At 32.9% G+C, this 131,732-nt stretch overlaps 9 protein-coding genes across 11 annotated transcripts in view; 3 read left to right on the top strand and 6 right to left on the bottom strand.

Annotated features, from left to right (window-relative positions):
- Positions 1–5,569: 5,569 nt before the first annotated feature.
- On the bottom strand, positions 5,570–18,772 carry LOC125074302 (segmentation protein even-skipped). The gene is made up of 4 exons (XM_047685594.1): positions 18,385–18,772; positions 9,679–9,742; positions 9,334–9,466; positions 5,570–6,023 (listed from the first exon to the last, which is right to left on the bottom strand). The coding sequence occupies exons 1-4, from the start codon at positions 18,734–18,736 to the stop codon at positions 5,700–5,702; spliced, it is 873 nt and encodes a 290-aa protein (XP_047541550.1). The 5' UTR covers positions 18,737–18,772; the 3' UTR covers positions 5,570–5,699.
- A 29,050-nt stretch (positions 18,773–47,822) lies between these two features.
- LOC125074280 (putative ammonium transporter 2) lies at positions 47,823–62,782 on the top strand. The gene is made up of 12 exons (XM_047685571.1): positions 47,823–48,214; positions 52,182–52,268; positions 52,749–52,947; positions 53,302–53,447; positions 53,657–53,820; positions 56,669–56,754; positions 57,332–57,414; positions 58,433–58,582; positions 59,119–59,196; positions 60,197–60,375; positions 61,374–61,493; positions 61,841–62,782. The coding sequence occupies exons 1-12, from the start codon at positions 48,067–48,069 to the stop codon at positions 62,252–62,254; spliced, it is 1,854 nt and encodes a 617-aa protein (XP_047541527.1). The 5' UTR covers positions 47,823–48,066; the 3' UTR covers positions 62,255–62,782.
- Positions 62,783–63,476: 694 nt separating this feature from the next.
- On the bottom strand, positions 63,477–77,543 carry LOC125074306 (origin recognition complex subunit 4). Its single transcript, XM_047685599.1, has 7 exons — positions 77,273–77,543; positions 76,628–76,753; positions 74,285–74,507; positions 66,090–66,317; positions 65,186–65,421; positions 64,684–64,892; positions 63,477–63,887 (listed from the first exon to the last, which is right to left on the bottom strand). Exons 1-7 carry the CDS (start codon positions 77,483–77,485, stop codon positions 63,614–63,616), a joined length of 1,509 nt encoding a protein of 502 aa, XP_047541555.1. The 5' UTR covers positions 77,486–77,543; the 3' UTR covers positions 63,477–63,613.
- A 1,332-nt stretch (positions 77,544–78,875) lies between these two features.
- LOC125074293 (synaptic vesicle glycoprotein 2A-like) lies at positions 78,876–96,051 on the top strand. 2 transcript variants are annotated; one of them, XM_047685585.1, is made up of 13 exons: positions 78,876–78,890; positions 85,101–85,252; positions 86,973–87,118; positions 87,586–87,733; positions 88,382–88,544; positions 89,053–89,271; positions 89,832–89,952; positions 90,944–91,075; positions 91,179–91,271; positions 91,595–91,875; positions 92,812–93,029; positions 93,173–93,332; positions 93,856–96,051. In XM_047685585.1, exons 2-13 carry the CDS (start codon positions 85,138–85,140, stop codon positions 94,001–94,003), a joined length of 1,944 nt encoding a protein of 647 aa, XP_047541541.1. In that variant the 5' UTR covers positions 78,876–78,890; positions 85,101–85,137; the 3' UTR covers positions 94,004–96,051. The 2 variants fall into 2 exon arrangements, with proteins under 2 accessions (XP_047541541.1, XP_047541540.1); XM_047685584.1 differs by lacking the exon at positions 78,876–78,890 and adding an exon at positions 79,181–79,315.
- A 6,800-nt stretch (positions 96,052–102,851) lies between these two features.
- Positions 102,852–107,973, bottom strand: LOC125074233. Its single transcript, XM_047685510.1, has 6 exons — positions 107,383–107,973; positions 107,081–107,272; positions 106,135–106,222; positions 104,964–105,298; positions 104,087–104,545; positions 102,852–103,432 (listed from the first exon to the last, which is right to left on the bottom strand). Exons 1-6 carry the CDS (start codon positions 107,670–107,672, stop codon positions 103,375–103,377), a joined length of 1,422 nt encoding a protein of 473 aa, XP_047541466.1. The 5' UTR covers positions 107,673–107,973; the 3' UTR covers positions 102,852–103,374.
- Positions 107,974–110,380: 2,407 nt separating this feature from the next.
- On the bottom strand, positions 110,381–112,888 carry LOC125074207 (NADH dehydrogenase [ubiquinone] 1 alpha subcomplex subunit 8). Its single transcript, XM_047685462.1, has 4 exons — positions 112,654–112,888; positions 111,746–111,921; positions 111,105–111,212; positions 110,381–110,593 (listed from the first exon to the last, which is right to left on the bottom strand). The coding sequence occupies exons 1-4, from the start codon at positions 112,780–112,782 to the stop codon at positions 110,476–110,478; spliced, it is 531 nt and encodes a 176-aa protein (XP_047541418.1). The 5' UTR covers positions 112,783–112,888; the 3' UTR covers positions 110,381–110,475.
- Positions 112,889–113,115: 227 nt separating this feature from the next.
- On the bottom strand, positions 113,116–113,735 carry LOC125074369. The gene is made up of 3 exons (XM_047685676.1): positions 113,502–113,735; positions 113,361–113,424; positions 113,116–113,269 (listed from the first exon to the last, which is right to left on the bottom strand). Exons 1-3 carry the CDS (start codon positions 113,706–113,708, stop codon positions 113,214–113,216), a joined length of 327 nt encoding a protein of 108 aa, XP_047541632.1. The 5' UTR covers positions 113,709–113,735; the 3' UTR covers positions 113,116–113,213.
- A 1,785-nt stretch (positions 113,736–115,520) lies between these two features.
- Positions 115,521–120,697, bottom strand: LOC125074242. The gene is made up of 7 exons (XM_047685520.1): positions 120,361–120,697; positions 119,806–120,250; positions 119,037–119,179; positions 118,038–118,168; positions 117,652–117,739; positions 116,384–116,592; positions 115,521–115,661 (listed from the first exon to the last, which is right to left on the bottom strand). Exons 1-7 carry the CDS (start codon positions 120,574–120,576, stop codon positions 115,541–115,543), a joined length of 1,353 nt encoding a protein of 450 aa, XP_047541476.1. The 5' UTR covers positions 120,577–120,697; the 3' UTR covers positions 115,521–115,540.
- Positions 120,698–121,705: 1,008 nt separating this feature from the next.
- The window catches only part of LOC125074344 (metacaspase-2-like), a 13,120-nt gene continuing 3,093 nt past the window's right edge, over positions 121,706–131,732 (top strand). The window contains exons 1-11 of one of the 2 annotated variants that reach the window (XM_047685645.1): positions 121,706–121,986; positions 122,079–122,349; positions 122,804–122,857; positions 122,933–123,340; positions 123,664–123,720; positions 124,087–124,209; positions 126,611–126,807; positions 126,850–127,213; positions 127,653–127,844; positions 128,090–128,177; positions 129,846–130,159. In XM_047685645.1, the coding sequence (XP_047541601.1) occupies positions 122,084–122,349; positions 122,804–122,857; positions 122,933–123,340; positions 123,664–123,720; positions 124,087–124,209; positions 126,611–126,807; positions 126,850–127,213; positions 127,653–127,844; positions 128,090–128,177; positions 129,846–130,159 (2,063 nt within the window). In that variant the 5' untranslated portion in view covers positions 121,706–121,986; positions 122,079–122,083. Of the gene's footprint in view, positions 121,987–122,078; positions 122,350–122,803; positions 122,858–122,932; positions 123,341–123,663; positions 123,721–124,086; positions 124,210–126,610; positions 127,214–127,652; positions 127,845–128,089; positions 128,178–129,845; positions 130,160–131,732 lie in introns of both variants that reach the window. The other variant, XM_047685644.1, reaches the window with a different exon arrangement.

Raw genomic sequence — 131,732 nt, 5'->3', positions numbered from 1 at the left:
TTTCTATTCGTCCATAGATGGCACTAAAGTCCTTATCATTTAATTCCATTGGATAAGAGATGGCAGGACTATATAATATTTCGAACAGATAGTACTTTTGATGACAATTATTTTTTAATATCATTTATCTTTTAATATTCGTTCTTTTAAATATATTTTTAATAGTATCCGAATTATGTTTTTTATGTTTATATTTTAAAAAACTAAAAGTGCAGAATCATTATGATTTTTTATTTATTCAGATTTAGACATATGTCACTATAGTCGCCCTCAGTTCAATCGAAAAATAAAGAATTTTAGTTGTTGTCATTTCTAGTTTTATTTAATATTTTATAGGTTTTATTAATTATATAATAGTTAAAAAATGTATTATAAGTACTTATCTCTAATTATTGCTTATATTTATTTTATATTTTTAATACTTGTTGTGCAATATGATAGTGCACGGTGAGACTACCTGTAAGTAGTACAACTTTTGCCTAGATAATTTTGAAATGTATTTTTTTTTATTTAGATGTAATATTGTATTTACTGTGATTGATTGTATTGTTGGTGGTCCTAATGAAAATAAATAAATTAATTAAAAAAATCTAAAACCTCGTCTTAAGGCATTTCACCTTCGGACACCTCGTCAAAATTCTAAATTTCACCCGCACCACCTAGATGTCCGAAAATTCACAACAGCGCGATTCTTAAGGCATTTTCTGCCTCGCACAAGTTCTCTGTAGAACCAGCTTTCGCCGGCGGTTTTTCCGAACCGATACGACTTGGGAACATTCAAGAAAAGAGCGTACTTATTCCTTAAAGGACGGCAACGCACCTGCAACCCCACTGTTGTTGCAGATATCCATGGGCGGTGGTAATCACTTTCCATTAGGTGAGCCTCCTGCTCGTTTGCCCCCTATAACATAAAAAAGGCCTTTACGAATTGCGATTCAGCGAGGAAATGCTACTTGCATTTTTGCAAACGTTCCACACTGTCATCACTTTGTACAAAAGCTATTTTTAATATTTATTCATACTTAAGCCTAGATTTAATTAAAATGAAAATAAAGTATCAAAAACGCTTTAACGCAACTTAACTACTTTTATGTCAAAAATAAATTAAATAAATATTAGTTATGATTTTATCATCATCCTCCTGCCCTCATCCCAATTTTACTTGGGGTTGGCGCAGCATGTCTTCTTCTTCCATACTTCTCTGTCGGACGTCATCTCACAAGTAACATTCTTTCTAACCATATCGTCTTTCACACAATCCATCCATCGTTTCTAGGGTCGTCCCCTACCTCTATATCCATCCACATCCATACTCAAAACCTTTCTCACAACATGATTTTATACGATTATCTTATTATGTCTTAAGATGTATTTATTGCTTTCAAAAATTCTAATAATCGCAAATTATACGGCATACATTTTCAAGATATTTTTTGTGTCTGGCTGGAGGCTCACTGGTACAAACAATATTGTGATTAAGTAAACTACTAAAAATATAACAATACGAATGTTGTTAATCGACAGTACTTTTTACTTAAATCCTCATGAATAAGCTATCTAGTTAAAAAAAAAAACAACTTGTAGCATGTGCACGAATAATTCATTATCTTTTAAAATTTATACAATATATATATATAACTGTTTTTTTTTTATTGGAACTGAAAGTGTGAAAATTCGTACCTCGATTGTTTCGTACAATCCGAACAAATATCGAAATTAAAAAGAAGCTTTTAAAAATATTATAGGAATTACGAATCATTTTCTTGTTGTTAGTAACATTGTATTCGATTCGAACTTCAAAGACTACTTACTATAAATATTCCAACCACAACAGGAAAAAAGCCAAATGGACAACATTTGACAGCAAATTGAAGCGATATCATTGGTCGAGAGCTTGATTAATCTATGATAATCACTTTGGATTTGCGTAAAAATGTCGTTTTGAACGTCAAAGAAAGTTATTGGAATTTAGGAAATAAAATTTTAATTATATATATAAGGATATATCATAAGCACTTTGTAGTGCATAAAATAGCTGAGTTATTAGCAAAGCGCATGAAATACGTAAATCTAAGGTTTGTTCCGTTTTTCTAATTCCATTGGAATAGGCTGTATATAATTACCTATATCATATTATCATTTTCTATAGTCATACGGCGGGTCGCTAGTATGTTAAGTTTTGAAACTTGATCGCCGTTTATCGTAGCTCTCTACTTTCAGATTTATCCTCGTGTTCTAAATGTGACGATAGACGATACTTACCAAATATCTGTTACATAATTATAATAGTAAATTAAATATTTCGTGTAAACATTCGTCACACCAAACTTTCATATGCATTTTACTAAATGGTATTAAAAAAATTGTGCTCGGTGCTGAAAACAAAAACAGCCGTACGTTAAATTTTTATGTTATTATATTCGTTATTCGTCTCTTGTTCGATGGTGACGAAATACATCGTGAGTACTTCAATTGTCGGATTATAATTTGCCATGAGTGAATTTACCCAACCGAATTGAAACAGTCTGGAAATCCTTGGATAAGGACCTTAGGATTTCCAGAAATGCGCAAATGTGTCCAAAAATTTGACATTTACAAACTGTTACTGCTATGAAAATTGTCTGTATTAATTTGATTATTCCTTACAAATCAATGTGGCCGTTTTAACACCGGTAGGTTGGTAGCCCTGACAGGAAACGAGATACAGTCTATATATTTTGCGCATTCATCCTGATTTACGTTTTCCAACAGTTCTATCGTCACAGATGGGCTGTGCTGTCGCATAAATTCTCTCAGATTTGTAATCGTTCCCTTATAATCAACGGTAAAGAAACTTTTAAATATTTATTTTACGTCATTGCACAACGAAAATAAATGAGTTTAATGCTTTCGCATTGTCTAACACAGCTACCAACCAGCCAGCTTAAAGATATTCACAACAGTTTTTAAGGATGTTCAAAATTAAATTAAAATAAATAAATAATGATTAATTATTAATATAATATAATAGTACAAGCAACCGTTTATTTAATTGTTTGTTACTCCAAAGATGATACGTTATTAAATTTTTAAAGCCGACTATTTGACTAGTTTAACATCTAGTACACTAACAAAACGTTGCACTGCAAGCCCTCTGTTTATTAACATTTATTAAATAAATATTTTGTAATCTGTGCACATTAATTCATAAATGAAGAGTATTAGCTAGAATTTGATCGTATATCAAAACGTTGTTAATATAGTAATTCTTCTGAAATTTTTTTGTTGATTTTTATACGCTATTTACGGTTCAATTTTTGACTTTCGTTTTGATTTACTTTTTTGTTTATATTATATTATTATTATTAAAATTAATTATTTTAAAGGATTCCAAAATTAAAGTTTGAAGCGACCTTGGTTTTCTGTTTGTATCTGTCGTATTTTTTTAAACTCAAGCTGCCTAAGTATTTTAATATCGTAAATCATAATACAATATTTACTAAATCATTTTCATCCATATGGTACTATAATACTGGCAGTCTTTTCTTTTTCATCGGCGCTGGAAGAAATATTATCCATTTCTTATATCACTAAGGCGCCACCAACCTTGGGAGCTGTTATGTTCCTTCTGTCAACACTCAATAATAAAATGTAAAACAAGTATTGTTGTTTGACTGTAGAATATTTTAAAAGTAGTAGGTGCGTATCCAGGCGGGCTTGTAGAAGACCTTACAAGTACAAAAAAAATACAAAATTGTGCTTTGAATTCAGAACAAGCGTTTTAGCTACTTACATTTATGATCAGAGTAATGTATGTGATGTCGTCCAATATTTAAAAAAAAATACAGTTTAAATTATTTTATAATTCAAACTACACCGATCCTGCGCGTATGCTACATAGTAATCACTTTACCGAAATAATCTGATCTTTGTTGGTACAACAAAAAGCCATTACAATTATTATTATTAATTGCAGATTTCTAAGCCGTAATAAAGTTGTAAAACTTACGTCGGCAAATTCATACACTCAGAATAAAGTAATTTATTTTTTATTTATTAGTTTATGATATCATTTCTTTTTTTATATTATATCTGTAATGTTTAAAGAATAGCGATGGTTGTTGTTTGTTCAGCCTAAAGACGGCACATTATTTTGTAAATATGCATACGTTGCCTATTTATTTCAAATATCGTTCATATTGTTTACAAATTAAATCAGCACAAATTACACGACATTGTCACGTAAATGGAGAGGTGAAAAATATTTACTTAGATACAAAAGACCGACGGAAGTATTACTTCTTACTAGATAATTTAAGACGGACGTTAAGTATAGTTTTTATGGGATAGAAATAATGTTAAAAAAAATTAAGTAGGTAAGCTTACAACTTACTTTATTTATGAGGAGACAGATAAAAAATATTTTTTAAGCGCTCTGGGCGTAAAATTCGAATAAGGTTAAGAAATAAGTTTCTGTATATGGACCGCTCAAAGTGCAAAGAGGTTTCACTACAGCCACGACAGTTACATCTATTTTTTTTAATCGAAAGTGGATATTAAATTAAACAAAAGTTTATATAACCTCATAATTGTCTTTTATATTTAATATTTTACAATGAGCTTAAACTAAGACATTTGTAATGATAAAACATTAATTACTATGAACACTTAAACCTTGCTACCACAAATATACATTTTTTTTACAATACAATACATACTTGCACAAAGGAAAACAAACTTTTCTGAATGGGATCTCATTAAACACTACATTTATTTACATTGAAACTTATTCTATTATTAAATCCGATTGAAAATTTGGTGTTTTTCATTAAATTCAGATAAAACAGAATGTATTTAAAAATATTGCACTAATTACATAATAATTATGATACTTTGGTTTCTTACTTATATTTTTTACACTGGGGTTAGTGTTGACGTAACTATTAATTATCTATGGTATTATGTCAAATTATACCGCGCTTCTAACCTTACAGATTAAAAATAAAATTATTTGTACACAATGGAATGAATTAAAATTTACAAATTGTCTTTTATAAATAGTTTAAAATATATTTTACAGTTTAATAATAAACTCGCAAAATAATATTTGTAGGCTTACTTAATAGCATCTGTTATTATATCGTTAATAATAAAATATAATAGCTACTCTTTATAGGTTATATGTACGAAATACTACTTTTATTATTCTAAATTTAATAAATTAACTATTTTTTTTTAAAACATATTTACATATACACAATAGCATAAACTCAAGTGACATTAATTTGATTTGTAGACGCGTTTCGTTCTTGCAAATGAAATTAAAAAAATATATATCAAGTTTTTTTTTAACTGAGCATAATGTTAAGGTACTTTGTCATTGGAATATATATCTCTACAAATACGAATGGGCTATTTTTTATAAAGGTCTAGATTAAAAAAAAAATGATTTATGTATTAGTTAATGAAAATTATACAAAGTTATTTAATGCGGATGTTTTGAAAATCTATTTTTTTAAATTGTTATAAATGTTAAGAATTGAAGAACGTTATACCTTAATAAATATTAAAAAGAAAATAGAAATTGAGCATTCCAACATGTTGAGCGTAAAAGTGAAATTAACATCGTAATTTCTGTTTGTGAGTTTTTTATAGCTTTCCTAATTTATTTTGTATATTTTAATCAATTCTTAAAAAATAATTTTAGCTTATATAAAACCTTATTTGTCGACATTAATATTAAAGTTCTGGTATGATGGCCGGAGGTTTGATTCAGTATTAACCGGGGATGGAGGAGTTGGGGGAATGTAGGGATATCTTGGGTAAGGTGGGTACGGGTAGGGATACCCTGACGGTAACAGCTGTGGGTTGTGGAAGGGTGGGAGGAGTGCCGGGGACGGATAACCATAGGGTAATCCCACCGATGATGCAGCGGCTTGGAGTATAGATGCGGCGAAAGCTGGGTCGCTGTAAACAGCAGCGTAAGGCCAGGCTACTGCTATACGCTGCCTCTTGTCTTTCATCCTACGGTTTTGGAACCATACCTGTTGACAAAAGAAAATAATTGTTAAAAATTAAGCAATATTAATATATTCCTTTATTTACAAAAGACGAGTAATTTTGATAAATTGTATCACTTATGTAATAAATGGTACAGACATTGATATTTAAAAAGCCTTGATACGTAGTTTTTTGAAGTACTTTGAAAATTCGAAATTTTCTATATAAAGTACATAAAATATACATAATTATGTTTATTGCTATTATAATGAAAAATATTTAATTCATATTATTTTAATTAAGGAAAACAAAGACATACTTAGTTAAAACTAAAACTAGATTATAAAAACAAAAACGAGTATAACACGACGCTATAAAGAACCTAATAAAACTTGAATCTGGCAAACGTGTATCAATAAATACCTAATGCGTTATCACTCGGTTTAATTTTCCAATCATTCTTACATTTACAACGGTTTAATTCACACTATATCGCTAATGACTTGTATATTATAGTAATATTCTATTAAAAAACAGGCTCAGTGGAATTATATATGCGAAAATTTGTTAAATTATATTAAAATAATAAATAATTCAAATTAGATTTATTAAGAACAATTCTACGCTTTTTGTCGGTGGTACACTTTTGAGAATCAAGATTATACATTGTATTAAGATTTCAATGTTGCTCATAAGAATAAAATCTTTTTTCCATGATTTAATTAATCTATTTTATTACAAGAAGATAATTTTTTTCTTTAATACTTTGTCTACTAAATGAAAGAACGTCATAGAATATTATTTAATGATAAAAAAATAACTAATTATTACACGGAAAATAACACTTAACAATGAACGTCATACTAAATAAGAAGTAGATGGGTTTACGTATACATTTAACATAATAAATATATCCACTTATAGGCGTTTATTTGAATGGTAAAAGACTTATTTTCACTTCTGCATGTGCTTTAAATAAAACAAACATTCACTGAACATTAATATTAAAAGCCATCTTGAAATCATTAAAACTGTTATGGTCGCTCAGACAACAAAGTGTGCAAACAAAAACCCTTGGAAACCTTTAAAACGCCTTTTGTGTGTATGCAAAGAATGACGTGTTAATTGGCGGGTATTTTGCGAAGGATAGCACGCAAAATGGCGGATCTTCAGTTGCATCATAGACAAGATTATTACCTTTTAAAGATTAAGAAACACGGCATATCATATCTTACATCCAACTTTTAGTTATTATGTTTATTAAATTAATTGATATTTAGATAATTATTTTTTCAACACATTCCATTGAAACAAATGTTATAATATACAAACTTTCTGAGCCTTTTATATCGTCATAAAACTTCATCACAATAAACAAACACACGAAAAATTCATCTTTATAACGCATCAAATGGTAGCCGCGGCTTAATTTAATAGTTTTTAATTGGTATAATCTCCCCATAAAACAGCTGCCCGACCATAGACAACCGATGAACTTTTCATGGAGCTATTTAATGGACTAACAATACGAATTGCGCAATAATGAGCCAGAAAATCATTTTTAAGAAAAAGAAAATGTAAATTATGAATATTTACGTTTTAGATAATATGTGAAAATTATTTACTGCAAATTAAATAAATACTATGTTTGTGACTTTAATAAGACTATTAATAAAAAATCTTAAAATATTATTTTTGTTATTTTTAAAATACAGATAAAACAATAAAAAATTACTATATTTTTTTTTTCTAAAAAATATACTGTACACAATCTCTAACTCTTTTCAAGCGTGGAGTCTATTTGTCTATGGTTATAATGATAACCTTTTTTTTAATCTTGAACGTTCTTTTCGGCATTAATGTTCATTAGCGTCGTACAGCTACTGAATAATTCGGTCGGTTTCTTTTATTAATGCACATCAACAAATTAGCGTGAATGTAAAATTCGAATGAGCCATAAACACGTTTTTTTTTACCGCCGGTTTTCTTTTTTTTACTGGAAGTGATAATTGACATTATGACTGGACAGGCTATGTTTACGGTGAATTTGAATTTAAATTGGCGTACGGTATTTGAATGTGGAATTAATTATGTTTATTGGTTAGATAAAAGATATAGTTTTTTTTAATCATGAATAAATATTACTCATTTACAGAGAAGTGAATGATAAATTAAAAAACTAATAATACTTTTCATATAACACTTTTTGAAATGTCAAAATACGATCCATCTTATAAAACAACAACAAAAAAAAATGGCGATTAATTTAAAAATCGAATACGTTCTTATTTATGCGGCCAAATTCAAATTGATCAGTTGTTTCACACGTTTGTATCGTGTTTCTGCGAATTAGCGGACCGCCATAAATTGTTCGTGATGGAAATTATTGGGGATCTAATTGAAGCATCATACTGTACTCGTAAAACACTAAATGCGCCTTCGTCTTAGACAAATAGTAACATAGGCTGTGGGTACATTTATACAAGCTAAGTAAAGTTGATCGTGCATTAAAAAAGTAACTTACTTATATCAATTTGATATCAAAATGATCGGCCTACTTACATATATATTTATTATGTATGTAAACATATAATTATATTATTGTTTTGAATATATAAAACTATAGAATGCAAAGATATTTTTTGAAATGAATAGTAGCATGTAGTTCTTGAAATTTGGCAATGAAAATACTTTATCATACAAACTAACAAATGAGGTTATAAAAAAGAGGTTATATTATTATTATTTTAAACCAATACAGATAATTAATATTTTCTTAAGCGATATTCTTTATAATGCGATTCACTAAGTATTTAAGTAGTTTCAATAGGAAGTCTTTGATCATGTGTCACTTCCTTAGCTACTCCACAAAGTATGATATCAACTTGTCGTAGAGCTGTCATGTTACGAAAACGTCTGTCCGTTGTGATGTTATGAACAGAGCCTGTTTATTCGGGTCACGACGTGGGCGGGTGAAACTTCAGTTTCAAAACAACCTCATGAAAATGAACGTAGGAGCCGAGGTTGAATCTATTCGAATCAGGTGAGACACAGTATTCGTGGAAAATCTTACGTAAAAAAAAACTGTGTATAATTGTTATGCCGAGAAGCGTTCGAATGACAATATTTTAAAATAGTTCATAACAGCACGTACTCGGTAAGAACTCTATTCGTGTCTATTCCGAAATGTCGTAAGCCGATGTACGATGATAAGCTGTTTTGAGGCGTATACTCTTTGCTATAATAACAATAATCAATATTGCATGTTCCGGGAAGTTTCGAGTTTGTAATATTTTAAAAATAGAATTCTAATCGAAACGTCATTTCGATTGTGTGATTGTTAAGACAAATTACCTTAATGGTGGACTCGGGTAACTGCAACTGCGCGGCCAATTCACATCGCCTCGGTCTGGAGACGTAGTTCTCTTTCATGAATTCCTTTTCGAGTCGCGCTAGCTGTTCCCTCGTGAATGCTGTGCGATATCTCCTAAACAAAAACCATAAAAATGCGTTAAATAAACGTATAAAAATGTATTACATTAAACTTAAATACAGATCTGATTCCAACGAAAGAACTCAGTGTTACAACATTTAAAATTGAAACAACAAATTAAAAAATAAAAGATAAAAGGTTAATATATTATCTTTATTAATATATCGTCTTAGTTCATGACAGTAATATTAATAAAATCATCTTACCTAATATTTGGATCTGGGGCTGAATTGCTTGTGTTCATCGGTTCGGATTGCGGGCTCAAAGATTCTGTAGAAAAACAATAAGGATTAGATACATGTATAGTCGCTGTCATTGTTTTAATTAAAAAAAAGACACAGATAATTAATATATTTATTATTATATTACACATACGCAAAGGTATGTAACTTGCTAATCCTAGTGGTAATGGTTTCTTAAGTAAGCTTATAGCGAAATTCGATAATATTTATATTTATTAAATTATATATTTGAAATTGAAATGTGTCAATTACTAAATGGAGTAACTACCAACTGAGTTAGTTGCTAACTCTTATTCACATCCGAACGACATACTCTAATTGAGCCAATTTTAATTATATGTATTTTTAATTGAAGTAAAAAAAAGGAAATCAAAAAATAGATTTAAATATACGTAATAAAAATGAACATTATTTATAATTAACAACAATTCAAGTATTGTACCGCTTAGTAAAACAGAATTAAACTTATCTCTTCAAAGTAGCTCTAAAGGGTTATAAGTACTACTCGAAGCGGCAACTTTCAATGGATTTATCTTAATTACTGTTTTGTCTAGACATCAGCTACTTGTACTAATACTTAATCCCCACCCTAAGTTAATGGTTTAAGAATTTATCTCTTTAAACGAACTTTTTTTTTTACAAAGACGTATTTAATTAACATCGCTTTGCATGTTGATTAAAGTCATATAACAATATTATAAAAGTTGAATAATTTTGTCCTTTGTCAGTTTAAATTAAAAAATAATAAAACAAACATGTTCATTATTAAATAATTTCACTAAATCATTGAAAGATTAGTATAAATAATTGTTAATAAATTATTATGCCTTAATTTAAAGTTTTATTTTCATTTAAAACTTATTTTTTATATGGCAATTTAAAGTATTATCGTCAATAAGGAAGGTCTTCATATACCGTAATAAATAAAATCACACCAACTTTTAATTTTGATACAGAGATGTTTAAAACTAATTACCCCGAAGATTGACTTATCATAAAATCGCTTCGGAGGAACCAGTAGCCAGAGGTGTTAATTGTACACCCAGAGTTTCAAAAGGAGTACATTAACACAAAACAAACACAAATAAGCTATTGTATAATTAAATATTTTCCCATGCTTTCTGTTATAAGTATTTTACAAAGGTACCGAAGACGGGCGATCGTCGGCTTAATTTAGAAAAAAAAAAAACTACCAAAAACCGCCGACTTTACCGATCTGATTAGTCGTTGAAGTGGTTCTAAATTTAAAAAGGGCGCGCCGTTATTGACACTGGCCGTTGAATGCTTTCAAGTCACGTTTATTGTCTATGGACGTAATGGCGGCGTGATTAAGACGTTCGATTGTCATTTCCGGCGCTTCATGTAAGTACCTAGAGCTATTTATATACCACAATTCAAATTGCCAATTATAACTACATTATCTGTACAATTTTTATTGGTGTTCTACAAACAATGTTTTATAAAATATAGGAGAGATTATTGAAGAATATATTCGGCTAAATTTATTTACATGTGTATGTTACAAATATGAATGTTACAAATGTATAACTTTTTAAATACATCCCGTAAAAAAATTGTAAAATATATTTAATTAATTTGAGTAATATTCTTTACCGGAACTACCGTCGGTTATATTGACTTCCCAGTGACACGTTACCTATAATAAGCTATTTAAAACGATCTGTCAGCTCTTCCATGTTTAAATGTTACAATATGAAACCAATTTCTTGTCAATATGAACGAACATGATTATAGAATATTTATTGCGTGTAGTGCTCTTTTTTTAACGTCTCAACCACTTGAAATATTCCCATGCTGGGTGGCGACAGATCACTTAAACAATTCGCATAGTCTAGCCTAACTTCCTTTTTGTTAGAAACAGCATGGGACCTCTTTAGTCGGACCTCTTTGAACCAGCTGTATTGGCGTGTGTCTTTAAGAAAAAAACATGTCAGACAATTTCGAACGCTTCCTGAATTAGCTTCCGTTCCATTTTAAATGGATATTTTTATAACTGGCGACATGAGATGTGTTTTATTATTGGATTTTAAGTGAGCAATAAGTATCGGGCGAAGTGCATGACATTTTAATTGCTTTAAAAAAACTAAGTGGGTCGTCATATATTTTATCTTTCAAAAGTGACATTACAAAATATTCTTCTTTAAAAAGAGGTTTCATTGAAAACTAAAATCTTTCTTTTTTTTTTAATAATGAATTTAGACTTCGATCCAACTTGATAATGCCACATAAACACTAGTTGTCTTTCTGTAAATCATTTCGTAACCGAGCCGTAGTCATTGTTTCAACATACGCTAATTGACAGCCAAACATAGGATCGTAAACTTAAAACATAAGGGTGACGACATACAAGAGTTTTTTTAAACATCTCATTTAATAATGTCAACTTATTATTGCAATATCAACAATGTTAAGGATAACTGTTTATTTTAACATGATTGCAGTATGGTGGTATAGTAAGTGGTCACTTATAAAGGTTACTGGTGGGATGGTAGCTAAACAGTTATTATACGTACTTGGACTTATTAATATATTGAATATTTAATATGATATAGTTTATTTAACAAATATCAAGAACAATTAAAAACGTCATGTTTTTTAAATAAAAATATTCCGGTTATAACCGGTTTGAAATGTCTTGAAAGTAAAGTGCTAATTGTTATTTTTTAACCAATTAAAGTTAATAATACATAATAAATTGTCGATGACAATGGAAAACAATATACTGTGTTATTTTATTAATACTATACATACACCCTGACCCACTTAATCACAAACGAAATTAGCACGAAATTACACTTGTATCGAGTACAATAAAGGTCATTTTCGCATGACGGCTTTTAATATGAATCTAATAAGCACAATATGAAGATGTTACGAAATAATGTTTTTGTTTCATTATCGCTTTTCAATGAAGCTAATCATAACCGTTATATTGGAGATATTTACGATCTTGAGGAGGTTGGGAGTTTATAGAATACCAAGTCTTCAAATGGGGGGCGGGGGGGGGTTCGTAGGTAAAAGTAGATCTAGCAATTAGTTTCGTTAAATACCATTGCATTTTAATTAAATAAATAACCGGCCTATTACAACCCGACGTATGAAAACGATGATGCTCATACATTCGAATCGCTTAATCGACTAAACCGATTACCTTTATACTAAATGTCTAATTAATAGTGGCACCGGTCAATTTGGATACCAAATAGCCCTTGTAATGGCCGTAAAGCGATTGCCATCCATTAACAATTGGAATTATCGAGAATAGCCATCGGCACCCTCCGCACACGCACGCCACGCGTCATATATTGTTCTGTAATTGTAGCCATGTTTATTGTCTATGACACGGTGTAACCGTTACGGTTCATTTGAAATTAGAACGTTTATTTCTTTTTGATCTTTAGTTAAGATAAAGTTTTGTCAATAAATAATAATTTTTCGATGCGTATTCTGTAATTTATGTGTAAGAGGAAATGTATTATTACACTTAATAAGTTTAAATACAGACTCATGATTAAAAACTTTTTGCTTTAAACTACACGAAAATATACGACGTCTTATTAGTAATATCAGTTGTAGCAGAAAAATATTCGTTTATAAGAATTATAATTAAATTACAAAAACGGATAGTTCACCCCAAGTATTAAAACAATTTAGTGAGAATGAAAGCAAAACATTTGCCGAACAATTATCCAATGTAGAACCAATTATACGGTGTCATCCCTCGGCACGCTCCCCTAAACCAATTTTCATAATAAAATCCGTATCCACTAGTCGGCAACAATGTAATGAAGATAAATATCTCCATAGGGAGCCGAGTACGATAAAAACGAAATCAGTTTAAGCCCTATTGACAAGACATACTGCCTTGACATTGTGACGTGTAATTAAAAATCGAGTTCTGTCAAATAGTGGCGGGAAATCCACCCGCGCGTTGACATTTTACTTTTTCTATAGGTCATAGACGATTCATGGACGATTGACTTTTGTTGAGGACAGCTGTGGTCATTTCGTGGTCAGTTTTATTATCCCTAATTGGTTTAAATGTATTTATAAATTAATTTTGCAATACGTCAATAGGAATGATTTGAAGGTTTTCGGTCATAGCATGGAAATAAATAAAAAAAAAAAGCATCGGCTTTTAACTTGTCAAAAGTGACTTTTCTTTAATTGTTTTATTGCAATCGTTCTGAAATTGTTTGAAAGTGCAATTTAAGTATTTAGAATAATCCAAAGGATGCGACAGATCTTACGGGCACCTAACGGTAAAAATATTGACCAATAATAAATACATCAAATAAAAATATAACAAAAGATAAAGCGGTTTCAGATACATCGTCGGTATCTCACAAAGTCGTGTAAAAATCTCATAATTGCTTTACAACACAAACATAAAAAAAAAACATAGCACATATTGCAAACGTCTTTATTGTAATAATGCTAAGGTCGAAAGTCGTTCGAAAAGATTATGCTTTCAAATTACCTGCCGAAATTTTGTTTACAAAACAGTTTATGGTATAGTCTTGTGCGGGTTTTTGGTTATTTCGTAGGTAGTGTTGTAATTAGGGATAACTGTTCTATTTTAATGGGATTTAGACTAGTAATTGAGAAAAAAAATCTATAACTTCATTGCTATGCCGACGTATGAAAATAAATTTAAAACAAACAGCCGCCTGAAGTTAGCTAGAATATCAGTTATTATTATTATACAGAATACTTATCCAATGATATATATTTTATGAGAGTATGGTTAAATCTAAAAAATTAAAAGGTCCTCCTGTTTAAATTCAATTGTATCTCCGAAACTGACTTTAGAGTACAGCGTTGTTCTTCCTTTAATCAGCACAAACGGTTTATTTAGTTTTAAATATATGACTGCGTAATTAACATAAGATATGCTTAAAAACTTTTTGTAAATGAAACAAAGATGTTTGTACCTTTAGTCTTGGGCGAAGAAGGCGGCGTATTTTGTATAATATCACTGTACACATGTCTCTTTGTCATCATATCTGATGACAGATCTTTTAAATTGCGTTCGATTGAAAAAATTCTGAACGAATCCATTATAAAAAAGAATAAAAAACAAGGATTTAAAACACTGGCAGCTTATCGTCGCGCGCTGAAAAAGTAAACTGTCACAGTCAATGTGTGCGTAGAACGCCTTAAGCTCTACGCACACATTCAGCTTCAGTAAACCGTTCTCTATTCTCAAAGTGATAAGGACTTAAGTTGCTTACGTCAGAGCGTGGTTAACTCTACTAAAAATCCATAATTCGCTATCCAATAACGCAGCTCGTTTCTCTCCCCACCAATGGGGCGGGGCCGATATAATATATCTGTCCCTTTCACTCACGAGCTTTCACGTTATAAGCTTATTGCGCGTAAATACTTTAAGCTCGCTACATACTGGTGTTTTAGAATTTGATTGAGGTCTTGGTGACATCTGATGCTTTCTTTGTAACTAAAAAGAGAGTGTTCTTTATCTTTAAAGTGTTTTTGAACAATTTATCGATATTTTTATAACTGATTTAAAAAAAAAACATTTTGTACAGATACAATTACCGTTTTACAATTAATTTACTTTTTGGATTGCCACTCTAATGCTTGCTATAGTTTGTGCTTAAATAAACTTTTAATAAATTTATTTCAAAATCAACTAAAACGTTGCGAATATTATTATCAAGTGTGAACCAACCCTTACAATTTAATTCCGTTCATCTCATTTTAATCTCACAGCATCATCGGGCGTTATTACACGACCGGAGTTATTAATACGTTACAACACCTCAGATAATTTGTTTTATTAACTGTTCTGCTTTGAGATAAAATCTATAATTCCAGATAACTTTAGTATTTACTTAACGCGTTTGCGTTTAATATCGAAATAGACTGGCAAATATTACTGTAGGTAATATTACAAAACTCTATAGTTTAACATAATGTCAGATTCTAGGATAGATTCGCCCGTGAACATTGACGTCGTAAGAAATATTAAACATTCCTTACATCGCCAATGCGCCACCAAACTTTGGGAACTAAGATGTTATAACTAGTGCCTGTGGTTACACTGGCTCACTAAACCTTCACACTGGTACCTAGCAGTACTAAGTATTATTTTTTGGTGGTATAACATTTTGTAGTCCAATAAATAGGAAACAATGACTAATTTTCTTTCAATTTTGTAATTTTAAATGGGTTTTAAATTGCCTGTTTGACTTTCGTTAAATGTGAGCAAATTATTTAAATACTTACTTAATAAATACAAAAAATATTCAAGTAATTTGGTGATTAAAATAGTTTTTAAGTAAATAAATTCGATTATACGATTCGTTTCCAATATTCAAAACAGTATTTCCAAGTAACATTACTTGGAACTGCGAACTTGGAAGCAATAAAATTCGAAAAATTAAAACGAACCAGGAGCCATAAAAGAGAAATTTTTAACCAATGTCTATTGTTAAATTGGCCACAATGCACCACTCCATAATTGAGCAAAGAACTGTGTACCAAACACGAAAAAAAAAGTTATTGTTTATCTCTCCATATTGTCTATGCCGTGCTATTGTTTTGGCGGTAAATCTGACAGATACCATGCAGCGACAAAATGACGGATACGTATTATCATGAAGCATAGTTGTTTAAACAAATTGCTACTGGATGGGACGGTTACTTATTGACAATTAAAGCGTGAACTTGTTTTGTAGTATTTCCGAAAAGTCTTTGCTGTGTGTGTGTGCTATAAACATTATAAAAAAAAATGTTGAATAAGAAATGACGATCTAAACAAATTGTCCAAAAACATTCGTATAAGTCAGAAATTATTTACGAAATCATTGGATTTTGAGGTAAGTATGACGGAAAATAAATTGTCAATTTTGTAAGTGCAAACCATTCTTAGAATTAAAAAAAAAAATTAAGTCATAATTATACGAGTATATTTTTTATTGAGATTTATATAAATTGTTTTTTTTTTACCCAAAGATTAAGATAATCATAACATCTAACGTTACGTTTCAAATATCCATAAACGTTCGTTTTAGACGTTATAATAAAAGACTATTCCGGTAAGTACCTACTATGTACCCAGTAGAATGTCGCTATTGCTGTAAGAAAATCGTTTATTTTCCGAACTTTTTGCACGGGTTGAACAGAAATCTACTACAGAACGATCTATCTACTTGCACGGAAACCTACTAACAAGCTTTTTAAATACATTTAAGCTTAATAAAAAACAAAAAAACTAATGTCAATGTTTTAAATGTTTAGAAATTAGTTTAGTTAAAGTAATTTTCGTGAATACATAACTGTTATCATAAATATTGGGCAAAATATAATTAACTCTCCTTCCTTCTAAGGTCCGAGGTATTTTTTTTCGAACGGATGGTAGAATTTTGACAATCAGTAAGGAAATGTAATAATTAAATGTTGAATAAAGATTATTGAATTTTTAATCTTAATATTAGCCTCATCCCCATGTATCATAAAACTATTAACAACTACTGTTGACAACTTCGTAATATTTCGACTGATTTACACAAATCCGACCGTATTAAACGCGTTAACCTTTTTCGTGAATCTCTCTGTCCATTCATGAAAGCCGTATAAAATTCTGTTAGGTAGTTTATTGCGTTAACTAACAGGTTTTTAGGTGTATTTATAATAGTTTTTAATTACATTATTATGTTTATATTTTGGTTTATAATAACGATTTTATTATTTCCCTACCACCACCTACTATGTTTTTTTTTATATAGAAGTCAGGAAAGAAAATATCTTTTCAGTTTATAAATATATAGCAATAATAATTCAACGAACTTGACAAAAAGATTATAAGGTCCGTTTATATGTGCCGGTAAAATTTTAACTATTTTATTCAAAGTGTTATGTATTTTATATTAGGCACAATAAACTATGATCGTCGACTACAAGACAAAGACAAAGTATATCTAGTGTTATTTTTATATTATTAACATAATTGTTGCTTAATTATATTTCGAATGATTTACCTAAAGAATAAAAGTAAAAATGTTTATGTCATAAAATTTTACGTACATAATTCTATAACAGTTAATTTTATTAACGTTACTTAAAAAGAACATCAAAGTTTATGGTCTATGGACCTTTATTTATATAATCGACGTTAAGTCTATGACCGTCGGCCCTTTGAAGTTACAATACGCCGTCGTTAAGCATTCACCGCTATGTTTTAAAAACGGTAATTTGACAAAAGAAATTCAAAAAGTTTTTACGTGCTATTAAATACATAATGTATTTTATGGACGAGTCTCTTTTGGTATGCAAAATTGCCATTAGCCTATATTTAATATATTTCGAAAAGCTTTTTTCTAAACGATGAAAATGATTGTCAATAAATAGTAATTATTGACTTCATGTACAAATATACATTTGACTATATCTTGTATACTCTTTTAATATAAAAGTACTCTTAAACATCATGTTACTGTAATAATACAACAGTTTGAAATCCTAAAATGAATATCAATAAAATCAATTAAAAATCCTTATTATTAATTACTGTCTTTTGTTTATAATATTTCCTCCATAATATTCTGTATAAACACTAAATTACAGTACAGTTGTTAATTACCTAATAATCCCATTCAAATTTTATAAAGAAAATAGGAATCTTACCATGCTGCCGATCATCAGCGCCGTCGCTATCAACTTCGCTCCTCACACTTCCAGGACTCGCCCTCTTCAAGTCCTCACCTCCTTGACCTTCTGGATAACCAGTTCCGATAACTCTCTTGTCATACGACATGAAAAACGGGAAATTTGGTACTCGGTTTTGTTGGAAATAGTAACCCATTTTCCCCTCCCTCAGTTTTAAATCTTCATCTTCAGAGTGATCGTTATTAAAATCTCCAATCGTATTCTCAATATCGATTTCTGGTGAACGACGGTCGTTGAGTCCGACAATCGATTCGATCGAAAAATTCTTGGGCGGTATCTTAGTCTGCATCTTGTTTATTTCCGATTCCATCACTCGATTTATCGATTCTCCCAATCACTACACGCACTGGCCACTAACACAGTTTGTATTTCGAACGTCCGTATCTGACAGATCCCTGATGAGTTTTGTGGAATCTGTAGAGATTGTGAATAACCACGCCTTCTAGTGGGGGAGTTGACTAAAGAAATAACTATACAATTCATTTTGAGCCTTAGTGTTTATGTAATAGAGTACGTTTCTCAATGACGTCATATTCGTATAGACGTTGAAAAAAAATACTTCAAAACAATTTCAACTTTAAATTAAGAGTCATAAAGTCGATTTTATTTGTATATAATAAAGCAATATAATTGCACGTAATCTGTTGCGGTTTCCATTGAAAAAATGAGACCGTTTTTATACTAAGACTTCATTATATTGTATCGTCTTTTTACATACGACAATCCATCGATGACACTTTTTTTTAAATAATGGTTGTATAATTTGTATTGCGTTTAGAAACATGTCAAACCAAAATGGTATTCATGGACATCAATACAAAAAAAACTTTGAGATCTTCACTAAAATCATAAGTAAAAAGTTTTTAATTATTATGTAAGTACAAAGATTTTATTGTTAGCAACTATTATACATACGAAGCGAAAATAACAAACTCTACCTAAGGTTAGTAAGTTTGTTATAAATGTTATTAAGGTAAAGTTTTGGTGCAATATACCTTGCCACCAATTATTAACTTGCACTTGTAATGTAGGTACCTACCTAATTTTGTTGTAAAATGACATTTAACATACTTTGTTGAGCTGTCATAGAGTAATTTCTTTTTTTATATGCTTAGATCGTGTATATAGAAAGGACAAAGATACAAATGAAAAGTCCAATTTTATTTTAAAAGGTTAAAACATTTGATTTTTTTACTTAGCTTTTTTTTTATATACATTTAAAACAATTATAATAAATTTACAATAAGTTTAGTTTTAAAATCGGATGTGTCTCGCAATAATCAAATGCCTCTCAATAGATAAAACTAATAAAACCACCATACTTTTTAATTAACGTCAATATGTCACAGATAATACATGGCTGGCCTAATTAACACGTCACCGTCGCTATAAACGGGACTTTATTAGACGTTGAAAATGCTGTGTCTTAATTTTCTCCATCTCTATAATTACGCACAACATTTTGTATTTTAATTTTATTTACTTGGTGGTAGGGCTTTGTGCAAGCCCGTCTGGGTAGGTACCACCCACTCATCAGATATTCTACCGCCAAATAACAGGAGGTACACTGTATTGTTGTGTTCCGGTTAGAAGGGTGAGTGAGCCAGTGTAATTACAGACACAAGGGACATTACATCTTAGTTCCCAAGCTTGGTGTCGCAAAGGTGATGTAAGGAATGGTTAATATTTCTTACTGCGTCTTTGTCTATAGGCGGTGGTGATCACTTACCATCAGGTTGCCCATATGCTCGTCCGCCAACCAATGTCATATAAAAGGTACATAAAAAGCTTCAATATTAAAAATAAATTGTGTTAATAGAAATGAATTAATTTTTTTATTCTTTCAATTGAATTGGAAGCAACTAGCTGATTGGTTGGGCTTTGTACAAGCCTTACAAGGTACCTACCTTCCACACGTGACATACTCTACCACCAACCAGCAATACTAAGTATTATTGGAAGGTTGATTGCAACTACAGACACAAGGGACGTAAAATAGTTTCTTCTTCTTAAAGCGGCGCTGACCATTTTCCATCTGGTAGCCCATATGCACCATATACCTTACAAAAAAAAACATATTCTTAATTTAAACAAAATAAATAAATCTTCCTTTTTTTTCTGGGTTAGTGCAAATACACCTACATTTTCATCCCACACATGCAGATATCCTCACGTTGATCTATAAGTTACTTAAATTGAATATGTAATCTATACTAATATTCTAAATCCAAACATAACTCTGTCTGTTTGTTGCTCTTCCACGGCTAAACCACTGAAACATTTGATGAAACTTGGTATGACACCTTTTGCTCAATATCCGCCAACCAATACCTAAACAAAAAAATCTGTTGGTGAAATAGAGTTAGTACTTATCAAATATTTACACAGATAAAACGATCAATAAGACCAGTTCGAAAGTTTTTTAAATCGTAAACTGACTCCCCTATTCTGGAATTACTTACACATAAATAAATTCGAGTTAACAAAACTGTTCATGATAAATTTTCGCATAATAACAATGTTATAACAAATATGAGACATACATCCACTTTTAGATACGAGTAATAAATGATAAGCGTATTACGGAAGAAAACGTTCCGTGTAGGGTGACCATTATTATCTGTACTGAGTGGTAAATAAACCTAACCTAATATTATGTACCATACATATATAATAACTATATTCTTCTGTTATATACACATATAATTATTATACACTTTTCTTAGTTAATTATTACTATATTATTTTATTAAATAAAGACACGTTACTTTTCGTAATGCCTAACTGAAAAGAACTTACACCAGATGTTACGCGTTTCGAAGAAGATTTTAGTGTTTAAAATTAATATAACACCTGCTTTTGAATATTTACGTGACAAGCGTGAAATTAATATTCATTAATACTATTATTTTAATACTATTACATAGATATTTGTCTTTATAATTCATCTTGCACTCGGCGCTAAAGAAAAACATCAAGTGCAACTGTCTAATTTCAAAGACATTCTGCCGCACCTTTAACCACCCGCAATTGGAGTAACGTGGTGGAATAAGTTACAAACCTCCTCGAAGGAGAGGCGTTCTTGGCCCAACAGTGGGACATTTATACGCTATTACTTCAGTTTCTAGATGGGCTTAAATTGACTGGCAAGAATTATCGTATGTCACTCGCTCAATGTTGAAACTAACTATACCGTGATACGCAATTTTGATGCAAGTTTACTTAGGATACTATGACTATAATAGTCAATATCGCATGTCTGACTGATGTATCTTAGATTTAACAATTGTCTTTTGTTTGTTTTTTAATTTGATATAGTCGAATTCGGTGTATGTATTTGTTTTTTTTGCCAATGTTATTGCCAATTTATTTATTCAATAAAGCGTTAAAGTCAACGTAAATGCCACCTCACTACTATGCTAACTTCGGAATACACTTTTTAAATACAATCCTTTATATATTATACATATTTATATAATGAGTGTTATTTTATGATTCTAATTAATATGGATATGGATGAATATAATTTTACATAATAAACACAAAATAGCCTCAAACGCTAAATGTCACCAATATTTGAGAGGCGATGACATTTTGATACGTCACAATTTTGACGTATTTGTTTACCTATTTCAAAGTCATAAAAAGTATGAAAATCTAATTGAATTAATAAAAATACAGTTCGTAACATCAAATACAAAAAATTATGCTATTTTTTTCAAGACGTAAAGTTACATTTAACAAAGTTTTAAATTGGAAGGAAACCGAAAAAAGAAACCATGTAATAGAAAGAAATGTCTTCATAATATAAAAGCTGGCTCAATATATAACATAGTATTTTGATTGTACGCAATCATAGCTGCTACCATAGTGAACTGACCGACAATAAAACAATCAAAGAACACATCAAATATGACGGCCAATATAAGTCACGATTACGCTAGAACGGTTTAAATATCCCTTATAATAATATGCCATGAAAAATATATTCATTCGATCAAGATATCGACGCAATAAATGATAAGGGATGCTGGGGGAAATGGTATATTGCTATAGAGTGACCATGATAAATATAAGTAGGCAGGACAGTCTTGTATCCATTGTGAAGCTTCTATTGTGGTATTGAAAATATTTAACCTATGTTTTATGTGTATGTATGTGTTTTTGATATGTTACACACTTTTACTTGACGGGTTTGCAAGTCCGTCTGTGTAGGTACCACCCACTCATCAGATATTCGACCGCCAAACAGCAGAACTCAGTACTCGGTGAGTGAGCCAGTGCAACTACAGGCACAAGGGACATAGTCTTAGTTCCCAAGGTTGGTGGCGCACACAACAATAATTAGTGGGTATTGCCTTTTGGCGGCGGAATATGTGTTGAGTGGACTTCCAGCCGGTCTAGCACAAAGCCCTACCACAAAGTAAAAGCAATTTTTCCTAGCTATTTAAAACATAGAGCATTCATGTAAATAGTTTAAATTTTGCACAATCTACGAACACAGGTGATCTCTACTGAATATGATGTACCCTAGCTATAAGTCAAAGAAACAAATATTTTTTGTCAGAAACGTTTCTCTCAAACGTTACAATATAAAAACGCTGCACGGAACGATTTAAAAGTTTCAGTTAAAAAAAAAAACACTATTTCCCATCAGCGCTGTATATAAAGCGTTTAAAATCCGAACCCACACAAAGAAACTAAAACAAAATCAACGTTATAAAACAAAAGCAAAGCAAAAATACAATAAAGACAGTCCAATTATAGCGATTCAGCGACTAATGAAAAATACACCCAATGAATATTAAGGGTAAACAGACGCGTCACTCTATTATTTAGCGGAGATACGACGTGAGGTATTACTTCAAACGCCTGTTTACAGCATACGACAATTGTAATCCCAGTTAAAATATTCATATGCAAAATCTTCATGGAAGTTTTGAGCTATCTGTCAAAACTCTACCACAGATTCCGAAAAATATGACAATTAGAGGTTTTTTTTTTTAATTTAATTGATTAGTGCTAGTCGTTCAAATTTTAGGAACTACGATTTTGAGATATGTTCAATTTAACTTTTGTGAACACAGTATTCATCATTTAATAAATGCTAGTGACCCGCGACGAATTGGCGACATCTTATAGGGTTCAGCCACAGATTGCAATGTAAGCGCAAAATATGTGTTTATTTACGACATAACTTCAGAAACCTCTAAAATTATCAGTGTTTCTTTACTATATTGTGCATGTATTATACATATAAACATTTCTCTTGACTCAATCTATCTATTAAAAAAAACCGCTTCAAAATCCGTTGTGTAATTTTAAAGATCTAAGCATACATAGGGACAGACTGCGGTAAGCGACTTTATTTTATATTATGTAATGATTAGTTGTCGCCCTCGGCTTCATTCCCATTTGACGTCATCTGGTTTTAGGTATAAAAAGTAGCCTATTTCCTCCCTTGAGGATCTTGCTTCATACTAAGATTCATCAAATTTGGTGACAAGTTACAGACAAACAGACAGAAAGAGTTTATAATAAATAATAATATTTGTCTTTTTTTAATTTGAATATAGAATATATTCGTTTCTTTTTCTGAAATTGTAAGACAGTCGGGCCATCTGAAGGTAAGTTGACAGTTCCTCTAACTGTTTCCTCATTCTTCGTCTTCAGGCTGTTTCCTACAAAATATATTCATATTCATTCATCATCATAATATCGTGGTAAATGCATTTTTGGATATGTGCTGGATGTGCGAGGAAGCGTTAGAACTATGTGCTGTGTCAGCTGTACGAGCTTAACGTAATAACTACTAAGAAACTTAACACTTGCGATATACCCCACCTGCTGTTAGTATAGAAGAGGCAGAAGTATCATTATGTAATCTCTTTGTTTTACGAAACAATTACAATGATTTGAAAAAAAGCCTTCTACATGTGAACCTTAACCGAAATTGCAAGAAACTCTGTATAATCATTTGCTTAATGTGTTTATAATTCATCTCAAACTTGGCGTTTAAGATCACCACGTGGGAGTTTATATTTGTCGAATGGACCTGCAATATGTGTATCCAAAGCAGTGCCGGATTAACAACGTAGCAAGAGTAGCAATAACGGGCCCCGCGCGGGAGGAGGCCCAGCATATTTAAGCCAACTCATCTCTGCCTGAGTGTAATTTTTTAAACAATTTGTGTAGCATTATCAGTTTTCAATTGTTAGTTTCTTATCAAAATTATAAATCACCAGGCAATCTCATCTCTGGCTTTTTGTACTAGTCAGAGCCTAGCAGGTCTTATAGTAGCCTAATATTAATTACAAACAAAAATATAGCCTAAATGTAATTATTTTATTACCACTTTATACTTAAGAACCCGTAGCAGGTCAAGCGCTCTTTGAGAAAATTTGCTGCGTGCCCCGCGCTTACTTAATCCCGCACTGATCCAAGGCCTCATCAAAACTAGAGATCGCCCGACAGTCTGACAGTGACTTTACTTTACATTGAAGCAAGTATCAAATCTAATCGGTTGCACCTTATTTAGGTAATATAATGACAAATGTCGTACGACATATCGTATGAACTAAACAACATCACGTTTGTAATTTCGGGGTGCATAATATAGAAAAGTATAGAGATGGCAATCGCTCCATCTTAATTTCGTATGTAATGAGGAAGAGTGGATTGTTTTTAATGTTCTGCGCTATCTGGTCATAATAAAAGCATGGTCTACTTATTTCGTACATTTTTTTTAACCAGAAGTGTAATGGCGTCATAAATAATGAAAGCATTCGAGTACATTGTTTTGAAAATCATTGTTCTTCAGAAACAAACGCATGACTAACAGTAGCGAGTGATTCGACACGGTACTGACTGTGGATAATATTATTTATGTTTTTATTTTAAATCTATTGATGTTTGTACAAAATTCGCTTTATTACCGTAAACTTGGCGACTAGGATTTCTTTCATTTGTCATTATAAAATTTTACCAACACAAAAAAATACAGATAAACATATCGGTTGGATGTAATGTCATTTCTGAAAGTTCATAATGCTCGCGGAAAATCAGATAATTGTACCAAAATTGCATTTTCATTCAGCCAAATAATGTCTGCGTTCACTTATCCGGGCCAAAACTGAAACGTATAAATTGGACGTGAAAACTCTTTGGTTACGACCTTTTCGATCCGACCGGCATGGCGGTTACGACTTTTTAAATTAACGCAATAAAGAACACGGCGCGAGCAATTTGTTTTGGCCAATCGTGAGCTGAGTTGTTTTTTTAAAACAGCCAATAGGTGCGGAGTAAGAAAGCCCGTTTCGTTCCTTTATTTCGTTCGGAGACTCCCTGACCCTCCGAATAAGGTTGCTTGGAAAAGCGTTCAGTGTATTTTCGCCCGTACTGTATTGTATAATCAGCCATCATGGAAGCCGAGGGCGATTCATGAGCGGTTTCAGAACGCGAAAAAGCTTAGCTCGCCTGATATTTTCCTGCGTGCTTGAAAGAGAGGGATTGATGTATTCGAATGTGCGGGACAGAGACAGCAATGAGTGGTAGTTACGTCGTTTCAGACGTTCGTTTCGGTAAAGCAATTTTCTGCCTTTTATTCATCGCGCAGCGCGAGCAGTAACACTACTATGTTGCTTAAGAATATTTATTTTGTAGCTGAATTGTTATTATTGTATGTTATAAAAATAATCGACTGTAATAACTTGTTCATTGTAATTGCGTTTAATAATCATATTTTATTTTTTTATTCTCTCGTAACAATGAATGTCCAGTGTATGAATATGTATATTTGTAAGCAAATGGTCAATTTTTGTCGTTGGACAGTATGTTCTTTTGGGTATTATAATATTTCTTCTTTATTTTGGCCAGATATTTGCTCTAACTTATCATGGAATTCTTAAGATTTTTCCTTTTATTTTATTTCGTTTAATACGTTGTTAAATAACATTCATTATATTATGTATTTTTTAAATCTTAACGCGACTGCACTACGTATTTCAAATAAAAGTCCTTCCGCCGCGTCTGTGCGCGATAAACTCAGAAACTTCCAAACGGATTTTGATACGGTTTTCACTAATGGATAGAGTGAAATGAAAAGTTTATGATGATATATTAACATATGATAAATCTTTGTTGAAAAAAAAACTAGGTGCCCAATTATATTATTAGCATATAATATTAATTATTATAAGTATTTTAAATTTATTTATTTATCAATACGAATTTTTTAGGTCTTTACCCGTTACGTCTATTTATTTAAAATCATAAAAAAAATACTAGAAATTTCAAAAAAAAAAAACAAATATTTTTTATGAATTAAATAATTCACAAGTTTTTCGTTCGAAAAATTCAAGTAGTAGCGCCGTTTAATAGCATAATATCATAAAACAATCCTGCAGTTTCAGAACGTTGAACGGACAATGATAGCAGTTTATCCGCGGCGGGAAACAATTCTAAATGACGTTAATTTTGGCGCGGAATTCAGCCATTTTAGTTACACGGCAAAATGGCCGACCTAATTTGTTTTTCAGCGGTATACACTGTTTTCATTACAGTGGTATTACTTCGTAGTTTTCATATAAATAAAATAATATACAAATTATAAAACGAAACTTACATTAGATAAAGTATACCTAATACATGAAGACATATTTTGAATTTTTTTCTCTTGATCTGTCCGTGAAAACTTTGATTAAGATTTCGGTGAAGTTTCCGTCGGATACGAATAACATTTCAAAGTCTGATCTCTATACTGAGTATTCGGATACACGTAAAACAATTTCAATATTGCAATGTTTCATTTGGAATAATTAAAATGGCGCCCTATGTTCGATTTCACGACGTAATACTACTCTACATACCCCATATGGCTATCTGGAGACCATTGAAAATCAGTTTCAAAGCGATTGAGCGTTGATTATCTACTGATTTAATCACGATATTTTACCTATATTGTGCCGCAGGTTATATACAATCATTTGACGCTATGAATTCGATTCCATAAATAATTATAAAGAAAAGGGTTATTCTTACTATATGTATTTAAAATTCGCATAGGTACTAAAAATTATGAAGTTACTTAAAATATCTATACAAATATTATAAATGAAACCTATTTAAACAATCTTAATTTTATATTTTTATTAGTTTTTAACTTCATTTAGATATTATTCTTACCAAAGTGGCGCTCAATGAATATCATTCATCATCGACCACGTACTTACAAAATAGAACTTTTCGGCAACGTGACATAAGTGAATTGTCATTTTTTTTTATTAGGTAATAAATAATAAAATTTAATAGAGCGTTGTACACATTAAAAAAAATTAATGACATCAAAAATTTAACTTGGTTTCATTTCCAAATTTAAATGTATTATCTCACGGAACGTTCACATGAGTTTTCTATTTCCTGACAAATGTAACCGTCGCATTCAATTTACTAAATAAAAAGCGCAATAAGAGCAAAGAACAATGTTATGCAGCCATGAACTGTTACAAATGATTTATCTTTCAAATTTCTTTAAGGGCGAAAAATCGAAAGAGTTTGTCTGTTAGTTTGTATGAACGCACTTACCTCAGGATCTACAAGCTGAAATAAGATTTAATCGTTAGAAAGCTCATTTATTACGAAAGGTTTACGATAGAGTTTAAAACATAAGGCTAGGGCCCTCGGAGATTGAGTAAAGTTTACCGCCGGTGAAACAGCGCGGAGCCAAAATATATAATGTTTTTTTTTGTACGTCAATCACGTGAAAACTGCTGAACGTATCAGTTTACGTAAGACTTTTACCAAACGTCGCGGAAACGTCCGTCGATGGTTATTAACTTTTTTTTTTTTTGGGTTACGTTGATCCTTCCCCATTTTTGACAACAGAGCGAGTAAAAATTAAAGAACACTATAAAGAAGTGACGTTTATGCCGCATTCTTAGCTTATAAGTAAATATGAATTATCAAATAGAAACATTTGTATTTTATTTGAAGAGATTGGAATTGAATGAGAAATAGATATCTTGTATGCTGCACCGCTGCACTAAACCACCACATGCAAACATGTGTCTATACCCATCCAAAATTTTGTTAAATAAATTCGTATAATTTTGACAGTTGAAGACACGTTTATGTCATAACCAGGAAGAGCATTTTATACTTGGATCTGATGGAATACGCAAACTAAGCTAGTCAATAGCCTAAAATTAGACTCACGAAAAACCAATAATTGTAACGATCACTCACAATATGCCTATTCGGTTCTAACCTATGTGAGTTTTGTTTAGTATTCGTGAAAACTAAATCCCATCAGCTACTTGTGACAGATTTCAGATCAGTCAACTTATAAAGCGTGTATTGTATAAACTAATACTTAATACCTAATTATTTTCCTAAGTATTAAAAACTATATCAATTTTAATATTATGTAATTCGATTAATCTTAAAAGACATAAGCACAGACAACTTTGGTTCTTAGTTATATATAAATATTTAAAGAGATTTATGCCTAATTTTTTCGAATCAATAAAACATGTATTATGTAGAAGTAAGGCAAAAAAAAAGCAATTGTTTTTAGAAACGTCGTAACCATACAAATTCTGCGTTTACAACTAACCAGAAAGAAATTGTAACAAATTTCTTCCAGAGTTGGCGAAACAAACGCTTTTATTACTTCGTACATAATGAATCAAACACAAAAGCGGTGACAGCGCGCCATTGTTACGAGGGAAACATTTTGACATTTCAAAAAAGATGGCTGACGTTTATTGCGTTCAGGAATCGCACCGTAATTGTTCAAAAAAGGTTTTATATTTGTCAATAATGGGCGGTTCCCCGCTGAGATGAGTTTGTTAATACGGCTACCGGTAGCAAATGATTAGTTTCGGTGAACATTTTAAAGTGTAAATAATCTTGTTTCATATTGTATGTGAATCTATTGTGAGGCGATGACCGAACAGTTTAGTGCCGGTGAAGAAAAAAATATTGTGACTAATATATTCGTTGAAATAAATTAAAGGGTACGATAATTAAAAAAAGTGTGATTGTTGACAGATATTCGCTGTACCAGCATGCTTACATTCTTAGTTCCCCAGGTTGATGGCGCATTATTTATATAAGAAATGGTTAAAATTTCATACTGACCCAACATCTACGGACAGTGGTGACTTCAAACAGGTGGACCAATACTCGTCCAATGCCATAAAAAAAGTTAAGTCTTGCTGTTCAGGATTTGTGCTTTAGTAGGCACGTATTTATTTATAATAAAAACGCACACAGTAAAAAGAAATTGACACTGGAAGAATTCAGAATTCCAACGTCAATGCGCTTCCAGCTATGTCATCGATTCCATGTACGCCTGCGTGTGTGTGTGTATGTGTGTGTGTATCATACATTCTTACATGTCATCCCGGAATACATCAAAACAAAATATTTAAGTTTCCGGGTAGATCATAGTATGAGAAGGTCTTATGTCACCAGACGGCACTTTATAAAGTCATACATTAAAGTAATTGATAAGGCAGGCTGATTGTATTCTTTTTTTGAAATATTAAGATAATAAGTGGCTATGCAAATGTTTATAGGCTGAGGTGTGATGGTTGTCGGTCTATTAAAAAAATAACTTTAAAAAAAAACAGATTATTATAATTGTATTTCACTTGGTTGTCCAAACCAACTCATTATTTATTCTACCAAACAACAATACTTAGCATTGTTGTGTTCCGGTTTGATGGGTGAGTGAGCCAGTGTAAATACAGGCATAAGGGGCATAACATCTTACTTCCGAAGGTCGGTAGCGCATTAGGAAAACATTATATAAAAATATAAAATATATATAAATATAAAAATTACCCTTTTGTCTATGTCCTATTTGCCAGTCCACCTAAAATATATAAAATATTCTAAAAGTCAATGAACTTTTTACAAAAAATAAATGTAAATAAAAAAAAAAACATGACATTTTTACAGATCTTGAAACATACATAAGACGCGGACCCAACATTTTACCGTGTAAAAAATAGTGCAGATAGGAACATGATTGCCCCGGAATATCCTTTATCGGCTCCCACCCGGTGTTTACGATGACCCGAGTGACCCTATCCGGTAAAGGTGACGTAAATATTTTATTACTCGAAACAAATGAAATTTCTCATATATCATGTGTTTTGGATTTGTTTATTCATACAACGTCATGATTGTATTACAATTTTAATTAAAAAGAAAAAGGTTTTATTTCTGTAATTGTCTTTTGACATTTAATAAAGTTCAATTGTTTTTTTATCTGTATTCAATAGTACCACGTAATAATTATGATAATATTTTTTAAATTACATTTAAAAATCGAATACTCTTTATTAAAGTTGGCTCTTTTAATTAAGGAAACTAGATTTTACGTAGAAAAATCTACAGGAGGTAGGTATTATTATATTATTGTATTATATTAGGCTCTTTTGTTCGGATTACGGTAAATATTCTTACTAAATAAGTATGTTTTAGTAATATATTTCGCTATCCTCCATGAAGATCAAATAATACTAATTCAATATTTTTTTCTTTCTTTCATCAATAATTTTATTTTATTTTAATTTATTTATTATTAACAATATTTTATCAACCGGAAACTGCGATAGCCGTCCTCAACAGCGATTGGATATGATCATTTGCATAACTTGCCTCAAAAAGGATGTTTATTTTTATTTCAAACGGCTTTGTGGACAGTCTAATGGTATTTATGAAATTTCAACCATCCCTTACATCACCTTGGTAGCCAAGATGTTATATCATTTCCTGTAGTTACAATGGCTCACTGACCTTTCAAACTGGAATACAATAATGCTTACCAAGCATTACTGTTTAGCGGTAGAATATGTTATAGCCTATCACCTAATAAATGTATATGATATGTTTAAATTATATATAAGCTCAACGACAAAGTTGCTCATATTAATCTTTAATTTCAATACTTAGCAAATAAATAAATATTATGAATGAAATTTGATTAAAGAAAAAATGTTATAGCAACCCCAGTGACTCACAAAACACAAAAACAATAACGTCTCTATAATCCCCTGTAATATAATAACAAGATTAAACTTCATTTATTATTAAAATTTTCGTCAGAGACAACCCTCGCGCCTCGCCGTCCCACGGCAGTCATGAAAATAAAATCATGGCGCCCGACCCGCGCAGATTGAATTCAAAATTGGAATCAAAAGACAATCCTTTTTTTCTTTTTTTATTGCGACAAATGGCGATCGTGCGAGTGACGGCCGGGTCGCCAGTGTTAAATTTTATATTAGTCTAGGAAATCGACATTCGTTCGCTGTTAAGGTATCAAAGATTTACATAAACTTAAATCTATGTATAGACCGAAAATAAATTAAATTAAAATTTATTACATTCAAATCGAAGCGATTTATTATAAATATAAACAGACGGACGAAACTTGAAACAAATATAAATAAACACCAATACTTTAACATCAAACATTAATTTTAAAAGCATACTTCGTAAACCAATATGTCACAGCTGAAAGTATCAGCCAATAAAGCAGCAATTAGGCGTAGTTTTTTAAAACATAAATAGAACGAGGGCGCCATAATGTGTTATCCTTGTTTTTAAAAAGAGAACGCTCAATTAGAAGGATGAGTGTTTACGGAGTTCGTTAATGGTTCTATTTTTTTTTGGTCGGATTATTTCTGTATTAAACTGATTGACAGGATGTAGGGTAAACTGTTGGTACCTACTTGCATATCTTCGCACGAGAATGTTCAATGATTTATTATGTAGCAATTGGCGAATATTGTATAAACTACTTTACTTGGGATTATCAAAATCAAAATATTCTTTGATCAAGTAGGCTCATAAAGCACCTTTGAAAATCTTACTTCCTTATGTACATGTATCTTGTACATAATTTCCTAAGTCCTTTCTATAGCATCGTAAAACGTAAAGAAAATCTGTGTTCTAATAAATAAAGCTGTCTCTAATAAATATCTCTTGTCTATAATACGTATTATGTTAATTGTCCTACAACATAGTATATTTATAATGTTATCCATGATACATACTTAATTTAACACTATAATATTATTACAAAAAACTCGACTTCCAACACCCTTTGATACTCAAATGTTTATTCACAATAACCGAGTCAACACATCAGCCGGGCTAAACCACTTAGAGCCGGCTAAATCCACCCCGATCCAGTTAAAACCGGCCAAATCCGTATTAATAGTCTGTCAAATTGCAAGGGGGTGCACCTGCGTCACGTATTTTGCCCCTTTTTTAAACGTTTAACTTGAACCGGCGTTTATTATTTTGTTTTGATACTCATAGTAAATATGAGGGGTTAATGTGTGAGACTTAGTAATGAGGATTTACTCTAAGCTCTGAAAATAAGTATTTATAATGTTATTTATTTGTCAAGTGTGTTATTGATACACAATTGTGCTTGAGGTGTGATAGTTGTTAGCGTAAAATGGAACATGCATTTCGAACTTTGCCGGATGTTTATTGGAACGCTCAGTGTGTTTTAAAATCAAAAATCAAAACTGAAATATTCTTTATTTAAGTATGCTCGTCATTTTAAACTGTTGAACTAAAAGTAAAGCAACGACCAAGTCGAAAAATAGATTCAACCGAGAACCGGCAAGAAACTCAGTAGTTACTCTTTTCCACCATTTTAATTTCAGAGTTTATGACTATAATGTACAATTAAACTTAAATATATTCTACGTTGAAATCAACAAATACTAACTGCACACTTTTTTATCATTAATATAATCTTGTATTGAATAATAAGTCATTATCAATAAGGCATACTAGGCAACCATTTATATTCGCACATATAAAAATAGACTTGTTTATGTTCTTTATTATTTAAATTAAAAATTAATAAATTAATTAAAAATTTTCTAAATAAACACAATATATTACAGTTTATATTGCGGTTAAAATATATTATCTGTTATTAATACTTTACAACTTAAAATTATAGGTACTAAAACGACTAATTTAAAATTTCAATGAAATATGGCGGTCACTGTCAAAGTTGCCGCCAAAACAATGAGGCAAAGACAATGTATCCGACTTTTATTGTCGCCAGAATTGCGGTAGTATCTAAATTACCTATGGTTGCAATATAACAATTAAACACTACCGTAAAGTAAATATGAATAGAGTTATAAAGCCATTTCTCCGACGGTCGGGCGGCGACCGTAGACAATTTAGTCACGCTTTTAAAAATTATAGAATATTTTGCATCTTTTGTGGAGTGTCCTTGAAGATTTTCGAAATTTTCGACACATTTCGACGATTATCGTTTTCAAACGAAAGTTTTTATTATTTTAAAGCCTGTGGTTGTTGTTAAATGTGCAATATTATGTATCAATAAACAATATTTATATTCCATTTCAGAACGCTCTTTTTTTTTAAAAAGACTAATCGTAATGACTCGACATTTTTCATCCTTATAATAACGATACCGTGATATAATAATTTAATGAGTAGTAATTATTAGTAAAATATAACGTAAAAAAAAAAACAATTATTAGCGATCTCTTCCCTTCAGTACAAGTTAAAATAGTTAAGTTCATATGTATTTAAAAATATAAAAAAATACTTTTAATTGTTTATCTCCCAACATCACTATCGATTTTCATATTTAATACATATTTCATTAATAAAAAAAAAATTAACACTATTTACTTCAATTTGATATAACACCTCAACGGGGTGAAGTATTCACTTCTATAAAAAAAAAAATCAAAACAAGATTGTATAACAGATGAAATAGTTTTTAGTCTGTATTATATCTTATTTAATTAGTAGAAGAGGGAAACTAAATAAATAATATTACATAATATATTTAATACACAATAAACTACAAAAAAAGGAAATTTTCCACATGTTTTTCAAATTCTCTGTAGTACATTCATTTACTCCGAACTACATAACAAATCTTAGTACTTAGTCAAACCTTCAAAATAACACTTAATTACTTGTAAGAGTCTAATTGAATGACTTCGATTTTGTTTTTTTTTTACGTTAATTACATTGAGAAGCATATATTTAAGCAAGACGAGAGTCAATTGCTTCTGTATAAAATCATTGTTCTCTACCTACATAGCGCGAACGCTGTGAACTAGAAAGAGACAGCACTATATAAACGGTAGACTGGAAGGGGTAATATCTACCCAGGCGAGGGTAGATTATATTTTAATGCAATAATTCTACGTGATCATACCGCGTTTACGAGTCGTGTACGGTACACACGTGCAAGACGGAAACGATCGATCTTCAGATATGCTATACATTTAGAGTTGTAGGTTATTATCCGAACAACGCGTGTTAAATTATCTCTAGTACATATAAACTTTAAATCTTGACTAGAAAACAGATGAATAACCTTGGTCATTTTATGGTCACGGTCGGGTGACCCGATCCACTAAGAGAGTTATTTAACACTCTGCACCCGCTCGGTTGCTGCGCTTGTTTGGAGCCGGAATACTTTTATGTAATATAAATACTAAAATTGGAGTATCTGTTTGTAATATTAAAATAACCTCTTTTTACTAAATGGAACGGCTGGACCGAAGTTGACGAGACTTTCACTGGCAAATAGGTGATGTAATAAGGAGTAACTTAGGCTTCAATACTAACTTTTTGCTAAATTCAAACGTGCACGAAGTAGGCGCAGCTAGTTTTGTCATATGACTTTTAATCATATTATAATAAATAAAAAGACACGTCACTCGAAATCAATACGGGGTAAAAGTATTCCTCTTCTGTCGCAAAAAATGTCAAAATATAATAAACTTAATAAATGAAACGTTGCATTCCAAGTCAAATTTGAAACTTTACTCTTATCGCAAAGATATTAAAAAAAATTTTATTGATGAATATAATAGTTTATATCATAAGATCAATCTGTATAGCTAATCTCGTGTATGAAATACCCCGGAGAACGTTGAAGATTAAATTTGTCGAAATACACCAGGGCTTCAACAGCCGTACACCCGCGACCACAGCGAGCTTTCGAAAATAATAAATATATTATTTTACAAGTTATTGTGTTATCAAACTAAGATTTAATTTAAAAAAAAACAACACTTTCACGAATAAATATTATTATTTCCTTGCATCAGAGGAAACTATTGTCAAATATCTTAATCTATAAAAAAAATCTTCATTACAGACATTATCAAATACCGAGTAATTAAAGTACTGAAAAAGACTAACTACTGAGTTTCTTGCCGGTTCTTCTCGGCAGAATCTACTTTCGGAACCACCACTGGTTCGGAAAGTAGATTCTAGCTTTAAATTTAATTCAATACTGTAATGATTTGATTTGATTCTAAGCGTTTTATGAAAGCGTTTAAGAATGACATATTTTAAAAGTTAATTAAACACTTCAACTAAATGGAAAGAACTCTAATTATTTAGTTGTAGGGCTTTGTTCAAGACCGTCTGGGTAGGTACCACCCACTCATGTCTTAGTTCCCGAGGTTGGTGGCGCATTGGTGATGTAAGGAATAGTTAATATTTCTTACAGCGCCATTGTCTATGGGCGGTAGTGACCACTTGCCATCATGTGACCTATTTGCTAGACCGCCTACCGAAATAATAAAAAAAAAATTTAAGAGGAGGGAAGGCCTTTACAGACACCACCTACTCACCATATATCGTACTGCCACCACCGGTTTGAAAGGTGTATCCAGTGTTACTAAAGACACAACTAAAACCTTAATTCTCAAAGTTGGTAGAGCTTTTCTGATATGAGGGATGATTAATATTTCTTAATGTTAACCGACCATTTGGTTGTCTATTTGCCAGTTCGCTTACATATATACAAAAACTGTGTTTAGTTCACGAGTTTAGAAAGTCAATAAATACAAATGTCGATAGAGAAAAGTCTTTTTAAACTTAAAATATTCCTAAACGTAATTCTAATGATTTTAATCGCGTTTGTCTTGAAATTTTGTAAATTGTCAAATAATTAAATCAACCCAATGTTTGTCGGTGACGTGATCGAGTCTACTCCATGATAAAAAGTTGTCGTCTTCCCAAGGCAAGCTGAGCATTCCTTGACAAATAACTAGTAATAATATCCTCGTAGTTAAAAACTCAGTAATTATGTTACCAGATAGGTAAGATTTCCCACTGCTGGGCTAAGGCCTCCTCTCCCTTTGAGGACAAGGCATAATTTCGTTGAAATTAGACACATGCAGGTTTCCTCACGATGTTTTCCTTCACCGCCGAGCACGAGATGAAATATAAACACAAATTAAGCACATGAAAATTCATTGGTGCTTGCCTGGGCTTGAACCCGAAATCATCGGTTAAGATGCACGCGAACCACTGGGCCATCTCGGCTCATATAAGTAAGTAAGTAGGGCTCGGGTAAGTATAATAGTTACCTATTATTTATTGATACTAGTCCGCACCACAGATTTAGAGAAGACTAGATCCGCATGTTCGTTAGAAATTATGAAAATCTTTTCCATACTTTTTTCTAGTGTCTTTGTTATGATTTAATGTCACCCTACCCACAGTCGAACATCGTAATAAATGATGTTAAAATTAATTACAGCTATTTGAGCAAATAAATTTCTTATCTGTGGTAGGTAATACCTCTATTGACACTATTTACTAATCTAGAAGAGTTTTTACGGTTTATAACGGGACAAATACACGAACACTAACCAAAATAGTAACGCGTCAACTTTGGTCTTCTCTAAATACCTGTTCGCCGTTAATCGTGATATTAATTTTTTTAATTTTACTTTATTAGGGAAACAAACAGTACAAGTCATTCTTAAAGCTATAACATAAAAATTAGCACATATACCAGTAAATTTTCCACTTATAAGTAAAAACATAATTAGAGCAGAACAAAATTAATTATAATATCTAATATAATAATAATAAGAAAAAACAAACCTATGAAAAAAGGGCACATTTGAAAAAAACAAATAAAAGATCTAGGCTTTATGGTTGTAACACAAATTTCCTGAAGTTAGCAACTGATTCTGTAAATATATCAATACTGGAAAATTTTGTGTTATATTGATTACAGACTCTATATATAAAGGAATTTCGTGCATAATTTGACTTTAATAAGGGCTAAGGGCAAACTAAACAAAGCCTTATTTCGTGTTCGTATATTAGGACACCTGAATCTTAAGCAATTTAGAAGGTAGGGTGAATGTAATTCCTTATTAATTTAAACAAAAATAATTGATCTCTAAGTGTTCGACGATCAGCAAGTGATATATATGATTGTAGATATATTCAACAATAATCACTATGGGAAATTTGAGAAAAATAATTTTCACATTTCGAATATATTTTCTACTCCATTTTTTTTATTATTGACACTTAAGCTCGTCAATAATTAGCAAATAAAAAAAAAAGGAAATCGGTTGACAAACAAAGAAAAGATTGAACTATTTTATCTGTGCGTATTCCTAAAACTGTCAAAACATCGCTGGGTTTTTTTTTAAAGGAACACGCAAAAACCGCTGCATATTATGACATGAAGATTTGAACCATTATAGTCATATTTCAGCAATTTTTTTGGCTAAACAATGGCAAAGCATTATCATACATTATAATTTAATTTATTCAGTATTGATGTCAGTTTACTTCATAAGAAGTGTTATAAACTAGTTTCCTTTTTCATATATTCAATAGATAAACTTGTGCTACCCACCGTACAGTTACCATGAAATAATATTCAATTATTAAAACAATAATCCTGCCTTCATCCTCCGGGGAACAGCGCCATCTATACAACGCTTAGTGCGCTTAAAATATGTGAAATTTTCTACCATATATTATAATTTTCTCCTTTGTTGACGTTTGTAACTGAATCCCATCCAAAAAGGAAACCCCAAATCCACCTATTTGGGTATTTTTTGTTTTTGAATAGTCATAGAATCTCAAAAACAAATAGACAGTGCCGTTAAGGAAGCGCTCGATGGGGCAACGGCCCAAGGCGCCAAATTTGGAGGAAGGCCGTGGTCTGTAGTCTCCTCCCTCCCGTGCCCCACGCATATTGTTAGAGCTTGTTCTCGAACACACTGCAACACAAACACAAACTGTCAATTTCTGCTTTTCATTTGTGGCCCAGTTCAACCCTGGTACAATAAAAAAGGGTACGGAATACATGTCCAGACCGAAGCGTATAAAGCTGGCCCTGCAAATATAGAAAAACAACTTGATCTAAGGATCGAATATTTTATAAAGCAATCAAAGAACACAAAGAGCATAAGCAGTACCCTCAGAGCAATCTATAGGTAATGGCTGATAGTGTTCATGAGCGATCGAGAACTGCCTACTCGCAGTCAAATGGAAATTATAACTATGCTGTAATGCGTCATAGAGTAATGTCCTATTATTAAGGTTAAGGCCTCCTCGCCGTTTAAAGATTTAGAGCTTATTTCAACATTCAAACTTAAATGCGTGTTGGTTGGTTTTCATCTGACCCATTCAGATTTACTTACGATATATTCCTTCGCCGCTAAGTACCCGTCACCGACGAGCACGAGATGAGTTATAAATAAAAATTAATTTGAGCCCACAATCAAGATTCAGGTGTACCAGTAGCCTCGTCAATTGTAAAAAAAAAAACATACATTTTTGAATATTTTATTTATTTGAAAACAAAAAAACCTCATTGGAGCAGAATTAAGATTTATCACAAGTAACATTATTTCCAGCCATATTGTCTTTCACACAATAATAATAATTTAATATAAGAATATATTACCAAGACATAGCTTCTAACTTAAATTTATTTAATATAAAGCTTCAGTCAAACTGATTTTATGGTGGTGTTTTTATTTTATTATAATATTCAGTGTATTATAAAAATTCGTATTTTTATGGAACGTAATGCCTTATAAAGACATGTACTGTAATGTTTTTTTTTAAATCAATTTGGCTAACTGATAGATATGCCTCCGACGCATACATTTACAGCCTCATTCAACTTGTTTGTTCTTCACGCTCCGCCTATCATATTCTTTGGTCTGAGACTATACCCTACACTGCAATTGGAAAAAAGCTAAGAAAACATATATACAAGCTTACTCTGTCCGAATTGTAACTCTATTTTGGATTTAAGTGAGAAAAATAGGATTTGGTGTAATTATATTGCAATATAATATTATATCGCACGTTTTTATCAATTTATTATGACTTTATAAATAACTGTATACATTCATTCAATTAAACTAATCATTATATACCACAATAACTGCTTAATTTAATATCCATAGCTAATCTATGAATATTAAATATATTAAATAGCTAGTTTCTAGCGATTCAGCTCCTAGCAACGCCATCTTTTGTTGAATAGATCTTTCGACAACTTTTCTGAAGTAATATGCTATCTATTAATAGATGTCGCTCTAAGAACTGTAAATAAAAAAGAAGCTCAGTTGGTTTGAATTAATAGTTCCATGCAAATATCAAAGATGGCGCTGTTTCAAAAAAAAAGATAACAATTAGGTTTTCTTAAAATAATTATTAAATATCTAAGAAATATGTTTTAAAATGTGAATATTAAACATTTAAATTCCCGTTTCTCTTATAGTTTAAAAAGTGAGAAAGGATAAAGTGTTAACTTATGCGACAACTAAAAGCTATTTAACTAAGAATTTAATTTTTAAAATAAATATATTTTTATCTCATTTATACGTGACAATGACAGAATATTTGCACTGATAGCGCGGATACACGCCAAAAAAGAAAAAAAAAAGAATATATTTTCTGTCAATTGAAGTCTCATTTAAGTACCCTTTGTAACCAAAACTTGCACCAATCAAGCAAGTGGCGCATAAAACGACTTAGCTACGTAATATGTTCTTCAAGATATATAAAAGAAGACTTCGGGCACCGGTTTGGCATAAAGACGTCGTTATCAAAAGACATCTCAAAATGCTCTCTAAAGTGTATTTTGAATGACCCGGAACATCTCAGTCGCCTGTTGTTAGAACTTATAGTAATAGGTACTATTAAAACTACACATATATGTAATTTAAACCAAAACTACATGACGTCCTAGTTTGAAACTGTCGAAACGATTGACAAATACGACAAATTAAGTTCTGATAAAAGTAGCCCTTTTCACCCTAAACTGAGCCACGAAACTAAAATATTTATAATCAATCAATTTCTTCGCCTTTTTATATTGTTTATAGTTTAATAATATAGGTATCCAATAGTGGAATAAAGTCAAATCTAGATAGTCATCTTGTACACCTGCATTTTATTTCGTCTGACCTACCCACTACCTACTTACTGATATGTTCTTGAGTATTTCATTACACACTAAATACTTAATATATAATTTTAGCCGGGCTGCCGATGATGATCAGATTTTGTACCATCAGAATTGGACCTTTGAAATATTTTTTGTAAGACGGGAGAAAAGCTTGTATCACCAAAACATTTCTTGCAACCTTATTGTTCTTATGGCGATTATGGCGGAGTTTTATATAGTATATTCCAATCAAAGAAAGAATAAAAGATTTATAAACTTTACATTTAAGTATTTCATGCGATTTGTTAATAACTCAGCTTATCAGCTACATTGTGCACTAATAAGATAACGGCTGCTTCACAATACATTTATGATAATATAATGTTTATACAGATGAATACACAAAAGTATTCCATAAAAGCTGATATACATACTATTAATACAAGAAATAAGAATAAACTTGTAACCCCTACTTTCCGTTTGCATACGGTACAGAGAACGTTATTGGGCAAAAGTATATGCATATATAATAAGATACCGGGAAATGTAACCAATTTACCATTTACAAAATTAAGACTAAATTAATCTTATTATTTCTAAAAAGAGTACTTTGTAGAAAAAAACGCCTGAATTTAGTCTCGAGTTCCATCACAGGACACTAATTATTGTAAAAAAACAACATTGTAAATCTGTTTATTTGAAAAGAGCAACTATGCGAGTTTCTTGACGTTTCGTCTCGCTGGAGGCTGCTTTCCGAAACGATGGTAGTATTTAAATACCGATTCTTAAACGCTCCATTGTGAAGTTTACTTGAATAAAATTGATTTGATTTGATTTAATGATTAACGACTTATATTGAATTTAATTTTACTTCCAAAGTAAAGATAACAACTTCGACCTTTAAAAGGCAATTTTTCTCAAATCCATATTTTTATTCGTTCTTGAATATCCAAGCTTTCGATCAATGATACCCGTCTATTCGGTGTCAAATGTTTTTTATTTGTCTTTTGTCTATTTGTGGTTGGAATAGACTATAGGTACGTTAATGTTTATCGGACGGAGAATTGCAAGTGACCTAGCGTAGAGAGGGTCAAGGCTGAATTTAAGAAACACAAATATCTAAACACTAATAAGGCGATGATCACTAATATAATTTATAGAATAAAGTTAGTTTAATATAATAACGGAATAGATTTAATCATTTCTTTCACTACTAATTTAGTCTAAAGGCTGCGTCCAGGGTTCAAAAGCCGGGTCGCACCAATGAATAATTATAGCCTTATAGTTTATAGTCAGGGCTTTGTGCTTGCCCGTGTGGGTAGGTACCACCCACTCATCAGATATTCTACCCCACAGCAGTACTCAATATTGTTGTGTTTCAGTTTGAAAGCTGAGTGAGCCAGTGTAAGTACATGCACAAGGGTCATAACACCTTAGTTCTCGAGGTTGGTTGCGCGTTGGTGATGTAAGGTATGGTTAATATTTATTTCGATGATGACCACCATCAGATGGCCCATGCGCTCGTCCTATATCATAAATATAGTGTGCATAGGAATTAATGGAGTTGTTTTGTGATGTTTTATAACAAAATATACGTTATTAAAGTAAAGCAGTGTTATTGACTCATGAAACCTGATTTGATATAAAATCAAGGTTTATATAACAATAAAATGAGGCTAAAAAAAGAATTCTGACTCATCAGATACGTGACCTAACCTCGACCTTCTCAAACCTGCCTCCAAATAACCCCTATAAAATTATCTGAGACCCTGAAAAATGATTTTATTCAATACTCGTTACGACCGTAATTTCGCTTGTTTCACATGTATATATGCTAATATTATAAATGCCAATATCATATTTTTGTGATAAAAATCTCGATTGAGTTAATGAGTCCTATCGCGTTACTATATATACTAATTATTACTGCAAAGTCCTCCAGCATAGACTCTACTCTAACAAAGAATTATATTCAGACATAGTCAACATTGCTACTTTTTAATAATACGGTATATTCCTATACCCCAGTGTCTGAGACGAAAGAAGAAAGTCTTCAGCCAGTGTGTCCTACCGGTCATGACCTACGCAACCGAGACGTGGACACTTACAGAGCGGCTGGTCCACAAATTTAAAGTCGCTCAGCGGATCAAATCCGGAACGAGGTGATCCGACAGAGAACGAAGGTGGTCGACATAGCTCAGAGGATTAGTCAGCTGAAGTGGCAGTGGCCCGGCCACATCCGACGAAGAACCGATAGCCGTTGGGACAAGAAAGTTCTAGTGGAGACCGCGAATCGGCAAGCGTAGTGTGGAGCGATGATGTACAGAAGGCTGGTAGGAAGTGGATGAGAAGGGCCAAAGATCGGGTTCAGTGGCGCGCCTTGGGGGACGCCTATGTCCAGCAGTGTACTAATACAATCTGATTATAATATATTCTAACAAAAAGTAGACTAAATTATTCCTTCAATTCAAACACTCGTAATGTAAAAAAATATACCAAGACACAAACAGTCAGTCAGTCAGACAGACAGACAGACAGACAGTAAACATAAAAATGTATATATTATTACAAATATACGAAATGACTGCGAGTGATTGTAGGTCGTTATTTTTAACGCGTTTCATGACAATATCGAGGTCAACAGCAGATTTACAAGATTATCCAAAATGATAAACAAACATTACACGTCATGTATCAAATAGATGTAAAAATAAAATGTCAAGCCTTGCATTTCTTGGATATACAAAACAGCTTCGTCGACTTCTTTGACAATAGCGCTCGCTTTTGTTTATATTTATTGTTATATCATGACACAACTTAGACGCAGCATCGGCAGAATTCGTAAAACCGATCGCATGCGTATTAAGTACGCCTTCAAAATCATCAATATTTAATTCTTATGTAAAAATGGTCTTTAAGCAAACGTAATAACATGCAAATGTACATGAACTTGATACCAAAATAAATGGTCACATACTTAAATCTTCTGAAATGAAATTTATTTGTTTTTAACTGACTTAAATAGTGAGGTTATTTAGATTTGATTTGAAGGATAGAAGACAGAGTAAATACGAGACGGCTTTTACGATAAAACAAATTATATTATAGAAACAGTTTATTCTTATTGTTATAACAAATATTAACCATTCCTTAAATCAATGCGCCACCAACCTTGGGAACTAAGATGCTACGTCCCTTGTGCCTGTAGTTACACTGACTCACTCACCCTTCAAACCGGAACACAACAATACTGAGTACTGTGCGGTAGAATATCTGATGAGTGGGTGATACCTACCCAGACATGCTTGCACAATGCCCTACCACCAAGTAAACTTACATCCTCATTCTCAACAGCTCCACTAAAATAATCGAACGATTCATTGTTATCTGATGACGACTCCTTTAATAGGTTTTTAACTTTCGTTGAATTAATCGAGACATTTTTAGAATTAACGTGACCTTTTATTTGCGCCTCCAAATATTCTCGACTGGTTTCAGATGATAAGGAGGTAACCGTAAAACAGAATGACCATGTTCCGTATTTGAGCCTCCAAATATTCACAATTGGCTTAATACCCGCATGATAAGGAGGTAATCGTAAAACAGAATGATCATGTTCAGCCATTATTTGAGTATTTAATACGTTCTGCTTTGTGGCGAGTAATGATATCATACAATTCCGGTTTCAGTAGATTGAATGCAAAGGGCATATTTTTGGGATTATCTATGACTGTTTCAGGTCGAGGTGTTGTTTTAACCATTTTTCGTAATTTTCTTTTCCCATTTCGTGATGATAATCGCCAGGATGATAATCTTTGGGAAGATATATAAACTAAGAGAGCGCCGTGTACAAACCACATTCCTTTGACCTTTACTCCTAAACCTTTGTATCTCTCTATATCTTCTTCAGAAGAAAGATCTATTATTTTACATTTTTTTAAAATATAAAACCCAGTTTATGTAATATTCCAAGCAATTTCTCGACTGTCGTTGAGAAAGTTTAATATTGTTAACAAAGGATTTGTCACCATCAAATTTGCTCGAAGTTTTTAATTTTTTCAGAGCTTTTTAGGTGCATTAAAAGTTGTATGAGAAGAACCATGTCTTGAACTAGTGAATTGTCCTTTAAAGCAGCGCTTATATATGTATATACTTTTGAATGTTTTCTAAGTGATCTTCCCCAAAATCTATATTTTTAGACTCTGTAGTCTCTCGTCTCATAAATTAATAAATGAAGGAAAATTATTTCACGACTTTGGCTATTACACGGCCTACCCAATTTCAATGACGTCATATTGAAAAAATACCTACAAATAAATAATATTCCCGTTATCATTAAATTGTCACGCAGTATACGGAATTTACTCACGTGCGTTCACGTTGCTGTCTCGGGTTCTCGGGTTGAACTGAAGCGAGAATCTATAGCGTCGAATAGCGTCGAATGGCGCGATAGGGGGCTACTTCTATTGGTTGCTTAAATCGGTAATAATCGGTTTTATTGAATTTACCGGTGCTACATCTAAATTGTGTCTTACTGTACGTTATTTGACTGCCTCGTGTGCTATCTAGTGGCTAAATATAATCCCAGAGGTCCCGATGTGCTGGATTCAAATTTTTGCCGATAAAAAAGTTATCGGAATTTTCTATCGAAAGATTTTCAGTAACAAATCTCATAATTAATTATATCACATTATTATAATATATAATTATTATAATCGAAACTATTTAATTCAAATTATTATTTATTATATATAAAATTACGATTGTAATTAATTGTTTCATAAATTGTTATTTTAGGTGGCATAATATTTAAGCGATAGCATTAGCAGCCCGTAAATGTCCCACTGCTGGGATAAAGGCCTCCTCTCCCTTTGTTAAGGTTTGGAGCATATTCCACCACGCTGCTCCAATGCGGGTTGGCGGAATACACATGTGGCAGAATTTCGTTGAAATAAGACACATGCAGGTTTCCTCACGATGTTTTCCTTCACCGCCGAGCACGAGATGAATTATAAACACAAATTAAGCACATGAAATTTCAGTGGTGTCTGCCTGGGTTTGAACGCGAAATCATCGGTTAAGATGCACGCGTTCTAGCCACTGGGCCATCTCGGCTAATATTTAAGACTGACATAAAAACCTATATTTCTTTGTTTAAAAATATTGATCTGTAATATTATTGCATTCTAACAGCCAAACTCAAAACATTCAAGAATGTTCCTAAATTCGAGTATATTTGCAAAATAAAATAAAATAAAACATAATTAAATTAAACAAATATTAATAAATAAAAGTGCTATGCACACATACACATATAAAAGATAATTATTTTAAAACATATTTATTTTAGAAGAAGTTTTGGATATTTTTCTTCAACGCGTCTGTTTTACTTGGTTGATCAAATGTCGAAGATTTTCTAACTCATGTAGGTTTCCTCACGAGGTTTTCCTTGTATACATTATATATACAATGTAGTTAAATATCCAAACTAATGGGTAGTTATCAACGGTTAATCTTTTACGAATTTTTACATAATTTGTTACAAAATCTTTACCTATAACGTAGTATTGTTCGCGACATTAAAAAGTATGGTTATGCTGCCATTACGGTTTTATTATATTTCCGCGATCTACGATAGCTACAGCTTACAGGTTCTCTAAATATGATATACATTTCGACACTAGAGCCTATTTTAACAGAATTATTATTTAATAATACATTTATTGTTATTAATAAAGAATAAAATTTGATCTTTAATTTCTGAATTTTTTATGACGTTTATTTTCAATCTGCAAAAACTTGTTAGTTAACAATAATTCTATAGTCTCGTATTCCTCTTAATCTTTAATCTTCTTAATAATAATATTATAAATACGTAGGTAATCCTCTGTCTGTCTGTTGCTCTTCCACGGCCACTGCACCGAATTTGATGATATTTGATATAGAGCAAGCTTGAACTCCAAGGAAGGTCTTAATCTACTTTCTTTATGCCTAACACTTTACAATAAATCCTTAAAACGCGAGCGAAACTTCGGGCGACAATTAGTACTTAATATTATCTGTGATTCACCTGGCGTAGCCCCTGTTCATGGGCACAGAGAGGTGGGTGCAAGGGGGTACTTGCACCCTGCAATAAAAGAAAACACAAAGTTATTTCAATGATTGCAATTGTAAAATGCAGGTTCAAGACCTATAGGTTTATGTACACGAGATTTAAACGTGTATTGCCAACTACATGACACGCTACAGAAAATTTCTTGATAAAAACCCCCAATAATACTTTAATTCGCCCATGACCTCTAGGTCAACGAGGCAGTCGTATATTTCGCATATTTTTGTAAATAAATAATCTTTTTGAAATATTATTGTATAATTAACTTAATGATTACACAGTATGTAGATTTCATACATTACTCTGACCCCAATGTAAGTAGCTAAAGAACTTGTGTTATAGAGAAACAGAAGTAACGACGGTACAACATACACCAAGACAACGAAGAAAACGAATGAATTTTTCTATATCGACTCGGCCGGGAATTGAAACCGGAACCTCGGAGTGGCGTACCCATGAAAACCGGTGTACACACTCCTCGACCACGGAGGTCGTCAAGAATGAAGATATGTGTATTTTAAAAAGTAAATTATTTAGGGAGATGTCAATAAAAATTTGAGTTTAAAGTGCAACGAGGTCGATAACGTTGTCGACCTTTTTTTTAATATTGGAAGAAATATCTGTAACCGAACCCTACAATTGTAAGTAAATTGTCATTGACGTTGTATAAAAGCGCTGAAAACAAGTTCACTTGTTTCATTTCAGTTATATTATCTGTTGAAACCGGACGTAGAAATCATAATAAAATAAATATTCGAGTTTTAAAGTAAATAATTTTAAAATATTTTAGTGATTCTGTTTAAGTGCTTCAACTAAAAATTTAATTATTCTGCGACAGATTAAAAATGTAAATAAAATTGAAAGTTTTCTACACATAAAACTTAATTGCAAAATAATATTATTTATGAAAGATTTAAACTTAAACAATAATCATCAATCAATAATAAAACAAAAAGAAACAATATTTTAACTTTTTTAAATCGTTGCATGTAAAGTCTATAAACAAATTAAAAAAAGTAAAATTTTCGGACTATACTTATTATTACTTAAGTGAAAATACAAGCTTAATGTGAAAAAAGAGTTTACTAATGTAAAGGCGCCAAATGAAAACAAACATTTAATATGGGATTAGAGAAAATGATCACTCCGAAAACGTACTAATGTATTTTTTAAACATTCCGCGGACGAATCCTCGAAGATTTGTACTAGGTTAAACAAAAATTTAAAAAAAAAACTAAATCGTTCTGAATTCAACGTCAAAATGGATTTGAACTGGACATATCACGTCGGTCTGCGGTCCCCAAACCTCACAAACACGACCGTCAACTTACAGGAAAACTTTGAGATTGATTTGGAAGATACAAATTGGATCTTAACATCATCCTTCATCATATTCACAATGCAAACAGGTTTGTATACATTTTATTACTTGACGATTGATAAATAATTTAATAGAATTCAAAATATCATGTCCGTTGACTAACAATTTATATATTTTTAGGCTGCAAAAAGTAGAGCCAGCGTCCGAAAGGATGCTACACTTACTACGAACGCTTAAATGTCATTGTTTTTTTTTCGTAATTTTTAAGTGTTATTATTATTATTATTATATGTAGGTATATGTTTTTTAATAGCATGAAAATAGTAGCTGGGTTTTATGAATGTCGAAAAGAATTTATTTGTCAACATCGAAATATAATGATACCCTAAAAAAAATTATTATGATTATTTTTTATGTCTTTCTTGCAAAATTGCCACATGATTTATAAATGGTCACACCGTCCATACACATTGACACTATGAAAAATATTATACAAAACCTACATCTCCGACGCGCAATATACTATACAATACTATACAATATACTTTACTTTTATTTATAAATATTATTCAACGTTTACTCAACTATATTTTTAAATTCCGGCTTTTCTTAAAAGCTAAAACATCTGAATTCAAAACAAATTAGCAAACTAATTCCCTATTTGTAAGACGTGCTGTTAGGATTTATGTATTTACTATAGATATTTGGAAAAATGGTAGGAGACGTAGAACTTTGGCCCCTTTTATTAATTAAACTAAACACTGAACAACAATATTAATTCTTGTTGTGTTTGGTTTCAAATTCTAGTGAACCAGTGTAATTACAGGCATCAGAGTCATTATTTATGTAGTATGTGCCTGTAGTTAGACTGGCTCACTCGCCCTTCAAACCGGAACACAACAATTCCAAGTAAAACTATTTGGCGGTTGAATTTATGACGAATGGATAGTATCTACTAAGGCAAACTGAAGAAGTAATTTTCCAAGATTTTTGGCGTATTGATGCATTAAAGTTGATATATATGGTGATAGGCGGACCATGTTTGCTCGTCTGCCTTTAATTACAAGTTAAACATTAAAAAAGAAATTATAGGAATTTAAAAAAAAGATCTGTCAAAATTTGACCGTCAAAAACTTCATACACACACACACGTAGAGAAATTGCGAAAGACAATGAGTCCCTTCTAAATCACATTGTAGTAATTCCCTTTTATTCTGTGGCCTATTTTTAAATTCCTATTAAAGATAAAAAATATCTATATAAAACTTGTTATCTTTAATTAAATCAGTGGAAGAAACGGTGGTTGATCACGTGGTATGATCAATTAACGATTTGATTAATTGATGCCTGACCTATGTCTCTCGAAATAGCTTTAAGGCTTTAGGTCAATACAATAATGGCTGGTTATTTTAAATATTTAAGGGCGTTTTCTGATAAACAAAAAAATTTTTTTTTAGCATTTGCAGCCCGTAAATGTCCCACTGCTGGGATAAAGGCCTCCTCTCCCTTTGAGGAGAAGGTTTGGAGCATATTCCACCACGCTGCTCCAATGCGAGTTGGCGGAATACACATGTGGCAGAATTTCCTTGAAATTAGACACATGCAGGTTTCCTCACGATGTTTTCCTTCACCGCCGAGCACGAGATGAATTATAAACACAAATTAAGCACATGAAATTCAGTGGTGCCTGTCTGGGTTTGAACCCGAAATCATCGGTTAAGATGCACGCGTTCTAGCCACTGGGCCATCTCGGCAACAAAAAAATAGTAAACATAAATAACACCCCATAAATTTCTAACGGCCGGCTGAAATGTTCGTAAACTTTTAAGGAATAAAATGAAATTAATTATCAGAAACAACAATTCAATAAAAAGTGAATTTTAAATAAAGAATATTAACTTTCTTCACAGCAAACTCAAACTCAAACTCAAATTCCTTTATTCAATATAGAAGCATTACAATTACTTATTGATAGTCAAGTTACACTACCACCGGTTCCGAAAAGGAAACACCCTGACTTGAGAAGAACCGGCGAAAGAAACTCAGCGGGTCTTTTTTTTTGTCAATCTAATTAAGTACATATATTGAATATAAATAGAAATAGTCGAAACAGAATACTAGTTTATGACCGCAGTTTCGCCCGCGTGTAGTTTGGGTTCAGGTATTTTGCCATTTCCGTACCCCATATTATCTATGCTAATTTTCATAATGAACATTGAAGAAGTAAAGAGGGGAACACTTGACGACTCAGGAGTCGTACCTAACTTATCGGTATCTACCTACCGTAAATGGTTCCCGTCTTAACACTAGCAAATTATATCTTGTTTCTTTTTTTACCTTACCTTGAAAAATGTGGGAGTTATTGTTTTCTCCACGATTTTCAAAAATCGATTCCTCATCATAAGGTTTGAGATCTTAGGAGTCCATATCCGGAGTGGCTACTCTGATCATTTACAGTTATGCGTCCGACTGTGTGTGTGTATATACTCGTATGTGTGTCAGTGTATAAAAATATACACACACTGTAGTAAGAAATATTAAGATAATATTGTTACAATTTAACAACCTCCGTGGTCAAGTAGTGTGTACACCGGTTTTCATGGGTACGACACACCAAGGTCCCGGGTTCGATTCCCGGCCGAGTCGATGTAGAAAAAGTTCGTTAGTTTTTTTATGTTGTCTTGGGTCTGGTTGTTAGTTGTACCGTCGTTACATCTGATTTTCCATAACACAAGTGCTTTAGCTACTTACATTGGGATCAGAGTAATGGATGTGATGTTGTCCAATATTTATAAAAAAATAAAATCATTATGACCACAATGCATTCCAACTTATAATGAAACAAAATAAACAAACGAGGTTCTTGACAAATCATAATCATTTCCGCGTTAAATCGGATTTCATTTTCCCCGTGCGTTAAGTCAACCTCCATTTACTGAGGCAATGAGACTAAGTTTAAAATGCTTAAAAAAAGTTTCACACGATTATCCAAGATCACTGTTTCAACTACAGACGGCACGAATCTAATCTATAATTTGTATGCTTATTTATATCCTCGACGTAGATAACACTTTTATTGCAGTTTATATTCAAAACGGCCATCACTAGTAAAAAATTGTAACATTTTGCTTGTTTTCCTTTAAAATGCATGTCGCCGTGACGCAATATTTGCTATAGGAACTGTTTCAAGGTGTTCATACAGCCTTAGAAGATAGATAAAGGAAATTTCCTCAACACATTGTTTCAAAGTGTTGTAAGTTACTCGAGTAAAAGAAGCAAAAAATATGTCTTGTATTTTAGAAAATCCTTTTGATCTCGCGATGACGCGTTTTCGAGTACAAGTGTTTTTTATGATATATTGTAAAATAACCTTTATTATATTTATCTATAACAAATAACCTCTATCTATCAGCACGCACGGAGCAGGGCCCGCTGAATTGCAGTAATTAGGATAAAAAAAAACTACTGTATACAGTTTTTTATATATTACGATACATTATTTATATATTATACACTAAATGAATTATAAACACAAATTTAGCATATATCATAAATAAGTGGTGCTTACTGGGTAATTTATTGTATTCAAATGATTCTTTTTTTATTGTTTGTTTGTATGTTTTACAACAAAGAATCGGACATCAACAGATCTGATAGTGTGATGTTATCTGAATACGTCGAGGTCTAATGATTAGGTTATTAGCCGCAGAATTTGAGGACCTGGCTTAAAATCACGGTTTGGGCTAATGAAAATGAAAAGTGTGTACACTCCCGGATTTCGATACGTAAAGCCCTTGGTCATCAAACAAGCACCTGAACTCATCCCGGTCATGTCGAAGTTGCCACCTCATAAGATTATTAGAATAGAAAAATTGAGAGCCAGGCACTAGGGACACATTATCATAATTTTCAAAGTTGGTGACTCGTTGGCTGGGTAAGGGATATCGGTGATGACCACTTACTATCAGGTAGCCCAATTGCCAACATCTATTATAAAAAAATCCTTTTTGATCTACTTTTTTGTTTATATTAATGCAATGTATTTTTTTTCCAAGGTTTCGGAATGCTGGAGTCCGGTTGCGTGTCTATAAAGAACGAAGCTAACATCATGATGAAAAATCTTGCAGATATCTCTTTAGGAGGTGAGTTTTACATGTCTTATTGATAATAAATGGCCGCGAGGAATAGTGGCAAGAACGCTGGCGACATTTGCCGTTTAAATGCAATTCCGATCCTGTAAATATATAATTAACTAATGTATGCAATAAGACGATATTATATTTGTATATATGTTTTTATATACCTGTATAAAAGTTAAATACCATTTACTGATTAATCACGAAGTGTCAGCAAAATCTCAGAAAAAAAAAAATGATAGGTAGGTTTCTTATAGGGAGTAGAGTATCCGCTAAGAACGGATTTTACGAAAATCCACCCTTAAGGTAAAACGGAGGTTTGTGTTTTATAAATTTCGCGAGGGTAAAGCCGCAGTTTCAGCTAGTATGCAATATTTTGGTTATTTTTTACTATAATGTCATGTCAAGATGATACTCGTACAATATCATATGTGAAGATACAACAAAATGAACTTACCCATTATTTTAACTTTTCTTCGCCCGTAGGCTTGACATACTGGATATTCGGTTACGGCATGTCATTTGGCGAAGGGGCCCTTTCTAACCCATTCATCGGTGTTGGCAACTTCTTGGTAGACCCGCCAGTGGGTGACGCGCTGATGGGACCAGTCTTTGCGTCATTTCTCTTCCAGTTGTCGTTTGCAACGACAGCGACAACAATTGTTAGTGGAGCGATGGCAGAGAGGTGAGTATTTGTAATATTAATTATGTTTTCAAAGGCGAAGAGTATTTTGGTCTAGGTGGTATCACTCAGTCATCAGATATACCACTGTCAAATAACAATACGTCGTACTGTTGTGATCCAGTTTGCAGGATAAGTGAGCCAGTGTAACTGTGCACAAGGGCCATAACATCTTAGTTCACAAGATTGGTAGTGCATTGGCAGGAACGGTTAATATTTCTTACAGAGCCAATATTTATGGGCGGTGATCACCACATCATTGATTATTCCTCCTTTTAATTTTTACAATGATCAAAATGTAAGTGCTCTTGTTACTCTATAACAAATGGCATCATAAAAATAATTATTTCTCCTTAGATGCAACTTCAAAGCATATTGTCTATTCTCGTTTCTGAACACCATCGTCTACTGTGTGCCAGCGGGCTGGGTCTGGGGTGAGCATGGGTTCCTGAACAAGTTAGGGGCTGTGGATATAGCCGGCTCTGGTCCTGTGCATCTTATTGGTAAGACAACCGAAAAAAATTGCACTGAAACATTCAAACTTCTTTTATTATTGGAATTTAATTTATGGTTAAAAATAATAGGTAAAGAATATATTCTTGTATTTTGCTATTATCTTTTAAAAGTACTCATACAGCGACCATAATATTCTTACCATAACCTCAAAATTTTAAAATTCGCTCAAATGAGAATTTATCTCACTTTTCCTAAGGTGGATCATCTGCCTTCGCGTCCGCATTAATGTTGGGACCACGTCTTGGACGATACGCCAGAGGAACCGATCCATTGCCCCTGGGAAATCCTGTCAATGTCGTGATGGGGACGTTCGTGCTGTGGTGGGGATGGCTTGCTTTCAATTCGGGCAGTACTTATGGCGTAAGTTATTTTCTCATTCAAATTGCCCGCACTTAATCTAGTAGAGACTAAAAGTCAACGTCTTATAATTCGTAGATATGAGACCAATTAGAGAAAATGATGAAGAGTTTTGGGAGCAATCTCATCAATAATTCTACCCCCAAACATCAATACTCACCCTGTAATGTGTATAATACGTTACCCCAACGAGTAGTGACAAATATAAAATTAGGCAAAAGGATTATATAATCTTAGATCTCATGATGTTGCAGTTACACCAAGGATACATTAAAAACACGTAAAAAGTATTTGTATCTTTCTAAAGACGAAGCAGCGAAGTTCAACGCTTGTTTAATTATGCAAAATTGACAGTTCTAAGTTAATATACCTTTATTTATAAAACAAAAGAAAATCACTACATAAATGTTACTTTAATTTTATTTTCGAAGTTGGAATAGCAAACTTCGTCGAATCGAAACGGCACGTTTTTCACGAAAAGGACAAAAGCTAAATAAACAAAATTTGACATCAAACTGACACTATCATTGGTCGTGAGGTTGAATAATCTGTGATATTAATTATTGGTTTTCGGAAATTGCGTTTTGAACGTCGACCAAGCTGTTATCGAAACTTTAGAAGTAAAATTAAAGTCGTTAAGTGGAATATTATTGTATTATAAATAAAAGAGCTGTTAGTAGCGCCCAAAGTAGCTGAGCTAGTAGCAAATGAAATGAAATATATAAATCTATGGTTTGTTTATCTTTATTCCTTCCTCCATTGGAATTGACCATAGATAATTTTAGAATTTGACCAATGATGTCATGCCCATTCAAGGTCAAAGTAGTTCATTGGTTTAACTCCTGCCATTGGAATAATCTACCTGAAAAAAACAATATCCAAGCAATGAAATCGACTACTTAAACCTTTTCATGTTCCATGGAACAAGGTTGTAGGAAATAAAGCAAATTGCTCTTAACCAGATAATGGTTAAGCCAATTAGGTTTAAATCGTTCTATTTACATGACAGTAAGCACGACAATTCGATGACTTGGCTTAAACGACGCCATATTACGAATTGATGAGTTCAACAAATTGGTTATTTTATCGTGCACGCTGTACTTTTGTGTAATCGTGGAGCGATTTGCATAGATTAATACGTTAGTTTTATTGATTTTTTTTTTGTTTGATTTAGTTAACGTTCGGCCTTCTCTAAGGGAGATGAAGTCTTAGCCCAGCCATGCCATATACAGGCTGTTACTAAAATACTATGAGTATTTTAGTAAACAACGTATATAAAACATTATACCTACCTATTGACGCTATGCGTACCTTCTCCCTCCACTGTAAGCGTAGCCAGGCGTAGGGGGTTCTCTGTACCCCGGGAATTCCTCTAACTTGGAGGCGATTGGGCCAACCGTCGGGGCGTCAAGGTAGCATGCGTAAGCGATCCCGTGATGCCCCCCCCCCCCCCCCGTAAAGACGGAGTGGGTACCGCTGGTTTTTTAGTCGTTGGTGGGGGTAACGAGTAATACGTTTTTCCAGCAAAATAAATAAATAAATACCTATTAAATATTACGTTACTAAACATAAATAATAACAATAGCTTCCTCGTCTTAATAAATCAAAATGAATTGGTCTCCATTGGTCAACCTCTTTGCGTTCCTAATTAATGTATCTGATAGTAAAGGATTTTTTCTTTGTTTGTCCTACAACGCAGATTTACTCTACGGGCAGGCTAGTACCCTGGTTGGAAAAAAAGGGTTTGCGTTATCGATACTACTTTTCTTATCTTCAAAAATAAATAAATGTAATGTTATGCTTACATAAAAAGCTTAGAAAAAATCGGACATGAGGTCGCGCTTTAAAATTCCCACGATTTAATTGTTATTTTTTTTTTATCTGAAACGTGATTCCTTGGTGGTAGGGCGTTGTGCAAGCCCATCTGGGTAGGTACCACCCACTCATCAGATATTCTACCGCCAAATAACAGGACACTGTATTGTTGTGTTCCGGTTAGAAGGGTGAGTGAGCCAGTGTAATCACAGGCACAAGGGACATAACATCTTAGTTCCCATGGTTGGTGGCGCATGGGTGATATAAGGAATGGTTAATATTTCTTACAGCGCCTTTGTCTATGGGCGGTGGTGACCACTTACCATCAGGTGGCCCATATGCTCGTTCGCCAACCAATGCCATAAAAATAAATAAAATAATAATAATATCGGTTTATCGCATTTTTCAATTTGAACTAATAATTGTTGCTTTAATATTGAAAAATAACCAGTGTTTAATCTTATTTATAAATCAGATGAAAAAATGAGATTTAAGTTGATACTTTTTTATTAAAAAATTTTTGAAGTTGCATTTTTGACTTAATTTAAAAAAAAAAAAAAAAAAAACTAGAAAACGTAAAAACTCCAAAATGGTTCGCTTTTGCATCATGCATATGAGAGTTAAAATTATTGGCTATAGTCACCCTTATCGAGGTGATAATTAATGGGAATTTGTTGAATTACCAATAACCCTGTATGTAGCGTAAATAGCAATTAATATTTATTTATTTATTTAATTGGAGAACATACAGCCGTTGATAAACAAAAATAACAAATACTTAATAACTATTAGGCCAATAACAGTTCTCACATATAACATTAAAGCGACTGAGAATAAGAAATAAATGAAAAAAAAAACAAAAATGATAACAACAATACATATAAGTGTCTGTAATAAAAATTAATAAAAATATACAGAGAAAAGTCGAGAATTCAACTTTACTGACCGAAAAAAAAAAACTTTTTATTCATCAATCTAAAGATGGTACATAGAATATGGTAGGTAGCTAGTTCCTAATATACGAATATTATTTCAGGTAAGCGGAGCGAAATGGCAGTATGCAGCGCGGGCGGCTGTCATGACAATGATGGGTTCTTTCGGTGGCGGGTGCTTCGGACTCCTGTAAGATTCGAACTCTATTGCTAAATTTAAAAATTTTAACCACCACCACTTTATACCAATCGTCAGGGATTCTACCACCAATCATGATAACGAGTAGAATGATAATCAACATTAATTAATTTGTAAAATGACAATTCAAAAGTGCTCGCAATAATCTACTCGAATAAAGTATATTTTAATTTTGATTTTCATCTTTGACGCCACTGTTCCTTCATTATTCCTAACAAAGACACAGCCTTTGGTGATTGTCAGTTACCATTCAACCCATTTTATTGCGTTTTGAAAACATATTTAAAAAAATGAACACTACCCTCAAGTTGAGAAAAAATATCTAAGACCATGCCCAAAAATACATCTAATGTTGTCATTTTAGTATATTTCAAACAGCTTACGTCGCTTTGGTACGAAAGACTCATCAATAACTCCACTGCCAAACCGCAATAATTTGTTTTGCTGCTTTTCACTTCGAAGAATTATTTATCTAATTTAATTACATACATAAGCGTAATAACATTATGTCACACCTTTACCTGATTGCCTTGCTATGTATAAAAAAATATATAATGTATATTTGCAGTTTCACATTAATAAAGAACAAAGGACGCGCTGATGTTATGGAATTGGTTAACAGCATACTGGGTTCACTGGTCGCTATAACTGGTAAGTGCGTTTCGTTTTAATAAATTGATTATTTAAACTCAAACTCATGATTGTAGTATACACAGATCTATAATAACATATTCATTAGTATTAGATTTATATTTTATATAATTATATATTATCTGTGTATTTATGCATCTGTCATCTCGGGTGACACACGTCGCGAAAGCGCGGGAAAAGAGGATGTATAAAAATGGGCGCGTTGTGAAGACGGTGTGTCTGCACAGCGAGCTGATATTTAAATATAATATTTAATTTATCTACTTGGTAAATCAACCTTACATGTGACAATGACCATTTAGACCGAGACTCATGACCCACCATGATCTCAAATCTACAATCGAAATTTGAAGTTCGAATTTGATCGCCACGTAACGCGTAATCCCACGTAACGCATTTACTGGTTTGTTATTAAACCTCTCCTGAGTAACAACTTAATTTCGCGTCCAGTTAAGTAATAGAACATCTTATTACCAGTTCGATATGGATTCGTAGAAATCCTTCAGAATATCTTCTAAAATATGCAGATTTCCTCACGGTATTCCCCACGTCTGGCACGAATTTCATTGGTGCTACCACAAATTATAAAAGCACTGGATTTACAGTAGAGGCAATCGGGGCTAGTGCCTTGGGCAAAATTAGGAGGATAAGAATGCAAAATTGGAAGGAATTTGGATATTCTTCGCGTTATTGAAAATGCTTTTTGAATAAATTTTCAAATATGAATAAGTCATTTTATTAATTAACAAATTGCTTATTGAAAATTTATGCAATTTATGCAAAAATTCGTTAATATGGCGGTCTTTTTTACAATGCCCAGCAGCGGCGCTAGTGTTAATTCTGGTACTGTATTTGTACCTGTCTGATCTTCTCAGCTCTTCAGTGCTAAGTTAAAACTCAAAAGAAACAAAAACGAGGGGAAACCCTGCATAACTCTATAATGTTACCGACACTTGACATTATAGAGTTATGTACGGTTTCCTCTTAAGTTACCAATTATTTTTCAATTTTCTTACAGCGGGTTGCTTCTTGTACCGCGCTTGGGAGGCTGTAGTCATCGGTATGCTGGGTGGTGCAATCGCGTCCGCTAGTGTTCCTCTATTAGATAAGATGAAGGTCGATGACCCGGTCGGTGCGTCAGCTGTTCACGGAGCTTGTGGACTTTGGGGTAAGTTGTCATCGCGTCTAATCTCGACCTCAATTCATTTATTTGATTATTATACCTATTTCATTTAACTGTAAAGAGTAAATAAGCACTTAATTTATTGTCGGTTATTCTAATGGGAATCTAGAAATTCAAAGCTTCTTATTACAACTAACTTGAAGAAAGTATAATTTAATTTTGACTGATTTTAGGAGGGTCTATGCTTGAGCTTGTACTAGAACATATTTGGTGCGCTAAGCTAGTCTCCAAACTTTGTTTTCGTAGCCGAAATATACTAAGGACGCAAATTAATTATTAATTTTTGTACACTCACGTTCCACAAAGTTGCTTCCGTAGTTTTGGTCGACAATTATTACCACTATGTAGGTGATAATTGCAATAAAACACAAAGTTTACAGGTCGAGACTATTTATATTGGGGGCGAAACAAACGTTAGCGCGATTCCAAAATCAGCCCTTTGATACACATTTTCAGTACAAATAATCAATAGATTTTTTTCCGGTTTAACATTTTTGTGATTTTTTTTCATATTATTTTAGGTGTAATAGCAGTCGGTCTGTTTGCTGATAATCCAATACCCATGGATACTACTAATGGAAGATCAGGTTTATTTAAGGGTGAGATGTTTTAATATTTATATAACAATCTATTAAATTAAGTTAGAAGACCTTAATACAAGCAAGAAATCAATACTGTGTGTCTGTGTGTCTGTGTTCTCTATATATTTTACGGTATCTTGTCCGAGAAATCTGAATTGCCTCGATATATAACAAACATGGAGCCAATTGATAGAAATGTTATTTAAATTTAAATAATGAAAAACAAGAAAGAAACAGATTATATATTAGGTTAAAGCGACGTTAGACATAAGGTTAAAAGTTTTTTTTTTTTAATTCAAACCGTATAGCGCGCATTCTTAGCCTAAGTATCGCGTTTTATTTGATTCTAAAGTTACATATATGATTTTTATCTAATATACTATTACATAAATATTAAAATCTTAAATAGATAGATAATTACTAATTATTCTATCGAGACAGCAAGAATAATAGATTCGTGCTAATATTGCTTACAAGAGATTATTTAACTAATCAAAGAGAATGACATTTAGACATAGACAAAACTTCTTTTAACTAATTCATCTCGTTAAAGTCGTTATTGAAAATTTAAGTACTTTGTTAAATTAAAATGGATATACTCAGTTCAGTGGAAGAGTGTTGAATTATAAATAAAGATAAATAACTTAATCAAGAACTCGTAGTGGTACAACATAGCTCAGCTATTAGCAAATCGCATGGAATACGTAAATCTACAGTTTGTTTGTCATTAATCCTTCTTCAGTTGGAATAAACTATAGTATTTAATATGTATATAGACGTAAATATTAACAGTAACCACATAAAGTCTTTTAAAAGTATTTTTTATAAGGAATTGAAATAATTCATTTTGTTCCCCTATAAATTATTCAAACGCCAGACTGAAAGCAATTGTTTAATTGACTTGCAAAATAATTAAGGGCATCCCCACCCCACCCCACTCCTCTGTTACCCCAGAATTTATTGGAAATCCTTCTCTAAATTATTGGATGAGTGATAGTTAATTGTTCTATAAATCAAGGTGGCGGATGGTACCTCCTCGGAGTCCAGACATTAACTGGTGTCTGTCTAATGGCGTGGGGTGCGCTTGTAACCATGGCGCTATTGTGGCTTATCGATCTCGTGCTGCCCATAAGGATGGATCCTTATGAGGAACTGCTGGGTGCTGATCTGACAGAGCACAAGATAAGACATTCTCAAGTGAGTATGACACGCATAACCCACCAGCGTGCAACGAAGCCGTTTTGCGAAATATCCTGCGTCATAATTAAATTAATTACTAAATTGATATTTAAATTGTTCTATAAATGTTATATTTTTGTTTCGTATGTTTTTAGTTTAGAGTTAAAAATTCTTTATTGAAAATAATTAGGACTTTATGATTATATATTAATCTATACTATCGATATTAATATTATAAATGCAATAGTAGATAACTCTGTCTGTCTGTTGCTCTTTCACGGTCAAACCAGTGGACCGAACTTAATGAAATTCGGCATGAACCAAGCTTCCACTCCAAGAACATAGATTTACTTTTTCAAGCCTAACACTTGACTAACTAGCTATAATTAATAAATATTTAATTTGTTTATTGTTAAGAGAGCAGACTGACGAACTCGAAATGCATAATTTGACTTTAGTATACTTATGGTCTCTCCCAAATCCAAGTCATTATCTTCAAGAGTTAGGTACGACGGGATACTCATGCAAGATACTGTAAGGCAATATCTAAATGTTTACTTAGTGGGCTTTGTGCCCATCTGGGTTGGTACAACCCACATCACATATTATGGTAAATCTAGCACAAAGCAATACTTTATTCATGTATTCCGGTTTGAATGACGAGTTTGCTCACTCGTTCCTTAAACCTGAATATAACAAGTACTAAGCACAAAGACATAACATCACAGACGCTAATTTTGGTGACGCATTGGTGATGTACTTCAATAATACTACCGACTACCTACCATCAGGGGGATCATTTATCCGTACGTCAAAGAGGATGAATCCTAACAATTAACATTTATTGTACATTACTAAGTTAACAAACAATTCATTTATTAATTAAAATGTATACTCTAGGAGTATACGATTAACTTTACAATACGGCTTTACTTTAAATAGTTTGTTAAATGACGATTCAAAAGTGCTTGTAAAAGCCTACTTGAATAAAGTATATTTTGATTTGATTTGATTAGGTGGATGTTTCTCGTGCGGTCTCAGCACTGCGACCGTATCACCGGTCGGTCAGCATCGAGGAAGTCGGCGGTATTGGGGTGAACACTGGACATAGTCTTGTCGTGGATAAGTTGCAAGAGGTTAATTTAATACATTACATTCATTAATTACAGCCCCATCTAAAGAAATAATAAACAACCGGGCGCAATTTCATAGGTAATTTTTTTACACTCCTTGTAAATGCCTTGTTTTAATTGTCATGATTCATACATATAATCAATGTAGCTGCCTACTCATTCATTCATTTACCATTCATAAATCCTTATGCTGGATATTTATGTTTAAATTTTTAGTTTTAAAATTTTCACTTTTACTAAATATTATATAATAAAAAAACAGCCGTATAGTTTAGTTCAATAACATTTTGTTTTATGGTATTATAATTTTGACTGATATGTACTTATACCGAAAATTTTACCTTATCCAGATTCATAAGAAAAACAAAGGAAAACTCAACGGGAACTTGAAAATATTCACCAATAATGGTTTTATCGGAGATACTGCATCCGAGCCAAGTTCGTTTATAAATAACGGTTTTTTAAATAAACGTCCTGGCAACCCAGAAAACGATCTCCATCGCGCATTGGACTCAATGGAAAAAGAAATTAGCGGAGAGAAATTTAAAAATCGAACACACCCTGAAAACGTCGCGAACATTAGAGTGATACCTGAGCAATTAAAAGGAAAGAAATTTAAAGAGTTGTCTGCGAGTGAATTGGTCGAATTGGGTGAACTCAATGCGAGCGAGGGCCGATTTAGATATCGATTTACAGAAGACGATTATAAAGACGATGTTGAAAGAGGCTCAGCTACGAATCCGAATATGCGATGGATCGATTAAGTCATTTTTAACAATAGACGGCTTTTTGAAACTATAAGAACATGCATTTCTAAATTAGTCCAGAGTATTTCAATGTGATTAGTAAGTACAAAGTTTTTATGAATTTTTAATTTTTCAAATTTGGTTGTATAATTGGTTTTTTATTTTAAACGTGGCGAGCTATATACTACCCATTAAAATATAATATGGCTAATGGCCGTCTTGCATACCGTGACGGCAACCGAAATTCCGTCATGCGCCACTTCTCCGTCGCTGTGTACTCCAGTCTCCCATTTATGTGAGAGGCACTTATACCATGAAGTACTTTGCTATACTTATAACAATTAGAAAAAAATATTTATTTCTTCTGTTCTATTTCGGTAATTTATGGTAGTTAACAGTTTGCAGAAGCCTTGTTATCTTTTTTTAGTCTCAAGTTTATGATAGGCATAGAAAATAATTTTATTGTTGTCTAATTATTACTATTAAGTTAAAGAGATCGTGTATAGCAATCCACTACACATACAACACTATTTTGTAATATACAATATTTTTTTATCGTACCTAAACTCTAACTAATTTATTGATTTAACTTGATTTGTATAGATAGATATGGTTTTTATGCTTAAGTTCTTCTAATTCGTACAGAGAAAGTTAGCAGTTAAATTAATTAGTGCAATTGTAACTTTATTTTAAAATATAATTAATAACGAAAAATTTCTGTTTTTAATTTAATTTATTCAAAAGGTGACGTACATATGTAATAAAGTATATTTTTTATTTATCGTTGAGAAATAAAAAAAATTGAAATTGTAAACATTTTTTTATTTAACAAAAACTAATAACAATTAACGAGTGTTAGATTTCCATTTACACATGCAGGTTTCCCCATTTCCTGTTTTAACACTTCATATTTTGTAGTCTATTCCAATCGAGAAAGGAATATCGATAAACAGAACTTGGATTTAGGTAGTCTATGGAATTGATTCGCAATTATGCACTAGGAAACACTAATCCATTTAACTACTTATATCCTCTTTAATCTAACTTCCTAAGTTCCCATAACAGTTTCGTTAATGTTAAAAACGCTATTTTTTCGCAAATCAAAAAATAATATCATAGATTATTGTAGCTTTTGACCAATAATATAGCGACAATTCATAGCAAAATGTTGGAATAGGCTATAGTTTGAATTCAACCCGAATTTGCTATTAAGATTCAGTGTCTTCCCACTGGGTTCTCATTTCTGTAGTCATCTCATGTTTTTTGCGTAGTCGTTACGGTAAACGATGGTCCGGACATAAGCCCCGTTTGGCCTCACTTTAGCCAAATGTTTAGATTATAACTTAAAAAAAACGACAAACAAAAAATAAAGTTTATTCAAAAAACAGAGTTGTTGAACCAATGATTTATTTCAGTTGGCAGCGCTTTAAAGCCCTTCACTGCTTCCTTGATATCTTCCAACGGAGCTGCCAGTGTGTATAGCTTATACTCCTTCTGAACTCGACTGGTTGTTGTATCTGTATTGTAAATAGAGTCAGTGTTCTTAACTGGCATTATTATCTCCAGTTCCTGTAGATGTTCAAACGCTTTGAGGATCACTGGCCGTGGTACTGTTTGGGTTGAGGAATTCGTGTTTGAGAATTTTGTATATCTGTAACATATGAAAGAAATAATTTTTAAGAGTATATAATCTTACCACCGAATGCATCGCTACCTTGTAGAGTAAAAAATTAAAAAAAAACAAGCGATCGCTTGTCACAGAGGCTTGGGTTTACATTTGGCGCGAAATTTAGATGCTCTTGACATACTATTTATGACTCGTTTCGATTCGTCATTTTAGTTGGTTTTTGTTCTATTTTTCATTATAATTATTATTTATTTAAAGTATGTTATTGTTAATTAATGTTATTGATTATCGCTATTTGTTATTATAAAGTCAGATAAATATTAGTCTGTAGTATTCTTTTTAAGAAGTCATTAAAAATAATAAATTACAGTAAGAATTAATTATTCATAGTCAAAGTTCATAGAAAGTAGATAGAATTGTTTTAAATACAGTGAGAATATCAATCATTACTATATACATAGCTTACATACATACATACATAGCTTATTCAAAGTAATTTAATACAAAAAAAAATAATGATCATTTTTATTATTTATAGCTACACTAAGGGCATTAGTTTGTTAAAAAACGAAGGCTTAAAGTATGATTTCCGATGTTATAAATCTATACATAATCTGTTACAAAAATACCTTATTTTCTAGTTAAGTTTAATATTCACAGTGTATAAATTTGTAAGACTCTCAACTATATTCGGATAAAATAATAGTTATTATTATACATCTTTAAAACATCGAACGCCGAAGTTCACAAAAACTGATCAAAATTTTACATCCAATAAATTATCCATAAATATATATATTCAACCATAGATATTTCTCACCTGTGTAATACCATCTCAAAATTCATCGGCTGACCGTCAAATATTTCCATACCGTGCATCATTGCAATGACCAGAGACAATTCCAGTATGGACAGAGATTGTAGCAACTTCACTCTATGTTCAGGCGATACCGTGTGGTCTATGCTTGATGATATATCATTTACATCTATGTATGGCTTCGATAGAGACAGTTTTGATACTATTTGAAACTGGAAAATAAAAATGTTCAAGTATATAAGTTTTTTTTAAGTTATTTTGATCTGTACCTATAATGTACCTTCATTACATACATTGGTTTTTGAAGGAATGTTATTTGTTATCTCGGTAGCTACACTTCCTCACTTACTTTTCAATAAAGAAGTCTAAATTAACCTTTGGAACTAGTAACTAAATATATAATTGTCCATAAATTGTGATGTGCGGCTTGGACTGTGATGATTGAAGCCGAAGTAATTTTTCTAGTCCTAAAGACATCTCTGTTTGTTTATATAAATAAACTTACCAAAACATCTCTAAATAGCTGCTCATTGACGGTATAGTAAGAGAATTTTTCCAAAGCATCAATAACTTTCTGATCTTCGACTAGACTTTCTATATGTGCATTCCAGGATTCAATGAAACCGTATTCCAGATTTTGGAATTGGCTAGAATCCACTTTGCATCTCGTGAAAACTTCTTCTGGTATCGCATATTGGTTATCGTCAATTGTATCAACATCCATTTTTTCTTCTATATTAACTGAAATAAGATATATATGTGGAAATGTTATGTGTGTGATTGGGAGGTACAATGTGAGAGCGAGAGTATAATAGTGTAATGATGACAGAGACAGCATGACAGAGAATTATGAAAGAGGAGACACGATGGCGGCACGACGTATTTGAAGTGTAACGTACTTTTTTGTAAATTCGAAGCAAACAATATCAATTGTGGTTATTTTGTGGTTTCTTTCAACCCTACATCCCACATATATTTAAATGACTTTGATTTCATACACTAGCACTTATTTAAAACTTTCATAAACAGAAATAGCAGGCAGGCAAACAGGTGCAGACTCATTGCTCTTAGTCTCAGAAACCGATGTATCAGATGTAAGGAATTCAGGCGCAGTAACGGCTTTTTATAAATAGCGATACATGTCCAGTTCGCTGACTATCATATGAAGTAACAATAGTTAAATAATTAAATAGATTACATTTTTGTAAAGCCTGTATCACACTCCCTTAATTCATTCACCATTTATACTGGCGTATACACTCGGGAGTGTTAACATTGCCATTTCTAAGAATTTCTTGGTAGGTGGAAGAACTTGACAATATTTTATCGGTTCCAATTATATGGTTTGAAGTCAGGACTTGGTTGTTGACCCCTTTAGAAGATTACTCCTTTGAAATGAAAATGATTACCTATAGACTTTCTTCCTTTACGTTTCTTTGATATCTCTTTAACATTTTTCTTGGCAAAATTCAACGGCATGCTGAGATATTGAACAAAGATTTCCTTGCATTTGCTTAAAGGTGACTTCTCAACGCCTTGTTGATTTTCGTTCGGGAATAGGAAGATATGCCTGTGCGAGAAACGGGATTTGACTCTCTTCTCTAACATTTCCATCACATCTATGCGGTTTGTTATACCTGAAACATAAACACCAACACTACTGATTAAATATTAACAAATGCTTAATAGGAAGGCCTAGTCTATCTTCACTGGTATTTAATATTTCTAATATAATAATCATCAGAGGATATCAATCGCGCAGATGATAAGTGTTATCTATATTTCCTCACTTTCATAATCCAATTGATGGTTATCCAGAGAGAGTTCAAGCACAGGATCAACAGCTCTTAATGCACTATGAGGTATAAAAGAGTAACTGCAACCCAACTCTGAGCTTACAAAATAATAGTGAAAATAATACAAATGACCAATATATTTTTTTGGTAATAGAAAAACAAACCATTCTTGCTAGCCATTATACCAATAAGATATGATAAAATTTGTGTGTACACTGTACACTTGTACAGTGATGAACAGTGAAATATTATCATTCTTTTGACATTAATACAATCTATTCACTCTGCCATTTATTTCGGACCATTCACCGAGATCACTAGCTGCCAAACCCCTAATACCAAAGTTTATGCTTCATGCCTTCATATCATTAGCAGCCCGTAAATGTCCCACTGCTGGGATAAAGGCCTCCTCTCCCTTTGAGGAGAAGGTTTGGAGCATATTCCACCACGCTGCTCCAATGCGGGTTGGCGGAATACACATGTGGCAGAATTTCGTTGAAATTAGACACATGCAGGTTTACATAATGTTGTCTTAGATTTTCGCGATTATTACACATTGAAATAAAACTAGTTTTTAACGGATTTAATCGCGTATATTAATTATTTTAACATCCCGACGTTTCGAGCACTTTGCAGTGTTCGTGGTCACGGGCAGACTAAGGTGACATTTGTCTGTTCGAATTAAAAAGAAATATTATTTACAACTACCGCCAACGATTTCTTAATTGGTATCTTGAGTAGCGTTCCGTTTTTTTCGCTTGCGTTAGCTTTGGTTGACACACGTGTTAGTGAGATATCTGTGTTATTATAATCATTTTCTGTTATTCTTTCCATAATTTTTTAGTGCAAATAGTTAATTTATATGGTTTCTGGGTTTTACTAACCATATTCGGTTACGGTAAGTGTTTATTTACTTTTATAGTTATAGTATATTAGTTGGTAAGTTAAAGTAGTTAGATAATGGATGTTGATCCTCCTCCTGAACCTCCCGATCCCGGGGGTGTGGAAAAAGTTATTGACCTCAATAAATCTTCCTCTCGCAAACGTTCCGGGGATAAATCCACCGCCACTCCCGATTCCTCCTCAAAAAAAACAGTCGTTCATCCCACTACCGCAACTCCTTCCATTCAGACTGTTTATATTAATCCCGCTTTTACTGACGGCCCTAAAAGTTACGCTGATGACGATAAGGGTCCCTTCATTGTCCATGTCTCCCGGGAAGTTTCTGATCCTTCTGCAGGTAACTCAATCCGAGCCATCAAATTCGGTCAGTTTTTACATAAGCACAAAATTGGTTGTATTATTAATGATGGAGTTAAAAACGTAGGTCGCAACAAAATAGAAGTCCAATTTTCCTCAGCCCAATCTGCAAATGATTTTTTAAAAAACCCGATACTGGAACTATGTAAGTACAAAGCAACGTTACCAACTTACAATGTAACTAGAATGGGTCTCGTGAAAGGTGTTCCGGTTGACTGGTCTATGGAGGATCTTATAGAGTCTATCGAGCTTCCTCATGGTTGTGGTGAAATATTAAAAATGAGGCGTTTAAATCGTAAAACCATCAACGAAGGAGTTGTGAACTGGATTCCAACTCAGTCAGTGGTAATAACGTTTAAGGGCCAAATCCTTCCCAATAAAATATATTCATTCCATACCTCTCTTCCCGTTGAAACATATAATCTCCCTACTATAATTTGTTTAAACTGTTGTCGTTATGGCCACATTAAGACTCAGTGTAGATCTACTCCCAGATGTTTTAAATGTTCCCAATCTCATACAGGTGAGTTGTGTGAGGTTACTAAAGATAATGCTACATGCCTTCACTGTTCTGGTAAACACTTTGCTACAGACAAGGATTGTCCAGAGTATTCGCGACAGCAATCAATAAAAATTGTTATGTCTCAGGACAATATCTCTTACATGGAGGCAGCTTCTCGCTTCCCTAATGTTCGCAGGTCCTACGCTGAGGTAGCAAAAGAGATGTTTTCCTCTCCTGTATATATTCCATCAAGCCCTAGTCCATCTAAATCCTCCCCACCTCCTAATAGATCATATAGACAGACCATCTTCCGTTCTCCTGCCCCTAGAGTTCCTCAAGGGAAGGGGTATGATAAACAAGCCCACCAAGCCATAGTTGGCAATTGCCCTTCCTCCTCTCCAAATGGTTGTGCTCTAAATGCTGATAATCCCTCCCCTCCTAATAACAATTCTAACTTATTAGAATTACTCACCAAAATCCTCCTTAACATTCTAAGCACATGTAATGAAATCCCTTTACCGTCCAACGTTGCCAATGATTTACATCAACTCTTCAACATCCTTAAAAATGGCCCCAATCAGATTCCTTCAATGGAATTGTAAAAGCATTCGTCCTAAGAAACCTGACCTCCTCTCCCTTATTAATTCATATAAACCTGTCATTATTGCCCTCTCTGAGACATGGTTAATTCCCGGTTCTCGATTTCGGATTCCGGGTTTTTCCTGTTTGAGGGATGACAGAAGTGATGGGTATGCAGGTAGTGCCATCCTGATTAGGCACTCTATTCCCTTCTCCCAAATTCCCTTACCTCCTTTTAGCCAGCATATCAATGCCGTGGCTATAAAAGCCTTTAATATATCCTTTTTATCCCTTTACATTCCCCATCCTAATTCTTCTCTTGCTCCTGAATTACACTCCATCTTCTCTTCCCTTCCAAGCCCTATTCTTGTTATGGGGGACTTTAATGCCCATCATACATTATGGGGTTCCTATCACTGTGACGGATTTGCTCCCTTGTTGGTGGACATCGTTGATGATGTAAATTTATGCATTCTCAACGATGGCTCGCCGACTCGTAGAGTTTATCCAAATCAGAATCCTTATTCTGCCGTCGACTTATCCCTATCAACTCCCTCCCTATCCTCACAAATATCTTGGAATACCCTCCCATCAACATTTGGAAGCGACCATTTTCCTATCCTTCTTTCACTTAAGAACAGATCCCTCACATCCTTCAAATCATCCCCTCTTCTAAAATACAGACTAAAAAATGTTAACTGGTCAGCATACTCTAACTCTGTTGATGCCATGTTAGACTCCCTCCCTGGTTTTGTGAATGATGAAAATATTATTGCTTACTACGAACTTTTCCTTAATGCTATCAAATCCTCTGCTGATGCCCATTTTCCTCTAAAAAATATAAATAAAAAGACTTTGCTTTCTCCTCCTTGGTGGGATGAAGAATGTAATGTCATGGTCCAACGGAGATCTGAAGCCGAAGAGTCATATACAGTCTCTATGACTCCACAAAATTTCATCAAATATCAGCGTATTGATGCCAAAATTAAAAGACTGTTCAAAAAAAAGAAAAAGCTAGGGTGGACCAACTTCTGTGAATCCCTCAGTCCTCGATCTCCTCCTCAAACAGTTTGGACAAATCTTAAGAAATTTCGCCGCTCCCTCAACTCAGAAAATCCAAATGCCAATAATCCCTCCATATGGCTTAATGATTTTGCTGCCAAGCTTGCACCTCCCTTTGTCCCATGCCAGGATAGCTTTATTACACTGGCTCCAACACTTGTATCGGATGATATGGATGGTCCGTTTACTCTCTCAGAGCTCCATACAGCTCTAAAGGGACTTAAAGACTCATCTCCAGGGGAAGATGGCGTTCCCTATTCTTTTATAGTAAACCTTAGTGATAAAGCTAAATGCGTCTATTTGAATTTAATTAATGCTTTTTTCTCAGCAGGAATCGTCCCGGAATCTTGGAAGTCCCAAATTATTATCCCCATTCTCAAACCAGGAAAAAGCCCATTGGACCCAAGTTCTTATAGACCCATTGCTTTATCATCTACATTAGTAAAAGTAACTGAACACCTCTTAAAAAACCGTTTGGAATGGATAATGGAAAGCAGGAATATTCTCTCACCCTCTCAATTTGGCTTTCGAAAGGGTCTGAGCACTCTCGATAGTCTCAGCATTCTCACGACAGACATTCGAATAGCCTTTTCTAACGGAGAGTACCTTGTGGGTGTTTTTCTAGATATTTCTTCTGCATATGATAATGTTCTTCTTCCGGTACTCAGGCAAAAACTGCACCAGCTGAGCGTTCCTCCGAGGATTACACATTTCATATGTAACCTGCTATTTTGCAGATCAATTTCTGTTAAACACCAAAATTTTTTTCTTCCCCCCCGATTCGTCTGGAAAGGTCTCCCGCAAGGCTCAGTCCTAAGCCCTCTGCTTTACAGCATTTATACCCACGATCTTGAATTGTCTGTTAATAACTTTTGTAACATCCTTCAATATGCTGATGACATTGTATTATATCATAGATCTTCTTCCGTCCAAAACTTAACATTGCGTTTAAACTCTGCTTTGCATTATCTTGACCTATGGCTCTCTGATCACGGCTTATCTCTATCAGTAGATAAGACTCAGGCAGTTGCTTTTACACGAAAAAGGCTTATTCCCGTCTTTGACCTGTTCTGTGGGGATCAGCGTATCAACTTTGTCAATAAGGCTAAGTTTCTAGGCATAATACTTGATAACAAACTGAACGGAATTTGTCACTCTGAACATATTATCAAAAAATGTGAAAAGGGCATTAACGTCCTTAGAGCTGTCTCAGGTGTCTGGTGGGGAGCTCACCCATATTCTCTTAAACTACTGTACAATGCAATAGTCCGTAGTCATTTAGACTATGGACTATTTGTCTTAGATCCACTTAATAAAACCGTTTCTGATAAACTTAATAGAATCCAACACAAATGCCTTAGAATAATTATAGGAGCCATGAAGACTTCACCCACTAACGCCCTGCAAGTTGAATGTGTTGATCCTCCTCTACAACTAAGAAGACAATTTTTATGCGACCGCTTCGTGGTAAAATCATTACAGCTATCCTCTCATCCTCTTTGGTCCCGTTTAAGCAAACTGTCCCAACTCTGTGCTCGTCCTAAAAGCCCATCCTTGTTATTAGATAGTTTTTTAAAATTTACCAAACTTCCGCATCCTATATTGAGGTTCCATTCAAATCCTCTTTTTTCCACTCCATTTAGAGCTCTTGTATATAATCCTCCAATTATCACAGATCTTGGTCTTACTAAAGGGGCTCCTGAAACAAACTGTAAATTTCAAAGAATCTTTCATCAAAAATGGTCAAACCATCTCCTTATATTTACTGATGCCTCTAAAATATCCCCCGATAGCTGTGTCGGTTCAGCCTGTTGGATTCCCAAATTCAAAATTATCCTTCAATTCAAATCCCCTCCTGAAACATCAATTTTTTCCGGTGAAGCGATTGCCATTCTGGAAGCCATCCTATTTGCCCAATCCCATGACCTAAGACAGACTGTTATCCTGACAGACTCTTTGAGCTGTCTGTTGGCAATTAGGGAAAATCCATTTCGTAGTAGGCGGAAATTTTTTATCATCCTTAAGATCAGGGAGGCTTTGTTCTCGTGTCACCAAAAAGGGCTAGAAATATCGCTTGTCTGGATACCAAGCCATTCTGGTATAAGCGGTAACGAAGCCGCAGACTCGTTCGCTAGAGCTGCTATAACAACTGGCTCTCTAGATCATTTTAAAAATTCAACTCAGGATTTGTGTGCTTTAGCGAAAACTCATCTGGATAAATCCTGGAACTCTGTTTGGAAAGTTTCATCAAAATCTAAAGGTAGATTTTACGCATCTCTACAACCAGACATCCCAAGGCGACCTTGGTTTTCACTTCACAGGCAAGCCAATCGTTGGATCACCACAACTATCTGCCGACTACGCCTTGGACATGCATGTACTCCCATACATCTATGTAAAATTAGAGTTAGAGATCACTCTTTGTGTGAGTGTGGCCTAGACGAAGGTTCCCTACCCCATATACTGTTCTCTTGCCCCAAACTCCTCTATCCCGCATATGACGTTCTCCCTCCAAAAGTTCCTCGCCCTATTAATGTCGAATGTTTATTAATGTTTGTGTTTAGTCCATTTTGTAAATTTCTATGTAAATATATTGAACGTAATAAGAATAAGCTATAAATAGTTTTGTGATTGTTTTTCTGTGTTTAAATAGCAGTTATTTTTTTTTTATCTAATGATTATTATTGTGTTGTTTTAGGTTGTGGGTTTTTTTAATTCCGTCTACTACTATTATGCCTTCAAAATTAAATTGATCCTGCAATCTCGACCGCACCAATCAATCTCTACCGTGTCTTCTCCATCGCACGTGACATTGGCGAAATAATCTGTGTCTTTTTGACACAAATAAAAGCCAGAAAAAAAAAAAAAAAAAAAAAGAGTAGCGTTCCGGTTGCACGCAGAAGGCACTAACTGTATCTTTAGGTCTTGCAGTCTGTTGGATTTGGGATTTTAAATTTTTAATAAGTGGATCCCAAGTGTTAGAAAGTCTCCAACCATCTTCTCTATTGAAGTTCGGATGTTTTTGAATTTCAATAGCCTCGCGTATCATTCTAGGAATGAATCTGTGTTCTCTAGCGAGGATCTGTGGTTTATCAAATCGAATAAAATGGTTAGGTTTATCCAGAGCATGTTCATCTTACATAGGCCAAACAAAGAGAAGTATCGGTACTAGGGTCAAGGAACATATAGGAGATGTCAAAAATAGGCGTTCTTCAAAGTCTGCAGTCTGTGAACATGCTCTGGATAAACCTAACCATTTTATTCGATTTGATAAACCACAGATCCTCGCTAGAGAACACAGATTCATTCCTAGAATGATACGCGAGGCTATTGAAATTCAAAAACATCCGAACTTCAATAGAGAAGATGGTTGGAGACTTTCTAACACTTGGGATCCACTTATTAAAAATTTAAAATCCCAAATCCAACAGACTGCAAGACCTAAAGATACAGTTAGTGCCTTCTGCGTGCAACCGGAACGCTACTCAAGATACCAATTAAGAAATCGTTGGCGGTAGTTGTAAATAATATTTCTTTTTAATTCGAACAGACAAATGTCACCTTAGTCTGCCCGTGACCACGAACACTGCAAAGTGCTCGAAACGTCGGGATGTTAAAATAATTAATATACGCGATTAAATCCGTTAAAAACTAGTTTTATTTCAACATGCAGGTTTCCTCACGATGTTTTCCTTCACCGCCGAGCACGAGATGAATTATAAACACAAATTAAGCACATGAAATTTCAGTGGTGCCTGCCTGGGTTTGAACCCGAAATCATCGGTTAAGATGCACGCGTTCTAGCCACTGGGCCATCTCGGCTCACATGCCTTCATGCTGGTGGAATATATTGTTCAAAAAAGTTTTACTACTTTCACAAAGATAAACATTAATCAGTAGAAGTATCAAACACTATTGATGGTTATTTTTTTGTGTAAATAGTAAATTACGTCGTTCGCAGCCGAAGGACTTAAAAAAAAAACCGAAAGTACTTTAAAAGTGAATTTATATTAATTCACAAACTTATTTTACAAATATTAATACTAATTTAATTAGACTACTTCATGTGTTGAGGTTGTAACACAGAATGCCCTCAGAACCAATTATTATATTATTTATATTAATACTTTTCTTAATTCTAAGAGACACAGAAATTATAAAGAAGGGTTGCTGGTACCGGGCCGTCGTCGGTGGTCTCGGCGAACGCGATGTCCTAATGTACCTCCATAGTGTGGTCGCATACATAACAAGTATAACAACTATGTGCAGCTCTTTCAAAATCATCAGATAACTGTTCAATTATGAAATGGTACATCCACAATATTTCATTCAATATGAGGAGGTCATCCAATATATATATATTACATATAATTTCTATTTTATAATAAATTGGTGGTCTACTTACCTAAAACACACATAGGTGCTTGTTTACTGTGTGTAATATCAAACAAGTTGTATAATAATGTCTGTGTTCGCCCGCTGTGACAGAACATATCAAATTCTTCTAAAACAAATACCATGCTTTTACATTTCCGGTCAGCTCCACTAGTAAGACAGCTGAGGAGGAAACTTAGATTCTCAGCGAATGTACCGAACACACGATCACCGACAGCATTTTCTAATTGCATCTGAAACATTAAAATTATAATATCTCGTTATGAACTAAAATATATAAAACACTATATAATTTATAGTATTTTATATACATTGTTGGTGTAACGAATATTATCCAGATCATCGCCAATGCACCACCAACTTTAAGAGCTAAGATGTAATGTCCCTCGTACCTCTAGTTACTGGCTCACTCACTCTTCAAACCAAAACAAAACTATATGAAGTATATCTGGATGTATGTAGAATATCTGATGAGTAAGTGGAACCAACCCAGATGGGCTTACATGAAGCCCTACCACCGAATGAATTATTGTAAATATTATAAATAGTCTATTTACAATACAAATACTCTTTAGTTACAGTAATTTAAACTTATACATAGAAAAAGAACAACTAATATAAAAAGAATACATGAAGCATGAATGTAACAAGAAAGACTTTACTGCTTATTAAAATGCTCTTTCAATCTATCATAAAGTAGAAAAGAGAAGAGTAGAGGTGTGGTAGAGCTCTGCGACTTGATGGCATGCCTTGGCTAGCCTGCCTAGGTAGGTGTCACCCAAAATATTCTTTATTCAAGTTTGCTCATAAAAGCACTTTTGAATTGTCATGTTACAGTGTTTTTTTATTAGCTTTTCTCGTGTCAGCTTTAAAAAGTTATGAGATATCATTGGCAAACAATACAATATCACAAATACCTTTAACAAAAAGGAAAGTCATTCATAGACAACAAAAATATAAAAGGACCCAAAATTGATCCTTGAGGAACACCCATTCTTAGTACAGATCCAAAAGACATTAATAGACACCTGTTGAATTCTTTGATTCGAGTATGAGTATGAGAACAAGAACCTCACCATTAACACCATAATGTTTTAGCTAATACAAAAGCATTTCATGCAGTCAATCATTGTGGATAAGTCACAGAACATACTGATAGCCTTCTGTGATTTCTCCTATGCGTCATATAAATATCCAAATAGTGCCATTCCTACATCAATTCTTTAGTGACCCTAGTAAAGCTGAATTTACCAAAGTGAACCAGAAGTTGATTTAACATAATTTTTTCCAATATTCTGCTCAACAACGGAAGAATATAAAATAGGGCTATTTTAACACTGATCACTTTTGTTTCCCCTTTAATCAATCAGGAAATTAACTTATTTACAAATGCTTGTTAAAAACTATGGCTATAATATATCATAAATAAAATTATTGATTGGGTGTATGGAACGACCCAATATCCTAAAATACATTAGTTGACATAACATTCAAATGGAACAAATTACAAAGAATATAAACAAACAGTGGTGTAGCTAGGTGGACAAGGGCCCCGGTGCATAGAAAAAGAAACGGGCCCTAAACCCCTATTTAACTTATATTGCGCTTCAAAATTATAGATAGGAATAAAAATAGGATACAGGATACATTGAGACGTACATTAGTAGGCTAAATCCATATGTCATCTCTAGTCAAAGCTTAGGTTAGAAGGCCCCCTGAGCTCCGGGGCCCTGGTGCACTGTACCACCTGGCCCTACGATAGCTACACCACTGGAAACAAACCTATGACTTTAAATTTTCTAATAGCTTTAGTATATTATAAACTACAAGCTGTTCTTGATTCCATTTTTTACTTATATGTACTTTAATATTACTAACAAAATTTTGATAGGAACTTTGCCAACATTATAAGTAATTTTTTTTTTTTAAATATACATAAAAAATTATAAATTCATTGCTTTTCTTTTTTCTCCTACGATTGGAGAAGTAACTATGAATCAATTATAAAAAAATAATCAATAAGAGCCGAGATGGCCCAGTGGTTAGAACGCGTGCATCTTAATTGATGATTTCGGGTTCAAACCCAGGCAGGCACCACTGAATTTTCATGTGCTTAATTTGTGTTTATAATTCATCTCGTGCTCGGCGGTGAAGGAAAACATCGTGAGGAAACCTGTATGTGTCTAATTTCAACGAAATTCTGCCACATGTGTATTCCGCCAACCCGCATTGGAGCAGCGTGGTGGAATATGCTCCAAACCTTCTCCTCAAAGGGAGAGGAGGCCTTTATCCCAGCAGTGGGACATTTACGGGCTGCTAATGTAAAAAAAAAAAATCAACAGGAACTATTTACCTGTGCTGTTATAGACTTCAGAGCAATCTTGTCGTCTTGATGTATTAGACCATTTAATTTTATGATGAGGGCATCATTCACTACATCTGCTTCCTTTGAAATCTGTTGTAGCACTGAGTTGATGAGCTGAAGACAGAAATAGTTATATACATTGAATATTGCCATATTATTTGAGGCAGTACGGATCATTACTGGATCATTACGTCTTAAAGAGCCACACACTTTATATTAAGTATAAATATGTTTTATATAACATTTTGTATAACATGTGAAAGTTTAGTAACTGCTGATGGTCCCTAATAAATAAATTACAGTTAATCAACACAAGCAAATATAAAATCAAAACCAAATTCCCGTAAAAGTAAGTTCCTAGTGGTACCAAACGACGCGCCTTTTTGTTAATACGTCGAAAGTGTTTTTTTTTTTGTTTTAAAATCTAGCCGGAGACATAGGTAATTTAGTGTTAATACTTTCCGTCAATCTCATATCAAATTTAGTTTCTTATATTGTAGTATGTATATATGTATTTAAATTATATTCCTAAGTCCATATCGAAATCCTATCCTCACACTACATAATTAAAGTTAATGACTTATAATATGACAATTACGATGCGGAATATAGCTAGAAACTTTATTTACTTACAGTAGTCTTTCCACAACCTCGAGGGCCAATAATTAGAGCTGAATGTGACTCTCCGTGCATAATTGAACGTGATATTAAATTGTAAACATGATTTCTTTCACTTTCATGATCCCGAAATCTAATATTATCTTCTAATATTTTAAGTTTCAAATATTTTCTTAAGAGTTTTATTTGATTTAGGGACTGACTTTCTGATAATTCATGCATTATCATCAATTTCTCTAATCCTATATTATTGTAAGGAGAATATTAGTGCACCCGCACCGCACACCGTAACAAACAACACTATTACAATTGTTGACGTTTGGCGCCAAAATAAAATTTGAATTTGACAGTTGACATTATAAAAGACAGCCAGAAATTAAATCATTAATATAATATTTTAAGGACTACACTCTCGTTATATTATTTATGAAAAATGAAAAAGTATAATATATATTTAAAACTTTATTTATCATAGGTCAAAGAAAAAATAAAATTAAGAAATTTATGAAAGCTGCATTCGTACATAACAACTGCAAAACTACTATCAACTTTTTTTTACATAAATTAAATTTGTTAATAGTCAAAAAATGATTATAATGATGTAAAATATTATTCTAATAGCGAATAATAAAAAAACAATAATTTAAAATTACAAAGTGCGCATGTGTTGTCACTCCCATCTGCGCACTGCGTGAAGTTCATAAATCGATACGCAATGGTATACATGAGATAAAAAAGAATAATAGTAATTCACTTAATATACATATTATTATTGATAACTATTGACTTAATAATTTCTATTTATTTGGAAAAGTGGCACAATTATATTATAAATACTAGGATTTTTAAATTCTTTTTAGATTAGATTTTATTCGTACATTATTAGTTGCATACTTTATTCTTAGAACAAACCATAAATGTACAATACTTAAAACAAGTAAATAATGAATCTCAAGATAAGACTTGAGATCAATCCCATTGACTTATTTACCATGCACCACCATAATTTACTATGTACTTCTCTTTCTAACACTGAGCAATTTTATTCTTCTATCTTTGTTTTGACCTTAAACTCTGCAGACTTTACTTTGTCACACACGTGATAAGTTAAGGCTACTGATTTCTATAAATACACAAAATGTTATTAAGGGATATCGCGATTTCTTATGAGTGTTACTATTAATATATTTTTGTATAATCTAAAAAAGACATCGTCCTTCATAATACACATTCAATAAATGGATATATTCAATAACGAATAAAGCTTAAAATCTCATTCCGTAACTAGTGCCGACATAACAGTGATCGCGATTATTTTGAATCATATCAAAAAGTGTATTATTAAAGAAAATATCCCTTTTAAAAATAAATTTAATACAAAAGTATGAAAATAAATAAAAATATAAATGGTGAAAGATAATAATGTACTGCTAAGACACATTATATGACCATAGAACGTACAGCAGGTTCTAAATAGCAAATATTTATATAAATTTTGCACATATCACGAGCAATAAATAATCACAATGTAATTTGTAAAATATTTTTAAACATCAGTGTAGTGTTGCTTTAAGTGTGCATAAAAGGCTAGAAACATAACGATAACAGCATCTTTGCTTAAAGCTTAAGAATTGTAAGTAATGCTTTTTTATATTTAAGCAATAATCTTTTATATTTACTACACATACAATTTATTTTCAGTGTAAATTTCATGCATAATATTATTTAATTTTACATTATTTATTTATTTTATTTTGCTCCTTAAAAGCCCAGAAAAAAATTCTAGCTTAAAATTACACATTGCCTTCAATCATTAGTAAATGTGATACATCACTTTTCATTCATTCAATTTTTTTTATCGAATAAGTTGAGAATTACTTAATTTAAATTACAGCTTCCTGTGATTGTGTTTAATCTGTGTTAGCCTCACTTTGTCTTGTCTTGACTTCTTCTCGCATGTTTATTTTGTTTATTTGCGTGATCAATATTGTAATTATAATGAAAATAAGTGCCTGATATCTTCCGTTCGTTGTTAAATTAGAATTATTGCAATAAACCGTGAGTATTATAATGTTTCCGCTGCATAAAATCATATACGTCAATGTTTTAATTTCTATATAAATTCACATATTTTGCTTATAGCATAGAACAATTGATTTGTTCATTTAAAGATAAGTTATCAGTGTTAAAGGCAGTGTTAGAACTATACAATATTTTGAAATTTTAACTATACTGTTAAAATAGTGTTTTAATTGATTCTGTCAAAATTGAAGCAGTTTTTTACATTTATATATATACATATATATATAACTACATCTCCTTATTGCTTTATTAAATTTTATGTCTTTTATCCAATATAAAAAAGTATTTATTTTTCCTAGTTACTATTATTTTTAATCTTAAATTATTAGTAAAATTTAACTAAATTTAATATTTCTTTATTCGTGTAAAGTGTAAAGATTCGTATTCTTAAGACCATCTGGTAAAATATTTTTTAAATAATTGTTCACAAATTAAGTACCGAAAGAAAAAAAAAATCGAGTCATCGTGATAAAATTACTCAATAATTAAATTTCGAACATGTTACAATCCACATCCTACAACTAAAAGCGTCATATATTTACAGCATATCTTTTTTTCAATGGAATTTTGTCAGATATGTTTTTAGAACTAACATAACCAGCATTGTTGCCCTCTTGAACCTAAGAATACGTCATTAGTATGAGATTTTCATTGTTTGTATTTAAATTTTAAATTCAACTATGAAACAACATATTTTTAAACTGTCCATAACATATACTAAGCATCTGTTAGTTACTGATAAATACACTGTAAATACATTGGGATATTTTTTCTATTTATATGACTTTCACAATAATATTATATTTATTTAATTGTACTACTTGTAATGCCCATAACTATATGATATTTTATTTTATTTTTTCATTTTAATCGGACAACCAACAGCAATACAATACAATACAATAACACAAGGAAAAAAATTACATTTCAAAATTATCTTGGCAAATGTTCACAGTCTCACCATTTACTACATTACACAATATGTATTAATGAAATAATAAACATAGATCATTTATATATGTGTAAATCATAACACAGGTTTCAAAGTTGAAAGAAATACAATATGGTAATAACGTTATGTTTAAAAAATACCATTTAAACATATTAACATATCAATGATTAGAGTTGAGAATTTTAATAACTATATTTTTTAAAAATTAGAATTGAGCACTAATAAAATTCATCATTTTTCGATTAATTATATAAAATTTATTTGAGAATGTTACGGATTCTGTTAAACAGACATAGAAATAATAAGGGTTAGTATTGGGCACAAATCCCCTTCAAGAAATGTAGACATACTTAAAACAAATATGTGAAATATTATAAAAGTACATAAAAGTTTTAATCAAGCATAAAATGTGTATTGTAGAAACTGTAAACAGAATTGCATTGAACGGATTGTCTGTTGATTTGAAATACTTTTTAATACAAATCGTTGGCATAAAATTAAATAGTAAATGTAAACTGTAAATTGAACTAGTTTGACCAGAATTATTAAAAACTTGCTTTCTTTATAGGCCCACTTGATAAGAGATCACATTATTGTGGTTCTATCCAATTAACTTACATATTTTGCAAAATAATCACCTTTCTACTAATTCTGTGGCCTGTTGATAAAAGGTCCAATGTCAATAACCTTACATTTAGTAATCAGAATATAAAACAATGAACAAATGTTTATTGTTTTATATAATAAATGCCTTTTTTCATAATATTATTCATATTAGTAATGTCAAACTAATGCCGTTTTAGCACCAGGACATTAAGTTACAAAATATTCTACATTTATATATATACATATATATATAACTACATCTCCTTATTGCTTTATTAAATTTTATGTCTTTTATCAAAAATTGTCTTTAAGAAATTCGCACTGTTATCAATAGGACCTATTTAGCACATATTTTTGTTTAAAAAGATTTTTTTTTGGTATTAAACAGCACATTATATTTTATGATATATTATTGCTCTTGGATTTTTGTCCAATAGTCTAGGGTTAAGTACCACTATTTATTCAATATCTGCATATTTTGGTATTACTTTGCATACTTTGGGTATCCTATTGTAATTACTGCAGGCACAAGGGACAAGACATCTTTGGTCCCATGCATTTATGGTGTAAAGAGTGGTTAATATATCTATCAGTGTAATGGTGGGTGGTAGATTTACTAACAGTTGACACAATTGTTGTTCTACCTTCCCATATATACTAAATAAAAATAAACAAAATTTCATGCCATTTTTAAAATAAGATTAGGAAGTGAGCACGACCAAAATAATCACAACTTTGAGAATTGAGAAATTAGTACGCTGGTTCTGGGTTTTCCTTAAATTACAAATGTAAATATCCAATGTAACAGTTTTTATATGAAAAGTTATTACAATTCGAACATTACCTTCTTTGTTTCATGTTCTTTTGTTATTATTTATGTCTATAAGGAGGTTAATATGATAAGTGAAAACTCTTTTCAGGATTTTTGTTTATTATTTCATATAAGAATCCAAATTTAAATTAAAAAAGAGCGATCTTATTCTAGTTTTTAGTATAGAATACTCGATTTAAAAATAACATTTATTGTTTCAAATCCTTGCCCTAAATAATATTATAGATATGAAATTGAGTCTGTTTGTTGGTTACGCTTTTACCTCTTAACTACTCAACTGATCATCAAAAAATTTGTCATATAAATAATCAGGAGTACAATAGTCATAAGGTACTAATACTAATCAAACGCGGGCGAAAACGCGGTCGGTAACTAGTTGTAAATAAAAGGGCGGGTTACTTCAATTACAGTGAACAACATAATCCAATATCCATCCTCATTACTAAGGATGACTATATGTCTGGGAATTTTATTAAATAATTGTTTTGTAATCCATTCCAACTATATTTAGATTTATATATATTTGTTTATGTAAATAAATGAAATGAAATATTAAGGATAATAATACTTTTTAATATTTAAATAATTTATTTAATTTAAACATTTACTAATTGCCTCATTAAATTGATGTTTTTTTTTTTAATTAAACCTTTTTCGTTTTGTTTAAAATATAACTGATTTGATTTAATATAACTAGTAAAACCTTATTGGTCAAAAATGCATAAACATTATTAAAGTTAAATTATAATGAGTTTTTTATTAAGAAATGATTGATTTAACATACAAACTTTCACCCCCCTTTTCACACCCTTAAAGGATGATATCGAAAAATACTAACCTATCCCCTTACCTATATGACTCATCTATCTCCAAACGAAATTTCGTCCAAATCGGTTTAGGCCTGAAGAGGTAACAGACAGAGTTATTTTCGCATTTATAATATTAGTAGGGATCAAAGATTAGTAAGTCGTAGATTGAGATAAAACCCTAATGAGCTGCTATTTAAGTTTAAATTATATATTATTATATGCTCCGATTGCATATAGTACGATACAGCATATATTTTAGTGTTATGTATTGTGTTCAAGTGGCCTAAATAAATGTATCCAGTTTTGAGTAAGATTTTTTTTAAGATATAGGTAGGCGGACGGGTTATTGATCTATATAAACAATGGTGCTTAATTTTAACCATTCCTTACATCGCCAATGCGCCACCAACATTGGGAAATAAGACGTTACGTCCCTTGTTACACTGGCTACTGCTGGTACTGCTGTTTGGCAGTAGAATATCTGATGAGTGGCATGTACCTAGCCAGACTTATCTGCACAAAGTATAGTGAAATAAATAAATTAATTAATGAATAGAGTATGTATTTTGAGTAAGGAACTTTTGTCATTCGGTTTTTGATAGAAATGTCAGGCGTCTTAATATCTAGTGGAATTTTATTTAACATAACATCGACCGTTACGATTGAAGTGTGGTCGTAGGTTCCAGAATATTCTCATAATAATTTTAAACTGTTCATATATTCTCATTTATAAAATTGCCCGCCTACGAACGAATTTATATTATTTCAAGGACGTTCCAACCGTACCAAACAGCTCGTTTACTATATTTTACAATAGCACTCATTCCAGCATTTTCACGTACACGGAGATTTCACTATATGTATTTTAATAACATCCTATTTGTAACTTAAATTTAATTAACGAAGCAATTAAATTTTTCAAATATACAGTCAGCGTCAAAAATACGTGACACAGGAAAATGTTGTCAGTGACTTAATTAATTAATTTATTTATTTTAGGATCACCGAAATGACACACAGTGACCAATTCAGTTGGTATATTTATTGGTAACCACGACATGCATAGACTTAGACTAAGCGTATCGAATTCAAAATTAAATGAAATATTAAAAATAAGAATTATTATATTAGATTATAGACCATATATTCTCTTTTGAAGAATGATAATAAAACAGTACAATGAGCTATCACCATATGAACCCCGAGTGTAATATCAGAGACTTCCATTATGCAATGTTCTAGAATATGTCCATATCCAATTTATTATGTAAATTATTATATGACTTGTGATATACTTTTTTTATTTTTTAATTACACAAGGAAGCAACTGTTACGATGTATAAGGTCTGATGTTACATTACTGTAACTATTATATACATAACCATTTTTACTATATTCTAAATGGCTACTGACTGCGTGTGAGGAAGGGAGGCAAATTCAGGTATGAAAAACTTCACCTGAGTTTGACTACTCTTGGAACTGTTTTTTCTCTTAAAAACAAGATTAAGATTTATTCCAATACATGGCGTTCGATTTTCAAAATCATCTCGGTTTAACCCCCTATGAATACTATACCTATATAGGTTACTAACTAACCTATTACCTAGTTACGCTGATTTTCTGTTGACGGATTATTCTAGCGACCGTTCATTTTAATCTAATTAAATACAGAACTTTTTGTTGCATTGTATGTGATTCTACGTTTACATAACTCTAGTCTTCGTTATTATGTTTTAGCGTCGTAAAAATTATAACATGACCACATTATATGACCGAGCTAAAGATAAATCTGTTTTTATAAACAAAACACTAGTATGTACATAGTTTTCAACCGCGGCTTGGCTGCTTGTGTGGGGAGGGGGATATGTACCTTATGTCGTTTTCTGTACCTCAGGTATAATGCATGTGAATAGTTGAGACATTAAAGCGTAATAAATAAACATATTATCGCAATAATAATATTATTTAGGGTGGTAGGCGGTAGGTTGCATTGCATTATTTTGTTTTATTCATAAACTTGCACTCATATACAATAGTAAGCAAATAATATAGCGTTAAAAGACAAAAATATGTTGACAAAGTTGAATGTCATAATTATGAGCATAACTGAGTTAGTACGCGTTGTCCTAGGTTGATCGCCTAAAAATGTTGTGTTCCGTATATATTATTTAAGGAATACTCAAAGTCGACTGTATGAAAAAGATTTTTAGCATACACATTTTTGTAGCTAACTGTACATTTAATAAATATGACTAAAAATGAACAATAAAATTTATTCGGTTAACTGTACTGAAATTTTATATCTAGAGTAATGTTTTTTTTTCTATACATATTTGGGAATATATATTTAAATACAATGTATGTATAGTATTAACTAAGGTCTAGCAACGCTTTCGCATCTATCTCCCTCATTTCCACCTTTCTCTCTCTTACATGTTGTAATCGTTAATAGATATAGACTTCTGCTGTCTTTGCAAAACGTCGTCCTGTGGCTTAAATTACTTTTTTAAAACCTCAGTTTCTCTTAATAAATCTATTAATTTGTCATATGTTAATTTCCAGATGTATCGCAATATAGTTTTTATTGACACCCCGCACAATGGAGGAACAGGCGTGCTTAGTGCGCACACGCTCCGACTCTGAGAGCTCGTCAAAACTGGGCAGCTTCGGGTCCATTTCGCACACAATGACTTACACGGAGACGAGACTTAGCGGTAATTATATTTTTGTTTTTCAAGAGATATACGCACCGAATTTGAATGTATTTTTTTTAAATGTGCCCTTTAAAATTTGATTCGCCAATCGTCTAAAGTTTTGACAGATTAAAAAAATTGGCGCGAATTTAATTGGGGAATTATTTTGAGCATGACATACTTTTGACTTGATTAACTGCAAATTTATATTTAAATAAGCTTTTTTTAAAAAAAAAAACATTATAATTATTTATGATTAAAATATTCTCACGTAATTGTCGAATGTATACTGTTTGCTAATAAGGATATTTGTGAAGTATATAAAATTTTTAGGTTTGTTGTTAAGCATAGTACACAGCGATACAAATCTTTTGGAGAACTTCTAGCTAGGAGACCAGTCATAGCTTGATTGCTGTGCAATCTGTATTAAGGAGAAACACTGACTCCCTAGTTTGTAACTATCAAAATACATTTTTCATCCATGCCACGTGTTTTCTAAATAACTCGTATTGGAAATATTATTACATTCTATAAATCATAATTTTATTCTATACACGTCATATTATTTCACGGCTTAACAATTCGAATTCGAAATTCAAAAGAAACAAAAACAGTACAAGGAAGTCTATTTAATGGCCGTCCTGTGTGTGTGGTTTTGGGAAGACTGATAGTCCTCAATACTAAATTGCGCAGTTATACAAATTTCTTTTAGAGCTAACTCATATTAGTTAAAATTATAATTACATATCAAAATTACTAGCTTATTTACTTTGACCTTGATAAAAATCTTTATTGAATACACTAACTTCATAAATAATTGTGAAAAATCACCGTTTCTGAAGACGAAACTTCTCATGGACTCATCTTGCGGGTGCCGGGTCCATTGAAACTTCGAGCAGTTCCCGGGCTGTAGGTTTAAGGGGACCTATTTGCAATAGGCATCGACCGTCGCCTTCACTGCTCGTGACTTCAACCTAGCCAAATTTGGTAGGAACCCATTAGGACAGCTTTGGATATTCGTTATGACATAGAACAATAAAAAAAATGCTTTCATTTGAAATAGAAAACAAAATATCCAATTCAATGAAATAGTTAGTGACAGAAAATTCCGAGACATTAGTCACAAGTTAAGCGACCTTTCAGGTATCGAATAACGTCGGGGCTTAATCGCAAGACGATTGATCGCACTTGTCGGATAAATTACAAACTCGAAACGGTTTAGTTACACAAAGATTAAATCGATTTAGTCGATGAAACTTAGCGTTAGAGAAATGCAATACCTTGTCTGGTGTTATAATCCGCGCTTTGAGAATGACTTGGAACTTTGTTCAAGTATTTCGTAAATGTCAGGTCTCGAGTGAAGTATTTCGAATAAATCTGACAAAGTCGAAGGTGAAGAATGTAAATAATTAAAAAGATCACCATGTATAACAAAATACTTATCAGTTTTTTAAATTGACAACGCTTGCAGAAAGATACGTAGTGGTAGTGGCTTTGTACAAGTCTGTCAGGGTAGGTTCCACTGGCTGATCATATAGTCTACCGACAAATAGCACTACTTAGTATAGGTGTGTTCCGGTTTGAAGGGTGAGTGGACAGGCACAAATGACATAAAATCAGGAGGAATTATTAATTAAAGTACCAATATTTATGGGCAGTGGTGACCATTAATCATCAGGGGGCTCATTTGCGAGCTGCCTAGCTTAGAAGTAAATCAAACTTGAACATATTTTGTCTCCAGGGACAGAAGGAGCTGGCGAGCCCGCCAGCGCTACCAACATGACGAACATGCCACCGGAAAACCCAGAAGGGAATGAAAGTGGCGAACTTCTTGATTACAACGACTCAAGTGTACTGGAACAGTTCCATGAGGATGCACTACGGCAGGTTGGTGAATGTTGACCAAACCGTCTAAGTTTGGTTTTAATATTAAAAAAAATCCTTTTTTTTCTTTTGTAATCGTTTTTTTTATAATACCATGTAAATGTAAAAAATACAAGTTACTTAACATGTCTGTGGAGCTACAAATAAAAAAGTGTCTGTGACATATGGACGGACAGACAGACAGACAGACAGACAGACAGACAGACAGACAGACAGACAGACAGACAGACAGACAGACAGACAGACAGACAGACAGACAGACAGACAGACAGACAGACAGACAGACTTACAGACAGAAATGACATGACGAATCTATAAGGGTTCCGTTTTTTGCCATTTGGCTACGGAACCCTAAAAAAGAAATGTCCAGTTTATCTATTAAAATGGCGTCTTGGAGCGCCGGTGTTCCGCGTACATTTTTTTGTTATTGGTTTGGTCTATCCCAGGAGAGTTATATTTTCCTATTCCAGGCTGGGTGTGGTTTGTCCCAAGCGCGCGTATACCTCGCAGTGTGTTTGGCTGTGGCCGGAGCGTCCTTAGAGCTCGCGTCGATTGCCTTCGTTCTGCCTTCAGCGGAGATCGAACTCTGCATCTTACCTCACGAGAAGAACTGGCTCGGTACGTGTGTAAATAATTCCGATAGCTTTTTCTTGAATTTGAATTTTCAGTGTTATTTTAAATGGGTTACGTACGTAACGTGTTCAAGTATACATAAGTATATTTATGTTGTTGGGAGGGGGGGGGGGTTCGTTATAAATACGATTGTAATAGGAAGAGAATTGAAAACAGTTTCAATAAAAACCTATATATATAAAAGCGAAATATAAATCACTGATTAATCACGAAATCTCTGAAACTATAATACCTACAAACTTGAAATTTGGCAGATAGCTTCCTTATAGGGTGTAGATATCCGCTAAGAAAGAAAGCGGATTTCACGAAACTCCACCCACCAAGTTTGTGTTTTACAAATAGCGCGCGGATAAAGCCGCAGGTGCAGTTAGTTTTATACAATAATATTAGGTTTACAGTGGTGGATTAATGAATCAAAAAATTTTATTTAGCTAGCTCGATGGAAATTTAAGACTTCCTGAAAGATTTTTCAAAGAACCGTACGCCAACACGACTGCACTCCGAACTACACTACGATATCTTTTGCGTAGCTTACCGAAAATTCAGTGATGATAATTCCTCATTGTATATCAATTTGATTGTAGAGGTTTCGTCATGAGGAAAAGTATAACATAAAGGGAATGGTTCCTCCAGTGCTGATCAGCATAATGGGCTGGTCGCTGGGCGCGGTGGGCTGGGGCGCGCTGGCGGAGCGCGGCGGGCGGCGGCGCGCGCTGCACTCCGCGCTCGCCGTCAACGCCGTGTTCGCCGCCATCGCCGCCTTCATGCCCACCTACGGCACCTTCATGATGGCCCGGTACGAGCGACTGGCGACACCGGACTGTCGTTATATTTATGACTTATAAAAAAGTCTTCCATATGTCGCTGAATTTTCTGATATTTTGGAGATCTAGATATTTCTATCGAATTTTTGGCAGCGTTCGTTTTAAAAAGTTTATTAATGTATTTAAAAAAAATCAAATCAAATTATGATTTATTTAAAAACATAGTATTAGTCATTTTACACGACCAAATTAAAATGAAAGCTACTATCGATTAGATATGTAGATACACCTAGAAGATACATAAATTGCACTACTCCTTATCTCGGGCGGGCTACTTGAGCATTATGCTCTGTTCATCCCGGCTGGGACGGTACCACCCTCTTATCCGAAATTCTACTTTCAAACAGCAATACCTACTATTGTCGTGTTTCACTTCAAAGGTTGAGTCTGCCAGTGTAACTAGAGGGACAAGAGACTTAACATGAGTTTCTTTGGCAACCTCGGCCAATGTAACCGCGGCCTCGCGGCCGGCGCGTGCAGGTTCTGCTCGGCGATCGGGTCGGGCGGCATCCTGTCGGCGGGCTGCACGTACGCGGGCGAGGTGGCGGCGCGCGGGGTGCGCACGGCGCTGCTGGCGACGCTGGCGGGCGGCATGGCGGGCGGCGTGCTGCTGTCGGCGGGGCTGGCGCGCGCCGTGCTGCCGCCCACGGGCGAGCGCGCGCTGGCCGACAGCCGCGAGCACTTCAGCGCCTGGCACCGGTACTGCGATTATACTGGACCCCATCATTGGCTGCCGGCTCCTGCGGGACCTACACGAGCATCAGCTGATTTGTTGCCGACGTTATGGTTTCCGTCGGGGTCGCTCAGCCAGTGAGCTTCTAGTTTACCTGACAAATAGATGGACGAAAGCAGTTGAGTCCATTCGGAAGGTTTGGACACAGCGAAGGACTTAGGAAGCACTTCTTTCGATGCTTCCTTCCTATAGGCTTCCTGTGAAAATATGCAACTGGATTACCAGCTTTTTGGCAGATCATCAATATACAGCCGACGGCACCATAGACACCATTTTTATCAGCCACGCTAATACTTCACGGGAACACACAAAGTCTTCCTGCCTTGAGGAGAAAGTTTGAAGCTTATTCTAACTCAGTTTCTCGATAACATATGTTTCCAGTGTTCCATCACAGCCTAACACAAACATGAAATTTCAATAGTGTCTTCTTGGAAACTACAATCTTCGGTTGATTTTCAATTCTTCAACACTACTAGACTTATTTTAGCTCCTATAATTAAAACGTAACAATAACGTCGTCTTCCAGATACCTGCTGCTCTGCACGATACCAATCCTCGCGTCGCTGATCAGTTTGATATGGACGCAGGAGTCGCCCCGGTATCTGCTAGATGTCGGACGAGAGGTCGACGCCATGATGGTGTATCAGGTAAAATACTCTTTGGTCAACAAAACAAAACAGTCGGTACTCTTGAAGTGAGAACTTCTTATGAGGAGGGTGAACCGCTTCGTTACGTAACGCGTTTCGGCGCCAGTCTGTCTGGCTTCCCTTTCCGTTCATACGGCAGCGGTAGACAGGCTCCCCCATAACCCTCAGGACTAAACTTATTTCAGACAGACATTTTTTTTAAGTTATCACTTCTGTCGGACGTCCCGTGACGTGCACGTGTTCTTTTTCGACGGGGAATTTTGACATGTTAAAGATTAAGTTTATGTAAATACAGATCTTTGCATATCTTCTGTTCTAATTGAAAAAGGAATAAAAATAAACAAACCTTAGATTTACGTATTCCATGCGATTTGCTAATGACTCAGCTATATTGTGCACCACTAACAGTTCTTGATTAATATAACTTTATTATACCACACTATTAAACTTAACTACTCATATCCATTTTAATTTGACTTCCAAAATTCCTATAATAGTTTCGTCGACGTTCAAAACACAATTTTTTCGCAAAACCATAGTGAATATCATAGATTATTCAAGCTCTCGACCAATGATGTCGCGGCAACTCAATGTTTTTGTTTATTTGTATTTTGTCCTCTTGTATATATATACTATAGATATAATTGTGATGGGTTTGGTATTATAATGTTGTAAAATAAGTATGATGTCGTCCGATCGATTTCGGTCACGTATCAACTACGCAGGACTTATTAAAGTGAGTTCGCAAACACAGGTGCACTCTATTTCGTCACTCTCATAATCCGACGGGACAGCAAATCCGATATGATCGGAAAGATTTAAGACGCAGCCTTTAAGTGCCGAGGGAAGGGTGTGTATACACATCCATCTTCCACAAAAACTTATTTTTATCTCGAACCTCGGCATATGTGGCCTCATATAGAGCCACTAGACCGACGAGGCACATAAAGAAGCGTAGGTGAAAGTAAAGTGTACGTCCGCGGGTGCGCAGAGCATGCACGTGAGCAACCAGTCGCGCGTGTGCGGCGCGGCGCGCGAGGCGGAGTACCGGCTGGGCGAGCTGGCGCTGCCCGCCAAGCGCCGCCCGCCCGCGCTGCACCACGTGCGCCACTCGCTCAAGATGGTAACTACGCGCATCTAACTCTATACTGTGTTAGACCTGTTCACTCGACGGAGTCGATAGTTGTCTTTTAAAAATATTTAATAGTGACATACCTTACCGACAGTTCTGGCAGGCGTTTTTCCAAATATTCTCGAGTACCTACAGAAATACGACGCTCTCTTTGGCTGGGATGCTACTCTTCGCTGTTGCTATACAAGTAAGTCGTTATATTTAAGCATCTTCAGATATGGTAAAAAAATATGTACTTGCAAAGTAAATTCAAAATATAAGTCGAAATCTTTATTCATTATCCTTTATTTTTTTCCTAATTTGAGAAAACAAGCTAAAGAAACTTAGGATTACTCAATAATTAATAGTGTTTAATACTTTCAAACTTTCGACTGCTACTAAAAATATCTCCATAGGAAAGTTAGTTTTATTGGTCAGGCATATGGTCGGAATGCAATACCTCAGGTTTTACAGCCACAAGGACAACGCAGATGAGATTCATGATGATTTTCCTTTTTTTTTTTTTTTTAGTTTTATCTGTCGTCGTACATACCAGCGACTGTCATGAAAATCGAGACGGAAGCGTACGATGCGTCCAAACAGACGATACAGAACGTGACTTACGAGGGCGTACATTACAATGAGACGTTGGAAAACATCGACTTTATCGACGTTTCGTTCAGGAATTGTACGTTCCGTGACATCCTTATGTCTCACGTTGAATTCATCAATTGCTCCTTCGTGAACACGGCGCTTTCGAATATCAAGACTTCGTATACCGCGTTTAGGGGAGCCGTCTTCGTTAATAGCACGTATGTTTTTAAATTTTTTTATTTGAACGTTCGCTACACAATCGACTTCGAACGTTGATTGTGTTCCAAAAGTGAACTTTATATAACTTTTTATTACTGAACTCTTTAATGCAAATTTAATTTTGATAGAGCGTGAATTGATTATCAATAAAAAAAAAATATATGTCAAAATTTAAAATAAAATTTATTTATTTACAGTTTTACTAGGTATGATGTAAGGATTACAACGATCATACATACATCAAATTCTGTTCAGACATTTAAAAATGACTGTGGTATAAATAAATTGGCATACATATACCGTGATAACATAACACTTCTTTTTGGACAGTTAAGTAAACAGTCATTGGACGATCTCGGTAGTGCTCCCATTTGAAGTTACTTGGTTCTCAATCTATAGTGCTGACTCATCCTTTAACCCCCACTATGTTCTGATTAGACTAAGTTGATATCAACGGGAGAAATATTGGACTGGAATTGATGTGATATCATTGGTCGAAATTTAAAAAAATTATTTCAGTTATCCATAATTTCGTGGATGATGCAATTCTAAGGATTGTTTATCTCAGCTCTTCTTGACGTTGGAACAAGTTATAGAAAGAGATACCCTCGTTTTCAATCCGTTCGAAAATTAAATGAGATATTCGTAAATGTATGTATTGTATATGTTTTGGTTTGTTAAGTACATTAGATTTTATAAAGAAAATAAACAAGTGTTAATTTGATGTCATTTTAATCAAACTATGTATTTTGATGTTTTAATAAGATTATAAATAAATTTTGATGACAATAATTTAAAAAAAAAAATCTTAGCCAATGTGCTGGAATCATTCGTACATCACCACATGTCCTTCAGACGTCACCGCACCCGCGATATGTCGGAATCAATAATAATAATAATAAAAGTTCGAAGCTCACCTCGGCCCCCGCCCGCAGCGTCATCGACACGGACATGGAGGTGGGGCGCGAGCTGGACGCCGAGTGCGTGCTGAACGCCAGCACCGTGCGCGGCATGCGGGGCGCCTGCGCGCGCCGCGCCGACCTGCGCTGGGCGCAGCGCGGCCGCCTCGCCGAGCGCACCTACGCCGCGCACGCCGCGCTGCTGGCCGCGCCGCTGCTGGCGCTGCGCCGCCTGCACCGCCCGCCCGCGCACGGTGCGTGTCATCAGACAGACAGACATCATCATGTTACTTTTAATTATATCACACCAAAATAATATTTAAATTCATTTAGTTTTATTTTTATGATGTCTACCATTAATTTATCACTGTATTGACTAAAGAAATCTTTTTTTCAGTGATAATATGTGCGTCTTGCATATTGCTATCTCCTTCGCTCTACGTGGCGCAGAGTGAGACAGCGCTTTACATAGTGGAGGCGGTGTACGGCCTACTAATTATGATAATATTCTTCAGTGTCGCTGTTAAAGTACTTGACACTTACCCAGCTAACTTGAGGTGAGTTGTTTAACATCTCGATAATTCCATCCGTCAATTTTGTTTAGTGGTTTATTAGGTAAACAATGATGTGTTTATCTCTTTCTTTTGAATCTCAATTTAATGCGACAGAAAGAGAGAAATCAGAGTTTAACTGAACACTAGCACTCAACAGTTTGTAAGTAAAGCTAATAGTTTTTTTCTATTAAGTAATATATATATCGATTTTAAGCGATTGCGTCGTATGGTCTTCGACGGATTAGAACAGAGTCCATTTCAAATCGTGATGTCTTAGTTTTACCGTCTGGTGGAACAAAACGAGCATAAATCAAGTAGTTAGTAGACAAAAGTATAATTGATCAGTCAAGTCCATGTTTGTCCATAACCTTTTAAAGGTGGCTGTTAAACCACTTATACGCGTATCGCTTTCTAACACTATCAACGAGGATGTCAAATCAAACGTTCGTCTAAAATAACCGATCAACGCAGAGATGTCATTACATTTCATCGCTTTCGTTTGGAAATATATATAATGTACTTGCAGGTGTACAGCCCACGGTCTGATCCTGTCCATCACGTACATGGCGGGCGCGGCCGTGCGGGGGATGGGGGAGTTTGGACCATTCGTCAGCTGCATACTGTGCGCACTCTTCGCGCTCACGGCCACTGCGTTCGCGACCCGCATACGGTAGAGCGGGACGGAGATATGGCCACCTACGTGCAAGACAAGGACGGTTATATTAATTGTCAAAATTTAAAAGTGGATAGTTGTAATATAACGTTCGAAATTTCGAAAACGAATGATTAATTAAGGTATGAAGTTTAAAAATATCTTTAATATGGATTTACTAAACAAATGCGGCTTAATTTATAAATGTTGTTTAATGGTCGTTTAGTTACATAGCTTTGTCTCTTTCTGTCTTAACTATTCGACATTCGATAGAAGAAGACAGCATTATATAACTAATTACCCTCTAAAGAACATTTATAGAAAGCCGATAGGAAATAAAAAATGATTCCTCGAAACTGACATATTGATCAATTAAATAGCAATATTGTTGGCAATACTTATTTAATACGACAGAGGACTATAACTTTGTCATTCCTACTAAACAAAGAACCATTTCATTTATTGTAACTTTCATAAATCATAAATAAAACTAATTAAAATGATTATAAACTCAACCTTCTTGTACGGAAATGTACCAACCAGAAACACTATTTAAAGGTTATTAAGATTAAAATGAAGATTTTTACAGTGACTAATATTATGGGGTTTCTTTTTAAATCTTAAGTTTTTATCGATTCTGCTTGTTGAAACATTTCCGTACAACGCGGTCCAATTCATGATAATTTAACCTTTAATTCCTATATAAATAGGGGTTATAATTACAATAAACAATAAAAGTTATTAAAGAATGTTGAAAATAAGAACTGAAATTCAAGAAAACAAAACAATTTTAATTTAAAAAAAAAGAACGAAAATAAACTTCCATGATTATTATTAATATTAAATAATAAAAATAAATCGGTAAACTAAGACTAATTGGATTAAAATTCAAATAATATTAGAGTTTTGATAAAACTCCCACCGAAATTATACCTAATAGTTAAACTAATTCTTATTTAAATTAAAACGTACTTTTTTTTCGCTTATTTCTGGCCAAAGGCGATAGTCGTATTTTGGATTATGGCAACATCCTTTTAAATGGTTTTTAAAAAATGGCGGTGACAAACAATGAAATGAAACGTGTAATAAATTGGCAGCTAAAATGTATAAAAAATATGTAAATATTGTAATAAATTTAAAACGTTATTTAAATAAATTTTTGAAATTGTTCTAACCGTTAACGAATTCACTTATTAAACGTGTTTGTGGGTGATCTGTGAAACAATCTTCAAGTTTCCAGTGGCATACCTGCTTGACCCTAGAGTCAAGGGGGGACGTGCCTGGGTCTGCACGCCTTGTAGGGGTGACCTAGGCGTCTTTGATAATAGTCAACCATTTAATATTACTTTTTAATTTAACTTTTCCAAAGAAACTTGAGGAACTTTTAATTAACATTACAAAAGTCCTCTACTTATTAAGTAACTGTCTACTGTCAATTGACTGTATAATACGTTTTGTTCCTCAAACCAAACGGTTGCATTTTTGTTCGTCTCCTTTTAATTGTCAAATAAATAATGTCAGTTATCTCTGTTTAACTGGACACCCACTGAGCAAAGTTGATAACTGAACCCGTTCATTAGGCTTAAATTAAATCTTCCTCCGATGTAAAAATATAACCGTGTTGTGATTTAATAATTATAATATTCGAAAGATCCTATAGATAAAAACATACGTTTCGACTCGAAATAGTTTAACAATTAAATTAATATCTAATTAACTAAATAGTCATTTTTCTAATACAATCTTGCACTACTCATATACCTAGATTATTAAATTAGTTGCGTTTTAGTCATTGGTCTAGCCGATGGGGATTCCCCGTGGAATTGTAAATGAAGACGAAATGGACTATCATGATCATTATGTAAATTTTTAGTTTTAATAAATGAGTTATCTCGTAACGTCCGTCTTCGTATCCTTTGAATATTAAATATTTCTGAATAAGGCAAAAAATAATAATATTTTATACAGATTAACAAGGAATTGAATATATTTTGAAAAATTACTTTGTTTCTAAAGCTTTCTCTATGGCGGTTTTAATTTGTGCATGTACCAGGACTGTAGCTCCTTTTTTGATATTGTGATGTAGTAGCCTAAGGCATTCGCCTGTTGTACGTAACTTACAACAGTTACGTACAACAGGCGAATGCCTTAGGCTACTACATCACAATATAGGTAGGCGGTCGGGTAAATGGGCCTGATGTTACGTGACCCCCGCCGCCCATAGAGGATGGTGCTGTAAGTAATATTAACCATTCCTTACATCGCCAATGCGCCACCAAACTTGGGAACTAAGATGTTATATCCGTTGTGCCTGTAGATACAATATCTCACTCACTCTTCAAACCAGAATACAATAATACTAAGCGCTGCCATTTAGCGATAGAATATCTGATGAGTGGGTGGTACCTACCGAGACGGGCTTGCACGAAGCCCTACCACCAAAGTAACTAAGTAGCACATGTTGCCCACCTCTTAATTCGGCCTTGAATATACAAACCGCATAGCGTAGTATGTATTGTATTTATCAAAACATTTCTAAAAATACGTAAGCAACAAATCATAATTGCGTTTTAAAACGATTTTATTTATCTTATTTTCAATAAAGATCTCAACAATCGAAGTCATTTAAAATAAGAATTTAGAAAAACAAAAAGGTCTTGTCATTTTGTATAGAAGAAACAACAATAAGACAAAAATTTATTACTATTTACATAACATTTTTGTATTTATTATCTGTAAAGTATTTCTGAACTGTAGTTACATTTAAAAAAAAATTATAAAAGCTGTTTTTGGACCAAATTCACTTGACATTAACAAAAGGGTTTCAAACGAAAATTGAATGGAATATATTTATATTAAATTATTTGGTGTGTAATTTTTTTTAATGTTTTATCATGTATATTGTGGTTTTGCTAAAGAAAAATGTGTTAGTATGGTGTTAAGACTCTTGGGTGTATTCAGTTGGGTCAGTTTAGCATTTACAATAACATATTTGAAAACTCCGAGTTTAAATAAACTTAAATGAAATTTAAATCTTTTTTTAAAATGTTTTTTTATCAGTTTCAATAAAAATCCAATGTTTTGTTTCGATTTGTATTATATAACTATTACTTAGTTCGTTACGTATTGCAATGTCTTTTTTTTTGTAAAAAAATAAATCTGATACGATTTATGTTGATGGTACAACGTGACCGTCAGCAAAACAAACCACAGATACTTTGATATTTATGTTATAACATTTAAATCTATGAACGGAAACATCCAAGTATAAATTTTGTAAATTAACATCACAATAAATATAGTCAGTGTAATTAAAAGTAGTTAAAAAAAAAAGTTATAAAATGATTATTAATAATAATAAATGTTTGATTGTGGTGTGGGATGTTTAAAATGTAAGTAAATGACTGCGTCTTGTAAAGAAATCGCCAAAAGCAGTCGGTAATGTGTGATTCGTTTCAGTAAAAATTGTATAAGATTTGATCGAGAGTGTAGGTAAATTTATATTCCAGGAAAAATGTCGTTTTATTTATATTAAGTTGAAAAATATTAATACTAATATATAAACAATATTCGCTAAATCGAAAATCGTTAAAAAAACTATATATTTATGTCAAAAGCTAAATTTCCTATGGCGGCCATTTTGAAGAACGATTTGTTTTTACAACGTTTGATGTGATTTCACTTTGATCTGATTGGTCGATGGCACCGGATGACGCAATAAGCCACCAATGAGCGTTCCGTATTAAATGACATAAGTCAATATGATAGGAGGTTATCAAAAATCAAAATATTCTTTATATTGAGCTGATAAAAGCACTCTTGAATTGTCATATAACACAATAGTATATAAAGCTCTTACCGGTTTACAGTGCAGATTCTTCTGACAAGAACCGACAAGCAACTCGGTAGATACTCGTTTTCAACTAATTTGTTTCAAATTTTGTTCCAAGATTTGAGCCAAGTATGCCAACAAGTTTATAGTGGTGTGATAATTCAACTTTATACTACTTAAAATTATTTTCGATCTTCGATTGGTGAATCGTAATTTTCTGATAATTTTCCTGTTAAATAAACCAATATTAATGAAACGAATAAACATGAATAAGTAAACAATAAACCTAACGTAAAAAAGCGTTTATTTTCAAGAGAATTTGCACGATAATTTCAAAGGAATTTAAAATTTTGAGTTTTTTTTTTTTTTTAATACTATCATTTACAAATTCTCTTGGAATTGTCAAATAAGATTAATAAATTGTAATTAATGGAATAAATATTTGATTTTAGTGGGTATCGTTTGTTAAGGCTGAACATATCGTGACTGTTGGGAGACATGGTTGTAATTATTTTGTATAATGAATTTATTTTTACGAAAAATTTCAACTGTTCCATTTATATAATGTTGTCTTAGATTTTCGCGATTATTACACATTGAAATAAAACTAGTTTTTAACGGATTTAATCGCGTATATTAATTATTTTAACATCCCACGATGTTAAAATAATCGCGTATATTAATTATTTTAACATCCCACGATGTTAAAATAATTAATATACGCGATTAAATCCGTTAAAAACTAGTTTTATTTCAATGTTCCATTTATATTTCAATTTAAATATAGAACAAGATTCATTTTAGAATAAAACTCTTAATATACTCCCAAAAATGAAATACATACACCTCAGAACTGAACAAATTGAAACCACGTGAAAATCAACGACAATTAATTTACGTATAAATGTTCTGTGGCAAAAGAACAACTCTGTTTAGCTGAGTCACAATTAATTAATGACTATTTTAATATTTGTGTGTTTGAAAAAATACTTCGAATGAAATAATTGGATGGTTTGGGGGGGGGGGTATAATGTCCTTTTTAAATGACATGAATATTATTAACAGCACTTCCCAAATTTCAAGTTAATACTATACTAGTATACTATACTAGTATTAACTTGAAATTTTGGAATAATATAATAGTCGATCAGGACATTACCTAAAAAATAAACAACAAAACGAAACATAAACTCTATTTCCAATGCGATAAAGTCTCATTCCGTTTATAATAAAGTTGAAATTTTTCGTAAAATATTCATGTTCGTTTAGAAGTAGTTAAATTAACGTAGCGAAGCCATATCTATTATAAGTGATATTCATATAGACTGCTTTTATTTACTAGATATTGAAAAGACATTATTTCCATACGAATCGACTGCCAAGAAAAATATCTGGCCTGGTGAGCTCTGCTCTTCTTATTAAGTGTTGCCAATAAAAAAAATGGAATACCTAAATGACATAAAAAAAGTATCAGAAACAAGATTCAACTAACTGCTCTATATAGTAGATTTATTTAGAATTTGAGAGATTAATTTCTGGTCAAGTGACATTTGAAAATTACGTTCTACTTTAGTCCACCAGCCCAGATAATTTTATGGCACTTAGTTATTTTGCCATATTGTTTTTTTATTTCGATTGGTGGATTTTGGCGCAAGTTTCGATCTCAGGAAGACAAAATTTTACATTTAATGTAGTCGTTGAAATATAACTTGCCACTCACAATACTCAGATTGTAATGATTAATTTCATTGGAACGCCATCGTTCACCATCGCTTTTCTAGAATAAGTTTCAGAATTATAAAGAAAAATCATTTGCGTAAATAATAGATATCACAAATAGGGTTGTCAATGTACGTTTAACAAGTTACGTCAAGTGTTTTTTTATTTAAGTTTGAAAAAACAAGAAAGAATTTTAGTAAAAATATTAATTAAAGTCTCCGTCGGTGTCAACCCTATCTTTCATAACACATTCTTGCTAGTATTTTTTTTTTTTTTGTAATTTGTTAAATGTATTTGAAAAAGTAGATAAAAAAATATTGTTTGTAATGTCAATTTGCTATGATTGTAACGGATTAATATTTCCAGTTCAATTCTAAAAACATATTTATATGAAGTCGTTATTACAAATATAACTCGTACTGCGTTTCGAAAGTAAAATGTGAAAAAAGGCGCGAAATTACAAATGTCATTTTTTAATGTTTAATTGTATGCCTATGGTAATGAATATGAAGTTTTGAAACGCAGTTTTTTTTTTTTAATATTTACTTAGTGAATAAAGGTATATTTACACGCATTTTATTTTAACGAATTTTTATTGATTAAACTGTAATGATATGGAAATGATTATTAATATTATATGCATATATTCATTAAAAGTTTAGTCGAAATTTTTATTTATTCAATTATTTATTGTGCCAGTCATTTGGATTCTAAAAACAAATTATGAAGTTTACGATACCAAACAATGTATATAGAGAAGACTTACAGCGCTTCAAGCGGGATGGATTTGTTTAAACATCATAGTTTGTATTAATGTTACAATATTACAGATATCTGCAAACATCTTGATCGTGTTAAAATCATCAGCAAAACAATATTGGTAGGTTAAAAATTAGATGAGTTTAACAACCAATCGCGTGCTTGGATCGATATAACGCGATTCGGATCTACCAATCGCGCGCGTTTGATTTAATTTGACAATTCCCATTGTCTATCAAATTTCTTACAAGCACATTTTATAAGAATAAATTAAATTGATACTTACCAGCGGTTCGGAGAATGGTTTTTGACTAAAAATATTAAAATGAAGTCATTATTTATGCGTTCTAATTCGCCATTTATATTTTAGATGAAATTTAACCAATGGTACAGAGCCTTTAAAGGTTATGAAGTATTAATAATTTAACAATTATTAATACTCAGCTTATACGTGTAATCGAGATGTTTGCTGATATTGTATGATACTGGTTTTTTTTTTTTTAATTTGAAAGTAAGTCAAATTTGGCGGCAAATTTTAAAATGTATAAAAAAATATCAAAATTTATTTTAATTCTAAGATAGATGTATAATTGATTGATTATTATTTATATCATTTTACATATCGTTTAGTTTTTATTTACTTGAAGTATATTTAGTTTTTTAATAAGTCATGATGTTAAGTCAAAGGTTGGAACCCGTAAATCATTAACATCAAAATTTTATGATTTAAAAAGGATTTGTCTCACTGTGCGATAAATAGCGAAACGACTTTGTTAAGTCTTTGATAATTAGAATTTTAAGTAATAAGCACGATGACCACATTTATTTCGCTTATTAGTCGCAAGGTGTGTTCAAACCTTTATATTTATTTTATATAATCTGTTATAAACAAATACTTATCTAGTTAAACAATAGCTTTTTAAAAAATTCTTAATATTTTCTATAAATATTTCAAAGCTTCATTTTATGTTGAGTAATGATTTTTTGGTAACGAAAATGTATCTTATGTATTAGAAAATAAGATTCAATTTACAATGAACGTCAAAACAATAAACTTTAGAAACTATTGACGTGTTATTATTTCTTTACAGTTACATTCGTTATATCAGCAATGCGCCATCAACCTTGGCAACTAAGTTGTTTTCCCTTGTGCCTGCACTGGCTCACTCACCCATCAAAACGGAACACAACAATACTGAGTATGGACGTTAAATGGTCGAATATAGATTCGAAATAAAAATTCTTTATCAATATTTTATCTGTTTATTTACATGGAATTCACATCTATAATCTATATGGACCTACAACACTAACAGCCCGGTAATTTCCCAATGCTGGGCTAAGGCCAACATGGATACATATGGATCTACTTATCTATACATCATCCTCCTGCCCTTATCCCAATTTTACTTGGGGTCGGCGCAGCATGTCTTCTTCTTTCTTACTTCTCTGTTAGACGTCATCTCACAAGTAACATTCTTTCTAACCATATCGTCTTTCACACAATCCATCCATCGTTTCTTGGGTCGTCCCCTACCTCTATATCCATCCACATCCATACTCAAAACCTTTCTACATCTACATATCTATACATATAATAAAATTGGAGTGTCTGTTTGTAATATTAAAATAACCCTTTTGTACTAAATGCATATGTTTGTATACACGGTACATATACCAAAATAATATTTTTTTACAATTTTTTGTCTGTCTGTCGGTCTGTTTGTTCCGGCTATCTCTGGAACGGCTGAACCGATTTCGACGGGACTTTCACTGGCAGATAGCTGATGTAATAAGGAGTAACTTAGGCTACTTATATTTTAGAATATACAAATAAAATCACGCTACAACATCCAAATAACTTAAATTCAAACAACGCGCACGAAGTCGCGGGCACATGTAGTATATACTATAATTGTCGTCCGCGACTTCGCTCGCGTTTTACGGGCTGGTCGTTAAGTGTAGGGTATAAAGTCCTATGCCTTTGAATGAGTAACATTCGCAATTTTAATTCTAGTATATATCATATAAATCTAAAGTTTGGAATGGCTCCAAGATCAGATGTCAGGATCTGCCAGTCTGATTTGATGAGTTTTATGTGTATAAATTTATTGAGATATATAGAGAGCGATACAAAAAGTCATAGTTATATATCTGTGGTCTGATATTAAAAGGACCAATATATAGACTCCTTACTTTTGGTAATCAGAATTTAATGTTTACAGAAAAAACTGTGTGTAATGTTTCAAATAACTAAAATATAATTATCATTGTACATGGAAAATGGTTAAAAAATATATATATATATATCCCGCTGAGTTTCTTTCGCCGGTTCTTCTCAGGTCCGAGGTGCTAAATTCCGAACCGGTGGTAGATTTTTGACAATCAATAAGCAAGTGCAAACACTTCTATATTGAATAAAGATTTTTGACTTTGACTTTGAATCAGAGAGTAGGGTACAAATGTTAATTGTTATATATGTTAAATGTTTTTTTTGCATATATTATTAGCAATGTTAACCTCACGCAGTTTAACACAATTTTTTCCTCTAATGTTTTGGCAAGTGACAAAGTAATTTTACATTTTACTCAAAAAGGTACTTCGGCCCTTTTAGCACCAGGCAACACAGATATATTGTGCATAATTTACTCCTACACACTACAGAACTTCAAACGACAACCGATCCAACAATCTGTAAGTCAACATAGGGATGAAACGAAACCGAATATAACGCAAGACGTATTTACATAACATTACATTACATTAGCAGCCTGTAAATTTCCCACTGCTTGGCTAAGGCCTCCTCTCCCTTTGTGGAGAAGGTTTGAAGCATATTCGACCGCGCTGTTCCAGTGAGAGTTGGTGGAGTACACGTGTGGCAGAATTGGGATAGACTATAAAAAATAGAATTGATCATCGTTGGATTCTGGATTTCTTTCTAAGCCGGCCTGTCCATTTCTATAATATATATAGATCACCACTTTTAGGTGGTGACCCAGAAACTCCTTGGTAGACACTGTTCGTATTTTCTTTACCGGTATAAATAAATATTTAATACTAATGATAAAATTAACAATTAATTTTTAAATAAACATATTTTCCTGTGGCTGTAATTGATGGGTCCTTTCGTGCTTGTAAATTCTGAAAAAAAAAAAAAGCATTTTTTTTTTAAATTAAAATTTAATTAAATATTCAATATTATAGATATAAGCTGAGCTTGCTTCTCTTCATCTCTCTTATTATGTAGATGTTCTCACAAAGACTACCGGCAAATTCCCAAACTTTGGCCAAACAAAAATTTCTTAACAAAGATACTTCTTTAATTCTCGTCTACCAGAACTGGGGTTTCAAAGTCGAGATCTCTTGTAAGCTAACCATTAGACAACCTAGGCAGTCATTTTTGTGTCATAAAGGTAGACGGATTGGCAAATGGACCAGCTCGTCAGGTGGTACCATAGTACATGGCTCACTTGCCCTTCAAACTGGAACACGATACTAATAAGTATTGCTGTTTTGAGGTAGGATATTTGATTAGTTGGATGGGAATTCCTTTTTTTTCTCGCAGGAAAAACGGATTAAGCGTTTCCCCCACGTGAAGTGGGAAGGTAAGTGGGACTCGCCCAGGATCTAATGCGCCCTAGTACACCGGAATACCCACTAAAAAACCAGCGGTACTCTTTATCTTAAATCTGGTGCCTTAGACCACTCGGCCAACCTGACATAAAGGGTTTCAACTAGACGGGCCTGCACAAAGCCTTACCGCCAAGTTTAAATACGAAATAAAGTAATACTCACACAAGTCGACCGTCCCGATCTTCTTTAACTTCGAACTGCAAAAGAGCATCATTCAGCGCCTCCAACAATTCGTCCCTCTCATCGCATCGCGCCGTATCTCTTTTCGAACATATTTCGAAAAAAAACTTTATAGCATTCGCTTCGTCGTTATCGAACGACCCTAACAATCTATATTCGGTATAATTCGTGTTCTCCGAGAATTCTTTGAAATAATCTACCAATTTCCCGAGGATGCTTCTCGGAGGATCTGTTTCAGATTTCGTCCGTTGATTTGCATTTGTTTCGTCGTTTTTAACCTCGAGAGCTTTCACTTGCTTCGTGAATCGTTCGATTTCAGATTCTTTTTTGGATATTTTAACGTATTTCTTGTTGCTTTTTTCGTCGACTACCACGTCTTTCAGATCATCCGGTACGATAAGGTAAATATGCGCAGGCGCGTCCTTGAAAAGACATAATTGCCTGAAAGAATATACAATGTATTAAAATCGAAATATTTTTATCAATTACATACAAGAGAAAGGGAAGGAGATATAAATAAACATATTTGACCTTGAAATGAAGTGACGTAATTGGTCGAAATCTAAATAATCTATGGTCTTCACTATGGAGCCAATAACTGTTAAAATCCAGGCAGGATATATTCTATACATATATAATTATACTTAGCTAACGTAACTCAGTATTTTATATGTTGGAAAAGAGTAACTACTGAGTGTCTTGGTTTTACTGTGTATTTATTAACAAGATATTAGTAGATGAACAACGCAACGAGCATATATAACTCTTGGATCGTACAGTTAAACCTCTAACAAATCCCAAACTGGTAGACAGTCTTCACGAATATTTCACAATAACTCACAAAAATAAATCAACTCACCGATTGGGGGCCTTCCCGGCGCTCTTCGTGACCAACAAATACATATTATCCCTTATAATATCACCGGCTATTGCCGTATCAATCGGATTATCGTACGCCAGCTCTTCGACAATTTCACATTTCCGTAATTCCTGAACGATGTTATGTACCCGTTTCCTCTCGCACCTCCACAACGCGGCATCGAACAACAGATCCACTTCCAGATCGTTCTTAATGAATCCCAGTATATGTAAGAGTACATTCGTTCGGAAATAGTTATTGAACTCCAGATCGTCGTCGCGTTCTTCGACCTGCTCCGGTTCTGTCACGTGACCGAGACCGAACGTCTTCGTCGCCTGTGAATGATTTTAAATGAATTCCTTATCGCTTTGTACTAGGGATATTTTATACATATCCCTCGTTATCTAGATTTGAGGCCACTGACAGTGGCGGACTAAGGCCGTCAGAGGCCCGGGGCGGAAAGATGAATGAGGCCCTCCTTTAAAAAAAATGCAATTTTACAAGCTTTTTATTCAGCTTAGAGTTGCGTGTAAATAAGTGTTTATGTATATATATATATATGTTTATGTGTAAAAAGTCTAGATGTCAGTAGAGTGTAGCGTTTAGATCTACTAAGCATATTTTTAAAGCCTTGTTTACTATTTGATCAGGATAACGCGGATGCATTGGGGGCCCCCCAAGACTGGGGACCCGGAGCGAGCCCCCCCTGTTAGTCCGTCACTGGCCACAGATCCCGAGATTCTGGTTTCAAATCACAGGCTTTCTGTCGAAAAACTCAAAGTTTGGACAACAGGCCGAAGTTGAAAGTGTGTGCACTCACGCGCCTGAACTCTTTCCGCTCGTATCGATTTTGCCCATCGGATTATCAGGGTGAGAGAATAGAGATCCTGTGTTAGCTCACTCACTTGCGCACTGTAATTATGTCCTGCTTAGTTGGCTCGTCTGAGATTCGCCGACGTGACCGAAATTGGTCAGGACACCATCATCATTATAGATATGAAATTTGGAATTTGGTTTTGTAGACGGATATATGAACAATATTATCACGGATTCCAATATACAGATCAATTATTTTTGTCAGCATTCCACCCTTATTTGTACACTAGCTATACTGTACATACTTAATCAAGGAAAATAATTATCATGTTTTATTAAGTAAATAAACACTTACATAAGTTGCTTTTGGTATTATTGGTTCCAATATTCCTGCTCCGTCTTTACCGAGGCCACCGCCTTTCCATCCCATTTTTTCCAACATACTGACAAAGGATACAAAAAGGAAATAAACATAACTGTTAGGCTCCGGCTCTTCCTCTAAGAGGAAAAGGCTTGGAGCTTTCACTACACCGCTCGGATATAGGTTGGTGGATAAATGTTTCTGATTTTTATCTTGGACTTTTCAATTTTGTTATACTGTGAATATTAAATTGATGCCAAAACGCAAGATGAGTTATCAACACAAACTAAACAAATGAAAAGTGCTTGTCTGCAGTTGTGTTAGACAGAATCTATGATTAAGTTTCACATGTAACTTATTTGAATCAAAACAAAATATTCTTGATTATACTAAGTTTGTAAAATCACTTTTGAATCATCATGTTACAGAGTTGAACTATCTGTAAAGTTACCATCAGTTCAGGGAGTTGATTCCGCTGAGAAGAACCACTAGTTCAGTAAGTAGTTAAAAATATACATTCACCTATGGTAAGTAAAGGTATGGAAGTTCCTTTATTAGTTAAGCAATGTGATATAACCATTTTAATTATTTTTTTTTATGGCTTTGGTTGGAGGACGTGCATATGGGCCACCTAATGGTAAGTGGTCACCACAGCCCATAGACAAAGGCGCTGTAAGAAATATTAACCATTCCTTACATCACCTACGCTCCACGAACCTTGGGAACTAAGATGTTATGTCCCTTGTGCCTGTGATTACACTGGCTCACTCACCCTTCTAACCGGAACACAACAATACAGTGTACTGTTATTAGGCGCTAGAATATCTGATGAGTGGGTGGTACCTACCCAGACGGGCTTGCACAAAGCCCTACCACCAAGAAATTAATTTCTTAACATCTGTCAATATATAAAATTAATTAATAATAATATTATTTTTACCTTTTACCCTTGCTTATCTCAGCTGGTTTTGCAAGCATTTTATTTAATTTCTTTTCAAATTCATTCTTTTTTTTATTATGCTTTCTTCTTGACTTCCCTTTCTCCGGCACTTCTGGAGGGACAGGCATATCTTCTTCTTTTCTCCAATACTTCATATCGTTTTTTAAATTACTTAATTTATAACTGAGGAATCTGAAAATTTGTCAGACATTCTTTTTCATTTAAATCGTTATTATTTTGCAAAAAACGTAAATAATAATCATATACAACTATACTATACAATATCTTTGATTAATAAGTACCTATTATTATGCATATATGACTGCACTTCAGGACTTCTATATAAATCTTCCCTTTTTATTGTCCTTAGTTCATTATTGTTTTCTGGTGTCATTTTTACTTCGACATTTTTATTAACTTTTTTATCTTTGACTACACATGAAGGCAATTGAATTGGGATGGGATCATTGTAATATTGGGAATAATCAAAATTTTGACCACAGTTGAATGGTTCAGTATCATAATAGCGTATCTGAAAGCCATCTATTTGATTACGTGATTTCCAGTTTTGATTTTTACGATGTTTCGGCATTGTGATAAAATTGGCTAAGGAATAATATTAAAAAAAAACAAAAACACTGTTTTTTTTTAGTTTCTTTTTAGATATTGATTTCCTTATGGTACTCTAAGGTCAATAAAAATAATATCTTAATTTAATGCTTTTTATTTTTCGTTTGTTTCTTTGCTCATCAAAATTATTTTTATTTGTTCTTCTTTTCACTTATTGCGTGTCTATAAACACTAGTTGAGCGTAAAATATACTACCAATGAAACGTATAACAAAGAAAACAAGTAAAATATTCAATTTGTTATTTAATAACAAAACATCAATGATAACAATCTGACTTTTGACAGAATTATCAAGCAAAGAGAATAGAAATTCGAATCACTCCGTTTAAGTACTTTGACAATAGGCAACATGACAACAAGATTTATAGAATCAATAAATCTAAAAACCCTGAACTCAGTGCTTTCATTACCAAATTTTATTTCTGTAATGTTTTATTGTTAAGATTATTATTAATTATGTATAAAAGTTATTTTATACTTGTAATTAATAAATAAATAAATACTAAATAATGACAGTTTGTGGGCCACTAAGAATATGATAACATATAGATGACATGACTCCTAAAAACAACAGTCTACACATGCAAGCAAATCCAAAATTTTAAATAAAAGAACGGATTTTTTAGAAAGTTAGATATGACGTTACATGGAATTTACACTGTATTAATCATAAACTCTTAGTAGTGCACAAAATACCTGAGTTATTAGCAAATCGAATGAAATATGTAAATCTATAGTTTGTTTATCTTTTTTCCTACTTCCATTGGAATGATGGAACTTTTCTATTTTACTTTAATTTAAAGTAGTTTTAGGTATGTACACGAAATAAATAATGTCCCTTATATTTGATAGTTGCCGATCGTCTTCTGTTGTTGAAGTACTTTTTTTGGTCCCAATGTAACAAAAGTAGTCTTACTAAGTCCAACCTCATTATTTAAATGACACAATTTTTTTTAACACTATTACTATCGTAAGTGTGCTTTGGCTAACTCGCGACACAAGTGACAAAATTTCGCGAAACAATCTCTGAAACTTAAGAAAGTTTACAAATTGAAACCTAACACATTCGATGTAGCCGGTAGTGTTGTTGCGTGCAAATCGATACTTAGTGTATGTATATTAACATTCGAGTTTCTTGCCGTTTCTTCTCGCTGGTGGCAGCTTTCCGAAACGGTGGTAGTATTTATATATCGACGATTCAAAAACGCTTCACTGTGAAACTTACTTGAATAAAATTGATTTGATTTGAACATCTAAATAAACGAAAAAGTCACCATTTTCTCTTGTTCCTTCCCTCAGTGGCACTACGCTAGTGAAACGAAGCCAAATTGCCGTACTAGGTATCGACGTTCGCTATGACTTTAATCCAAGGGATTATATCGAGGCTGTTATCAAAACAGCTTCGCGGAAACTCTCGGTCCTGAACAACGTGAGGCGTTTTTTCACGCCACAACAACTGCTCCTGCTGTACAAAACACAGGTGCGGTCTTGCGTTGAATATTGCTCGCACCTCTAGGATGGCTCCGCTAAGTACTTAATGGAAGCCTTGGATCGGTTGCAGCGACATGCGATCCGCATTAATGGCGACGTAGAGATCACAATAACCTTCGAACCCTTTACGTTTGCGTCGAGAAATAGCAGCGCTGAGCGTTCTCTATCGACTGTATCACGGCGAGTGCTCTGAGGAATTATTTCTCTTTAATTCCTGCTTCCCCTTTCCTTCACAGATCTACGCGTGCTGGCTCGCGATGTCACCGCCTAACTGTGACATCGATTCCATCGCGCACAAAGAAATTTGGTAACTCTTTTCTTTATCGCACCGCCAAAAAATGGAACTCTTTACTAGCACCTCTTATAATCTTCAAATGAGGCGTGAAGAGGCATCTTGCGGGCTGGAATGGCGAGGGTGACTGGTGCAGCTCATTCTAGCTGATTGTACTAGTAGTCTTCGCGTTTGGACTCCACTTCCACATACCATAAGGTGGAGTGGAGTAATATGTCTGCCCGGACATTATAAAAAAAATATCTAAATAAATTTAAAGTTTGTTTATCTTTATTCCTACTTCGATTGGAATAGGCTATAAGCCTTTTATGTTAATAGTTTTAAATGTTAAATATATAATGATATTATACGTTTGTTATATACATTAGGATGAATTCTTATTTCTGCCATAAATGCGAAAGTAACTCTGTCTGTCTGTCTGTGTTGCTCTCTGACGGCCAAACCACTGAAATTAATTTGATTATATTTGGTATGAATCAAGCTTGAAATCCAAGGGCACGATATAGACATTATTTTATGTCTAACGATGGCGACATTTAGTCTAATATAAATTAGTTTATTATGTTTGTATAATATATAGTCAATGCAAATTGTATAATTCCTCTTGTTTTTAAATATACCTGATTTTTTTTTCTAAATATCATCCTGTTTTCCGATAAGTTTTTCAAATTTAATTAATGAAGATAATTTGCCTTACAGTATTTTATACGACATTAAATAAAAAATAAACATATTGCCAACATTTTATTACACTACAAATTATTTAAATTGCTAACATGAATAAAAAGTAAAACAGCAGTTGTATGAAAAATTTAAATACTTTAAAAAAAAACATCTTTTATTTCTTGATTATGTGATTTGAGACAAGAAAAATAAAACAGCTTAAAAACTTTTCGGATGTTTTTTTACTTTTTTTTTAATAGAGCGAAATACTTCGCTTTTTCTAGTATGCTGTCTCACTCGCGTGACTAAAATGTTGCAATTATTCGGTCATCCAGTACAGTCGGGAACCGAAGCGCGCGGGTTTCCTCTCAGCGTCATCAGGCAGAGTTGGGGTTGCGTCTGGATAGACGGCCTTTTCTTCAACAGCTGGTTTAGGTCTGCAAACACAATTATATGATGAGTTAGCTATTTATCTTCCCTCATCTTAAATTGAGATATAATAATGTCACATGATCACATTTTTATGAAATATAAAAAAATCGACTTTTTTTTTAAATCAGTAGATAAGGTAAAAATGTCCACTATTCATAATATGTACATAGATACAAAATTTGTATATTAAGATTATGAAAAAATAAAACAAATACTAATTGAAAATAATAACACAAAACTTAAATAGTTAATAAAACTACAATTTCGACAAATAAACCTATTTCAAAAGTAGGTACTTATAACATACTTAAAAAATAAGTACACAAGAATTTTTGATTTGCATTACGCTCAGGTGAAGAATGTCAAATGAGCCATTTGTTAGCAATTTCCTATATATTCACCTATAAAACATTTGTTACATTGTAAATACTGAGCTAACCATGTGATGAATTACTTTTAGTACTTATAATTAGAAAACATATGTAATTAATTTGTAAAAATACTAAATAGTTTTACCTTTTAGTGTCGTGAACTCTCGCTTCACAGAAGTAGCCGAATGGGGGACGTTCCAGATTTAAATTTTCGAGCATACATTTATCAAATACACCCTGAGTCTTACGGCAGCTGTAATTTTTTTTTTTTTTTTTTAATTCAGTCTTTTTTAGTACAAAAACACCGAGCAATGGAATTTATATTGTTATTAAATTTTTACTTGGATTTAGCACAGATAAATGTAAAATATATTCAATAAAATTGAAATTAAAATTAGCCAACTTTTTTTTATAGAATCTTGTCAAGATTTTACTTATAAATTCCATTGTAATCTGCTAAGCAATAACAAAGTTTTTTAATGTAATGTTTAAAAAGATTAATAGACAAGATACAGATTTCATTCCTCATGAAGGGTACCTTTTATACTAGTAAATGTTAGTACTAAGTTTAATGGCGGTTCTTCTCATCTATCGTAGAATCTATTTTCTGAACTGGTTATAGCTTTTTTTAAGATACATTTCATTCAACATTGTAACATGACACATCAAAAGTGCTAATAAGAGCCCACTTGAATAAATAATATTTTGATTTGGTATGATTTGTAAAAATAAATGTGGTTGGTTTAAATTTATGAACTGTCTTTAAAAAAATATTTATATACTCACTGCTGTAAGCCAAAGTCCCCGGAGCTCTTGTCAAGGCAATTAGCATATTGATTAAATTCAGCTACACATGCCTTTTTTACCTTCCGGAAGAAATCCAAGGTACACGCTGTGACGACTTTGCCTTCATTGATACACTTTCGGGGATCTTGCTCTTCGATACGACAGAGCATAAATTCCTAGAAGATATATGTTTGCTCATGTCACATATTATAAAAAAAAGTCCTCCCGCCATGTCTGGACACTACAAACTCAACAACTACCAAATGTATTTTTATTCTGTTTTAGCTAATGGATGTAGTGATTTATGAGGAAGGTTTGGGTGTATAATTCTTTAAAATTTATTGAAGAATAGAAAAGTTATTCGAATTTTAATGTGGAAGTTGACTGAAAAAAAATATGCTAGTCAATGCAAATTAATATTTATATTTTAAATTTTTTTTATGTAGTTTTATATTTTCCTTGTACATAACGGGTAGCTAGTATTATATAAATATTTTGATACTTGATTTTATTAGCAAATATTATTTAAATAGGCACTTTACAGAATAAATATAATGTACTTACAATACACTAAAATTTTAAATCATACAAGTTTATTAATTATTTGGCATATAATAAGTTACCATTTAAAAAACAATATCGTTGTATGTGAAATGATTTAACAAAGGTATTGCCTGTTAATCCACTTTTAATATTATACAGATTAAGAAAAGGAAAATAATTGGAATAAAAATTGATTCTTTTTTATTTTGTAACGTTATTATTTCGTTAGCAATCATTATTGATATCAAAACATAACCTACTTTGGATCTGATTATGCAATCAATTAAATATTAAATATACTGTAACCGAAAGTTCGTGAGGGAAAGACATTTAATAAACAATTATAAAACAGCAGTTTCACTTACATTATTCGCTTTTTCACAATATTTTCCCAAATGGAAAGAGCCAGCTCTCAAAGTAGCAGTTGATAAATTAACTTCCTCCACGGTCAGTTCCGATTCTTCCGGCAAAACAACATCGTTCGTCAACACCATTTTGTCTTTTATCAATTACACTAAGAATTTATCTTTTTAAATTATGAAAACTATTAAAATTTCTTCCACGAAATCATGGAAGAAAATAGAGAATGTAAGGAACGTAAAAATGGTATGTATGTAAATATTGATGAAGAGAAACAGTTGCCTAGACGAGACATGGAAATAGAAAGAGAGGAACAACAATTTTTGCAACTTTCTAATATGGCCAGGTTATACAACTACATTGACATTGACTTTTTAACAAACATTCCGTTTTATGCAATTATGATGACATAAGAAATATGAACAGTAATTAACTAATTATGAAATAAAAGAAATGAAATTGCATGCATTATTTATTCTCAAAGTTTATATAGTTAACAGTGACTAGAAAAGAAACAAATATATTAATCCATCGTTTTCCAAACCAGATTGTCTTGAATAATTTTTCAATGATTTCCATAATAATCTTCTTGTTCTGCAGTCAGTTTAGATATATTTTCATCTGAAAGTTATTAATTTTATATTAAAATATGAATACTTCCTTTATATAAATCTAACGAAACCTGATACTTCTCAACTATTTAATATTATACCTTCATAATATTCTGAGTTTTCGGAAGGAACTTGATATAATTTTGGAATATCAAAACGATTCGCCTGAAAAAAGAAACATTTTTTTTTAAATAAATATTATACCACATCATAGTTCAAAAGAGTTTTATGTAATATCTTACCGAATCGTAATTTCTGCGACCCATTCGCGGTATATTTTTACTGGGAATAGTTTTAATAACGTATCCCATCATACTTTGATCAAATGGGCCATCAGCTTCATTGCTTCTTCCTACCCTCGGTACGTTGTTAGGTTTTATAAAAGAACTTTCAACTAAAACGTAAACTAAGCAGAATGCAGCTAGGGTAAAGGTCAACTTTGAAACCATTTTAAAAAAAAATAATCAAACGTGGGCGCGAAAATTCGTTAGTATAACACTGTGAATTAATAGCGTATAGTTATTTTGGGAAACTATGGACTTTATATACTAAAAAGTTTCGATCTATCCCTCATACTAGTTAGATAGCATCATTAACCCGTATGGTGTAGTTTTAAGAATACTAATTGATCAAAGATGGGTATCAGTCGAATGTGGGCAGAGATTAAAATCTGCGTAACTACATTTTACTAACGATTGTCGTAGCCACCAAAACATAGTAATTGATTTTAACCAAAAAAATAATGGTCGAGGGTATGGAAGTTTATATAAGGTGGTTACTTTAAAATAAGTATGAAATTTTTTATCAATATCGTCTATAAAAATATGTCAGTATTAAACCTATGTGTTAAAAATATTTAAAACTATTAAACCGTTGTAAAACTGGCGATGTCAAAATCATATTGTCTTTGTTTCTTACCTATAAGCAATGTTATTGGTCTAGTTACTAGCTCATTCGTTCTCTGCTACTATAGTCTATAAGCTTATAACTATAGTCTCAGGTTCTTAGTTTTAAGTAGAAAAAGTTATTTCCTGTTATTAATTTTCAATAGCCACCTATAATATAGTATTTTATAAGATACCTTTATACTTAATATAATAATAATTAATAATCTTGTGCAGATTGTCTTTGTTTTTCTTTTTTTTTAATTGCTTTTAAAATGTAAATTGAACCATGAGAACAAGAAATAAATAAATTCGAAAGTCTGTTTATTTTCTGGTGAATCAATATTTATTATAATATATGTATATGTACAGTCATATGAAACCTGTAGACAATTTTGTAAAGCCATTATTCCTTATTTAAGCGTTTAAAAACGATATTTTCTATTAGCAGTAATGTTACCATATAAAATCACAAAGATAATTATACTTTTTAACTAGAATGTAACAGACCGTGTAGTTTAGTTAAATAGAATTATATCAGAAACAAATCTAAAATCCGACCCGACTGTATTCGATTGTGAAATTCAAACACAACTCATGGATTTACAATAATTATGTAGTTTTAACGCGAAGGTAGAATTTTGATCATAATTATTATTGGTTGGAAATTTGAGGAGTACCAACTTCATCAATGGCTACCAAACAAAAGAAAATTAGTTCACAGAGGAAATATTTAAATTGTCTGTCGTTATTATTAAAAAGTCTCCTTAAGATACCTAATTTGACTATTTATGAGTTAAAAAAACATTTTTTTAGTTTACTCATATAAACACTGATCATATTTTGGAAAATAAAAAAGAACTACCATTTTGTTTATTGTTATTTTTTTTAATGCTTGATTCGTATATTTTATTTTTTGAGAGATGGAACGGAACTAGCGATTACGGGAACCTAACATCTTATTATTGTTTTGATTATGAATATATATATATATATATTGATTATTATTTTCACTATGTAGTATCAATTATCGATTTCTGCCTTTGTAGAAATTTTTCTCTATGAAATTTTAGGGGTTGGTTTGTATTAGGCAAAAGATAGTAGCCTATGTCCTTCCTTGGAGTTTAAATTTTCTTCATATCAAACTTCATTAAATTCGGTTCATTGGATTGGTAATGAAAGAGCGACAGACAGACAGACAGACAGAGTTACTTCCACATTTATAATATTAAAATAGATGAATAATGATTGGGCAGATAGGTCATAGCCAGTTGTATATGACTTGGTAGTATTTGACTTATATCATTCACATATTCAAGGCAAAGGTCTAAAATATTCGGCCAAAAAATTTATAATAAATAAAACACAATTAAGAAATACTGTATATTTAAAATATATTATCTTTTCTGTCCAAGTGAAATCGGTAAAAAAACTTGATATTTCGGGGTGTTCCCTCCCTTCGCTATCACAGCTCGAACGATCGAAAAAGGGTCCAATTTCTTCTTCACCACTAAAAATCTGTAATAAAAATTCATAAATGAAAATTTAGTATTTAAGGAATCGTTATTATTTTTAATTCACTATTTTTACTGTTGCTACACTATTTAATTTTAAATATAGTATTTTAGCAATTTACACCTGGTAAGTGGCCACCACCATTAATAATAATAATTATTATTATTAATTACAACTTACATTGTCATTGATCAAACAACATTAGGAACTAAGATGTTATCATCTCAATAAAAAATATGTTCTGTGGTATAATTTTATGGCATTGGTAGGCAGATAGATGGGCAAATGGGCCACTTGGTAACTACTGGCCATAGTCATTAGTGCCATATACATTTTTAATATTTATAATTATATATATCTTATCTTATCACCGACCTTGGAAACGGTGATGTTATGTCTATGGTGCCTGTTTTTACAAAGGCTCACTCTTCTGACTCCTTCAAACCAGAACACAACAATTCTAATTATTACTGTTTGGTGCTAGAATATGAGTGGTCGGTACCTACCCAGAAGGGAACAAAGCCCTACATCTACGTTTTCTCACTATGCTATCTTAATCACCTTTGAAACAGATATGTATGCTGAAAATCTTTCCTCATCATATAAGTTAGGATACCTTCCTATTCTGTTCAAGGCGATTTGAAGCTTAGGAGACATACAATCAAACGCAAATACACACATTCACTGATCCACTATGCAAGTGCTTCCTTAACTATAATATTTACCTTTCAGCATCACCCCCATAGCTCTTGGAAGCCAGGCCAATCCGTTGCGCGGTGTGGTGAAGGACCGCGCGTTCTTCTTTACTGAACTCGTTGCTGAATACGAGGTCCACGTCGATCGCGTCCGAGGCTATGAACCTCGTCATCAGCTGCTGACCGGCCCGTCTCAGTTGTTGTATATTTACGTTACAACCGAGACCGGCACGGTTTACCTGAAAAAAAAAAGTGGACAATAAATTAATCTGATGGTTCCCTACATGATCAGTCCATATGTTATGACCCTCACTCAAATTTTTATTCAAGCGTGTGCTGTTTGGTAGATGTAATGAATTGGTGGTACATACCCAGAGCGGATGGCACAAAACTCTACTACTAAGTGACACTTGGCAACATAATACATTAAACAAAAACAAATTTTATATTTAGCGCCATCTTAATATTGACAAAAAACCAGAAGTGGTTCGGATCATCCCCAACCAACAAAGTTCTTATCACTGTACTTTATTAAATAACAAGTATAATAAATTAAATGAACTTGATTAAAAAATAAAAAACGAGAGTTGCCATGGTACACTCGACTGGACCGAAGTTGCTTATGCTATATGTTATGTATAATATAACTGTTCGAGCCAAATAAAACCTCCTTGCTGTGTACAAAATTAATTACGGCCAGACGTTTTTTTTTTAAAAAGAGAAGTTTGAGCTTGGAGACTTGGACGTCATTTTTGAAAAAGGGAAGATTGCGCTTGGAGAATTGGACGTCAAATAATAATATAAATTATTTTACATAAAATATTATGTTAATTTTATTAAATTCATTATTCAACATTAGCAAAATACTCTTCCCATTTCTTCATCTTCATTTATTTATTTAAAAACTTTATTGACCAACAACAAAAGTTGGAACAAAAGGCGGACTTAATGCCTGAAGGCATTCTCTACCAGTCAACCTTTAATTATTAGTTATTTCATTGGTTTAGTTATTTCATTGGCGCGATCAATAACATACAATGAAATAAACAAACAATGTTTGAGAATAATTAAAAGACAATGAAAAAATTGTTATAAAAATTATAGACACACATTGTTATTCAAACCAATAAAAAAAAAAAAATTAAATTATGTTATATAAAACAATTTATGTAAAATAAAAAGAGAGAACGAGAAAGAGAGGGACGTGACGATTTCTGTCAGTTCTGCCGCGTTAAAAAAACTTAATTCCAAACAAATTGTATTGAATTATGTAGAGTGGAAAAATGACAGAATAATACCATTTGTAAATGAGGTTTGATCGGTTCTTCTATCCCTTGGGCATCCGCCCCCAGCCCTCCACCCTTCCAACCCATCAACTTCATCATTCTGCAAACAAGTAAAATACAATGTGATAGTGTTATAGGTTATTACCAACAAAATAGGTTCCAAGTTTCCTGACCAACAAACAACAATCCAAATTCTCGGAATGTTAAAATATTGTTAAATATTAAATGTGAAGATGTGTGTGGCGCAAGCACTGGAACACACTATTCACTCACTAATCCGATGGTAATGTTGGACACGACCAGAGAGGGAGAGTCACGATCCAAACAGAATAATTTTCAAGAATTTCCTGATAGAAAACAGCATTAAGGTTTTATTCCAAAATATAATATATACTCACTTGACAGCGACGCTGGTTTCGACAGGTTTCCCAAATTCCCTCACTTTGCTCACGTCGCCGACCGACACTCGGTCCCCTTGCGCTAGCCACAGTTCCTTTATGATAACGCTTACCATTTGTTCCCGTAACCTCTGAAAATAATTGAGTTTTATCATACATCTATCTATATTGATTATGAAGCTGATAATGCAATTATCTACAGTAGGGAGGTATGTTAATTTAGGATAGGGCAAAGCCCTTGAGCTTCACATGATATGATATGTTTTTATTGGAAAAAAAAAAAAACTTTTCGAACAGCAATACTTTGTGTTATTGTGTTCCATTATGAAGGGTCAATGATCTAGTGAAAAAATTCTAGCTTCAAAGTAGCGCATTGGCGATCTAATGAACGGTTAATACTTCTTACAGCAAGAATGTCTAGGGTGGCGACCAAAGAACACAACAATACTGAGTATTATGAGCTGTAGAATATGTTGAATGCGTATGACAGACCCAGATTTTTTATCGTTGTAGTGGAATAGGCGTTTGTCTTCCATCACACCTGATGGAAAGTGTAGATGAAGACGAAGGTGGTACACGCCCATCCAAAAGAAACCTGTTCACTCTTCTCTTAAAGGTTCCAGAGTTCAACTCATCAGGGAAAATAGACACAGGCAGGTTGTTCCAAATTTTGGCGACTCTCACCATAAACGAGCTGTCAAACCGTTTGGTTCGAATTTTGGGTATGTCAACAACGTACGGATGAAACTTTTGCCTGCGCCTAGTAGTCCGGGAATAAAGGGATGGAGATGGCTCAACCAGTTTGAAAAGAGCCTTCGAGCACTCTCCGAAATGTATCCTATAAAAAAACCGGTAAGCTGGCAACTCGACGATGATGCTCAAGGGTGTGTAGTCTGCTATTTGAGAGCTTTTGTGCTGTACCAGATTGTACAAATTAATTTATGTTTTATGATTGTAAATAAGATAAAACAGTATAATAAATATAATACACATACATACATTCCATGCCATTGTTTCGACGACACTCTTGGCTTCAACTTTCAACCCAGTCGCTTGAGCGACAAGAATCCCTTTTATAAAAAGAGAGAAACAGTTGTCCTTATACGTTGTAATTATTGGCAAGTGACAAGCTTGGCAGCTGGCTGAAAAGTTGGCAAATGTTATTTATAAAACATCTATAGTTACTAAAATTATTTTTAAATTTTTCAGTTTAATTCATGATTATTAAAGATGGACTTTCCTGTAAGTAATAAAGTATAATGTTTTTATTATTTGTTGAAAATCTGATTATAATTACTACTATTGTCTTCTTCAACCACACAATTAAATCTATATTAAACAAGGTTTTGGCTGAGGTATTAAATAATATATGGTATTCATATGGACTCGTGAAAAATATGCATTATTATTAAAACATTTCAAAATAAAATATATGCATATGAAGTTTACATAGTGAAGTGTTGTATTGTATATAGCATTAGCAGCCCGTAAATGTCCCTCTGCTGGGCTAAAGGCCTCCTCTCCCTTTGAGGAGAAGGTTTTGGAGCACATTCCACCACGCTGCTCCAATGCCGGTTGGTGGAATACAAATGTGACAGAATTTCGTTGAAATTAGACACATGCAGGTTTGAATTGTGGGATAGAACATAATGTATTTTAATTCACCCCTTGAGAGGGTAGAATTGGGGTGACTGTTTCTGTGCTATAGATAAGGTATATTTTACATGCACAAAGCCACAGATTCAGCAAGTATAAAATAAAAACTTACATTGTATGTTACTTAGTTTACCAGCCCATGGCCTTATCAAAAGAACCATTTTACCAAATTCTGTATCGAACATTTTATCTGAGAATCTACTAACATCCAAGCATTTTAGTGCTAACATTTCATTCATATACTCATCTGAATGATCAGACTTTTTATCTGTTTTAGTTTCATCGACAATCGGTAAATCATTATCATTACATTCGGGTGTATTTTCATTGTCATTATTTATATTTTCAGTTATTGCTTCTTCTATGTTTGGTACAGGCACTGCGTCGTCTTTAGTTTGAGGTACAAAGAGAATTTTTATATTTTTACTATTTGGACCGTTTTTAATGACTCCGCCTTCTCGTTTCACACCTCTTGCTCTATCTTCTGCTGCGTCAGATGCTGATACAAAAGTTCTTTGTAATTTCGTTTTTTTTGATTTCCTATACTGTTGTGTGACCTATAATTTTAATTATATGTATATATAAATATTATTTTAACGTTAGAATACTTTAAAATAATATAAAACATTAGATATAAAAAGGGGTTAAGTATTTAGGTTATACTAACATCGTAAGACATTCTAGCAACTTCCTTCATTACTTCCGTAGGGTATCTGCATCCCATAAATTCTATGTTTCCAAATACCTGAGCCAAACAAACTAATCTCTCTTCGGGATAATCGTTTTTCCATCTTTCCATGAATGCTTTTCGTAACAACCAGTGTTCATCACTTTCATGTTCCTCCTTATATTTATCCACTTCCCAACTCACGTCAAAAGACATATTTAATTTATTTAATATATCTATTTACTGTTGATCCATTTAAATTTAGACAAAATAAAAAATAAAGAAATCAAAATAACAATGGACTGATTATTGTTTATAATTCACTATGACAGTAACATTCTGTGCTGCCAATTGAGAACTTAGAATGGAAATTGTACTATTACATTTTTTTTAATTTCCGTATTGCCCTCAATTTTTACAGATTTTTCCCACGAGTGTCCCTCCTCGAAAGATTTGTCGAATTGTAGAGGTCTTGGCAATGTCGGTGTAATTTTCCCAAAGCATAGTTGTTTTTTTACAAGATTTTTTCACTCGGCGATGATTAGCTATGCAAAAATTAGCCTGGTACAAATGGTTGAATTGTTTTATTCAAATTAATGTATTCGCGTCGGTATGGCGGGCTGTAAGTCACACCCGAGAAGTATGGCATTACGCTACCGCCTACTTCTTTTTTTTTTCGACTATATGAAAATACAAGCATTTTTGTGGAACAAATCGTTCGGCACTCGTTATTTATCCGACGCGTTCGATTAACGCCCACGCGATTGAGCCGCCAGCGCGAGCGCTATGACCATCATTTTCCTTTTTGCCTTTACGTAATTAGACCCCTAAAGAACCGCCATACTAAATGACCTAGTATTTTGTGTCATCATCTCCCGGTCTATTAGATAAATATTAAAGATTAGAAAAAAAATGACTCAAATACAAAAAGATAGAGAGAGAGGAACAAGTAAAGATTTTTTATAAATCGTAAGATTGAGTTTAATGATATTATACCTGTAAAAAGAAAATTGAGTTCTAAAAGAGTTCGAGATTGTAGTGTACAATCTACAATGTACAAACAATCTGCATTCTCCAACGCTTCCTTACTTGGCTACTTACTTACTGCGTGGTAGAAAAATTTGCATAATTTACGTTTTTTTTTTAAATTATATTATATTTTCTACTATTTAATTCTATAATTAATAACATGGCTGAATAAGAAAAGGATAAAATAAAGGTAAAGCCGGACTATATCAAATATAAAATGTGGCAACAGAATATTAATATTTATATGAAAATACTAAATAGCAACACATGAGTTCTATCAAAATTTTATAACTTATTAGCCGGTAAACCTAAGTTTTTGGGGAAGTTTCTTAATTTTTACCTGGTGCTAGGGGAATTCGTATAATAAATAGATTTGCAATTGAAGCAGTGACTTTGCTCACAGACATTTAATAAAATTTTAATCTATTTTCATAATCTTTGTCTTAAGTAATAATCATTTAATAGAAAAAAATATATATATTTGCAAACCTTGCAAAAACTTTTGTTTTCACAACATTTTAACAAAATAAAGTCTTACGGTGCAAGTCTAAGTTTCAAATAACAATTTGTTGCTCAATAAAGTTACGAAGATATCTGGTATGTATTTTTTATTTAAACATTGGATTTTGTTATTTTCATTTAACAATTTTTGTGTTGTTAAAATATCTCGTAACCATATTTTTTTTTAGAAAAAATGAACGATGGTATCTCTCAATCATTCAAAGTGGAATGGTTAAATACAACATTAAAATTTATAAAGAATGATAACCAGATGATTATGGAATTCCCCGAAATGCCTGCATCTCATGTAGAATATCTGCACAATTTAATTTGGCAACGTAAAAATGATGTTGGTCTCGGGTTTAAGTCACTGTACGCACCGCTCTGGGAAGCTATGAGGATTTACAGCTTAAAGTACAGATTTAAAGTATCTGTTTTGAAATCTACGGATAATACGGGGTATGTTTTACTATTATTTATTTTGAAATTGGTAGGCAGATGTCCAAATGTGCCATCTGATAGTAAGTTTTTACGACAGCCCATTGACATTGGAGTAATACGAAATTTTAATCCTTAAACCTTCAATCTGTCACCAACCATCACAATTCAAATTGGAACACAAAAATACAAAGTATTGCTTAGTGGTAAAATATAGTATGGTTACCGCATTTACAATTTTTCTTCTAAATTGTTTTTTTTTATCCAGTTTTAGTCATAATCTATATTTTCTTATATATATAATAAATCATTATAATCAATTCTCTATGCTTAAATATGCTTTCTTTACATTTAAACTTGTTTGTGTATGTTCAATCCATTCAATCTTTAAATATACTGAAAAATAACAAGTATTTTGTTTCTGATGGTTACGTGAAGCCAGTATTTAAATTTCAAACTATAAATTTTATTACAGGCATTTAGTCATTGAGAAAATAAAGAAAACAGACCAAGGGGAGGAACGGGCAGAGTGAGTTTTTAAAATTAATAAACTATTTAAATTTTTTATATATATATTTTTATTATTGATTTAAAATATTTTCAGTAGTAACAATGAAGAGTTAGTAACAGATGCGGCGAAAGTCTCACAACCCAGAACTGACAAACAAATAAAAAAAAAGAAGGAAACTAAAAGTGAGAAATATTTGAAAGAAAAAAGTAAAATCATTGAATCCATATCTCCGCCGTTTCTCCGAACAGCTTTACAAAGAATCCTTGATTTTATCAAAGATGAAAAAGAAGCCAGTCTCTTATTTACCGACTTAGCACCAATAGAAGCTAAGTTTCTGGAGAATTTCCTCGGTATATATAACAGAAGGTATATGTTTGAGACAATGATGTCGCCAGCTTGCAATAACATTTTTAATGAGATGTGGAAATGTTTTAACCAATTTGATAAAACTTGTAAATTGGAAGTGGATGCGTCCAAAACCAATATGAAGACGAAAAAGAGGTACATAATATTTTAAATACTTTTATTGATTTAAAGGACAGTATTGTCTCTGTAATTTGGACCCTGATCTTAAAGAACCTTACAGTCCACTTGTACAATGTGCAATACATATATTAGGTATTTACTTTTTAAATTTATCTTAATTAGTCTTGAACCTCAACACATGACAAGTTCGATTTAATGTGCATTCAAAAGTTGCTAAGATTATCACACTAATATATTATTTCGTAATGAAATACATCTAAAAGAAGTGATTGGTCACTATTTTTATTCAAAATTAATTTTAAAAAAGTAATATTCGACAATAATGGTTTTTATTTCAGGGAGGTGTCATTTTTGAAAGTACCAAGATATGTTAGACCTACTATGACAAGAGCAATGTAAGTAAAATAAATGAATGACTCCTCTGTTTCTTAGTCAGATATTCTATTACATAACTTAACTTGGGACTTGATAAATAAGAGTATTTTTTTGTATATGATTTTTGTTATAATTCATATAACTGTTTTTGTTGTACACAGCGTCAATAAGTAAAGCTATAATTCGATGGGACGGTAAATCCAACATGACAGTTAAGCTGTAGAACCAAAAGCTTTAAGTTCTTTCTGAGATGCTAATGTACATGTTTTCAGCATGAAGGCATGGGATGTTACTGTTCCCACTGATAAAATCTAATAATTTTTTTTATAATAAATGAAAACGAAACCATTTTTTTGGAAATAAATTTTTAATGTTATTTATTTCAGGTTGAAAAAGGAACAAAAACAAGCTGAAGTTGAAAGTTCTTTAACGGCTGATAAAAATGATGTGAACCCAAGAAGCAAATTCTTAAAGGCATTATCTGTTAATAAGGACTTACGTAATGAAATGTAAGTTTAATTTTAATAATATATTATGCTCGTACAAGATGACTTTGTGTGCGTCACTCGTGAGACGACTATTTTATTAAAAATATATGAATTTAAGGGGGCATAAACATAGCCTTTGTAAGTTCCATATTTATTTTCTATATGAACAAATCTTAGGTTTACATGGTAATGATATGTATATCTTAAATATTTATATGTTTATTTAAATTTCGATAACAACTTCCGACTTTCGATCGCCATTTTTTTTGATAAACGTAGCAAACTGTTTTTTTTTTTTATTTATTGCTTCACCAACAACATAGCATTTGTATACATCTATTACAGTTTTATGCTTATAAACTACTAAAACACAAATGATAAGTTAATTATAGGTAAACACTAGGCTAGTTGACAAATTTTGGAAATTAGTTTAAAACTATAGCTTAGCATCTATTTCATCCCAAAAATATACTATTTTAAGAAAAATAGGTTTTTTATGTTAGTATTTTGAGTTTTTAGAAATGAACTTGAAATTACCGCGAAAAAGGCCAAGATTGTCATGGCGTCTTGAATGACGTCACACCTCGCGAAACAGCCGTGTTTGTGTATGACAGTCAATTGTGTTTTTTAATAAATAATGAATTCCTCGTATTATAAATACTGTATGGTGCCCCAATGTGAAAGTACAACGATAAAAACGCCAGACAAATTATTCATATACCTACCAAACAATAAATAAATACGAATAAAGTGGTTAAATGGCATGGAGGCAAGATGCTCTTACTTTGTCAACTAATTCCACAATTTATTTCTGTGAAGACCATTTCGATGTAAGTATTAAATACAACTTGATATATCTATTTATAAATGTATAGTAAAAGAAATGAATTTAGCAAATATAATATATCACACATAACCTATAAAATGTTAGGACTAGAATAGGATTTTATGATTTGTTTGAGTTAAAATATTATTTACGTTTTATAAAATGTATTAATTCAAACTCTTCTTATTTTTTTAGTTGTCAAATGATATGACTAATTATACAGAGTATCATATTATGGGTAAAGACACAAGTGCGCATGAAACCAGGTTGTATACCAACGAAGTTCGAATGCCAAGAAAATATATGTTGAAAAAACAAAGTTTGTCAATAATTGCAGAGTGTTTGAAAGATCCAGAACCAAGTAGTACTCCCAGTTTATCTGCCATAATGATAGAAACAACGTAGCGTTCCGCGCTTGTTTCGCGAGGTGTGACGTCACGCGACTCTGATTGGTGTTTAATGTCACGTGATTAAATGCCTCATTTTGTCGATTTTATTTTCCAAAAATATTATTAATCTTTTATTATTTTTGTAGAAAAGTTGTTTTTTTATTTACTAATTATCATGGTTAATCATTAGAAACTCAAAGCCATCCGATTTATTATTAGTGGAAACAAGCCTATTAAGTACTAGTGTAAGTAACAATCAAAAGCATACCTACGCTAAGCTTAATTAGCTTAAGAGAAGTACAAATAAAAATGTTTTCAAGAATTACTAATATTCCTACTTAACAATCCACCCCCCCCCCCAATTTAGCTAAAAGCCTGTGCAAGGGTAGGGGTGACAATAGCCCAAGGGGTCAGGATCTAACCTGCGACTATTAACGTCGCTACTCGCTTGGTGTCCCATGAACCGTTGCATTATTGACACCAGAATTTTCAATTGACAATGTCATGGGTTCATGAATTCATTATCAATATTTACCATTTCAGTGCAACGTCAAAGTTTATTTAAAGTTTTATCCTCCTTCGACTAGAATATGCTTTATGCGTATATATCGTCGTTGCGCCTGCAAAAGTCGTTATTTCAATACGCACGTACTGTAAAAAAAGTTTTTTGAAAACAAAAACGTTCATACATGGAAAGCTACATAAATTGAAATAAAAATTAAAACGGGATAAAAATCTAAAAATAAGAAGTAACACATAGCGACTTTTGCAGGCGCAACGACGATACCTAAATCTACAATATGTCATCTTTTACTTCTCTTACATTACTTTTTTTTTAAACTATATATGAATGAAACGATCCTATCCTATCAGTCATTCCAACCACAAGCGGAATAAAGCCAAATATATAACATTTGACACTGATTATCGAAAGATGGCTTTTATAACGTCGAAGAAACTCTTATAGCAACTAGTATATATATAGATATAAGTAGTTAAGTATTGTAATTAAATTTTTATTAATCAAGATCTTCTATTAGTTAAAATATAGCAGATAATTAAATCTAAGGTTTGTTTATCTTTATTCTTTCTTTGATTGGAATTTATTATATAAACCTACGAAATTAAACGGTTCATATACAATCACTGTCATGTATTTAATTTCTAAATTATAAAATCTCGTCTTGTAAAAGTATATTTTTTCCAGAAATGCACCACCACCTAACATTCAAGTTCGAAGTAATGTTAGAACAGTAAGCAATGCCTTAGAGATCAAAGCGCAAAACGACGATTCCAAAAATTCATCAATCACAGATAATCAAAACATGCTCAATACCATAAACAAATGTGTAATAGACAAGAAAACAACAGAAGTTAACGGGAATAATTGTACTAAGATATGTGATACAAGGAATTGTAGTTCTCAGATAGACATCAAAACAGATAATAAAAAAAATCTCGCAACCATAAACAATCCAATCATTGACAATATACATAGGACTGAAAGTAATCTTGTGTGTAAAGAAGAATATAAAGAATGTTATAAGAGGGAATTAAAAGATGACCAAGAAGAAGATACTACCAGCACTTCTGTTACGTACTACGTACTTCAATCAGAAGAAAAATCCAGTATTGAGATTAAAACTTCAAATAAAGATCGCTACAAAAGTAGTAGTCGAGAAAAAAATGTTACAAGTGACTCAATTGTTGGCAACACTTCTTTGAACGACAAAAATAATTTACCGAATTCATGCAAAACTAGCGCAAAGGAAAGTATAGCTTCGAAGTTCCTAAAGGATCCGAGTCAGATGTAATTTTTTTTTTTTTATACGATACATTTCGTTCTATACTAATATTTTAAATGCAAGTGATTGTCTGTTTGTTACAATTTCACTGTTAAATTCGAATGTGAACCGAATTTGGTGAAATTTGACGCAAGTGAAGTTGAACCCCAAGGAAAGACAGGCAAATATACTTTATTCAAGTAGGCATTTAGAAGTACTTTTGAATCATTTAACAAACTATTTTAAGTAAAGCTACCACCAGTTCGGAATGTAGATTCTACCGAGAAGAACCGGCAAGAAACTCAGTAGTTACTCTTTTTGAACATCTAAAAATACAGTCATGTTAGTTAAATACAATTATATTTATGTATGTTATGTTTTATTAATGTTATTATAATTTCACCATAGACATGCCTTTACGTTTTTTTGTAAGTAAAGTAAAGTATAAATGTTTTAATTTCACAGGAAATTACCACCAAAAAAATCCATAACATTCGAGAAGTCGACAGAGTTAGACACCACTAGTGCAATCGGTGTACAGGATATAAACAGCTACATAGAGAAGAGAGCCAAGGAGAGAAAGAAGGAGAGTTGTTCAAGGAAGAACAAACTAATGGAAGCGATGTCGATACCTTTGGAAAGCGATAAAGGGTTAAGGTGATTTTTTTTTAAATTAATCATTTACTACTAATTTCCGTCAGCTTCGTTTTTTTGAGGAGGGGGGGGGGGGGGGGGGTCTGGTTTCTTGTCTTTTCCTGTACTCCTGAAAATTTATATTCAAAATGTAATAATTATTGATGTGTAGTTAAGGCGTTAAAGCGTAACGTACAAACAAAAAAAATATGTAAAATATGTTTGATATGATTATGTATCTAATGAATTTGTATATTTCAATTAATAAGGATGATGCAATTAATGGGCTGGGAGGGCGGAGCGCTAGGGCTCCGTGGCGAGGGTATCACCGAACCAATCATACCGATGCTTTATCTCGTGAGTTGTCTTTTCTATACACCTGTAGTCGAATTACTAATGTTACTTTTAGCATTTACGTACTGTTACGAGCTAGTAGGTAATCAAATGCTGTTGGTGAAAGTGAGAAGTGATTTATTCACACAAAATACCCAGTCACTAAAGCCTCGCAGAGTTTTTTCTATAATAAAATTCCGCAGATATTAATTTTTACGTGGTGTTAGGGCTTTGTGCCTGTCTGGGTAGGTACCACCAACTCATCAGATATTCTACCGCCAAACAGCAGTACTGTTGTGTTCCGGTTTGAAGGGTGAGTGAGCCAGTGTAACTACAGGCACAAGGAACGTTACATCGTAGTTCCCAAGGTTGGTGGCGCATTGTTGATGTAAGGAATGGTTAGTATTTCTTACAACGCCATTGTCTATGGGCGGTGGTGACCACTTACCATCAGGTGGCCCATTTGCTCGTCTGCTTACCGATATCATAAAAAAAACTTTTTCGATAAATATATTCAAAAAATTTGTAAGAAATAAATTGGTAAAGAAGGCATATTATTCGATACTAGATTATATAGATGATAAAAAAGCGTGGAGTTAATGCTTGACTTCCAGGCAAGATATTTTACATACGTACATATAAGTGTAATTAATTGTACTTAACTAGCATGACTTTGTATTTTTAAATGATGAAAAAGAGTAACTACTGAGTTTCTTGCCGGTTCTTCTCGGTAGAATCTACATTCCGAAGAGGACACATTCGCTTATAGTCATATAGTTTGTCAAATTACGATTCAAACGTGCTTGTAAAAGCCTTCTTGAATAGAGTGTATTTTATTTTATGGTAATATTGGTCACCACCGCCCATAGACAAAAGGGCTCTAACAAATAATAAAAATACCTTAAATCAAACGAAGATGCTATGTCGCTTATGCCTTTAGTGACACTGGCTCACTCACCCATCAAACCGGAACAACGATACTAAGTACTGTTTTTGTAAGCAACTTAATATAACAAACAGAACACGACTTTACGTTATAAGAAATAAGAACTATTTTAGTTTCCATATCTAATGGTCGTTAGCAGTGATCGAATAATCGGATGCATATTTACCTAAAGTTGAGGTGTTGGCTGTTATGGAATGCACTTTTGTATCGATCGTAAAAAATCAAGCTATTCCAGAATTATCGTTTAGTGCTTTCCGACTATAGATCGGGTGCTGGCTAAAGTTATAAAGTTAATTGCCAAACTGTCATTGCAAACGTCAAGATAAGTAATTTTCTTTCTTCACTCTACATAGCGACAAACAACTCGGAACTTTAAACAAAGACACATATAAATAATTATGAAATACCAGAGTCCCGGGTTTTTTTAAATTCATAATACTACACGCTAAATAAGTCGTCTCCATGCTACGTATGCGATTAGTTTTGCATTTCCGAATTTTAGAAATCCCGGGATTTATATTTAAAAAATATGTTTTAAGAAGCCGCTTCCATAATTTCTTAGCGAAAAAATAACTTTAGTTATTAAATATGCATCCGATTATTCGATCACTGGTCATTAGTTAAGCTATTTATTTGAGTTATATTGTAAATCTTTCTTGACCGATCGATAGAACACTTTTTTAAAATACCTTCTGAACGTTATTTACAAAATAGCGCACAAACTTTCAACTTTCCGACTTCCCAAGGCACCAGGGGCAGGCTTAGGGCATGCAACGGAAAAATCTTTAATAAAACAAGCAAAAGTCGACTTCCGTATATATATATTCGAAAAGATTCTAAACCTACTCGACAAGGATATTTCTGACGTTGGAATTAATTTCAAAAACGAAATATCTAAGAAAGAAAAGAGGTTCCTGAAGACGACCTTGCTGAGTTTCAATAAAAGGAAGAAGATATCACTATCGAATGGCGTTGAAAATAATTTGGGACAGAAGATTTTAGACAAAATGATCATCGATTCTAATATGTATATCGATATGACGATTTCCTCAAACAACAGGTAAGTGATGTTTGAAATTACTATTACAGTGCAACCTTAATATAACGTACCCCAATATTACGAATTCCTCGATTTAACAAATTCTTCGTAATCCCCTTGAATTGTCCATAAGAATCTTTATAACGATTTTTCAACTATCAAGAAAAAGTATAAATACCACTGATTAGCGAATTTTGTCAACCCAAAACCTTTATATAAAGTTACCAAATATACTTGTTGCCTACCTGATTGTTTTAAATAGAAAAAACATACAGACATTTGATAAAAATGTGTTTATTAGTAGAAGTCAAATGTCATTTACTAGTAGAAGTCGTTCTCTATAATAAGATAAGTAAGTAATGTTGAGGTGAATAAAACTATCATTTTAACTCTTTATTAGGAATTTTAGACCAACGTAACCTCAACATAACAAATCTAATTTTAACGAAATCCCTTGATATAACGAATATTTACTCGTTCCCTTCAGATTTGTTTCTATCGAGGTTGCACTGTATTACATATATTTACATGTATCCTAACATCTTAACCGATGATTGCGGGTTCCCAGACGAGCACCACTGGATTTTCATGTGCTTAATTTGTGTTTATGATTTTCATGTGCATAATCTCGTGCTCGGTGGTAAAGGAAAATATCGTGAGGAAACCGGCATGTGTCTAAATTCAACGAAATTCTGCCACATGTGTATCCACCAAATCACATTGGAGCAGCGTTGTTGAATAAGCTCCAGCGTGCTAATACTACGACGAGCTCTAGATTGTAAATAGTACGTTTACTTGATGGTAGGGCTTTAGGTAGGTACCCTCGGCACGTCAGATATTCTACAGCCAAGCAGCAATATTATGTAATCTCGTGTTGGGCCAAGAAAAATAACATCTTAGTTATCTAGGTTGCTCATTGGCGATATTGTCTATTGGTGGTGTTTATTACGTACCATCAAGTCTGCCTGATAAAAGTGCTGCTGTGCCTCACTTCGCCACGCTGCTACAATGCGGAACCTTACTTGATTGATCTTTATTTATAATATAATGTTATTCCATTTAACAACTTATATGCCCTTTAATTATATGTTTAATTATATCTTTTCACGAACCCATGATGAATATCATAGAATATTTTGATGATATCGATCAATGATCAATTCAAATTCACATTTTTTTATCTTTACCCTTGTTTATGATGGACTTGTACATACTCTACCCATAAGAGGAGAAAAGTTTAACAAACAACATTTGACAGCAAATTGACGCGATGTCATTGGTCGAGAGCTTGATTAATCTATGATATTCACTATGGATTTGCGAAAAAAATAGCGTTTTCAACGTCGACGAATCTGTTATTGGAATTTTGGAAGTAAAATCAAAGTGAGTATGAGCAGTTAAGTGTAATAGTTTTGTATTATAAATAAAGATATATTAATCATAAACTCTTAGTAGCGCACTATATCGCTATGTTATTAGCAAATAGCATGATATACGTAAATCTAAGGTTTGTTTATCTTTTTTCCTACTTACATTGAAATAGGCTATTTTTTTTTTATGGCATTAGCTGGCGGACTAACATATGGGCCACCTG

Source organism: Vanessa atalanta, chromosome 27, assembly GCF_905147765.1.
Source record: "Vanessa atalanta chromosome 27, ilVanAtal1.2, whole genome shotgun sequence".
In the NCBI taxonomy this organism is placed as follows: domain Eukaryota; kingdom Metazoa; phylum Arthropoda; class Insecta; order Lepidoptera; family Nymphalidae; genus Vanessa; species Vanessa atalanta.
The sequence above is the reverse complement of the archived record's forward strand: the minus strand, read 5'-3'. Positions and strand labels throughout refer to the sequence as shown.

What these genes read in the sequence shown, in the direction of transcription:
- LOC125074293 (XM_047685585.1), top strand. Translation starts at nt 85,138, where the DNA reads ATGGAGGAACAGGCGTGCTTAGTGCGCACACGCTCCGACTCTGAGAGC. An exon ending in GCACCGCCCGCCCGCGCACG is followed by an intron (nt 93,030 to 93,172) that starts GTGCGTGTCATC and finishes TCTTTTTTTCAG; the next exon opens with TGATAATATGTGCGTCTTGC. An exon ending in ACTTACCCAGCTAACTTGAG is followed by an intron (nt 93,333 to 93,855) that starts GTGAGTTGTTTA and finishes ATGTACTTGCAG; the next exon opens with GTGTACAGCCCACGGTCTGA.
- LOC125074280 (XM_047685571.1), top strand. Translation starts at nt 48,067, where the DNA reads ATGGATTTGAACTGGACATATCACGTCGGTCTGCGGTCCCCAAACCTC. An exon ending in AGTGGAGCGATGGCAGAGAG is followed by an intron (nt 52,948 to 53,301) that starts GTGAGTATTTGT and finishes ATTTCTCCTTAG; the next exon opens with ATGCAACTTCAAAGCATATT. An exon ending in TCGTGGATAAGTTGCAAGAG is followed by an intron (nt 61,494 to 61,840) that starts GTTAATTTAATA and finishes TACCTTATCCAG; the next exon opens with ATTCATAAGAAAAACAAAGG.
- LOC125074306 (XM_047685599.1), bottom strand. Translation starts at nt 77,485, where the DNA reads ATGATAATGCATGAATTATCAGAAAGTCAGTCCCTAAATCAAATAAAA. An exon ending in AGCACCTATGTGTGTTTTAG is followed by an intron (nt 66,318 to 74,284) that starts GTAAGTAGACCA and finishes TTTATGTTTCAG; the next exon opens with GTATAACAAACCGCATAGAT. An exon ending in AGCTATTTAGAGATGTTTTG is followed by an intron (nt 64,893 to 65,185) that starts GTAAGTTTATTT and finishes TTTATTTTCCAG; the next exon opens with TTTCAAATAGTATCAAAACT.
- LOC125074369 (XM_047685676.1), bottom strand. Translation starts at nt 113,708, where the DNA reads ATGGTTTCAAAGTTGACCTTTACCCTAGCTGCATTCTGCTTAGTTTAC. An exon ending in GTCGCAGAAATTACGATTCG is followed by an intron (nt 113,425 to 113,501) that starts GTAAGATATTAC and finishes TTCTTTTTTCAG; the next exon opens with GCGAATCGTTTTGATATTCC. An exon ending in AAACTCAGAATATTATGAAG is followed by an intron (nt 113,270 to 113,360) that starts GTATAATATTAA and finishes AATAACTTTCAG; the next exon opens with ATGAAAATATATCTAAACTG.
- LOC125074233 (XM_047685510.1), bottom strand. Translation starts at nt 107,672, where the DNA reads ATGCCGAAACATCGTAAAAATCAAAACTGGAAATCACGTAATCAAATA. An exon ending in TAATACCAAAAGCAACTTAT is followed by an intron (nt 105,299 to 106,134) that starts GTAAGTGTTTAT and finishes AATCATTCACAG; the next exon opens with GCGACGAAGACGTTCGGTCT. An exon ending in GCCGGGAAGGCCCCCAATCG is followed by an intron (nt 104,546 to 104,963) that starts GTGAGTTGATTT and finishes ATATTCTTTCAG; the next exon opens with GCAATTATGTCTTTTCAAGG.
- LOC125074242 (XM_047685520.1), bottom strand. Translation starts at nt 120,576, where the DNA reads ATGTCTTTTGACGTGAGTTGGGAAGTGGATAAATATAAGGAGGAACAT. An exon ending in TAAACTAAGTAACATACAAT is followed by an intron (nt 119,180 to 119,805) that starts GTAAGTTTTTAT and finishes CCAACTTTTCAG; the next exon opens with CCAGCTGCCAAGCTTGTCAC. An exon ending in TCAAACCTCATTTACAAATG is followed by an intron (nt 116,593 to 117,651) that starts GTATTATTCTGT and finishes TTTTTTTTTCAG; the next exon opens with GTAAACCGTGCCGGTCTCGG.
- LOC125074207 (XM_047685462.1), bottom strand. Translation starts at nt 112,782, where the DNA reads ATGGTGTTGACGAACGATGTTGTTTTGCCGGAAGAATCGGAACTGACC. An exon ending in ATTGTGAAAAAGCGAATAAT is followed by an intron (nt 111,922 to 112,653) that starts GTAAGTGAAACT and finishes TATATCTTCTAG; the next exon opens with GAATTTATGCTCTGTCGTAT. An exon ending in AGAGTTCACGACACTAAAAG is followed by an intron (nt 110,594 to 111,104) that starts GTAAAACTATTT and finishes TTGTGTTTGCAG; the next exon opens with ACCTAAACCAGCTGTTGAAG.
- LOC125074302 (XM_047685594.1), bottom strand. Translation starts at nt 18,736, where the DNA reads ATGGAATCGGAAATAAACAAGATGCAGACTAAGATACCGCCCAAGAAT. An exon ending in CGCTGATGATCGGCAGCATG is followed by an intron (nt 9,743 to 18,384) that starts GTAAGATTCCTA and finishes GTTTTTCTACAG; the next exon opens with AATCTTTGAGCCCGCAATCC. An exon ending in GCCCCAGATCCAAATATTAG is followed by an intron (nt 9,467 to 9,678) that starts GTAAGATGATTT and finishes GTTTTTGTTTAG; the next exon opens with GAGATATCGCACAGCATTCA.